Below are 144,179 nucleotides of genomic sequence, written 5' to 3'. Positions count from 1 at the left end.
CATATAGTTTTACTAAGTACTCTTTTACATTTCTAATAAAAGCGGCTTTTATTAGAGCACTGTCAAGGAGTATATTTTTCTTGGTATCTAGAATAATAATCATCAATATCTATTGTTTTATGAATACAAAGCCCTTTCTTTCTATGCATTCTTATTTAATATTCAAAAATATTAGCATGAGTAGGGGCTATCAGCATTTTTATTTTACACATTGGAAATCAAAAATAAATTATGACTTTCTCAACTGTCAGAGCCCACCTCTGGCACCACAAAGTTTTGTGTGGGACATACTGATGATTTCTAGATTTGAAAAATGAGGAATCAACATGTAGATTCTGATATATGAAAGAACTAGAGATGCATGAATATTGGACTTGGAGAAATTGAAATCTAGTCAATGAGCTTATGCAAATAGTTATGAAGGTGCATGTCATTGGGCAGGAGTCATGACCTTCCCATTTCAACATACTGTTGGAATAAATACAAAGATATCACAACATTCAATTGAGATGAATTTCGGGAGCTCCAGAGGAGCCCTAGGATTAACTGGTCACAGCAAAGACAATGTAGAATGAGAGGCCTGAGTCTGGGTTCTGGATCTGTCTCTAGCTAAGATTGCGCTGGGCTCACCTGATTTCCTTGGTTTTCTCATCTGGGAAATGAAGGGATTTGGATTCCCCAAACTGCTGCCACCCAATGCAGTGTAGATGCGTATCCAAGATGTAAGCTCACAATGGCTGAGGCTTGTAGTGATCTCCAGGACAGCTCTCCAGTGACTGCAAATAAAAGTCTTATTGTTTAGGTCTTGATGTCCCCCAACCCCCTTCAGTGACAGGAAGAATAATAAAAGCAATGACACTATTGTCTGAAATTAGAGTTTTCTTATACAGTAGACGTAGATAAACTATGACATATACAATAGCAAACTATTTCGAGACTGAAAAAGATCACTAATCGTGCAATTCACTGTATAAGATAGGAAAAGTGAATTAAGGTAAGTGAAAAGAACTATGAATTAAAAAATAGATTTTTATAAGAAGTGTAGATTTTATTTGCTAAATAAGGAATGAATACAAGGTAATTAATGCATTGAAAGAAAGGACCAATTCAAATAACCTTTAAAAGAAAAGTAAAAGCATGATGAGAAGAGCAGAAAGAAAAAAAAAGAGAAAGAAAACATCGATTTTATAAAAGGGGGGGCACTCTTTTTTTATTTATTAATTAGTGAATCACCATGAGGGTACAGTAACAGATTTACACATTTTTATACTTGTGTTTCCCTCATACAATGTTCAAGCACCCCTCCCTCCACCAGTGTCCATTTTCCACCACCAGTGAACCCAGTATCCCTCCCACCTCCCAATCCCATCCTCCCGACACCCCCCCCACCCCCCTCCCCGCCTCTGTGGCAGGGCATTCCCTTTTGTTCTCTCTCTCTTCTTTTGGGTGTTGTGGTCTGCAATAGGGCTATTGAATGGCAATTCTGTTCAATCTATAGTCTACTTTCAGCATGCATCTCCCCTCCCGAGTGGGTCCTCCAACCAGAGCTTAATTGATGTTCCCTTCTCTATCTGAACTGCCTTTTCCCCCAGCATGTGAGGACAGCTTCCAAGCCATGGAGCCAACTTCCTGGTATTTATTTCTACAATTCTTGGGTGTTGGTCTCCTACTCTGTTATTTTATATTCTACAGATGAGCGCAGTCTTTCTATGTCTGTCTCTCTCTTTCTGACTCATTTCACTTAGCATATTTTCCATGTTGATCCACTTATATGCAAAATTCATGATTTTATCTTTTCTAACAGCTGCATAGTATTCCATTGTATAGATGTACCAAAGTTTCTTCAACCAGTCATCTGTTCTTGGGGACTCAGGTTTTTTCCAGGTTCTGGCTATTGTAAACAGTGCTGCGATGAACATATAAGTGCAGATGTCATTTCGACTATACTATTTTGCTTCTCCGGGATATATTCCCAGAAGTGGGTATTGCTGGGTCAAATGGGAGCTCAATTTCTAATTTTTTGAGAAGTGTCCATATTGTTTTCCAGAAGGGCTGAACAAGTCAGCATTTCCACCAACAGTGTAGAAGGGTCTCTTTCTCCCCACATCCCCTCCAATAGCGGTTGCTTTTGTTCTTTTGGATGTATGCCATTCTCTGTGGTGTGAGGTAGTATCTCATAGTTGTTTTGATCTGCATCTCCCTGATGATTAGTGATGCAGAGCATTTTTTTCGTGTGTCTTTTGGCCCTTTGTATCTCTTCTTTGGAAAATTTTCTGCTCATTTCTTTGCCCCATTTTCTGATTGGGTTTGATGTTTTCTTCTTGTAGAGTTCAACCAGTGCTTTATATACCCTTGATATCAACCCAAAAAGGGGGCACTCTTTCATGAGAAAAATTCAAAATAAAAATTTTGGTCATCAATTGCCTTTCCATTTTTTTCTGGATAGTTTTGGCTATAGGCCTCTGACTTTTCAACTTCTGAATGCTGTGCAATGAGAGAAGCATAAAGCATGACTAAAAGATTTAATTTTCAGAGCCAGATGTATGACTCATGTGCAGAGCACATGCGTTGTCTGTGAAAGAGTCTGAGTTTAGTTTCTGGCACCATATGGTCACTTGAGCACCACTGGGTGTACCTGTGGTAGCCTTTGAGCACTGCTGGAGCTGCACCACCTGGCCAACAGCACAGGGAGAAGCCCTGGGCTCCAATAACGCTGGGGGTGGCCCCTATATAAAGCACAGTAGGGCTTTTCTTTTCATGCTGGAGAAGCTGTGCTCTCCCTTGGACATACATTTTTTCCTCTCTCATCTCACCACATGTCTCTAAGTAGATTTCTTTAAATATGAACAATCTTGCATCACTAAAAAAAAAAAAAAACACAACTGAGGGCCAGAAAGATAGTGCAGGCTTAAGGCACTTGCCTTGCACCAGCCAACGCCTGTTCAATTACTGACTTCACCTTGCTGTCTGAGCACTCCCAAGAGCAATCCCTCGGCAAAGAGACTGGAGTAAGCCCCAAGCACTGTCGGGTGTGACCCACACCCTTTTCTCACCCTCCCCAAATCTATCCATCAAAATATAATTTTTATTTTCCCTTTTTTGTGTATGTGTGTGTGACCGCAATAACAAAGCATTTGCAGAATCATGTACATAATTCCACATGGCAGGAACTGCATTTTCTAACATGGACTCTCAATTGCTCGGGGTTGGTGTTCAGCATGGCCCCCATGAGCTGCAAGCTGGGAGTGACAGGCGACATTGGCTTATGGGAGGCAGAACCATCTATCAATGGGAAACACCTGCCATAGCACGTTCCCTGAAGCCTGAGAAAATAAAGATGGAGGGCTCAGGGCTGTTTCAACACCAGTTGTCACTGTAATTTTAGGGTGAAATGCAACAAATGGATGGCAATGCAATGAAGGCAATTAAGAAAGCCACAGTGAACACTGGCCTACAGAGATAATGAGTTATGGAAATAGTTCTGAGATAAGAACCTTTGGAGCTGGGACCCTGCGGCCCTCAGGAAGTGGTGCTACAGAAAGGGGAGGGTGGACCCTCAGAGTCAGAGCCTTCTCTCATTTTAGACATGTGATCTCCTCTGTGTGTGTGTGTGTGTGCGTGTGTGTGTGTGTGTGTGTGTGTGTGTGTGTGTGACGAATAGGGGAAGCTGTGGAAAAGGAAGGAAAAGAGAGCGATAAAACCATGACAGGATAATAAGCACATGAAATATTTAATTACTACACACGTTCCAAGCTTTGTCTACTACGAAATTTTTCAAGCTGCAAGTCGTGCCTCAGGAGTTGGTTATGAAAGCAATGTAGTCATGCGCCTTCTCTTAACCTAGGGTCTCAGGACATGGCTTTCCCGTACCCCTCGAGGCCCCCACCCTACAAGGCCTAAGGATAGGAATGTATTTCAGTCTATTTCCTTTGTAAAATTCCTATGAGTTTTGTTTTTATGCATTGAAAAACCATTACTGCAAGAAGGAATGCATAAGCATCACCACACGGAGTAGAAAGGGCATTACAAAAAAAAAAAAGGGGAAGAAAAGAAAAAAGACATTGAAAAATCCCTTAGTCGGGATCAGAATCTTTAAAAAGATATTCTGTGAACGGCGGAAAGAATTCAAAGGGTGAGAGAACGTGCTTGTACTCTTGGAGCTCCAAGTTTGAGTCTCAACACCACATCGACCTTTTCTTCCCAGCACTGTCAGCCACTGAGAAGGGCTCCGGGTTTGTGGGCCTGCATAGCATTATATCACTAGCATGAGCATTGCACTGTCCAGTACAGCTCTCCAGGGGCTGTTCCTGGGTCCCTGAGCATTGGGCATTGCTTAGAAGTATCCCCTACCCACTGCTACCAAAAAAAAAAAAGGCATTATGATAGATTCGATTAAAAGAAATAAAAAATAAATGAAACTGTGCTTCTTATTTTCTAAGGGTAAGGTTTACTTACTAAAACATTCTGTTGAATATATAAATATATTTGCAAATATATATATTTGTGTGTGTGCATTTATACAGTTGAATATAATCAAAAGTATTAGTAAAATTCTTTCACTAATTCTAAACATCTACTTATTCGAAACATCAAAGGCAAAAAAAAAAACTCAACTTAAAATCACATGTGTGTGGAATGCAGTAAAACAGTCAGTTTTCAGTGGAGGGGCCTTTGCTCTTATGCAGAAGTGTGACATTGAAGACCCTTCATATTCCAAGCACATGCCAAGTGGCTTCTCACTGGGCTGGGACCAGCTGGCCCTGACCCCAGCAGGTAATGGCTCAGAGACACAAGTTGATTCCTGTGGCTACAAGATTATTTCTGGAAAGGTGTGACTTCCTATTTCCTCAGCCAGGAAATTTTTTGTTTTCACTTTTCTTTTGTTTTAGGCCACACCCTGTGGTGCTTGGGGCTATTCCCCATGTGGTACTCTAGGGACATTTCCTGTGGCACTCTGAAAACCATGCCATGAAAGTTATTAAACCTAGACCTTCTGCATGCATTCTATCCAGTTGAGCTATCTCCCCAGCCCCAGGAAATTTGTTCTTTTCTTCCAAAACATCAAAGCCATCTGAAAAACAAACAAACAAAAAAATCAAAGAAAGCGTTTCCTACCGAAGGTGACAGTAAAAGGAGAAAAGTGAAAGAGAAGTAAGGGCAATTAGGGATAGAAGCAAAGCTGGCAAATTTTGGCAGGCAATTTCAGAAAAGGGAGGTCAGGTCATTAAGGAAAGCAAGACAAAGAGGAAAACATCAGGTAAAGGAACTGGCACAGCTGAGCTGACACAGGTGGAGGAATAAGCCTTCCCCTGGTCCCTAGTCTGTTGGTCCCCTGCAGAATTTACTGTGCCAATTGTAAATGAGCCCACACCACATTAAATAATGAGAAAACGCACTCCTATAAGTTAATCGGTAGCTTATTGTTAGTAACACTGTCCTTAAACTGATCAAACCTGTTTGGGTCAAATCTCCTATCCAGTTTCCATAATCCTAGTTGAACTTTTTAAAATTCTTTAAAAATTTTTGGCTTTGGAACCACACCTGCTGAGGTTACTCCTGGCTCAGCCACTCAGGGATGACTTTTTGCGGGATCTGGAGGCTTTATAGGTGCTGGGGGTGGACCTGGGTCAGCCATGTGAAAGGCAGATGCATCAGTCAGCACAGTCTCTTCAGGTCTGAACTTGGTTATTTTATTTTCCCTTTTAAAGTGGGCTAGAAGGATAGCACAGCAGTAGGGCATTTGCCTTGCACATGGCCGACCCAGGTTCCTCCATCCCTCTCGAAGAGCTGTCAAGTAACCGAGAGTATCTTGCCCACATGGCAGAGCCTGGCAAGCTACTCGTGGCATATTCCATATGCCAAAAAACAGTAACAAGTCTCACAATGGAGATCTTACTGGTGCCCACTCGAGCAAATCAATGAGCAATGGGATGACAGTTTAAAGTAGAATGATAGGACTAGCACCTGATGATTTACAAGCTTGTTTTTCCCATAGTAGAAGTGATCAGTAGACCATCAGATGACAAATGAAGAGCCCCAAAGTTTGTTTACAAAGATTTTTACTGAAACCTGAGATATCCTAGGTTTCCTCCTGGAATCTCCCCGGGTCGGCTTCTCTGTGCCTCTAAAGTGCAACCCTGCTACTCAACTAGCTAGAGAAAGACTGATTTGTGCAAATCCCACTCTGTCTCCCAGCTGGGCCCACTGGCGGATTGGTCATAGAATTGTGACTTCTCAAGTGCTGATGACTCTGTGTTTGGTTTCTCACTTCACACACTGGGTGTGGGCAGCTTTGTGAAACGTAAGGATGTGAAACTCAAAGAAAGAAGCCATAGTCCAAAAGGAAGATCAACAAAGTCAAATTAATGAATTGCTCAGAGACTGATCCAAGCAGAGACTGGTTTCTTTATGACCTCATCAGCTTCTGTGCTTAATCAGTTATTTATTTATTTGGTTTTGGGGTCACACCCAGAGGTGCTCAGACTTACTCCTGGCTCTGTACTCAGAGATCAGTCCATATGGTCCTGGGGGTTGAACTCAGGTCGGCCATGTGAAAGGCAAGCTTCCTACCTGCTGGACTGTCTTTCTAGAGTCTATTTTTTTTATAGCAAAACTCTTATTTACTTGGTTAATTTAGAAAATCCAACCTTAACCAGAGCAAAGATTTAGCACAGCTCATTTTCTTCCAGCTTTGTGGTAAAGGCACAGCAGATAATTGCTTAAGGAACGTTAACTGTCAGCTGGTCATAGATATTTAAGGGTACTTGGAACAATAATAATAGCGATAACTAAAATGTAAGTGGCACTAGGAGCGTAGAAATCAATTTCATGGGTATTATCTCATTTAATCCTCACACAGGTCTATCATCTCACCATTAGCATCCTCATCTTAAGGATGAGAATACTAGTTTATTTCTACTCTCTGATGAGAGTCTGGGATTTTAATTATTATTTTATGATGCTAAAGCCAATCAGTAGTACTCTTTGGAATGTTTAGGTTTATTTATTTATTTATTCATTTTCTTTTGGGTCACACCGGAAAATGCACAGGGATTACTCCTGGCTCTGCACTCAAGAATTAGTCCTGGCAGTGCTCCGGGGGCCATATGGGATGCTGGGATTCAAAACTGGGTTGGTCGCATGCAAGGCAAACGCCCTACTCGCTGTGCTATCACTTCAGCCCCTATTCATTCGTTTTTAAGGTGGGCACACCTTGAGGTGTTCAGGGCTTACTCATGCTTCACATTCAGATTCACTCCAGCTAGAGCTTGAGGGACTATATGGGATGCCAGGGTTGCAACCTGGGTAAGCCACATGCAAGGCAAGTGCCCTACCCACGACTATGTCTCCAGTTTCTGGAATGCTGTCGATTTAACGGCAATTCTTTGTAAATTTAATTTGCTGTATCCGCAGTAGGTATGTTTGGGTGTTACATGTTAAATAACAGTTTGTGTTTTCCAGGAAGCAAGCACTTTAGTGGGGTGAGGAAGCACTACTGGTGAAAGAAAAGGAGGCCAGGGTGGGGTGACAGGGGTGTCTGCAGAGCACCAGGATGTTGGTCTGATACCTGAAAAGGGAGGGGCAGGAAGAAGCAGAACCCCTAGAGGTGCCTCAGATCTTAATCTAGAGCTGAGGAAGTCTTCACCAACACAGCTGAAGCCCAGCTCAAAGATGTCTTGTTGTGGTGCCCTGTAGTGAGGGCAGAGTGAGGCTGTGACTGACTCCCAGCCCACCTGGCTGCCATCATGAATCACTGTGTGGGTCCAGCTAGAAAGCATGGCCTTGGTTGGAAAGATGAGGCGAATTCTGCAGACACCGCAGTTGGATGTTGCTCCGTCTACTGCAGTTCTTCTTTCTGAATGGCAAGCTTTTCTTTTTCATACTGATGTATTTTTGCTTATAAAATTATGTGGGTTTTAGATGTATAGACTTTTAACCCAACACCTGTGTATTATATCTTCTAATTACCATAAGGTTTTCAGTTTTCATTCATTCTCCTACAATTGGCCACTTTTACTAGGTTTACCCCTTCCTTTTCCCCTTTGCATTCTCATGACTATTATTTTATTATTATGTATTTTTGTTTCATTTATGTTCACCCATTTGTTTCATTTCTTTATCATGTAAAATTACACGGTCTGCGTCTCCTTTGACATGTTTCAATTTTCATGCTTTCCTCTAGTTTTCCAGTTCCATCCATGCAAATGGAAAAATTTCATCTTTTAAATTAATTTGGGGTGGGGCCCTCAAGCTGTGCTCAGGAGACTCAGGGGGTCACTCTTGGTGATATTTGACCAACAAAGTTGGATGGCTATGTGCTGCTAAATCCCAGTGGGGCCAGAGAGCACCCATGTAGCACTGGGTGGTGCTCAGGGGCTCCCAGGGCTAGACTGGTGCAGAGATAGTACCCCTGTGCGCTGTCACCAGGCCTGAGATTTCATCCTTGTTTAAATAAAAGTCAACAATATTACCTTCACATCTCACACTACAAATGAAAATGCTCTTTTTTTGCCTTATTTAATTTCTTCTCCAGAACTATTCTCTCTTTGTTTGGGAGGGGGAGCAATTCTTCCTTGTCTTACTATCAGAAAGCATCCAGAGGCATGGTATCATTACGGTGAAGCCGAACAAGTGGGAGAAAGATGATAGAGAAAGGCTGATAGAGATGGTGTTTCTGCTGTGTGCTTTTGGGCCCCCAGGTGTATTCCCAGAAGTGGTATTGTTGGGTCAAGTGGGAGCTCAATTACTAGTTTTTTGATAAATGTCTGTATTGTTTTCCAAAAAGCCTGGACCAGTTGGCATTCCCATCAACAGTGAAGGAGAGTCCCTTTCTCCCCATATCCATTCCAACACTGGTTTCTTTTGTTCTTCTTGATGTGTGCCTGTCTCTGTGGTGTGAGATGACATATTATTGTTGTTTTGAGCACATCAGAAACACCATCTGTACTCCTATGTTCTTTGCAGCACTATTCACTATAGCCAGAATCTGGAAACAACCTGAGTGTCCAAGAACAGACAAATGATGGCACATCTATACAATCGAATACTATGCAGCTGTCAGGAAAAATGAAGTCTTGAAATTTGCCTATAAATGGATGGACCAGGAGAGTGTCATGCTGAGTGAAATGAATCAGAAGGAAAGGAACAGATATAGAATGACTGCATTCAGTTGTGGTATATGAAAATATATATATAAAAAGAAGAATATCCATGACCAGGGAAAACAGGGGTTAGGAGGACTGGTCAATGGTTGGAACTAACACAAGTGTGGGTGGGGCTGAGGGTAGGTAAGATAGAGAAGAGATCAGTATGACAATAATAGCTGGGATGAACACACTGAACAAGAGATGATGGTTAAAAGTAAGTAAGGGATATTCTTGATAATCGTTCAGTATCAATATTGCAAACCACAATGTTCAAAAGGAGAAAGAGAGAGAAAGAGAGAGCGAGCAAGCATGAGAGAGAAAGAGAGAGAGAGAGAAAAGAGGAGAGAGAAAAAAAGTGCCTTCCATAGAGGCAGGCAGAGGTTGGGAGGTTGGGGATGGGGGTGATGGGAGGGAACTTGGGGACACTAGTGCTTGGAAATGTACACTGGTGGAGGGATGGGTGTTGGAATACTGTATGATTGAAATCTAATCATGAACAACTTTGTAATGGTCTATCTCACAGTGAGTCAATAAAAAAAGTAAAAAAAAAATGCAATAGCTCATCGGATAGGGCGTTTGCATGCAGCCGACCCGGGTATGAGTCCTCTGCCCCTCTTGGAGAGCCCGTTAAGATACCAAGAGTACCCACAAGGCAGAGCCTGGCAAGCTACCCGTGGCGTATTCGATATGCCAAAAACAGTAACAACAAGTCTCACAATGGAGATATTACTAGTGCCCACTCGAGCAAATTGATGAGCAATGGAATGACAGTGATACAGTGATACAGGGGAAAAAAAGGTTAATAAAGAGGGACCCCTTTCTCCTTTACCTGTTTGTGGGTCATTCGTGACTGGGTGGGCACCACCTGGGATGTGCAGGCGATCTTCATTGCTAAGGCCCAGGTCCCCTTAACATGTAGCTTCCAGGGTGGCCTCTTTCCAGGAGCAGGTCCAACTGGCATCAGCGCATTGTGGGTATCACAGGAGACTGGATAGAATGCTGATGTTGTTCCAGGGTGAAGAGCACCTGGAGACTGGGTGGAATGGGATCATTGCCTGTGCTGTAGAAGGAACAGAGGAATCTTGCCATGTTGAAGGGCAGCAGTTGTTTTATCCATCAGGCACTGAGCCTGTTCCTCCATCCTTTTGTTGTTGTTGTTGTTGTTGTTATTGTTGTTTGGGGTCACATTCAGTCAGGAATACTCCGGACTCTGTGCTTGGGGTACCATACGGGGTGCTGGAGATTGAATCCAGATCAGCCTCATGCAGCAAGTCACCACAGCCTCGTCTTCCTCCTATTTCATGGTTATCTTTAGCGTTTTCTGTGTGTTTCCTACCCACACAGGCCGCAATATCTTTCTCACAAATGGAGACTCATGACGAGGCACGTGATTGCATCACAGTTCACAGTAAACCATAGATGTGTCACTGCAGGCTATTGGGCACACAATCTTCCTTATTGCTCTCTCTTTTTAATTGATGGATAATATCCCACTTTGTACACATACCACATCTTCATCCACTTATTTGCTAATGGACACAGGTTATTTCTAACCCTTGGCTATTGTGAATAATGGCAAGTTCTTTCTTTAAGGGAGAGGTGACCAGTCTGCACCCCTAGCCAGCTCAGCATATATTACAATTTTCTTAAGATGTGACAGTAGCTGGATATAATTTAATATAGGGCTCTCTGACTTTACAGTAGGTAAACTATAATTCATATAAAGACAAAATGTCTCCATTTGAAAATACTAAATTTCTACTTACATAGTTTTGAAGAAGAGAAGGAATTACACTAGGTTGAGCAATTAAAATTTGATACACTGGATCAGGTCAACAGTTACCAAAAAACACAGGTGCTGCCACTTCATTTTTCACATTTATTGGGGACCTGGCCCATTGATCACAACTCTCTTCCTCATGAGTTGCGTTGTCTGCTTCAAAAGTATTTTCAGCACAGTGATCCAGACAGCCACGACCAATCTATCACTGTTGGTGTCTGAGATGAAACCAATTTATCATCCCAGCACTAGGTAATAGGGGCAAATTCAGGTCCTTGAGCAGGTGTGTGAGCACAAATGTGTATATGTTAGCAAGAACACACATTTGAGGGACAATTAATAAGAATATTAAACGTGTTTATCTGCTAGGGAATGATAATTTAAACTTTATGCTTCTAAGAGATATAAAACTTTTTAATTCAGAGCATTCCTCTTTCCCCAAAAAAACAATGCTCGAAGTAAAAATGATGCTCAAATGTTAGCACTTAAATCCCTAATAACCCAAATATAGTATTAGTGAAGATGCTTTTGAATCCTGACCAAAAACTCTATAGTCATTGAGTTAATCAAATAGGGGTTTCTCCCCCTTTGCTTCTGTAATTAGATGTGTGTAGAGAGACAACGACCAACCTAGGCAAATTTTACCAAAGCATCAACATTATACTACTCCTCCTCTCCTTTTAGTTGCAGAATGGTGATTGTTCCAGGCATTGCGTTCAAGGTCAAAAGAAATCGGTAGTAGGGGTTCCCCTGTTCATCAGAAAAGAAAAAGCTCTGCAAGTAACATCCCCTAGAAGATTTCCTTTTACATGGGTGTGCTAGACAAGATCGCTTAACTGTCTTTTGCTTCTAGAAAACTGTGGCAAGCACATATTTTGTTTTCTCTGTGGTCAGGGATGGGATGGGAGTAGAGCTGAGGAGTACCTCTTGAATAGCAATGAGCAACAAATGGCACTTCAGCTAAAGAATAGCAGTAATGGTATTCCAGAGTTCAAAGTGACTCAGATGTGTTTGAGAACAAGTGGGAAATTCTTTGTTCACTCTCTACGAATTCCAACTATTCTGCATAAAAAAGAAAAGAAAGAGATCTTGATAAAAAATAATGAAGTGCCTCTGTACATCTGTTGTGTGAGGGTAGATTCTACATAAACGTATCAATGTATCTTAGAAAAATCAAATTTTATTTTGAATTTCAATGGCTCTGTGTCTTAAAATCTATTCACTGGATAATTGTGATCCACAATATTATTCACTAAAAGATTAATTTAACATTTCACCACAAGCTTAAATGAGAATTCTAAAATTAAAAAATTAACTCTAATTAAAGGTAAGAATGACACAGTTGAAATCTCCAACCCACTCATGATACCAATACTCAAGATGTGCAGCAGTTGCTAAAAATTATAGAAATTTCAAACTATATCTATGTCTTTAAGGAGGGCACACACCAAATTTGACAATCCTTTTGTGTTATTCAACCTACTATAGAGTTAAGTCCTTTGCAAAGTTAAATTACGTGCTCATTTAAAATCATGATACCAAATATTTTATATTTTCATCATTAGTGAAAAAGCCAAATGTTTTATTAATGCATAACAACTTTGTATCGCTTGTCATCCTATTGCTGATCAATTTGCTCAAGTGGGCACCAGTAACATCTCCATTTGTCCCTGCCACATGCTAGTGTATCCCAATGGCATCTGCTCGCTCCAGGAACATGAAGAGCCTCAAACTGTTCCTTCAGGATCTTGATGAAGAAGTCTGACCATCTTGTAGGTGGGCAGCCAGGCGTTCTTTTTACGTCCCGTGGAATCCAGTCGGTAATGGCTCTAGTCCAGCAGTTGTCTCCAAATCACATTATGTGTCTGATCCATCTGATTTTTGACACATGGCAAATGAGGCAACATCCCTGATTCTCAATCATCAATGGAGGTCGGAACTCTGGATTCTTTCTCTCACTTGAGTGAAACGTGATATTCCAAGTATATCTCTTTCAATTCCTCTTGAGGAGACAACTCCCCTTGATGATTCACTGCCTCATCATGGCAAGGGGGTGGCAATGGTGCCAACCAGTGAAAAGTGAACCAACAGGTGCTGCCCATGTCGACCTAGCCAGGACTTTCTGTACGTGAGTGGCACATTCATGCTGCTTGGTGTGTGGCTTGTTTGTCAGTGTATAGATCGTTGCAACAGGCCACCTGCACGGCAGAGCCTGAGAAGCTACCCTGGCATATTCAATATGCCAAAAACAGTAACAAAAATGGGCCTTATTCCTCGACCCTGGAAGAGCCCCCAATACAGCAGCATTGAGAAGAACAAGGAGAGCAAGGAGAGGCCCCTAAAATCTCAGGGTCAAAGTAGGCTGCCAAAACAAAGAAGAACTAACTTTGTAGATGACTAAAATGTCCCTCTCGTCAAATGTAGATAAGAAAATAATTTTTTCTTATAATTTAAGGAAGAAATTTGGGGGATCAGTTTTGGGTTCATTCAAAGTAGTATATTGAGCAACGATTTTAAAATGTGTGATGTAGTAGAAGAGGTCTGATTTGAACTTAGTAGCTTAATTAGAATTTTCATTCTACTTCTGATTGCTTGGGAGAACTCTTTATTTTAAGGAGAAATATTAATATGGTATGACCTCTACTTGGAATTGAAGATTTAAGTAAACCCATTTGTAGCAAAGTGCAAAGTAAGGGAGCTCGGAGCCATACGTACATTTCCAGGAATAGAAACTTGAAAGTTTCTCAACGATTTTAATTAAGGCTAGCATTTTTCATACAAGTCCAATGCCATTTATGCAGAAATGAGAAAATAGCATTTGGCTCCTAGAAGGCATTGAGTATACATACATGTTTGAATAAGTGAAGGCATCTTTTCCCCACATAATTCTTGTTGGCTGAAATTTGTAGAGGAAGAGAACTGTTCATCTCAGGGATCTCTCATCATCCTGGGCTCTCTTCGCAGTCACAGTCTATACTCTCACCACTTCAACCCCATGTAAGCCAGATTGGAAGAGGCTTTCTTTTTGACTTGAAATAAGAATTTCAAAAGAGTAGCCAATCTGCAAATAATTAAACTTCTTCAATGTATAGCCCAACACTGTATTTAATATGAGACCCGCTACACTCCCCAGTGTGAAGTTACACAATCAGAAAATGTTCAGTTGTGGCCCTCCTCCTATTGCCATTGTCCATTTGCATGGGCATTGAACTTTTGTGTGTTGCATGATTTGTTCTTTGTCATTCAGGATAATTTTTACTTTTGAATAATTTATCCTATATTTGCATGAGACATTCCTCCATTTTTAACACTTTAAATTTCTTACATTTTTTTCCTGTTTCCATAGTAATTGTATATCTTAACAAGGACTTCTAACACTTTTTACTGCTCATGGACATATTAGACCTTATGTGGTTAACAGCATTTGGGAAAACATCTCAAAATAAATATAAGTGCAGAGAAATTTATTACTTGTTAAAAAAAGTGTAGTTTTAGAGTCAAAAGGTAGCAGCACGTATTTTCATTTCATCTCTGGACACCAAGTATTGAGTTATCATAAAATTTAAAAAAATTTATGCTCATCTATAGGTTTAAAGTCCAGAAGTAGAAGATTGTCAGTAACCTACTTTCTTCACAAAATTGTTGGATTAAAGTGAAGAATGACATGGAATGTTATTCAGACCTTCTTAATTTCCCTGAAACAAGTCCTATCTCCCCAGTTGCTGTCTTGGGACAGCAAGAACAGACAGATCTTCACCCCACACCAAAAATTTGGACTCTCATCTTCTTCCCAACATGCAATCATGTGTGCAAGTATGTATACGGGCTCCACCAAAAGGAGGAGAGCTAAAGCTCCAGTTAGAGTCTACATCTGTCACAGTGGGAAGGGGAGACAACCTTCTTAGTTGTTGATAACTTGTAAATGCGCTTCATTTTTACAAGAAAACACTTCTTGTTATTTGCAACTTTCTAGTCAATCATTTGACAAGTGTTTCAAGTGTTTTGAATTGGATGAAAATAGGACAGAGGTTAAGATTAAGGTTGGGAATTTTTATTACCTCCTGGAGCAGTTGTATAAATTATATTGTAGTAATATTTATTAAAAGTCTTCCTAGATGATAAACAAGAGTACTTTACTGGAACTCTTGAAATGCTGTAGAAATGAGAAGGTGTACATGTTGATGCATGTTTATGTAATGTAATCAAATAATGATCAGGTTTTAGGTTGCATTTTAGAGTCATGCAGTTATCAAAAACTTTACATATAAGGAGGGCATGGGGATATAACCTGTTGGAAAACAAGATGGATTTTTAATATTCAAGTCAAACTTGTCTTGGCGCACAACCACCTTAAACATATTGTCAGATTTCAGAGAGATATTTTTCCTCTCACACTTCACTTTCACTATTCTGAAGCCAAGTTAAGGCGTTTTCTCTGATAAGTGGGACTTTTAAAAACTAACCCAAAAGCAGAATAGGTTTTAGGCAAAAGAGTAATGTAGGGAATATTATTACTGGTTTACATGTCTTGAGCCTAAGTCTTTTCATTCTCAAGCACCCCAAATCTCTGCAGACACAAAGTCTTCCAAAGAAGCAGATACCCACTCTAAAATCAGTGCTCTTGGATAACTTACATTTGGCTGTCAGCTAAGGACGAACAACTCTAATATTTATTTCTTCAAAGTCTCAGTTTGTAGACATATCTATAAATACAGTTCCTATTATCTAAAGTATAATTTTTCTGGTTATGCAATTGGCATTATAACAAGGGTAACTAAGTGCTTAAGTGCCTTAGTTCAAGTGAATGACACCATAGGACTATTAAAATCCTGCTTCTTCTGTCTCCCTCTGCACTCAAAGGTTAGAAATGCCTGTAGGCTCATAAGCAAATGTACTTGTTCTGTCATGGTGGGGAGCACCCATTGCTGTTACTATTTGTGTACTTGCACCACTTCCAGTTTGATTTTGAACCTCCCATGTGTCCTCTTTGCATGTACTCATAAATACTGTTCTTTACCACCACCTAGTTCTATGATTGAACACTTGGAGGATTTTCAATAAATTATTATAGGTTGCAGAAGGAATGAACAATGCTGAGAAATTTAGGAGATTTATAAAGGTTAGGGATAGGGGATAGGAAATAGCATTGTGGAGGGTAGATGGCTTTTATTGGTGCCTCCTATTTTGTTCTATAAGATTAAAAGGTCTTGCTAATACACCTCTGAAAATGAAACCTGAAGAAAACAGAGATTTCAACATCACTTTTTGTACTTTAGAAACTCACTCAGCTTTTGATGCAAATGGTTAAAGAGATTGCCCTTGATCTTCTACAGGGACAGGTAATCTGAATACGTAGACATTTTACAGAAAGCGTCATTTTATTCATGTTTTACTCAAGGGAACCCACTATTTGGTTTTAAATCAATATGAAAATGACTTCCTCCAACATTAGCAAGGAAAAGCAAAAATAAAATCATCCCATCTACAACAGTGTAACATTGAGTATTTAGATTAAAAAGGAAGAAAACTTTCAGAGAAAGGAAAGTAGAAGTATTTCAATGATATTTCAACTATCCAGTAGATAGCATTTTGACTCATTACTAAAGAGAATAAGACCCTTCTTAGCAACACAGTGATGAAAGCTTTTCTCAGTGGAAAGTGATCTTGGAGCAAGTGAGTGAGAAAATACTGAAAACAATGGCCAACTGGAACACAAACTCTCAGACAGAGGAAGGTTTTCTGGAATTAATACAAGGAGGAGGAGAGTTTATCCTAGAACTAGAGACTCTTCTGAGGGCATCGTCTTCAGTCCTTGTAGGGGAAGGTTGTAAGTTATGTCATTACCATGCTGCATGTCACATGCAGTTTGTTAGTGTAACTATGCCACTCAACTATCTTCAAATCTTTATATTCAAATAAAATTCTTTTCCTTTTCTTCCCTTTTCCTTTTTCTCTCTCTTGCTCCTCCCACACCATCTCTGACTCTCTGTCTCCTTTCATGTTTCTTTGTCTTTAAGATATTTCAAGTTAAATAATCTCTTCTGGTACTGTTATAAATAAAAGTATGTAGGGGTTGAGAGGGTGCACAGTTGGTAGGGCACTTGCCTTGCACGTATCTGCTCTGCGTTTGGCTCCCAGTACCACATTGTGCACCCCTGAGCACAGATTTGGGTGTAAGCCCTGACCTCCAAAACAGACAAAGCAACAACCACAAGTAGTATATAAAGTGGCAATAACGTATCTAACTTGGACAAATATGTACATATTTTGCTTATTTTTGTTTTGTTTTTTATGTTTGTTTGTTTAATCACACCCATAAATACTCAGGGCTTACTCCTAACTCTGTGCTCAGGGATCACTCCTGATGGGGGTTGGATGGCCAGATGTGGTGCTGGGGAACGACTCACTGTCAGTTGTGTGCAGGGGAAGTATATTACTACCTATACTATTTTTCTGGCCTGAACCTATTTTATACAATAAACACATCTAATTTCTAATAGCCCTACTCTATAATAATTTTATGCCATTTTCATAAGCAAACAGGTTGAGTCACATAGCCAATAATAATATAGAACATAAATTTAAAGCAAAATTTTATGATTCCAATGCCTCCACACTTTGCTAGATAATAGGTACAAAAATGACAAAATTAATACTGTAATACTACTTAGTTTAGATAAAAAGGTGATGTTTCCAACCCCATCAGAAAATGGGGAGATGAAATGAACAGAAAATTTTTCAAGGAAGAAATCCGAATGGCTAAAAGACACATGATAAAATGCTCCTCATCACTAATCATCAGGGAGATGCAGATCAAAACAATGAGATACCATCTCACACTACAGAGACTGGCCTACATCCAAAAGAACAAAAGTGACCAGTGTTGGTGCGGATGTGGGGAGAAAGGGACTCTCCTTCACATGTGGGAAGTGGGAATGCCGACTGGTTCAGCCCTTTTAGAAAACAGTATGGACGCTTCTCAAAAACTTAGAAATTGACCCATTTGACCCAGCAATACCACTTCTGCGAATATATCCCAAAGATGAAAAAAAGTATAGTAAAAGTGACATCTGCACTATATGTTCATTGCAGCACTGTTCACAATAGCCAGAATCTGGAAAAAACCGGAGTGCCTGAGAACAAATGACTGGTTAAAGAAACTTTGGTACATCTACACAATGGAAAACTATGCAGCTGTTAGAAAAGATGAAGTCATGAAATTTGCATATAAGTGGATCAAGATGGAAAGTATCATGTTAAGTGAAATGACTTAGAAAGAGAGGGACAGACATAGAAAGATTGCATTCATTTGTGGATTAGAAAGTAACAGAATAGGATACTAACACTCAAGAATAGTAGAGATAAGTACCAAGAGGAATAGTCCACAGCTTGGAAGCTGACCTCACATGCTAGGTGCAGAAGCAGCTCTGATAGAGAAGGGATCACCAAGCAAAGGGTGCTAGGCGGGCCCACTAGGGATGGGAGATACAGGCTGAAAATAGACTATAGACTGAACATGATGCCTACTTAATACCTCTGTAGCAAACCACAACACCCCAAAAAACGAGAGCGAGCAAATGCGAATGCTCTGCCACAGAGGCAGGGTGGGGTGAGGGGGACAGGGTGAAGGTGGTGCAGAAGATGCTGGGACCATTGGTGGTGAAAAATGGGCACTGGTGGAGGGATGGGTACTTGATCATTGTATGACTGAAACATATGCATGAAAACCTGTAAGTTTGTTAAAAAAAAAAGTGATGTTTTCATTCATGAAAGAACCAATTTCCCTAACCTGGAAGAGGAGTTTTTGAAGCAACAAGATACAATTAAGGACTCATAAGCTTTCTACGCACATGTTTTAAAACTTAGCAGCTTTGAGTGTAGGGGCTCGATGGAAGAGTCCATGCCTTTTATGTGTGAGACCGTGCATTTGATCCCTGGCACCACGCATGAACAAAATCAGAACAATATCAGCAGCTTCATGGTATCCTTCTTTATTTGGCCAGCTCCAGTGGATTCAATGCCCACAGAGCATGAAAATCTCCACCATGTAGATATTATTTCTGCATGGCTGCCTCAGACTCCAGCCTTTAGTTGGAGTTTTCCAAGGTCCACCAGATTCTTCCACAAGTCACCTGCCTGGTGTGTGGACCCAGAGTAGTTCAGATCTAACACTCCATTTGATTTGCGATGTGACATGCTACAGGTCAGCATGTTGACATATTTTAATTTGTTCATATGTTAAATTGCAGTATTTATGTTTGCACCTCTGAGAACTGATGTGAAAAATAGAGGAAGAATTCATATGTATGAACACTATGAAGTACTTTAAGCTTCAGCAAAAGGGTAAATATAGAAGACATTATATTCAGAAATTGTTTAGGAACAGCAAATGAAGAGAAGAAACATTTTGCTTTAAAAAAAACAACAACCACATCACAGGCCCTTCATTATGTGCAGCACACAATTTAACAGGTGTGTGATTTATTCATTTATTTGCAGACTCATGGACTAACCATTTCATCACAGCACTATTGTCTGTGAAGCAAAACACATTTACAACAAAAGTAGCAGCTTCTTCATTCAGGGAGACAAAATTAACTGATCTCTGAAAATCCTTCACTACCAGTTGAAAAACAGGGTTAATAATCACCAAAATGGTGAACAGGAATCACTTACTTCAATGAGGCCTTTTCCATCATAGGATTTCTGGGTCATCTATAACCTGTGTTTGATAGAAAAGGGAAAATTTTTTCGCTTCCATTCAAAATAAGGAAATAGAGTAGTTCCTCCACATGCATCTAGAATGTTCAATGGCCCTGTGGGAAAGGACTGTAATCCTGCCCTTCCCAGATGACTCAGTTCTTCTCTTGAAATGAGGATGGCTTTTCTGAGACTGAGGAAGCATGACCTTTCTTGGCTGCAGTTCAATGCTGGGCAAAATTAAGTGCTGCTTGGTCTTCCCTGTTTTCCTCTCAGTCTCTCATACCAAAGTGGTCCTCGTTTCCCTGCTTGTGCCTATCTCAAGTCTCTGGTCACAGGCAAGTCCAGCTACATCTCTTCTTGTTGTTTCGCCCCTTGTTGCTAAATTAAAAGTCAGGGTCCGACAGGTCCCCAGATACAGACATGGAGCAGAGAAGCAGCAGGTTCAGGTTGTATTTCCTACAGTTTGACGGAGAGCGCTGTGTTCCTTGGACCATATAACAAAGCTGGTAACCTTCTCGTGTCACGCGGTTTTATCCAATCCAGCTTCATTGCTGTAAAACTGATGCTGTAGTTTGATCCTGCACTTACCCTTTTGCTGAATTCTGAACTGCGTAGAATTAGACAGTGAGAATTAGATAAATGATTTTTATCCTACCACCAAACTTCAAAAGAAACCCTAATGAAAGTTAGGGCACCAAGAAGATGTGATGGGGAGACAATGTTACAGAGAAATAGAAATTCCTCTGTGTGTGTGTGTGTGTGTGGAGAGAGTTATTTTTCAATTTCTGCCTGCCCTTAACCCATTGCAGTGCTTTAATTAGAAACATTTACACATTCACAAATGATTTCAGCTACTGGAGAGATAGTACAGAGGTTCAGGTACATGCCCTATATGCAGCCAACTCTAGTTTGATTATCAGCACTAAATGGTTCCCAAGCTCCAACAACCTGGAGTCCCCTAGTTACCACCAGTAGTGGCTCTGGAGGCCTCTGTGCAAGCCTCTAGTGGACCCTGCTCGTAGGGTCCAAACAGCGCTCTCGTTTCACCATAGGCTATGTCTGCCTAGAACTGCTGAGAGTGACTCCAGCCCCTCTGAGCCCCCAGTGCCCCCCAAATGATCGCAGGGACTATACACTGTTGTCAATATAAAAATCATCAAAATTAAATAGACAGTGTCAGTCTGAAGACACGTCAGAACAACATTTCTACTTTAGATAAGGGGCAGGAGAATTAAAGGTTTATTTGGCCTATTTAAATATTTCCCAAGATCTTTGTTAAATTCCAAGTAATAATGTTTCTTCCTTTGAACAAGCATTGCATGTTTGCCTTTGAATGAGAATAGTCTGGACTAGAGACCATTTGAAATTCAACCTGTGACTATTTTAATATTGGGGGCTAGACCGAAAAAAAAAAAAGTCCTGCTCAATGAAATGATTTTCACTTACTGAGACAAATTCACTTTTGCTTCCTTCAGCAAGCCATCAATCTAATGAGGGAAATATAAGCTATCATAATAATGAGAACAGACTTCTAGAAGCATGAGCCAATATCAATACTTTAATAAAGCAAATTCTATTGCTACATATTTGGTCTCAATCCAAATTTACTTTTAATTAAGTTTTCTTGCCATTGCATGCTTCTTTTGTTTTCTTTCTCTTTCTACATGCATAGAACTGTTTTTTATTTTACAGAAACCATATTTGACCCTATTATATTGCCACTGGACAGAATTAATAATAGCAATTTGTTATAACCATCTCTGTCATTTTATTATCAATTATTATTTTATTAGAATCATTATTGTATCAATGAGCATGTTGAACATGGCTGTCAACTGGATTTGAATAAACAATTCTTTCTATATGACATCTTACAACTAAAAAACAGAAATGCTAATTGAGAATACTAGAGAAGATATGACTTTAAAATGACATATTAATATAATATATAAGTAGTAGGATTCCATACTGTGCCATAACTAAACTTATATAACACTGGGCACTCGAGCTTTTGAACTAAAAGATATCAAAGTCTGTTACATCAAGGTCTATATATAGAACATTTCTAAGTGTCTCTAGTAGCAGCAGGATTTTACCTATTTAAGAATATTATGAAACTTTGTGATTTCTCCTGTCTACCTACCTTTATGTGAATGTTCTGGACAACCTATGTAGCACCAGTCATTTTCTATACATTAACTCCCTGCCCCTAGCCTAAATTCAGCTTGTTCTGATTATTGTCTCCCACTCTCTGTCTCAATTTATTCCTTAGATCAAGACTTTCTTTTGGGGTCAAGGTCCTTGGCTTTATTCCTAGAAGTGTAATGAGGAATAACCTACTCAAGAAAGCTCCAGATGTGGCTGCTACCCCATTTCTCTAGTGGGTAAATTTATGCAGCACATACTCATCTCATCACTTGGTTATTCTTCATACTTCTTTATCTAGTTGTTTAGCATTGGATTTTCTCAATGCTAGACCTTGGTTCTGCTAACTCTGTATGTTCTCTGGAGATAATCTACATTTCTGACACATTAAGAGAAGGGTCACTTGATTATGAGAACCATGCTGAGAGTCTTGAAAGCATCATGTCAACAAGTATGGCAGGCTAGGAAGCATTATATTTTCCTGTTTTATATAGAGAACCATTTGGTTCATAGTATTTGAATGATTTCCTTATGGTTATATAGTTTGAAAGTTTACAGAGTTGTACCGTAAATCCAGGCAAAGAGTCTCCAGGAACCCTGACATCAACCATTCCTTACTCCCTTTGGTTTCTACAGAATCTAGGGGAGCTCAGTCACATTTTTAAGTTCAATTGCCTATAAGTGTTGATGATGCCAAGCTTCAATGGTCTCCTCAACGTCTCCATTTGGATGCTTCAAAAACACTTCAGACTGAACTTATATGCGAGTGAACACATTCACTTCTACCTCCAAACAATCCTCTTGAAACATTCCTCTTTGAGCACAGGACACAGCCCTGTCTAGCCCTGCTTCTCAGAGCCTTGGGCCACACACTTTCCTCCCTCTCTGCTCTCCTTCAGTTTGGTATTTAGTCTTCAAAGTTATTGATATCTTCAAAATATATTTCAAAGCAGTCCTCTTCCCTCTCTCCAACCACAGCCTTCACCCAAGTCATTGTTTTCCCTCACCTGATCTTTAAATTTGACCTTCAACCTGGGAACCTTGTGTGAAGGTCTCTGCACTTGCAGCCATGGTCTTCTTCATTTGAACCTCACTCTGCAGGCTCAGTGGCCATTTTTAAAAAAGAAAATTGAATTTTTCTTTCTGCTGCAGGCCCTGGTGGTTGCTGTTGAAATGGGTAAGTTCATGAAACCCGGGAAAGTGGTGCTGGTCCTGACCGGAAGCTACTGAGGACGCAAAGCAGTCACCATAAAGAACAGAAGAGCAAGTCAACGTTTGCGGAATAAGTAATGAAAATACTCATTGAATGAGTAAGATAAATGACTTTCAAACACAATAGAATCAATTTTAAGCATCACAGGTCAAATCATAGGTATTGAATCTCTGTGGTAGTTAAATTCTGTGTGACTCAAAACTTCACTCTTCTTTTCAAACTTCTTAATATACACTGACCCTCTATCTTGTATACGCTTCCAAACTTTATTAGTAGCATATAACAAAATGATATGACCTAGTCTTTTTTACTCTCTGGCTCTTATAGCTTGATGCCACTAGTGTGGCAGCCAGTATTTCCTTCTCTGAGGCACTGACCTGGTGTCCCCTCCCACCCACTCACCACACTCCTCCACCCCCACCCCCACCCCTGTCCTTACCTGCCCCAGTTCTAACCCTCCAAGTTTCACCTTCCATTGCTATGAATCAGAGCCTACTGCTGAATTCTTGTTGGGGGAGTCCTTCAGACTTTATTTTTATAGTTGTTATTGAATTAATTAATTTTTAAGTGTTATAAATTGGGGTAACATTAATTTACATGACTATATGTGTACTAGGGATTCAACTTCATGCCTTTTCAAAATCTGCTATTATACCACACTCACCATCAAAGTACCAATAACCCGCCAAAGTTCCTTGCCCACCCCCTCTCTCCCCACCCCATCAATACATCCATAGACTCGGTCCTCAGAACTGAGCTTTCCAGATGGAGAGACTGAGAGAGGAGGAATGGAAAAGGAGAAGAGGCAGACTTGACTTTCATGCATTAGCTTTGGATGTTGCATCCCTGCAGCTTTAGCAGGAGTGAGGAGGTGGTAGCAAAGGTGATATTGATGGCTGGACTAATTCCCAGACCCCGGCAGAAGGCAATTCATGAAGCTTTGACCTGGATTCTAAGTTGTCTATGAAAAAGATTAGGGAGCAATGGGAGTTGCTCAAGAGGATGTTATGCTCCTAGGATTTATGGTTGGGAACTTGTCACCACTGTATGACATGAGAAAATGATTAAATGTCAGGCCTCCTGACTCTGAACCGCTGAGATTGGCTCAAAATTTACATTTTAATATGCAGCCCAAATAATTTTGATGCATGTGTTCCTAGAACTGCCTGTTTTCAAAACACTGGCAAAACAACATACTTTATCAGAACAATATCAACCTATTCTCCGAAAAAAAAAAATCCCTATATATATTAGGCTCTACTGTTATGCTTGGAACAAAGCACACACATACCACCACATGGGCTGAACTTCTGATCTCTCCTGTTCAATATAGTAGTGAGTATTTTTGTGTTTTTGTGCTAAGAAGGATAGAGGAGCTATTACTTGTTTTTCTATTTTTTTAAATCCCAGGAACATCTGTTGCCTAACACCTGGCATTCTTTGTGGCAGGTGTGTGCTCAGGATAGTAATGGTACAAAGTCATATGACATTGGCCCATATCACAATTTGCAGTCTGTCACTACTGCCAAATGGGTCAGTTGAGATGGAAACCACAGTTTGAACAGATGCATATTAATAATTTGGGAAAATTTCAAAATTTAAAAGAAGGTACAAGAATGTGGAATTTCTTGTGGAATATAAGAAGTCATTGTCAGCTGTCAAGGAAATGCATTTCACCTGTTATGGGTAAATGCTCTGTCCTTCCCTCTTTATTCCCCATTTCCCAATACTGACTACTTTCAGATCTTCATAAAGACAAGGCAAGTTAGACAGTTATTTGAGCAAAGAGAGAAATGGTACAAATTATGGAGACCTAATTTGGAAAACCCTGAGATGGTCTGATTCAAAGCCTTTATAACGTAGATGAGGAAATTAAGCCCAGGTATGACTGAACCAAGAAATGGGCTCCATTACTTTTTATTCTGTCCAGAATCCCAGTCAAATTAGAATTCAGATGTCAGATATAGTTAATTTTTCCCCTTCACTCCCACACCAAGAGTTCTAAAGGCACTGACATTCTCTCTGCTACAAGTAAAATCATGTGAGAGCAGACACCTTGCTTAACTTTTTCCACCATAATCTCAGCAAACAGTGCTAAGCCGACTGCATTTACTTAGAAGTCTTAATATGGGCAGATGACTTTAATTACTCCATGGAAAATTGGGTGAGGTGAACAGACACTTCCATGACAAGGACAAATGTATAAATGTATATAATAAAAAACAACTGTAGTGTACATCATTTTTAGGGAAATTCAAATCAAAACTATAATGAAGTAGCATCTCATACCAACAAGAATGGCATATACTAAGAACGGGGGTAATAACCGGTGTTGGAAGGGATGTAGTTAACAGAGCAGAAACCCTTGTTCAGAGCTGATGGGAATATTTCCTGGTTCAGACCTTATGGAAAACAATACGGGGATTTCCCCAAATAGGAAGAATATTGCTCCCATCTGACTCAGTGATTGTATTTTTTGTCATCTACCTCCCAAACACAGAAACATTAATTTGAAAAGATGCATGCACACCTACATTCATTATAGCACTTAGTACAAGTAGCCAGGATAAAGAAATAACCAAGTAGCCATGCTCAAGGCCATTCTCCACACGTTTGGACGTGCCTCACGTATGAAGGGACCGGCAGAGGAACCCAGGTGTGTGGGACCCGGGGCTGAGATGTCCAAGCCTGCTTGGATTGGGACTGGGCTTTCTCCACCCAGACTCCCCCATTTTCCAGTAGCTTGGAGCCACAACCACAAACTGCCCCCGGGGCTGTGTAATCCCACCAATGGCCAACATCCAGAGACTGTAAGACCAAGCTCCAGGGCATCTTATAGCCTAGTTCTCCCCAGAGGGAGAACCTGACAAGCTACCAAGAGTCTATTGCCCCCACCGGAGAGCCTTGAAAGCTTATCATGGTGTATTTATATCTCAAATACAGTAAAAGATATATACATACCTCTTAGAGAGTCCGGCAAGCTACCGAGAGTATTCTACCCGCATGGCAGAACCTGGCAAGCTACCCGTGGCATATTCAACATGCCAAAAACAGTAACGATAGGTCTCATTCCCCTGACCCTAAAAAAGCCTCCAGTCATTGGGAAATATGAGTAAAGAGAGGTTGCTGAAATTTCAGGGCTGAGTGTAATAGAGACGTTACTGGTGCCCGCTCGAGTAAATCGATAAACAATGGGATGACAGTGTTACAGTGATACAGAAATAACCCAAATGTTCAACAACATACATACACAATAGAATAATATGCAGCCATCAGAAAAGATGAAATCAAAAATTTTGCTAGGACCTGGATGGATGGGACTGGAGATACAGTGTTAAATGAAATAAGTCAGAAGGAGATAGAAGAAAAATGTATTATTACTTATCTGTGGTATATAAGGCAACATGATAAGGGAATGGAATGAATAAAATTATAGCAAACCCTTGATCCTGGATTATTGAATGCCATGGGGGGGGGGGTGGAGAGGGGAATAAGAGGAATGAGGAAGTGAATTTGCAATAGCATGAGGAAATTATTGGCCAAGGGTCTTGGACATTTCAGTGATATATATGTGAGGTAACTATGTACATCAAAACCATAAGAGTCAACACTAATAGAAACATGTGACCCAAACTATAATAACAACATTTAAAAAATGAGTATGCTAAAGAGGCAGGGTGGGAAGAAGTAGGGAAACTTGGGTCATTGATGGAGGAATGCTGTCACTGATAGTGGATTGGTTTGGAATGCCTAAAACTCTTATTAAAAGTTTTGAAAACGGTGCTGGAACAATAGCATCGTGGGTAGTGTGTGTGTCTTGCACGTGGCTGACCCGTGTTCGATTCCCAGTATCCCATACGGTCCCCTGAGCACTGCCAGAAGTAATTCCTGAGTACAGAGCCAGGAGTAACTTCTGAGCATCACTGGGTGTGACGCCCCCCAAAAAGTTTTGAAATCTGTGGCTCCAAATAAAATTAAATAAATAGATAAATAAAAAGAATTTATTTCAACATGAACTTGGAGAATTGGAGACCCTTGAACCACCTATATTAAGTCTAGCTACTCCAATAGGGAGACCGCGTGCCCATACGTCTCATGACCTCTCAGAACATTGATTGTGAACTTATTTGTAATTGGGTGTTTGCAGATATAATCAAGTTAAAATGAGATCATACTGCATTAGATAGAATCTAAATTCAATGACGGCTATCTTCATTGGAAAGCCTATGAGAAAAAGACAAACAAGGATAAGGCCATGTGATCATGCATACAGAAGTGGTAGTAATGCAGCTACAAGATAAAAAACTTTGAGGTTTGACAGCCACCCCCAGAAGCTAGAAAGAGTCAAAAAAAAATTTCTTTTAGGACCTTCACAAGGAGCCTGCTCTTGCTGACGACTTGATTTTGGACTTCTAGCCTCTATTAGTAAACAACAAAAACTATTTTCTTTTTCAAACTACTAGTTAGTGGGACTTTGTCACATCTAGCCCTAGAAAACTAGTTCAAGAGGAGACACCTTGAAATTATGTAACAAGAGATTGAAGACCAGCTGTTTGGCACTCTGCTTGGCCCTTCAGATGACTATTTCCAGCTGCTCTCCAGTCACAACCACATGAGAGACCTCGGTGAGAGAAGCAGAAATGCTGAGGGGCCTTAGACACGTAGTGTTTTTGGTGCAGGACATCTCCGACACCCATTCCAGTAGAGACCCCACATGAGTGCAATCCCAGCAGTCATCACAGAGAATATAAAACACCACTCCCCCCACCACCAGTAGCCTAATTCAGTCAATCCCACCAAAATTTGAGAGGTAGTAAAATGGTTATTATCTACTACCTTTTGGGGTGATTTAGTGCCATCACTGTCATCATTGCCATCCTGTTGTTCATCGATTTACTTGAGTGGGCGCCAGTAATGTTGCCATTCATCCCAGCCCTGAGATTTTAGCAGCCTCTCCTTACTCGTCTTTCCCAATTATTGGAGGCTCTTTTCAGGGTCAGGGGAATGAGACTATTATTGTTACTGTATTTGGCATATCAAATATGCCATGAGGAGCTTCCCAGGCTCTTTCCTACCACAGCTATTTAGTACATTGCTAAATTAAACATGGGCTCCCCAGAAGTGGGCTCTGAGATGAGGACATGATTTAATAGTATGTGTTCCCAAGAAAAACTGAAGTTGCATGCATAGGGAAGTGAGGCAATAACACGAGGACAACCAAATAAGAATGTGGTTACAAGCTAAGGTCCATGAATGGCAAGGCTGACTGGACACAGTAACACGCTCTGAAGATGATACAAGTCATGTCTCAGCATTGTGCCCATCACATACAGTAATATGATGTCCCTGATTCCCCTGTTCTTTAGTCATTGGCTTAGGGATGCATCAGGAGCATGCAAACTTTCAGGCCCTCTGGATCTCTGGAGGAACAGAGATAGATGATGTCAGGAGCCTCAGGGTCGACCTTCAATAAGAACTACTGGTCTTGTCCATTCCTTTGGGAGTGATGGTGCACAATGACAGAGTATCTGAAATACTAAAGGTTGGATAACCAGTTGGTCTGAGTTTGCCACAGACTATCTATTTATTTTAAATGGAAAAGTCTCACATCCTGGACAAACTAAGCAGTTAGTCACCCTAAAAAGGGATCCCAGGAGACAAAAGCAGAGCCAGATGGCAAGGAACAGTAGATGCAGGTACAGCCCCAGGGAGAACTGAGTGGTCTGGAACAGATCTCCAGAGTTGCTTTTGTGAGAGTCTGGCGCTCCATGGGCAGCCAAGGATCCTTTCAACGCTAAGGGTCTGTGCCCAATGGCAGGAATACGTAGGTATGTGGCTTTTAACTGTTTCTCACCCTGCAAAGGAGCTGAAGATAATCAGTATGAGTAAACATATTTCAGTCAAGCAATTAGGTAAGAGAATATGAGAAGAAACACTTTTGGATGAGCAGAAGACGGGCTGGAGCATAACACCCCGCAATGCTGATGGGGGTCAAAGAGGTGAGACAGACTGAAAAAGGGAGTGGGTAGGAGAATGAAGGACAGCATGAGATGACTTTAATTAGGACTTTAAAAAATTCCTGTGCTCAGAACATTAAAAACATTTTTTTTTTTTGAGGAAAAGGAATACAAGAGGCGAGCGGGAATTGTGGGGGTGGAGGGCGCTGTGGTTCCAGCGGGGAAAGAAATGAAGTCCCAGTCCCCCATGTTATAAGCCCAGAAGCTGGTTTATGTAACTAATAGAATAGAAACAAAAATTTATTAACAGGAATGAGAATTCTTCAGTGAGAAAAGGCAAATATAATGGGGAGATTTCATTAAGGATTGTAGATTAATGAGTGGTTTGAGGATAATAAACATAAATATGAACATTAAGTGTTCATTTTATCTCAGAATATTAGATGAAAGGATTGTTTTGCCACCAAGAGAGAAATGCCTATAGGATAAACAAAACTGAGGCTATTTTATTTAAATTCCATAAGCAAATACACGAAGAGGCTATGCTAACAGGGTCTGGTGCTTAGGATAAATAAAGAGGTTCAAGACAGATTTGTATAAATTAGAGCAAATCCATATCAAATTAAACAGAAAAGGTGTTTGAGATTTTTCTGTGTATTTTTTCATTTGTGTCTTATTTGATTTAAATATTTAAGAAAAATAAAAGACCATACAGTGAAATCTTGCTCTCCTTCACCTTCCTACATCTGCTTAGTCCCTGACTCCACCAACAGGTAATCATTGTTATGAGTGTCCTGTAAGCCTTTTCAATTAGTTTTGAAAGTGCATATGTAAGCAAATAGGAATAAACTCTTTGAAGGTGGGAAAGTTTAATCTGTTTTCTTTATTGCCATGTCCTCAGTGCTAGTAAAGATCCTTGTAGGTTCCATAGAAGGTGTTCAATAAATATATATTCACCTGTATCACCTGCTCATTGATTTGCTCAAGTGGGTGCCAGTAATGTCTCCATTCATCCCTGTCACATGCCAGTGTAGCCCAATAGCATCTGCTCACTCCAGGAACATGAAGAGCCTCAAACCATTCGTTCAGGGTCTTGACAAAGAAGTCCGACCCTTTTGATGGTTCACCGCCTCACTGTGGCGGTGGGGGGTGGCAACGGTGCCAACCAGTGAAGAGTGAACCAACAGGTGCTGCCCAGAGACGCAGGCAGGTGCATGTTTGTCAGCGTGCAGATCTTTACAACATGCCAGTTGACCAAAAACTTGCATTAGGTAGACTGGAAGCACCTGTAAGGCTGATTAGAGGCAGCCCCCAAAGCCTCTGTCCCTTCGGAGAGCCTGGCAAACTACTGAGTGTATCCCGCCTGTATGGCAGAGCCTGGCAAGCTCCCCGTGGTGTATTCGATATGCCCAAAACAGTAACAATAATGGGCCTCATTTCCCTGATCTGAAAGAGCCCCCAGTATGTCAGTGTTGGGAAGGATGAGTAAGGAGAGGCTGATAAAATAAAAGTAAATATATCTTAAGTGATCAAATATATTCACACCCTACCTTTTTTGGGGGGTATATATAAAAAAAACACATAGCATGAGACAAACACCCAAGAACATTAGAACCAAGGGCCAGGATAATTTGAGAGGGCCACGGGAGAGGGAAGTTGAAATAGAGAAAGGACAATTATGACAATGATAGTGGGAAGAATTCACTCTCAACCGCAGATATGTGCTGAAAATGGGTAAAGGACGAAGCATGATGGCCTCTCAGTATCTGTATTGCAAATCACAATGCCCAAATAGAGAAAGAGAGGGAAACAGAGACAGAGAAAGAGAGGCAGAGAGAGAAAGTATAAAAGTGCCTACCACAGAGGTAGGCTGTAAGCAAATAGACTATCCTATGCATACTCACATGGATGTCTCTCGCTTTAATTAGCTGACAATAAATTGCCAATTCTTTGTTATTAATACCAAAACCCCAATTTTACAAAACTGAATTATATACCAGTTTATGAATTTACATGTCTTTTATCCATCCTCCTATTAATGACTACTCAGTTCTGTCCTAAGATTTTTTGTTTTAAATATCACTGCAATAAACCACAATACCCAAAAGGAAAGAAGAAGCAAAAGGGAATGCTCTGCCACAGAGGCGGGGCAGGGTGGAGGGGACAGGGTGGGGGTGGTGGGAGGGATGCTGGGACCATTGGTGGTGGAAATTGGGCACTGGTGGAGGGATGGGTACTCGATCATTGTATGACTGAAATGCAAGCACAAAAGTTTGTAAGCCTGTAACTGTACCTCATGGTGATTAACTAATAAAAAAAATAAAATAAAGGTATCACTAAAGGCTGCAAAAAAATCACTGCAATAATCAATCTTAGAAAAACATATGTAATACATGGAAATTTAAAAGTTTGTTTTGTTTTTGTTTAACAATAATTTGTTTAATAATCCTCCTCCAAATTTATTTATGTAGATAAATTCTGATTGATTTGTTCTTTAGTATTAAACTCAGACACTCTGAAATTACATGATAATTTGTGGAAAGTTTTAAGTATATATACACAGATATAAAGATACCTATGTATACATATTCATATATACAGATTTTATACATATGTGTATGAAGGCTTTCTATTCCATAGAAATATAACCTAAAATGTTCTGATTTTATTGTCCTCCAAAACTAGTTCTTTATATAATTTTTCAAAATTATTTTTAAAATTGCCTTTCCATGTGTTCTATATGTACTATATGTTCTATATGTACTCTGCTATGTTAATTCTTGTTTGAATAAATTTTACTATTTCACAATCCACTGATTCCTCTTAAACATGTATATGAAGCACTGATATGATTTTATTAAAATAAATCAATCTTGTGTGATTTTATACTTGTGGGATAATCTAAAAGAGCTTCACCAGCTTTAAATAGGTCATGTGCTTCACCAATGCTTCAGATAAGAGTGACAGAGTTCTTGCTTGAATGGACCACTGACTTGCCATGGCATTTACTATCTTCTTAGTGGTCAGTGCAGTTGCTAATGCTAAGTGTCTTTGCCAAACTAGAGTAAGAAGCGTTGGAAGCAATTCAGTTGACACGAGGATGCTCATGAACCTGCAGAAAGATCAGAATGGAATCATATCTAAAATCCCAGTTCCTGTGTAGTCCTGGCTTGGATTTCTAAGCAGACTGCTTTCACTTGCATTTTACTGACATTGTATGAAGTATGCCTTCGTGTTTTTTATATTTTTCTAGGAACTTTTGAATACCTAGGCCAATATATTATGGCTTTTTTTGCCAATCTCACTTTATCTTAGTCTTTCATTTTCATCATAGCTTCAGGGCTTTGATCTTATTATTTTGTTCAGACTGTGACACTGAGCGCATCACGCTGAAATGACAGCATCCCACTTGGTTGATCTCAGTGTTGATTCTGACAGGGGAGGGCAAAGCGGAGTTGGACACAGCTGATGGTGCTGAAAGGAAGAGATTCACAATTCTTGATCAGCATAGCGCTGTGCTACTTTTCAGGACCATATTTCCACCTGAATGGTGAAGATAATGAGGCATGTCCCACCCTGTTGGAGGGTATGGTGGTAAATATTAATGAGATACACTTCAAAATGCAGTTTGAGTGCTTCAGGCCTCAGGTTCTTGATAAAAATTAGGTTATAGAATTAGGGAGATAAAGGAAGACATTCCAACCATGACCATTTTTCATTATAGAGTGCCTTGACAACTGCTCTAAGCCTCTAACGTCAATACAATCCTGAGGAACTTTCAGTACAGTGCATGCGTAATTTTAATATTCCGCTCTATCTTCTTATGTGGGAACTGCCACAGACCGGAGAGAGTTTATTCAATCAAGAGACAGATCTTAAAGGTTCACTGATTCCAATGGAGAGAGCCCTGAGCTGTGGCCAGTATGTCTCTCACTTCATTTATATGACCTAAATGCCCCTGCACAGTTCGCCTCACCTGAGTCTGAGTTTCTTTTTCATTAAATCAGGCTAATGACTTCTGCTCCATAAATCTTGTGGATAAATGGAAGAGTTCAGTGAAAATGAATACGCAGTCCTGTTCAGTAGAATCAGGTCCATTCAAGATTAATATTATTATTAATGTCCATGTAGGGTACTTCCTCAAATTAGACTAATGACAATAGAAATTTTAGACTTTGTTTTTGGGGCCACACCTACCTGTGTTCAGGTCTTACTCCTGGCTCTTTGCTCATGGATCGCTCCTAGTGTGCTCAGGGGATCAGATGGGATGCTGGAGATCAAATGTAGTTCAGCTGCATGCAAAGCAAATGCCCTACCTTATCCCTCTGGACCCAGCATTTATAAAATTTTATGTAGTGTATCGAACTCCTGAAATAAAATACACACATAATGCATATATAAATATGGCTAGAAATACTTTATTATAAAAATAATGAAGTATGAAAAGTGATCCTCCTTACATGGACAGTATCATGCTGAGTGAAATGAGTCAGAAAGAAAGAGACAGACATAGAAAGATCGCACTCATATGTGGAATATAAAGTAGCTGAGAGGTACAAGCTTACAATGTTGCGATTCCTGGCAGACATTTCTCTGGACTTAGTTACTAAAATACTAAAATACAGAAATCCAAAACTATGCTGCTGCTAGTGTGGCCTCCTGACCTCATATCTCTTCATTCTCCGCAATGGAAAACAAATTACCAAATGCTTTCTTTTCAGCAGATCGACTTTAGGGGGGAGAACTCCAAATCAATAATAGTGAATTTTTTTTGTTTAAATATTGAATGTAATCAAAGTAAAGTGAAATTTACCAGTTACACATGCGGGGTGGGGGGTTGGGGAGGTGGGGGGAAGGGGGGAGGTATATCGTGATTCTTGGTGGTGGAATAGGTGCACTGGTGAAGGGATGGGTGTTTTAGCATTGTATAACTGAGACTTTAACCTGAACGCTTTGTAACTTTCCACATGGTGAATTAATAAAAGAATTTAAAAAAAAAAAATGTACCCTAGTAAAAAAAAAAAAGAAAGAAAAGTGATCCTCCTTTCAGCTGGCTAGTGGAGAAGAGTTAGCTTTCAGCTACATAGAGGAGTCAGGCAGTGTCAAAAGATCCCTAGGATAATTTCAGAGGTCTGCCACCATGCATTTCAACCCCAGTGAACAGTCCCATGGCCTTTGAGTGGCCTTACCTGGTAGAGAAATCTGGGAAAGAATCTATCCCAAGAGTCCTAGTAACTCAGTGGGAGGAAAAATACTGTTGAGTGTTTTTCTCTGAAAATGGTTGGCTAAGGGGCTGGAATGATAGTACAGCAGGTAGGGTGTTTACCGTGCATGTGGCCAACCCGGGTTTGTTCCCCGGCACCCCATATGGTCCCCCCAGCACTACCAGGAGTAATTCCTGAGTGCAGAGTCAGGAGTAACCCCTGAGCATTTCTGGGTGTGACCCAAAATGCAAAAGGAAAAAAAAAAAACGTTGTCTAACTGGTGATTGGTGGTGCTAGCGACTTTTGTGATGCTTGGTATCACACAGGCAGTGGCATTTCTCTTGTTTCCATGAGAAATAACTACTGGGCAAAGAAAGTAATGCAAGAGACTGAAACAAGCAATGCAGGAATTCTCATGTTCCATGTCCTCACTCTTAGTATTTGGAACTGGAATTGAGTTGCAAGAGGTGATCACTTCCAGGTGATTGGATTGTTCCAGGTGGAGTATGGGCTTTGTGTAAGGGTATTTTCTGATTTAAAAGCCAACATTTGAAGTCTGTATTTTCAGGTGAAATTTTTACACATTTTGAATATTGGTGTGGATGTACACACAGTTACTCTGACACATTTCATAGGTTTTCACAGATAAATCACAGTGGTGTATTCTTGGGGTTCCTTGGACCTCTGGTGGTAGATAGAAGAGGGTGATGACAGAATATATGGTTATAAACTCACTCAAAGGTGGGGAGGGGTCTGATGTTTTCTCCTGGAGCTCAGAATGACCTTGGAGGAGGGGGTAAGAGTCTTACCTCTCAGCTTCTCTCACTTTTGAGGGTCTGTTGTTGAGGATAGCCGGTTTACTATAGGTTAGGTGCTTTATTCAATTTGTCAAAGGTCATGGGTCGCCTTCCATTAGGAAGTTAACATATGGATACTGGGACTCTGATATGCTTTGAGAGTCATATGACTTTCTCAGATGGGCTCTGTGTACAGGGAAGGTGGGTCTGTGAAGTGGAACTAAATGATGACCCCCTAGGATCAAAAAGACAGCTATTTCTAATAAGGGGAAAGATAAACAGACCAGTGATTGTCATCATTGTGTTTATGAAATAGGAGTGATGAAATCTAATTGCTAAGCACAAATCTCCTATAAGGTAATTCTGGGAAACTGGTTTGTTCCAGAGTTGGAAGAATAAGTACTACCAAAGGATTCATTGTCTTACTTGTTTCAAGTCTCTGGAATTTTTTCTAATGCTAAGCGACAGGCAAGAAAGTGTCTGCCAGGACACACATTGCAGCTATGAATTTGGAGAGGGGACTTCTGTTCAGCTGATTATTTCAATTTTCTCACCCATAAAAAGGTATAGCCAAAGAACACATTTTTAGTACACTGTGAAAGCTAATCTGGAAACCAAAGGCTGGACTCTTTTTCTTCCACTGTCAAGTCTGTAGAAATCAGCCACGCCTAATCTGATGCCACCTGCTTCTATTTCTATGGTGAGATCCAAGGATATGTAAACTAAGGCACATTGCTCTAGGGAGGGGGAGGCTGGGGGTTGGGGCCAATAAACACACAGTGAGAGCCTAATTGATGCAGTGATATGCACTATTGCATTTTATACTCCCAGCTGCCCCTCAGGGAAGTATCATGGGTTTTCTTTCTGAATGTTTGTTTTGATTGCAAATAAAAATTTAGAATGAAGGTGACACAGGAACTGAGGGAAGACGGGAAGAAATGATTTCTCCTATTTGCCTTGAACATGATGGAAGAATCACTTCTTGCTTCCTTTTCCCAACCAGCTCTCTCTTATCACTGACCAGGGTAAACATTTCCAAGTTTTGGTGCTTTTCCCAGTGTCTGTTTCAGAGTCAGTTTACCTCATCCAGGCTTGAATGTAGACATCTGCTAGACAGCTCCCTTCTCTAGCCCCGAATCTGCCTTAAATTTACAGAACTGAACTGGCCTTGCTCTCTTCCAGCTGGCCACCTTTACATGTAAATGAGCTGAGTTCATGGCTAACCAGTGTGAACTGGGCTGGAATCACTCCAGCTCTCCCTAGGATATTAGTACTGCCTAAATTCCTACGGAATCACCTCTGTCTAAGCAAAGAGAAGAGGAATGTGTCTAGAGGACCATTAGACAACATTGGTGCTTAAATGAAGGAGCACCATTTGGATGTAATTATAGGAGGCTGAGGAAGAGTTTCCAAGGGCCTGGAAGTTTTCTGATGTGTTTGGATCCCCTCTAAGGTATGGCTACTATAGGGACTACCCAGCCAGTACTCTTTTCCCTCCCATCTCCAAACACTGGAAAGACAGGATCTTTTTTTTTTCCTTTCTGGATCACACCCGGCAATGCACAAGGGTTACTCCTGGCTTTGCACTCAGGAATTACTCCTTGCAGTGCTCGGGGAACCATATGGGATGCTGGGAATTGAACCCAGGTCAGCCGCGTGCGAGGCAAATGCCCTACCCACTGTACTATTGTTCCAGCCCTAGGATCATATTTTCATCCTCCTTGTCCTGCCATTTCCCAATTTAGTATTTGACCTCATATCAACTCTGCTCCGATTCTTGGACAGTGGCTTCTGGATTGAAACTCCAGGTCTGCCCTTTCTGACTCTGCTGGACTACATCATGACTTCCCTGGTCAGACTTACCATATGCCATATACACACACCACCTTCCAGGAAAATGAAAGCGTCATCTGTTTTCTCATATTCTGTTTCATTTTCTGTTCAGGTTCCTCCACCATATTCCATTACCAATAATATCTCAGACCAAATATTGACTGGCAGTATTTTCAACTCTCAGTCTGAGTATATTTATGTGGGAGTTTTCAACATTCTTTAAATTCAACAAGGTTCAAATCAAGCATCTCTCTCCTGACCCTGAATCTGGCTCCTTCTCCATGTGTATTAAATAAAAGGGGTCAATAGTAGCAGGCACAGAATAGCGCAGTTGTCATTCAGAGCTGCCAAAACTTCACTCCTTCTCTACTGATACCTCTCTGGGAAGTCAAGACTATCATTTCCCTTCCCTCCCCTCAACTCCTTCTGCCCTTCATGTGTGAAAATTTTTAGAATTGTTTCAGGGTGACTTGGCTTACTTCCCCCCACAAGCTATTGTGATGCTTTGATACATATATTAAATTCTTTACCAAATGGAAGCTGCTCAAATAAGAGCAATTATAAAGAAATTATAATACAACTAACTTGGCTTCCTGTTGCCCTTTTATATCAGATATCTTTGTTTTTCTCACATTTGAACATTTTATGGCATAATGGGTTCAAATCTTGAGTTCACTGTTGTGTGATCTTGTTAATGTTACTTAGCTTCTCTGGATCTCAGTTTTATATCTGTTAAACGGAAATCATACCTCTCATACTCAGTTACAAAATAAAATGTGGTAATATAGATAAAATACTCAGCACAGCGCCTGGCAGACATGGTAATAATAATGATCTCTATCTTTGTAACTTTACGCCTTAGCTCCTCTTCCTGAAAAGATGTTTCTCCTCTTTCCCATTTTACAAAACGTTGGAAGACCTTGTTTAAATAATTTTTCCACTCTGGATTTTTATTTCAACTGTGTTTTGCTTCATACAAATAAAATGATTATATCTTATATCATGCCATTTGATTTGCTTTAACTTCTTATCCAGGCATTTCAAAACTTTCATTTTTATCTTAATTTTCTTTCCAGTGTTCCTCTAGTGTTTTGCTATCTGATCTCTTAGCACTCTTCCATAATTCCACAACTTTGTGGCTTTTGCTCTATGTGGGATGATCTTTCCCTATTTTTCTTTGCTAGTCGAATGCTGCATGTCTATCAAGAACTCTGTGAATTGTTTCTTTCCGTGTTGTAGACTTCTTCATTCAGCTTTAATAGCACTATTGATTTGCTTATTATGAAGGGTCCCATTGTAGTGTTTAAATTACATGCATATCTCTTCCATCAGACTTCTCTTGGAGGAAGACATTATGCCTTATTTATATGTTTCCTTCAGCACCCAATACTGTGCCAAAATATAGTCATTCATCACATTTTTGTTGTTTTTGTAAGTACAGAGATATATTGATAGCATCTAACCCCAAAGGTCAGAAATATGACTAAAGGTGACACTTATGGATCTGTAGTGCTTTCAGCATATCTTGTGGGCTGCTTAATGATTCGCAGGAATCAAATGAAAAAATGGTTTTATCAGTCATAATCTCTATTTGAAACAAAATATCTAACATGGAAACATAAGTATAGACTATTATTAATGTCTAATGAAGACCAGAAAAAATAAGAGAATTCAAGTCAAATACAAGACTTTATAATAAAATAAAAAACAATAATAATAATAAACAAAAACCCCCTCTTTGTTTATGAATTTTAGTCCCTGTGTATCATGTAGAAGACCTCCTGAATTTTGTGGTTGTGAAAAACTGGCCGGTTTCAGTTTCAGCATGGTTGGGTCAGAGACATTTTCTATTATTAGCAGGAATCTGCTATATAATTAAATGGATCAATGATGCAGTGAACTGAATTAGTTGTTTTTAATAGTCAAGTAATTGAACTAGTTGTGCATTCTATAATTTTTTTTAGTTGTGCAAGCTGGATTTTAGAATCTTTTGTATGAGAAGATGCTTAGACTGTGTTAGTCCATTGATTTGAGAAGCAGTAAAGGGAACTGGGTTTACTTAGGAAGGCAGTAGAGTAAAATCAATAAAATGGTACAGGGGCTGCACATTTGACACACTGAGTGACTTTATGGAGACTTAATGATTTTTTAGAACAATTTGAAAATCTGGTCTAATTCAATTAGTACTATAATAATCTACCTTAAAATATGGTGAGGCATTCTGTTATGCACTTATTGCAGTTGGTTCTGGTCTATGGAACATGATACTAATCCATGGAATGTTGGTTAACTGTCTTTCATTTTGTTTTGTGTTTTTTTTAAACCCCCAGAGTTTTAGTGTTTTCCTATTTCCATGGTGTAAATACTTCCATTATGGGCTGATTTTTAAGCTACCGAGACAGTTTAGCAACTGCTCTCAAGGTTTCTGAGTATCTGACAATCAGCTCTTAGGAGTTTGTGCACCATTGTATGTTATTGTAAACAGCGAAACAGAGAGCCTGCTACAGACTTAAAAGTAGGCAATTTTTAGATTATAAGCACTCAGAATAGTCTAGTATTAAACTTTAGAGAAGAAAAATTACTAGAGGGTGTTATTTGAAAGTTATGCAGTATCTATGGAAATGCCTTTTTGTATGGAGAAGACAAAAGTTGTTCCTGGACATGAATGGAAATATGACTGTATGGTGGAATCATGACTGACACGGATGGGACAAGATGGGTACTAGATGCTGTGAACGTCAAGTTTCCGTAGAGCTGGTCAAGGATGCATTGAGAACCTTTAGGGAACTGTAGTTTGTGAATGAGCAAGGCACTTCACTATTTTGGGATTTTTGATTTTGTTTTTAGGTGACAGTTTTTGATATTGTAGGTCTCAACATTTGACATGGATTCAATTACTGTGGGTAATTATTAAATACATCCCAGCTGGGGTTAATGAGAAGATAGTCCAAAGGCCACAGTTTAAGAAACATCTCTTTGAAGGCATCTCCAGGGACCAAGGCTGTGGCTGAGCTGCTGAATTCATACCTTATAATAGGAAGGCCCTGGGCTCCCTCCAGCCAAGGCACAGCAAAAACAAAAACAAAGCAAGACCTCTTCACAACTGAGACACTGGTAAAATTTTGAGGGTGATAACTCCTGAGTTCTGATTTGTTGCTAAATTTTTTAGTTACTAGCCTATGAACGCTCTTCTGATTAAGAAAGATAAGTGTGTGCTAACCATGGGCATACAGAGCAGTAGCTTTTCAAATGGGGGGATGGGGAGAAGCAGGGGACGGAGAGGATGCTAGTACTTGAGTGCTAAATGAGCTATTTGGCAGGAAGCAGGGATGATCAAGGTAAGTATGAAATAAGGTGCTGATGGTCACTGAATCACAGATTTGAATTTTGCCTGTCTATACCCAAAGCACACAATTATGGAAATATGCTTGAGATGTGCTATTTAGGACCTATGATGAACATATGATGAACACAGGCTGACTCCGTGCCAGGCTGTCTCCACGTGGGGTGACCCAGAGGGGGCGGGTGAGAGCCCTCCCTGCCCAAAGGGACCCAGCCCCAGCAGACAACCTCCACTACCCAACCGCTGCCTCGCTCCAGGCTGCTTTCCACACGCTTGGGCCGAGCCTCATGTATGAGTGAACATATTCCTGGACCGCGTGGCTGAGAAGAGCTGTGTGACACATCATGAGACACTTTCTACTCATTTTTCACAAAATCAGAGACAGAAATATATATATGTGCCTCTTGGAGAGTCTGGAAACTACCGAGAGTATCCCTCCCGGACGGCAGAGCCTGGCAAGCTCCCTGTGGTGTATTCGATATGCAAAAAACAGTAATAACAGGTCTCATTCCCTGACCCTGAAAGAGCCTCCAATCATTGGGAAAGACGAGTAAGGAGAGAGTGCTAAAATCTCAAGGCTGGGATGAATGGAGACATTACTGGTGCCCGCTCAAGTAAATCGATGAACAATGGGATGACAGTGATACTGTGATACAGTGATGATGAACATGTTGCATGCTCTCCTCTATTTTAAATTTAAAAAGACTTGTCAAGTAAACCCCACAACAAAACCCAATACCCCAAACCTAGTGAATCTTTTTTAAGACACTTTGAAAGTGCCTTTTCTGATTAAAAAATAAAGTTTTAGAATTAAAATTTGGTTGTTAGGCGCAGTCTTTTAAAACACAAAACCATGTCAATGGTTGCTATTTGATCACCAAACAGGGCAGTGCATTTTACTATTACATTGGTATGAGACTGTCTTACAGGAAAAAAAGAAAGCTTTTTGGCAGGCATAGAAGAGTTTTAAGAAGAAAAGCATTTGGCCATGTAATTCTAGATTCTCTACAAAGTCTCCCAAATCCTTAAAGACTATTGATATTCAAAGAGCATCACATGCTTGTTAACCAGCACGTGTCACTTCTTTTTTATAGGTCCACTGGTTCTAACAAAAGGTAGGAAAATAATCTGAGATATATGTACTTTAAGTCTTCTCAGGTAAAGAGTCAGTAATTACTTATTAGTAAAAATGTATTAATGGAACTATATTTGCTGTTTGCAGATTCACAATGAAGACAGAAGTTCAGAAGAAAATAAAATTTGTTTCGCATTTCATATTTCCTGTTTAAAACCCTTTTTCTTTTGTGTGAAATTCATGTGAAGTGCAGATCTTGATAAATTAAAGGGTAGTACAAAAAATTTCCTAACTTATTAAAAAAAAAGTTCCTATTCGGTCAATGAATCAATAATTGTGAAACCATATTTAAGGTATCTTTAATTTTATTTGAAGGTTATATATTTCATTGGATTCAGAAGGAGGTTAACTTCTATTAAAGTATACTAGTTCTAAGAACTATCACTTTAAAGTTTTATATTTTGAAATAATTTTAGAAAAAGTATAATAAAGTAAAATAAATTTCCATATATCCTCCCCTAGACTCCCAACATGTTAACATTTCACATGGCTTTATTCCTCCTTTCTATGTACAAAATATAAACACAATGTATATACATTTTTATTTTGATATGTCAAGGATTAAATGCAGGACCTCATATGTAAGAAAGTGATCTAGAGATCCTAAGAGATAGTACACCAGGTAGGGTGGTTGCCTTGCATGTAGCTGATCCGGGTTCAAATTCCAGCATTCCATATGGTTTCCTGAGTACTGCCAGGAGTGATTCCTGAGTGCAGATCCATGGGTCACTCCTGAACATCACTAGGTGTAACCCAAAACCAAAAACAAATAAGCAAGTGACCTACCACTAAGCCACATTTCTAGTCCACATACATAAGTATTTTTTTTCTCTCAACTATTTACTGATATTCCTTTAGCTCCAACTACTGTTGTATTGCCAAAAATATTTTGTATAAATAGAGCCCAGCAAGCTACCGAGAGTGTCGCGCCCGCATGGCAGAGCCTGGCAAGCTACCCATGGCGCATTCGATATGCCAAAAACAGTACCAATAAGTCTCACAATGAGAGACGTTACTGGTGCCCGCTTGAACAAATCGATGAGCAACGGAATGAAAGTGACAGTACAGATATAAAAAATTAATACTTTTATGCACAGTATAGGTTTTATTCCAATTTTACCTGTTTGTCAATGCCCTTTATAATAAATGGAAAACTAGCTTTCCTGGTCCAGGAACCAGTTGGAATCCCTTATTGCAGTCTCCTTTAATTTGGAATTGCTCTTCAATCTATCTTATTTCTCATGACCGTATCACTTTTGAAGAATGTAGGTCACTTTGTACAAGGTCACTCCACAGGATTTGACTGTTTCCTCATGATTAGATCAAGGTTATGCATTTTCAGCAGGAGCCACAAAGTGTGTGCCTTTTTCAGGAGACACAGGAAGTCTATTTGTTCCATTGGTAGTGATGTTAACTTTGATCACTTACAGTGGTGCCTGTCAGGTTTTATACTGTAATGGTTTATTTTTTGCTTTATGAAGTATCTTAGATATTTTGAGACTATGTAAATATTCACCTTTTCATTTAATTATGTTTAGCCTCCATTGATCATTCCTGCCCCAAACAGTTACCATATGGTGGAGCCATATGGTGATTTTTAAATGTAGTACTCTATTTACATGAACTATTATTCTATTGCAAGGTTTTTTTCCATTTATACATTTATAGATGATAGTAAGATGTATAATAAGATGTATATTATTATAATTTCACAATCTTTTTTAATAACCCCATTTATTAAAAAATTAAAATCCTCTCAATTTTTGTACCTTAGCTGTTTTGCCATGATCTTGAGAATTTCCTTACTTTTTCAAAACAGCAAGACATTCCAGACTCTTGTTGAATCTGGAAACTGGAATTTGAATCTGGAATTCCTTTCCCAGTGCAGGAATCAGTGCAATTTAAATTTAAAATCAGACTTTTAAAACAAGTCTTTTTACCAAGTAGAAATTTAGAGACCAAGCTCTGAGTTCTAGGAATTCCATTACATACCTCTATGCTAACAATTCCATTGTTAAATAGTATTGTGTACTTCTAAGCTCAGAACTAGTACATATACAAGTGCTGTGTATGCATGTACTTCTATAAATATTTCTATTAACCAATAGGTATGAAAAAAACATGAGTTCAAAGGAATATTCCCAATGCAATCTAACTCCAAAGGAAAAGATCCCATAACTTATCATCAGAAGTTTAGAAACTGTGGCAAAACTCAGGCTTGATGTCATTATATATACAACTGGAACTACAAGATAGCTTGGAACTGCGTAATAGCCTGTCATACCCCCATTAGCTTATTCACATGCTAGGAAATTGGCTAGAATATGTAAGTGAAAAATACTTTTTAACCTTAAGAAGCTCAAATTATTAGAGATGGTAGAAGAAAAATTAATTACAAGTATAGTAAATTCTGAATTAGAATTATTCATTATTCTTTGAGAATAAAGAGGAACACAACCTGATTTGAAGAAACTGGATTAGTTCAGAAAAGGAAGCAAAATTAGGATGCTCACATTACCAAGTAGAATTACTTAGATTATTGTGTGATTGTGTGAAATGAGACTGTTGCTGAGAAAAAATATTTATGTAGAATTCTAATTTATCTAGAAGGGCTCTCTATATTGATTGAATTAACAACAACAAGAAAACTGCTCAGTCACAGCAAAACCTATGTAAATAAATTCCAGGAGATCAATGTTAGCTTGTGGGAATGAAGATTAGGTTTTAACAATAAAAAAGGAAATTTTCATACTTTATTCAAAATACGTATGGTGGGTTTTCCTCCCTTTTCTTGAAAATCAAATAAACCAGTTTGTCATCCTTTTGTGTAATAGTTTATACAGAATAGAATTTTCTTTCTTCTAGACTTTAGAGTGAAATAGATTTTTTGGTGCATACCTTAGAGTATCTGTATAGAAATAAAAGAAAAATAAAAAGTTAAAGAGGATAAAAAAGTGAAAAAATGATTTTACTATGCATTTTGGTTTTTTTTTGTCTTATCATATCAAAATCTATCATCAAACTTTTTTCTTTAAAACAACCTATGTGGTTTTTCTTCTGGCTTGTGTTCCACTTAGTATTTTGCCTGGTTTTAAGTCTGGTTACTCTAATATTCCTACTTCACCAATTTAGAAAGCTCAGTCAGCTTAGAAGGTTGTTCAGTAACATGTGATTAGCTGTACAGGGAGGCTGACCTTCACATGATTTGCTTTATCCTTCTGCTACAAAATGATTCCTTAAGAAACAGGAGTTCTCTGAGCTGGAATAATAGCACAGTGGTTAGGGCATTTGCCTTGCATGCTGCTGACTTGGGTTCAAGTCCCAGCATCCCATATGGTCCCCCAAGTAATTCCCGAGTGCATGAGCAAGGAGTAACTGCTGTGCATCACTGGGTGTGACCCAAGCAACGGGGAAAAAAAGGAGCTCTCTTTATTATATATATAAAATACACATATACACACATACAGATACACCCATACACCATACTGTAATCATATCATAAGAGCAAACTGATTGATTTAGTGGCTCTAGAGCAGTGCACTCAAGCTGGTGCTTTCTAAAGCCCCCCTTTGGGGACACTGCAATGATCTAGTAGTCGCCTCAGGTGCAACTGGGGGGTGGCATTGTATTTGTCTACTAAAAAAGATGGTAGATTTCCAGGAGGAACTGAGTGAATCTTTTTTCTGATAAGAACATACTGGCCCAATAATAAGTTTGGGAATCTCTGATCTAGTTCAGTACTTCACCCCTTCCAAACCTTGTTTCCTTCCTGTTCTAAACTGGGTTTGTATGTCTTCTTTTTTTTTTCCGGGTCACACCCGGTGATGCACAGGGGTTACTCCTGGCTCATTACTCCTGGTGGTGCTTTGGGGACCATATGGGATGCTGGGAATCGAACCCAGGTCGGCCGCATGCAAGGCAAATGCCCTATCCGCTGTGCTATTGCTCCAGCTCCTGAATCTAGTCTTATGTTGTGGCTCCCCATTTGTGTGACTTTCATTCATGTGTCCTGGGAATATCCTGATTGAGAAAAGCTGCTCTAGATCACAGAATATTCTACAGCATACTTTTTGTTAATAAAACCTCATGAAATAAACTCAATGTGAATCAGGAGACTTACGCTTCTTCTTAGCTATCTTTGAAACACAGTTTTAGTGAAACATAAAGCAAGAGTAAGGATGGCATTGGCCTACACAAAGAATAGCAGGAAAAATGAGTCACCAGGAGGGGGCTTTATATATATGTAATGCTTAATGAAAAGTTCTTAGAAAGAATTTTAAATTACCTTATTAAATATTATATTCAACTTAAAGGCTTTATCACCACTATGTAATATGTGTATGTATAAAAATAGCCATTGAACATACTGTAAGAGATATAATTGTTTTAAAATTACAAATATATATATAAAAGCCAACTGAAAAATTTAAGCTTTAATAAGAGCCTATTGCAGATTCTGGAATAACTGTTGCATGCATGTCTCTAGTCATGTTGGACTTCTCCTTCAGTTTTGACTGGAGTAACGTATGCTCCACAACACCAATCCTAATGTCCATCTGAATGGTTTCTTGCTTCAGTTTTGTTAAACTCTGTTTAATCTTCACCAAAGGAGCTGCAGAATTAAAATAACATGGAAAAAAAGTTTATTTGAGGTATCAGTATATAAGAGAATTGTATGACACTTTGTCTTGAGCCAAAAATAGGGTTATAACCAGAGCAAACAACTTATTGATATTCACAGTTTTACTGTGGCATTTCAAAACCAAAGGTTTTTCACATGGAAAATAAAGCAGCACTTGATATACTGAGGCTTATACTTCCTTTTTTTCTAGGGAAAGAGTGTTAAAGGGATTTTTAAAGATGTCTTTAATATGATTTTGTGGGCTAATATATTTGTCTTTAAAAGCAGACACAATGGGAGGAAAAAAATAAAGTTTGAAATACAGAATAGGTTCATATGAAAATATATTTGCTCTTCAGAAAAATCTTCCTTGGGCATAGAGAAGCCTTAGTCATTCACTATTAAGCCATGTCAGAGTAACCAGCTCTCAATGGACAGTGATTACTGAAGGATTATTAAATCTTCCCTCTCTGACCCCATGCCCAGTCATGTCTACTAAGAAGAGAAAAAAACACAAAGGTCATTACATCACTGCCTTTGTGACATTGGGCATGCACTTAGTGTTCTTCTGTACACAAAAATAAGGATAAAACTCACTGATAAAAGGAGAATAAAGCATTTGCTTTATAAAGTGTCACAATAAAGTACATCTGTAAAACACTTCTAATTCTATCTCTAAATTAATGCACTTTGGATTAAAAAAATAATAGTAAGAGCATCACCAATCTTCTTAACTTTTAAGTAAAATGATATGCTGAACAGTAAACATCTTCCCAGGGTATCTCCCTTCAAATAAGCTTAATTTAAAAGTAAACTCTGTATTTATTAATACCATTTTATTAAGTAGATTTCAGTAAAAGATTCTTTCACTTATTTTCTCTGTAAAATGTGTATACTTACCACCATCCGTCATACTGCTACCTTTTTCTTCCATTTCTTGTTTTACCTTTTCTAATTCTTCTGTAACCTTTATTGAAAAATTCTTTAATGAGCACTGAATTTTAATAAGTTTTTAATGATACATTAGAAATATTAATTTAGTTATAAAGGGACAAAATATTAGTATTTGAGACTTACACTAAATAATTAGATAAAATATGTAGAAACAATTTTTTTTATCTTTTGAGAATGTTAACTTTCACTAAATTACTTTCTCATTAACTTTCCAGATTGTAATATAACAGAAAAAAATTATTTAGGTTGCTGTTTTTAGGTTGTAGACATGACAACCTTGCTGTTAACTCAAAGCATTAACTGTGTGAGATTCTAAAAACCAGTTAATAATTAAAATAGAATAAACATTCAAAAAATTTTGGACTCAGAAGATTTCCAAGGTGTCTCTCTTATATTGTAGTTTCATAACAAAATATGCCATTTTTCTTCTATAGGACACTAAATGTGTCTATACCATATGGCTACATATAAAAATATTCTAACTGCTCTTTCTAAACCATGGATTCCAAGAGGCATGCTGTATTGTCATATATACTCTTATCTGTACTCTATGTCAAACTCAGAATTCTACTATTAGAGTCTTTATTATTAAAAAATTTCCAAACTAGTATTAAGTAGAAAATGTCATTCTTTAAAAGCTAGATTATTTTATATATGATCTAGAAATAAGCAATAACTATTATAATTCAGTGGGCTCAATCTTGATCATACTAGTGAGTAAAACCTTCTTTGGGAATAAAGGGCTGATCCAAATAAAGCAAATTAATTTTTTTTCAGGCACCTGAAATGTTACAACTGGGGATAACAATCTGCTTCAAAAGAACCAAATGGTTCCCTGGACTCCCTTTAAGTGTTAATTTACTTAACATAAGTGAGCATTTTACATTATATAACATTTTGTTTGTATAGAAGCACCACAGGATTAGAGTCTAAATATTTCTGATGTTGCCTTTAAGTATTTTAAAATAACCATTTATTTCTCAGATAATCGCTATAAGAAGTTTGGTTTTGTAATATAGAAAAGGCTTGTGACAATTATACTGTATCATAACCAAAAAAAATCTTGCATCTTAGTCCCAATACTAGCTCCTGGTCTTATTGTGAAGCTTTTAATTCTCTAAGCTTTTTTTTAAGATAATGAAAATAAATACAAAAATATATGTACATATACCAGAAATTGTTACAAGGAAAGTGAGATAGCCACTGCCAATTTGTAGACTATGGAAAATAAATACCCATGATCACAAATCGGCAATACTAAAAGCATCTTACAGTTAACACTAAAACTTCATAGACATTCATTTTAAGATAGTATTTCTCCTAACTCATCTATATATTAATTACAATGACATTAAAAAGGATAGGGAAGGTTATAATGTGCTAACAGTATCAGATGGTCATTGTTAAGAGAGCAACTTCAGGAATTTTATGATAACAGGTAATATATAAATACATTGATAAAAAAAATTAGGACTGTCTCCCAAAGGAAAAGATTGAAAGCCACAGGAAACAATATTAGAATTAGCAACTGAGGACTGTAGCAGTATTAAAACATTCATAACTCTGAACCGCTGTGACAGGTTAACAGGTGAGGTTATACAATAGCACATAGCATGTACCTCAGAGAGGATTCTGGTTCTTTCCGTCACTCCACCGTTTCCCTGCTGATATCGCTCCCTTGCCTGAGGGCGAAAACATTTGGTTTAATGACAAATTTAAAACAGAGGCAGATTACTTAAACATGACCTCCTTATGTCTGTAATTTCTTCACATTTTTTAATGACAGCTTATCTCCTTACATTTTTAAAAGTAATACATTTCCAAAAGTAATATTTAACTGTAGCTGTTTTCTTTATGTTTCTAACAGGCACCCTATATATAAATAAAGCACTAGAAAATGAATTACCGTAATATTACAACTGACTATACAATGTGCAACCTTCATGAACATAGCTAGCTCTCTCTCTCTCTCTCTCTCTCTCTCTCTCTCTCTCTCTCACACACACACACACACACACACACACACACACACACTTGTCCTCAGCCATTCCTACACAGTTAAGGAGAATGACTTTGGTTAATCTAATCTGTGTGGCTAAAGCAGAGAAAACAAGTTTTAAAAAATCAATCACAAGAGAACAACAGGGTCAACGATGGGTATGGGTTTATTACTGTATGGGATGTTCTTGAAAACTAATATAACAGTCAATTACCCAATATTAGTATTTAAATGATTAGTCTCATTGTAACCAAAGACTTTTACAGTATTTAAAAGTAAAAATATCCTAAAATAGAAGTGTATAAATATATATATACTAACAAATAATAAGATGCAAAAGAAAAAAATTACTTTCTACCTGGAAAGTACATAAGTACTTCAAGTTTATTTACTTTTCCTCCTTCAACTAACCTTGTCTGTTGGAAAAAAAAAAAACCTTCAACTTAATAGTTGCAAGTATTTTTACTTGTCTCCCTCAATACAGCCTCAGGTAAGAGGGGGCATAAATTGCAAAGAAGTGCTGTTAAGATTCCCCCCTGCTAGGACAAAGATGTGCTATTTTCAACATTTGAAGGTTTTATTTTTCAGGTGAAATTTAAACTTTGAAAGAACTAAAAAATTTGCTCATTAATTAATTGAACTTCTTGTCTTAATTTCATACTGCTTATAATGTGGTTATAAGCCATTATGGCAAGAAATGTCTTTTTCCTACGACCCATGTAAATACAAACTATTCTCCCTCCTACTCATACAATAAATTAACAGCAGACTTAGGAACAAAACCAGGTGTCCTGAACACTGTTTTTGTTTTAACCCATGTCTCCCAACAAAGTATGTCATCATTTATTTAAATCATATGATTAAAATATAATTAAAGGATTGAGGAAAGAATTCCTGTCACAGTAAATGAAGACGGCAAGCTTTATTCTCTTGCTTAGTTTCCTAAGTGAACAGGGAATAAAGGTGCTGGTGTTTGTGCAAAGTGTTTCACAATACTTAAATGAAAATGAAAGTGTAGTGTCAAATTTCCGGATTGGGGTCACTAATTAGAACAAATCCCTGGGAATTATTCTTAAATTACCTCACTCAGCTGGGCCTGAGCGGCACGATATTCTTGAACCAAGTGCTCAAGCTGATTGTTGATGTACTTTTCTCGGCTGCCAATCTTTTCCAGGGTCCTACTAATTTCACTGTGGAGTTTGTCCAAAAATCCCTAGAAATTCCATTGGATTTTAGAAGATAAAGAATTCACAAATAAATTTTTCAAAAACAGCTTAAAATAGATTACTTCTCCTTTATTCTATTGCACATTCTCAACCACTTGTGAAAGAGAAGACAGTTTGAAATTCTCAATAGCAAATGAAGTCTGTGATGAGAAATATTTTAGTCACACTTTGCAGAATGTTAAAATTAAAAAGCACCTGGTAGCAATAGTCAATTTATTTGTCCTTATGCATATCTAAAATGAATGTGAGTAGAATTTCTTGAAGTTCATAATCAAAGTAGGTAAGGGAATAACATGGTATTTTTTTTATAGCACAATTTAAAGATGACTAAAATATTCCTGTTGGAAAGTAGATCATTAAGATTATAGCTATAGTCTGGGACCCGTAATTTCTAGCTCCAATTTAGTTTCTTTTGATATCTTTCTCAAATCCCTAATACTGGTAGGGCAACAAACCTGAGGAAAGGGTAGGTTCAGACATTGCTGGTCTGGTGATGTTACCCACTTGATATTCAAAGATTCAGAGAGATATTTATATACAATATTGCTTTTATATTTCAACTGTTAGAGGGGTTGAAATGCAACACAGTACATCCAATCAGTAAGCACTTTAAAGGCAGAATTTTGTCTTTTTTCCCCCCAAGTGCTCCCTTAATAGATGTTCTATAGATGAGCAAATAGACACCTTTTTATTTGACATAATTTGACATAATTAACATACCTTTGTTTCCTTTAGAGCAGATTCAATTCCACTTTTGTGCTGGTGCATTTGATCAACATGAATTCTCCAATCCTATAACATAGGAACACAGGAACAACTAAAATAATATGACATTTTGAGGTTGTACCCTTTCTTTGAATTACTTTTGATTTCTGCTCTACTTCAGATGGGGAAGTCCTATATATAGTTTGCAATCAGATTATTTAAAAAAATGTGTAGAGTACTTTAGGATAAAAGATTCTACATAAATGTAAATTATTTTATGTGCTCACAGAGTAATGTGTGACAATTTGAATATAAATTATTCCTGTACTGTTAGTGGTTAATATTTATGACTATCAGTCAAAATTTTAAAAAATTCCAATTACATCCAATTATAGAAAAGAAGTACTTGTTATAATACTAACAATTATGTTTATTAGAAGTGACTTTGAAATAAGAGTCATATATCAAATATTAGTTTGTCCCATGGGAATTAAAATTGAGCCGTCCAAAGTAAGACTTTGAAGTATCTTTCTTAGGAAAGGAAATCTAACCGCCGAGATGTGATCCCGGGGGCCGCACGCATGTGCAGCCTCTCCGCAGCTGCACAAGCGTGAATCCAGACCCAGCAAAACCTCTTTCAGCATGGGCAACTCCTCGCTGAATGTCTCCAGCCTGAGAACTAAGCCAAGGCCCCATGCCCGCCCAGGAGGGGAAAGGTATTTTTCTCTCTCGCCTCTTTCTCTCCGGAGATGAAGGGCGAGGTGTCCACCATATTATGATGACCACAGATTGGGTTTTCAAGCCTGCAATGATCCAATATCTGGAAGAAATCTCCCTGGACTTAGTTGTTAAAGTACAGAAATTCAAAACCGCGCGGCCGCAGTAGTGCAGTAGTGGCCGCGCGACCTCATTTGTCTTCACAGTAGGTCTGAATCTAGTGGGGTACTCCTAACAACAATAGTGAGGTTTGTGTTGAAATACTGAATGTAACCAAAGTAAACAGAACGTAAAATGAAACTTATCAGTTACAAGGCGGGGGGGTGGGGGGGTGGGATGGGAGGTGTACTGTGTGGTTTGTTTTTCTTTGTTTTTTTTTTTTTTTGGTGGTGGTATATGGGCACTGGTGAAGGGATGGTTGTTTCAGCATTGTATAACTGAGACCTAAGCCTGAAAGCATTGTAATGTTCCACATGGTGATTCAATAAAATAAAATCTTTATTTTTTTAAAAAAAGAAAGGAAATCTACAATAATTATTACAGTTCGATATTTTGCGATATTGTGATTGTGAGTACTAAAATACTGTGCATACTAATAGACTAAATCAGGACGTATATTTAAATTCCAACATTTCCTATAATTCAAAAACACTTTTAGATTACATAGCTAGTGGTAACAATTTATAAGATTTCAAAACACATCATAAAAAAAAGACTATGCTAACTAAAGTAACTAATGCATCCAGAATATTACTCAAATATGTTAGCATACGCTGATATTCTCCTTTGTCCTTCACAGTTTTGTGAAAAAAAAAAAAAAAAAACATTGTGAATAATTCCATTCTTCTGATTTCTTAAGTTTGAAACATGAGCTAGTGTCTACAGAGTAAAATTCTTCAGTACTTCAGACATACTTACCATAAAATCACATTAAAGCTGCAAAGAACCACAAAAGGCATCTAGTTTTACTGTTTGCAGATAAACAAGAGGCCCAGCAACAGAAAAGGGCACACCAAGGTCACAAAGGAAGTGGTGAGCCTGGGTTAGAAGCCAAGTGTACTAATTCCCACTCAATGCATTTTGGCACTTCAGAGTTACGAAATGAGTAATTGGCTACTAGTGAAAGGACTGGAACAGAGAACAAATGAGCGATCCCTTCATCCATAAGTCTTTAAGTATTTTCCTGTCTCATTATCAAAACATAACTTGGGCTAGGAGAACTGGAAAGAACCTTAGAAATCATCTAGTCATCCATTTAACAATCATCTAGTGTAACATTTTAATTTTATAAATAAGGGACTGTGTACCACCACCTGTGGTTACAACTATACACATTTGGAAAGGAACCAAGGCACTACAATTTGGCCAGTCAATGCAGAAAGAGGGAGAAGCGACTGACTAGTCTCCTGCATCTGGACCAAATATGGTCCAAAAAGCCAAATGATGGAAATCTGTTTAAGGCTCTGTGAAGCAAGCATCTTTACAGTTTAAAATAAATCTAACAAGTATTGGAAAATTATGATTTAAAAATAATGTAATCATCCTGAGTGACTGAGAAAGGATTTTAGAAATTTAATAACAAACTCTCTCAATCTGTTATAAGCATACATACACATACATGTATATAATTTTTATCTACTGTAATAGTTCTCTTATTTCTTTGGAGGGGGGTGCACCTAGTGATTCTCAGAGCTTATTCCTGGATCTGAGGTCAGAGATCACTCCTGGTGAGGTTTGGGTGATCCTATGGGGTACTGAAGACCAAGTCTGGGTTGGTCATGTGCAAAGCAAGCACCCTATAGAGTGTACTATCTCTCCTGTCCATGTTTTCTGCTTTTCTACTCAGCACTATTTTCTGTCCAGTGTAGATTAAATTTTCTTTATTCATGTATCACTTTATTCAAAGTGTTTCTAGAGAAGCAAACATGCCTGCATCATCTATGTTTAACTATGATAACTTATATTGGTGTTAACCACCAATGTAAATTTCATGGAGAAGCTGGCATTTCAATGGAACTTTGAGTAGCAATTCAATGGGCTGGAATGGAGTGAGAAAGAATGGGTAACTCAGGCTGAGGCAGTAACATAAATAAGAAAAACCAGGAAGATTTATAGGGTATAAGCAGCCCAAGGTAACTACACTTTAACTAGAGTGTAGATTTTATCATGTAGACAAGGATGTGCTATCACTATCACAGATAGTTGGTTTCATTTTTAAAGACAAGACTCTGCAGATAGTAACATATTGAAAGGCTCTTAGGAAGTTAAGAAACTAAGTACAAAATCAAAACAATGAGATATTCTTGAATAGAGACGAGCACACATGCAAAAGAACGAGCAACCAGTGCTGGTATGGATTTGGGGAGAAAGACTTTCCTTCATTGTTGGTGGGAACGTCAACTGGTTCAGCCTTTTGGGAAAACAATAAAAACTAGAAATTGGGCTCCCATTTGACCCAGCAATACCACTTCTGGGAATATACACTGGGAACCCAAAAACACACAGCAGAAACACCATCTGCACTCCTATGTTCATTGCAGCACTATTCACAATAGCCAGAATCTGGAAACAACCCAAGTGGCTGAGTACAGATGATTGGCTAAAGAAACAATGGTATATCTACACACTGGAATACCATGTGGCCGTACGGAAAAACGAAGCTATGAAATTTGCTTACAAATGGATGGACATGGAGAGTATCATGCTGAGTGAAATGAGTCAGAAGGAGAGGGACATATATAGAATGACTGCATTCATTTATGTTATATAAAAATATACATTCACTGTATCACTGTCATCCCATTGATTATTGATTTGCTTGAGTGGGCACCAGTAATGTCTCCATTCATCCTAGCCCTGAAATTTTAGCAGCTTGTCTTTACTCGTTCTTCCTAGCGGTGCCACATTGGAGGCTCTTTCAGGGTAAGGGGAATGAGACCCATCATTGTTACTGTATTTGGCATATTTGTTTCTAAAATTTTTATACTGATAAGCCCATGGGCATTTGTATATTCTTATTGTCCACTAAAATAGAATGTTAGTAATGATTTAAATTATCTGCCTGGCGAATATCAATTTATGTTTTATAAAAATCTCCTAGATAGAACTATTTCCTGTTATACAGTTACTTTCAAAAGTCTTTTTTCCCTTAGTTTTTATTACTTACTTAATTAATTAATTAATTTTTTGTTAAAAAAACTATGATTCAGAGTTACTGTTAGTTGAGCTTTAGGGATATAATATTTCAACACAAATCCCACCACCAGTGTCCTCAACCCATCCTTGCCTGTCAACTTGACAAGCATATTATAAAATTTCAGGGGTTGCAGCTTAGACCTCATGCTTTCAATGTATTTTTAAAAGTGTTAAAAGTGTTCTTACCCTTTAACTCAGTAATTTTCCCTCCAGAAATTATCTTCAAGAAAATAACTGAGAATATATATTAACATGATTAATAATGAAAAAGTAAAAGTAAACAGCAGTCAGAAAAAAGTTTAAAGGACTTTTATAACATCCATATTTCACCACTACAAAGAAATCACCATGACATTATTAATATTGTTATAAAGCTCAAAACCACACAAAGCTCAATGATAGTTTGTTTGGAGACAAATGAAAAATTAGAAATATAAAAAAATAAAGCTAATGTCAAAAGATGAATTTGAGGAAGTGTTACCTATGGGTGAAAAGGTGACAGCAGAGAACACACAGGTAAGCAGGGGTATTATAATAGCATAGTTATAAAGCTGGGTAGTGGGTTCGTAAGTGATTGATCATTGGGTTACATAGTCACACATCTACATAATTTATATATTCAAATTATATATTCAAACAGTAAACTCAGGCTTTCAAATTTAATCAGTAAAATATAGAAAGTAAAAGAACAGTCTGAAAAAAATACGTTCCTTAGATGTACAATTTAGTAAAAATATTTGTGTATGTTTGTATGCTATGTGTTACAACAAAGTTGAATATTAGTGTTCTAAAATTTTTTCAGTATTCTTCTAACATTTCCAAAATTTATTTTAAAAGAATTTAATCACTTTAACTATTAGTAGAGAAAATTCTAAATTTCTGGATGCTCAAGAAATTCCTAATAGAGGTATAATGCAGTTATACTAGAACACTGAAATGCTTATAGCTGTAATGTCTTAAACACAAAACATGGCAAAATACATCGCTTTAAAAAATGAGATGGCTAAAAACCTTAAAGTTTGAGTCAAGAATTGAAATGGTTGCTTCCCACATGTTCTGGTAGCTCTTGTTCTCCTTCTTATTTGTTTCCAGGAATCTTTTTTTTTCTTTTTTGATTTCCTCTCTACCACAGTGGTTGATCATCTTATTGATGATAGTCGGAAATAATCATGCTGGCCAAGAACTGAGTGTTAACAGTAGATAAAGGAATATACATGACAACCTTTCAGTATCTACATGGCAAACTACAATGCACAAAATGTGGGGAGAGGGGGAGTGGGAGAGAGGGAAAGAGGGAGGGGAGGGCGGGAGGGAAAGAGGGAGAGAGAGGGAGGAGAGAGAGAGAGAGAGAGAGAGAGAGAGAGAGAGATCCACCTTAGAGGTTGGCTTCGGGAGGGGATGATTGGAGGGATACTGGTGGGGACACTGGTGATGAGAATGTACACTGGTCGGGGATGGATGTTGGAACATTATAGGTTGAATAATCTTTACTAAATTTCAAGTAGAAATTATTCCTAAGCCAGTGCATTTTCTACATGTTACATCCTATTTTTCTTTATGATAAAATAAAATACAAAGGGTATCTAGGAAAAATAATGAACTCTTTTTGTTATGTTATGAAGACAAAGGCTCTGAAGTTTTGCCACTTAGTCCAAAGTGCTCTAAGTGTAATCAAGCATCATCTCTTCTGTCTTATTATTTTTAATTAATTTTATTATCATTATTTATTTATTATTTTAAATTTATTTTTTATGGGGGATGTCACATTCTCCAGTGCGCAGGGCTTAATCCTGGCTTTGTGCTCAGGGACCTTTTCTGGCAGTGCTCAGGCAACCATTCACAGTGGGGGTCAAACTGCAAACACTCTAACCTCTGTACATTTTTTCTTCTTTTGGGAGAGCACACTGATGATGCTCTTGGCTCTGCACTCAGGAATTACTTCTGAAGGAGCTTGAGAGACAATATGGGATGCAGGGGATGGAACCAGGATCACTTGCCTGGAAGCATCATTGTTCTCCAGCCCGCTCTTTTGTCTTGTAAATGCAAGCTTTAAACCCAATCTTGCACATTTACTCTCTTAATGGAAAAGAGAAGACTAAATTTCTTTAGGCTTTCTATTTTTCAAAATCCTTTCATACAAAATCTCATGTAGCAAAACTACTGTCAAAACCAGCAATCACTTCACTTCAAATTATTTTTTGGGGAGTGCTCCCAAGCAGTGCTTAGGAGGCCTAGAGCATCTCTCAGCAATTCTCAGTTCATAAGCCCAAGGACAAACTGTACTCAGTTCAGGACCAGTAGCTCTAATGAGAGGAGGGGAAAGCCACATCTGGGGGTATTTAGAGGATCATGTGATACTGGGGAATCAAAATAGGGTCCACAGCATCCAAGGCATACACCCTAATCCCTGAATTAGCTCTCAGCTGCCCAATTTCCAAATTCTTCAGCAACCAATTATATAAGCTCCACCCTTTGCAGACACTAAGAATTGCTATAACTTATCTTGCAGATGTTGAACAATATCCCATGATATCAGAATGCATGAGATCTAGCTAGTGACTGGCAAGACAATTTGCATCTCTTGGTTTTCCTTCAACAGAACAACACCTGAATGATTTCCTGTGTGTATGCACAAAACAAAGCATTTTGTTTCTTAGTCTGAATCTCCAAGTCAATGTTTAAAGCTTCCCCCCAAACAGTAGGAGAAAGAACTGAACATGTGCTAGAGATGGCAAAACTATCTACTTGTAAGTTTCACTAATTTACAATTGGTAAAATATTAAGCTCAGGTTTCCCCTGGCCCCCCCCACCCCCCGAAGTCTGAGCTTCTTTATGTGTGGAAAGGCAGAGCACAAGGCAGAGCACAAGAATCTGGATAGAATAAATCAAGGAAGCCAGTTTTGTGTGTTTGGGTATGTTTTTTTTTTTTTCCCTGGGTTCAGGAAGTCTATTCCACAGCACGACTGAATCTAAAAGTTCAAGGGTCTATAGGATTTTCTGATCCACCCCACAAAAGATGAGCAGATTCCAAATGTCTCAAATTACTTTGCAGCACAAAAACTTGCTTCTGCCACCCATCCATAACAGAACTCTGAATCCTGTTAAGAATATGTACCAACAAAATCTTAATTCTGTGCCTGTTTGTGCAGTTTTATTTTAGTCCATATAAAAATATTTTCAAGGGATTAAATGGGTTTCCTCCATTTAAGGTACCTAACCATTTTGCTTTTCTCATTAAATTCACCCCCCCCTTCCACATTTATTCTTATCATTAGGCCTTTGTTTCAACTCTAAATTCACATTCTTCAGAGATTTTCAGTATCACTGAGGAGGAAATCCTGTACCTTAATTTCACAGATCAGATTACAAACTGAGGTTGTGTGATTTTTACACTTTCGATCACAAAATGAATAGAGACCAAATGTCCTTTCTCGCACTTATAGATTTTCCATTGTACCAATCTGCCTCTTTCATTTCTTTGCTTTGTCATCCAATTTCATTCGACGCACAATAAACTCACAACTACCAATTTCAAGTTGCACATTAAGTAGATGTTTCTTAGCTTAGTTGTTTTGCTAAAGCATAGATACTATGGAAAGAATTTTACTTCTTGTCTGCTGTGGATGAACACTTTGGGAAACCATTCTTGCTAGAATAACCTTTATAAAAATTATATTTAAATTCCAAAGAAGAATTTACCACATTATCCTACAAACAAAATGCATATCTCTTAAAAGGTACATAGTTAATGATCCTTATTTTGGCTACTTAGAAAACTTTTCTATCTTCTTCCTTGGGTCCAGAGTATTTCCCCAATAGTCACTTCTATTCTGAGATTGCTTTAAGTCTAAAAATTACTTCAATGTTAATATTTAAGGGATGTTTAGTATATGTTAGACACCAAGCTAAATCAATACATATAATTCTCTTAAAACTTTAATAAGATGAAAAATTGTAATATAGCTACTCTCAAACAAACAGCATAAGCTCATACAGTGAATCAGCCAGTAGAGCCCAGATTTGTAAAGACTATTATATTGTATCAGTTCCCTAATGAAACATAGTAAAGTATAACTAAAAAATTTAAGGAAGCAGTGCTTAAATGAGAATTGTTCCATCTGTAATATTTAAATTTTTATAAAAATATATTTAAGATTGGGACTAAACCATTTTATAATATTTGATTACAAATCAAATAAATTTGAGCCGTTTTAAAATAAACATTTTTCTCATAAAGAAATATACATACCCATGTGTCTTCATCAATGACTTTTCCCAAGATTTAAGAAATAATAACCAACTTACACAAACTCTACCAGAGGGGGAAAAGTTTGGGAGTGGGGTGAAACAACTGTTAAATTGTTTTCTGAAGCCTGCATAGAATTTTACTATAACATGACAGACATCAAAAAAAAAAAGTTCTACAGCAGGCTGAAAGACAGCACAGCGGATAAGATGCTTGCCTTCTACACAGTCCTGAGGCCTGCCAGAAGTAAGCTGAGTACATCCAGGTGTGGTTCAAGCCTTCTCTCCCAAGAAAAAAGTTACAAAGCATTATTGTTTGTAAGCATCAGATATAAAAAGCCTCAACATCAGCATCTCAAACCCAGTAATAAAGATAATAATAGATCATGATTAAGCTGCATTTATTCTAAAATGACACATGAAAAGATGTTCATCATCTCTTATCATTAGAGAAATGCAAATAAAAGTACAATAAATATTACTTTACACCTGGTGAAGATAACTATTATCCAAAAGATAACAAATCAGTGTTGGCAAGGATGTAGAAATAAGGGAATCCTTGTACATTGCTAAGGGATGAGGAATGTAAATTGGCATAGTTATTATGAAGCATAGTATTAAAAAGAGAAATTCCATGCAACACTGTTATCGCACTTTTGGTTAATAACTTCAAAATATAAAAACACAAATTCAAAGAGATATATGCACCCAGATGTTTAATGCAACATTATTCATCATGGCCAATAACTAAAACTAAGAATCCATGGATAGATGGTTGGCAAAAGATGTAGCATATGTATATAATGGAAAAGGTGGTAAAATAACAAAAACTAAAACAAAAACAGAAGAATCCTGTCATTTTCGACTACACGGATAGAGCTTGAAAGTACCATGCTAGGTGATGCAAGTCAGATGGAGAATGACACTGCATGATTTCACTCCTGTGTGGTACACAGGGAAACAAAATAAATGAATTAACTAGATTAAACAAAACTATGCTTTGGGATTATAGAAGCAAATTAGTGGTTATTAAGAGGAAAGGGGAACCATACAGGGTGGTGGGGATTGAACCTCGGTCAGCCATGTGGCAGGCAAATGCCCTACCAACTATCTCCTATTTCTCTGGCCTCCTCCTGCCCCAAAGAATCTTTCCCTTTCCCTACCCAACCCCTTTTTCTTTCTCTCTCGCTCTCTTCTTTCTCCCTTCCTCCATCCTTCCCTTCCTCTATTCCTCCTTCCCTCCCCCCATTCTCTTTCTCTTTCTCTCTCTCACACACATACACTCTCTATCTGGCAAGCCCCCAACTCTGAAACCAACCTCCCTCCCTCCCTCCCTCCTTCCTTCCCCTGTCACTCTCTTTTTCTTCCTTTTCTTTCACTCTCTTCCCTACCTCTCAGTTTTTGTGCTACATCCAGCTGTGCTCAGGCTTTACACTTGTCTCTGTGCTTAGGGATTACTCCTGGAGGGCTTGGGAGACCAGATGGGGTGCCATGGATCAAATCTGGGTTGGTTGAGTGAAAGACACATAACCTTACCTGCTAAACTATGGCTCTGGCCCCAGACCTATTTCTGCTAACTCCACTCAACATCCTTTTATTATGGCCATACCCTTTTCTGCATCTATCCAGGTTTCAGGAGGACTTACAAGTCCTGAGAATAGATATGACTGGGAGTGAATAAGGCTCTTATCAGAATGCAGGGAAATTAGGCTAAATCAAAAGAGTGATTATTTCACAAGATGCTGAGTAAGCGTGACAGAAGAGATGATACTGACAATTCTTATCAAGAATCTATAAACTAATTATGCATGTTACTAATCTGAAGAAACAAGAACTTTAAAAAAAGTCATCCAGTATAACTGGAGTAGGAAGAAAGATATTTCTTTGAATTAAAAAATCAGAACCCAATATAGGGTCAGAATGATAGTACAGCAGGTAGGATGCTTGCCTTGTAGGTGGCTGATCTGACTTTGATCCCTGGCATCCCATTTGGTCCCCTGAGCACTGCCAGGAGTAACCTGACTGTAGACCTAGGAGTAACCCCTGAACATCACTGGTTGTAGCCTAAAAACAAAACTCAAAACAAAAAAGAACCCAATATAATGGGATAAAAACTATGGGGCTGAAATTTGTCTAAATACTAAGAAATTTGCAATAAAAAAGAACAATAGGGGCTGGAGAGATAGCACAGCGGGTAGGGCGTTTGCCTTGCACGCGGCCGACCCGGGTTCAAATCCCAGCATCCCATATGGTCCCCTGAGCATGGCCAGGGGTAATTCCTGAGTGCAGAGCCAGGAGTAACCCCTGTGCATCGCCGGGTGTGACCCAAAAAGCAAAAAAAAAAAAAAAAAAAAAAAGAACAATAGTAAGAACTACCCTAATATGCTTGATTGGAAAAATGATTCATTCCAATAAAAGGTACATTATATATGATGGTCCATATGACAAATAACTTCTGCTTCAATTCATATTTTATATTTAGTAATTTAAAGAAACATTAAATCATACTTTGCAATAATGAAACATGTTGGCAGTCTAGAAATTTTAATTATAATCAATATGTATTAGTTCACTGCTCTCAATCACAAATGTCTACCTGAGGTATAACTGCAATGAGGCATTTATAACTTCCCTTTGCAAAATTTATATAAGGTGTGGTCTTTCATTGGTTATTCTCTCAAAATCAGTTTCCACTATTGATGCTCTTTAGTTTGAGTTGATGGTAATCTCTGGAGCAAAAAGACTTGTTCTCCAATTTCAGCCTGTGATAAATGAAACCTTTCCTTGATCCAGTTGATGCATTTATCACTCTCAGGGTAAATAGGAAGAAAGCCATCATCAACTATCTTTAAATACAGACTATCTTGAATGTTCAACAAGACAGTTGACAGAAGCAGCTAAAAATGTTTCCCAACTGCTTAAGGATGGTTCAGTTTTTCTCCACCCCTTTGCAGTGTATGATTTTAAACACAGAATACTTTCTTTTCCCTCACTTTGGTATCTGTCCATATCACATATGCTATAAGGGGGGGGAACACTACCTTTTAATAATTTTAAGTCTACAGAATAATATCACACTTTAAAAATGATACAAAAGAAAAGTGAAATTTATCAGTTACAAGGCGGGGGGTGCGAGGTGGGCGGGATGGGAGGTGTACTGTTTTTTTTTTTTGTCTTCGGTGGTGGGATATGGGCACTGGTGAAGGGATGGTTTTTTCAGCATTGTATGACTAAGACTTAAGCCTGAAAGCATTGTTATTTTCCACATGGTGATTCAATAAAATAATTTTTTTTTTTAAAAAAGAGAGATTCCTAAAATAAAAATGAAACAAAAGAAAAAGACACAAAAATCCTAAACATCTTGGTTCCTGTGGTCTCCTTCAAAGAAAGCTTGCCTAAGAAGTCAATCAGTAATAGTTCCCCTCATTCTCTGAGACTATGTGGCAGTTGAGTAATCATGTAGGCTGCTCTAAAAATGTATGTGTCTAGTTAATTTAGGCAGTTTATTTTGATAGCATTCACCTCTTTTTGATTATAGCAGGTGTTTCAAGGATAAATTTTCTGAAATTTGTATTTTGTTTAAACAACAGCAGCATGTACATTTATGGCCTTACTATATTAAAAAACATTTATTGTCTGGCAGCAATAGATACAATTATAAACATTTGTGACAGTAATTGGAGCTATTACTCCTGCATGGAGCCTCATGGAGACCAACTTATTGCCACCTGTATTTACATTTGTTACTGGTAATTGTAAAAGCTGTACTTTAAAAAATTGGTGCTTACTTTTAAAAAATGCTATAAATATTTATCAACAAAAGTCCTGTCTACCAGAAAATCTATAGGAATTATGTCATTTCTTCATTATTCAAATAAGAGGCAGAATCCCATAAAAAAACTAATACATAAAATGTATTCCTACATTCTCACCCACAGAATACATCATTTTTGCTTGTGGATATTAAAATTTTTTTTTTTTTTTTTTTTTTTTGGTTTTGGGGTCACACCTGGCAATGCACAGGGGTTACTCCTGGCTCTGCACTCAGGAATTACTCCTGGCGGTGCTCAGGGGACCATATGGGATGCTGGGATTTGAACCCGGGTCGGCCGCGTGCAAGGCAAACGCCCTACCCGCTATGCTATCACCCCAGCCCTAAAATTTTTTTAATATTATCTATCCAGTAACTTGTATACAAGTTTTAAGAAATAGTTTTTCTTCCCAAACTATAATAACAATTGATAAAACCTACAGGTGAAAATTATTTACAAAGCTAAATTCAATTAACACTCTCTTACACTGCATCCAATATAGTGATGGCAGAAGGTCAAAGCAAGTTAGTCTTTCCACTGTGTTTTGGAATGAGAAAAATACCATCTACTGCTTCCAGATACAAAAAAGCCTATCATTGTACATTTCTGCAGGATTTGGCTTCCAATTTGAAGAGACTTAGATCTAATATAGCAATTCTGTGGTCCCTCCAGGTTCATTTAAATGGAATTCCACCTGCTGATTAATGAAGGCCTCTCTCCTCCCAGTTAGGTTTTAGCTTTCACAGTGACTAGAGAGCCCAAGGGCTCAAGACTATTGCAATGATTCCAGCCTTAGCACAATGACTCTTCCCGAAAGGTTTCCTGTGGTGAATCACCCAAGGCAATACCTGTATGGTTTATTTACGTTAAAACAAAATCCAATTGCTTGGAGTTGAAATTTAAAGTTTAAGGTTCTTTTAACAGCTACATCCTGAGAAAGTCAGACACTGAAGAATAGGTAAGATATAAAAAAGCAGTTCAGCAAATCAAAGACTTGAAATAATTAGAAACATGCTGTAGTACTGCCAAAGCCTTAAAAAAAAATCTAAATTCCTTATAATGAACCTGAAGATTTACATAATGACTAAAGACATTTGGTGGAATGAAGGGGTACCTAGCCAACTATCTTTTGAAACAACAAAGCAGGAATCATTTCATTATAATTCAGAAAATAGTTTAAGTCATTAATCAAATTTTTAATTACAATATCCACAGGGCATTAAAGCATGATAGAACATTTGCTCAGTGCATTAAACACCTAATATTAAACCATTATAATGTATAAAGTCTTGGGAATAAGTAAAGTATAACTGAGGAAAAGGGTCTATGGAAGGTGGGGGTACCAGATGATGTTTTGTTGGGACAATGATGGAGGGAAGCGGATCCTCTGGTGGAAGAGTGTGGTGTATAAACATTTTATGCACGAAACCCTACCATTCATAGTACTGCAAATCAGGGTGCCTAAAAAAAAAATGAATTTCATGCCTCCTGTTTTTATTTGTGGGGAAAAGAAATAATTATTGTTTACTGTGGCTATATTGTGTTAAAAATCCCTGACAAAAAATTTACTCTCCTGATAAAGACCAATCATTTAAAAAGTCACTTTCCTTTGGCTCAATGAATGAGGTTGAGAAACTGCATATACAGACAACAGATAACAGACAATCACATGACACAGAGCCCTGATCACAGCCTGAAGCAAACAGCCCAGGAAACCAAACCCAACTCTCCAGTCACAATGGCTGCTGGCTCTCCCAGTCTGTCACTCATCTTCCAACATAGGATTTAAACAGACAAAACCAAATATCTTCTAACCAATTGCGTAGGAGGCCCTGTTTCTAGTCTGAACCAAATTTCTAGTGATATATGAAGTTCTTTTCACAGATGAGGAGACTCAGGAACAAACTGATGATTATAAATGATAGAGGCAGAATTTGTACTCCAGCAACCTGGATTTAGAATGTGTGCCTCCAACTAGTATGCTATATTGTCACTAATAAGAAGGTAAAACACAAGATTATAGTTTCAAATATCCTGTAACTTGCTGGGCAAAGGCAAGTTACTTAGCTACTCTTGTTTTAAGTTACCTCATCTATAGTAAAAGGGACCTTTCACTCAGGTTGGTGAGTTAAACGTGATTAAAAATCAAATGACTTAATATATGTAAGTGCTAAAACTAAGAACAGTATTTGGCAGTCATTCTATGATTTGTCAGTTCTTACTATCATCATATATCTATATGTGCATATGTACATACACACATATATACACATACATATTTTTATTATGGAAAGAACAGAAAGAATTTGTCAAAGTGATATGAGTCTAATAAAATCTCATGTAAAGATACAAGACTGATTCTTAAAATATTCCCTTAAATGATGTAGGTAATAGTATATAAGTTTGTAAAGTTTTCCTTAATACTCAAATAGGCACCAAATATAAGTGATATAATAGAATATAATATTACCATAATAATGACATAATATAACAAATTACAATGATGTAATATAACAAATGATATAATTTGTTATACATTTATCAACTATTAACTATGTGTAAGACACGATTCTTGTTGCCTTGCAACAATTCGCCTTGCAACAATTCACATAATGCTATGAGGAAAATTTGAAACACAGAGGTAAAATAGCTTGCTTTGAGTTCCATGGTATAGTGGTATAACTATGAAATCTGGGGCCAAAGAGTGGCATAGGAGATAGGCTCTAGAAACTCTAGATACTCAGTATCTTCATGTCTCACACAATTAATTTAGGTTTCTGAGACTACTATTAAACCAATAACTGATAATGAAAACAAATGTGCAGTTACTTGTTTCTATTTTATAGCACACTGCCCGAAGTCCCTCCTTTTAAAATACTGTTATATGTTTTTATAATTAAAAATATTTTTTGTCCAAAAAGATTCAGTAGAATAATTCTTGACTATTACAGATTTTTGTAGTCTATGTTTAAGCACAGATGTTTGATCTTAATTTGAATTCCACCAGAGAAAATAAGTAACACTTGTGGGAATAACTTGTTGGGACAACTACTGGCTCTAATAAGAACAATTAAAAAAGAGCCAAAGAGAACAAGGCAAAGGAGAGAAAATAGTGGTTAAAGAACAAAATTAAAAGTTGTAGAGTTACAGAATATCAACATTAGTCATGTGGCCCTATGTTTACCCTAGTTCAGGGACTCTCAGACTATCCTTCTAAGACACTGACTCCTGTATCTTATATATTTATAGTCACAACTGAGAAATTAACAGATGAATGACCTAGAATTTGGCAGAAATACTGACTCTCTTGGAAGAATTTCTGATTGCCTTTAGACACAATATTCCAAGTTGGAAAACATCTATTTCAGGAATAAAAAATTACATTTTTATACAAAATTCTATGAGTATAAGGCCCTGGAAGCAATCATCAGGGCCATTTTCTACAGCCAACTTTAAAGAAGAAACTATTACTATAGCATGACATGACAGAAATTTTTCTCCTCAGTTGTGGAACACATTATTTGTACTTTTGGCAACGTGTTTATTTTCCCAGTTTTAATTTGCTTAAGTTAATTTTAAAATTTATTCTCATTTTCTAAGCACTAACAATAGGAAGTGGTGCCAAAAACAAGGGCATTTTATCCAGTAATAAAAAGCCTAATTACAACATTATGAAAACTGTATCAAATAAAATATTGATATATGATAGGATCTTATCAAACAAGTATACTATGATATGCCAAAAGAACAGAAATGATGTGCTTTTGTATAAATCATGTAAAGATGTATACAAGGAATAAATTAAATTTTAAGTAAAACAAAATAAATAATCTAGTACCAAATAAATACAAAATTTAACTAATTTAAAAAAAGCTCATATCTCAGTCTCTCAGAGAGCAAGCGAGAGAAAGAAGAAAAGTGCCTGCCATAGAGGCAGGCCTGGGGATGGCGGGTGGTAGGAGGGAACCTAGGGACAATGGTGCTTGGAAATGTTCATTAGTGGAGGAATGGGTGTTGGATCACTGTATGACAACTGAAACCCAAACATGAACAGCTTTGTATGGGATACTGGATCACTGTATGACTGAAACCTAATCATGAACACTTTGTATCTCACAATGATTAAAAAAAAAAACCCTTATAATAGATATAAGTATTGAAGGCTTTTTATTACTCATCTCCATATTGCCATACTACTTAAAAACAAATGACAGTGACCAGTAATAGAATACACTGATCTCAAAGTAATCCCCCTACCCCAAACACAAAATTAAGTTGAGACAGAGAAATAATTGGCTGGCAAGATCTGTTTTAAATTTCTTCCTTATTATTTATCTGACACCCTGTGACAATTTCACGGTATAGGTTTCACATCCATCACCACCAATAGAATCCAAAATGGTATCCAGAGACACTGCATGCTTACTCTTTTCCCTTTACATAATCCGTTTTTCTCATTATATCCTAATTTTAGTACATTAGCACAGTACATAACATATCTATTCACACCCTGACAGTTGACAATCTTGTGGCAACCCACAAACAGACCCCAAAAAGCACTGAATGGGGGTAGAACCCCTGTTTACATGGTGGGGAGAAAAGTCTAAAAAACCTCAGAGAACTCATGAATAGACCTCCTATTTTATATACAATAAAAAATGATCATAAAATCTCAGTGAAACTCTCTTACATCATCAGCAGGGTCTTGTTCCCTTTGTTGAAGAAGTGACTGACTGCAGCAATACATGCTCCATATGTCCTATTCTTCCTTAATTGGTGGCCCTACCATAATCAAACTCCTCCTTTACTTATGGCTGAAACAACAACCTTTGAAGGGGAATAAGGAGACCATATGAAAACTCATATGAAAAAGAAAAAGAAAAAAAAAGAAAATAATAGGTAACCAGACAACTTTTATTTCTGAGACTTAAGACACAGATTCACTAGCCCCTTATGTTTTCAAATTAGTATACAACCTAGTTCTTAAATATTTTGAATAAAGAATTATCTTAAAGTTACATCCCCATATGCAACAAAGAAAATGCTTCATGAATTAGTAGGCACATAGTTCTTTCATAGAACTATGTGCCTACTAATTCATGAAGCATTTTCTTTCATAGAACTACAAACAATGTAAAACAATGACCAAAATGATAAAAATCATAGATAAAATAAAAATGTTTAAAAATACATCTAAAAGAATTTTGATATTTTGTCATACTATGTACAGGGTTGATCTGTAATTGATTGGTGTCATATGGTATGGGCTAAGCGTTCAACTTTCAACACATTAATTACTCCAAAATAAGCAATTCATTAGTTTTCTAAGCACCTAGGATTTTGATGACTGCAATATTGTTTGTTTTTTTCTGGCCCAGGGCAATTCCTGGGAATTCTTGACTAAAGAGGCAGTGGTTCAATGCAAGGGTCTGAGAGTGTAGTGTAGCTCTAGTGCTGTGACCAGGTCACCATGCTGTTGCTATGGGGTTTCAGGGCGAAGCTCAGGGACTTCCAGGGATATATGCTATCAAGATGACCATGTGGCACCTGAAACCAAACCAAGGTTGCTTACACATAAAGCATGTACCTTTGCCTCTTTAGTATTTCTCCAGCTCAAAATTCTTTATCTCTTGAGTCAATTATTTCTATTATGTGGAAGTCAATGACCAGGTTTATAAAAACACTCCTGAAATCCTGTAAGGTATTAGTAGAGATACTTGGTTTTAAGAGTTTACTGAAACAATAATAACAAATTAAGCTTGCTTTCAAAAGGAATTAAAAATGAACTTGAGGGACTGTACATGGGTTAAGGTGCTTTCTTTGCATATAGCTGACACCGGTTTGATCTCTAGAGCACATATGTTTCCCCCAGCACTGCTAGGAGTAAGCTCTGAGCACACCAGGTGTGATCCCCAAACTGCCTCCAAATGAAGAAATTTTAAAAATGACCATGAGAATTTCCAACTTATTTTATAAGTTATTTTATTTTATAAGTGGAAAATAATTTCCACTAATTTTAGCATTTAAACTTTTGAGACTCAGAATAGTGATTTTTAATTTTATAAGGAGAATTTCTGCAGATAAAAACCAGGAATTTGAAATTATATTTTATATAAAATTATATGTTATAAAAAATTAATGTTCTAGATTATAACTTAACAGAAATCTCATCAGTGAAGAAATTCATATGCAAACAGTAATACTCAAAATAGTCCGTAGCTATCTTATATAAGTAACTATGATAAACAGGTTACAGAATCTACCATTTACCTTAGAAAAAATTTTTTTCCATAGATTTTCATAGTCTAATAAGACCTCTTCTCTCCTTATTCTATTCTAGGACTACCCTAATTGTCTATGTTATTACTTCTTATCTTTTCCAGGATACAGTTCTATAAACCCAGATTCAAATATTTTAAGAATGATTTCAAGGTACTCTGAAAATAGCTATATTTGTAGTATCTCTATTTGGGGGACATTTATATGACCATCCTTTTGGTCAGATATGCAGGGAGCTGGTTCTGTAATTCTAGATCTTGTTTCTATTCTTTAACAATAAAAATCTTTCAGTTTCTTAATTTATATGCCTTGCTAGTCCCTGTATATATTTCAATAGTACTCAGAAAAATACTGTCTAGTCACCTATTTGGTCATTCTAAATTTCTTATATATAAATGGAGGTAAAAAGGAAGTATAAACTAAGTTAAACTACACTACACCAATTCACCTGGCATGATTCCAAAATCGTATTGAATAAACTTTATTATTTTCTTAATATTTTAGGAAATAGCACAATTTTTATCATGTGCTAGATTACATAACACAACTATTAGAATGCCTTGTTTTGCCACTCAGCAGAATTGTCATTTTATAACTTCTATCAGCATATATAAAGTAACAGAATTTTAATCCCGTTCATTCACTATTCATTTAAACAAAATATGATTTACAAGAAAATATGTCAAAATACTTTTAAATTGGAAGAAAATATTCCTCATAGAGAAACATGTTTTGAGTAGTTAAAAACTTTTGGACTATATCATTCTTTCCATAATAATTCATTAAATCTCCATCAAGACCAAATTAGAATGGTATCCCTCTGCTCTTAAATTATTGATATAACTGGGAATACCCTAGACCCCGAAATTGCCTTACGATAAACTAATTGAACAAAAGATTGTCTTCCTTTTATACCTTATTGTCAGTTCTAATCGTGACTTTCAGTTGTGGTAGTACACGTTCCACTTCTAGACTCCATTCCGCAGCATCTGTTGTGGATTCCAAAATATCTTCTTGTTTGGCAGACTCACTCATATCCTAAGAAAGGAAAGATATCACAAGATTGAGAGTTTATAAAAAAAAAGGCAAAATTTTGAAGCATTTATTTTAGCAGTACTGCACAATGTATATCAAGTATGGTAGTGTTGAAATTACAGTGGCAGTAGAAATCCTTTTCTGTCCTCCTATTCATATCAAAGAAATTAATATGCTACCTAGTAGGACAGTGAAATAAATATATTTTTTAAACGTAGTAAATACATGATTCAACATTTTTTATGAGAAAAAATTATCTTGACATGTCAGATTGACCTCATGTTGTTAAGAGTTGGAGATATAAACACACATTTGAAAAGAAAACATTTTATTTTGAATTTCCTATACTGAAATAAAGATATTTTGATGGGGTCAAACCAGTGTAATTTTAAAATGTGATTTACCAAACCTACTCAAATAGGGTAGAGGCCAAATTTCAGCATTTTATTTCTGCCCTGGAAGAAAAAAAATCCATTCCTGTTTTTATATATAGAAAACTTAATTTATCCCATAACTATTGGGCATAATTTTCCCTCTTGAACTACCTTAATAAACTAGAAAAGCTAAGAAAAATATTAAAAATGATTAATACAGAAAGAGACATGGGAGAGCATAACAGTAAAATATATAAATTAAAGAAAACAACACCACGGTGATTCACTAATTAAAAATAAATTATAAAAAAATTAAAAAATTAAAAAATAAAAAACAACAACACATTTTTCTGTAGGGCTGAATAGTATAGGCTTTAGATGAAGGCTTTGCTTACAGCTGACTCTGGTTTGATTCCTACCAGGAGAAATGATCCCTGAGCAGAGCCAGGTAAACCTCTGAGTACAGTTGGATATAGCCCAGATACAGCCCCATCACAAACAAAACAAAACAACATCCTCCAATATACATGCTTCTGAGATGAACAGGAAAATCTGAATATAAAAGGAAAAATAATATTAAGGAATTATTAATTTTATAAATATGATATAATGGTATGGTAGTTATAGTAAAAAATTCTGTATGTATATGTGTTGAAATATTTACAAGTAAACTGTAATATGATGTCTACAATGTATTTTAAAATAGTAGGTACACAGCTGATGTTCAGTGGTAGAGCACATTCTTTAGATTCAATTCCTGGCACTGACAGAGTCAAAAAGTGATAAAATATTTTTTCACAAACACACAAATGACATAGGTGGGTGTTTTTAAAGAAAGTATCACTGATAAAATGTTAAGTCCTAAAATTGGATAATAAGGGTTGCATTTTTGAAAATTTCTATAATACAATTTTAAAAAAAGACCAAATAATAAATAACCTCATGTGAATTTATATCACTGGAAGACAATCACATGTCATTAAAAGAAATTCATATTCTGATTGAGAATTTATGTGACTAAAAGACATTTCATAAATGAAATTTCATTACACTAGTCTTCCTAATCATTAACATTAAGCAGAGTAATATTAGATTGGACTTAATAAATGGTGTGAAGCTGGTATTTCCACCAACTGTTTCTTAGGGATAGAAACTTAATCCCAATTGAGACTCTAGCACATTACAGAGGTATGGAAACCCTCTCTTCTACTTTTTAATTTTCCTAAATAGACTAAGGTCTTAAAAGAAATACGTACTGCTTTCTGGTAAGAAAATCAGGGGGTTACAATAGTTCTAATAGCATTAGTATAAAATGAATGTTTTTATATCTTACCACACATGACATGAATTTATTAAACAATGTTCTATTTACAAAAATAGAACTAAAACATATTGATACAAGCATTAGTTTTGGTAAAACGTGGAAACCCTGAGTGAATAAAAGGCAAGATTCTACTTGCTAAAACAAATTTAGATTTCACTCATATTGAATGCTATAAATTTGACTATTTTTGATATAGATATTTTTATTACAATATTTTACTTATTAATGCATATATTTAAGCATCCATAATATTGTATAACATAAAATTTATATTCTTTTTTGGGGGGATAAAACTTACTTTTACTTCAATAGGTATATTTAGATGCTCCCCTTACATCTTCCTTACCTCTCTTCTTTCTTCACCCTTTTTTTTTTTGGATCACACCCAGCGATGCACAGGGGTTACTCCTGGCTCTGCACTCAGGAATTACCCCTGGCGTCTCCACCCTTTTTTTACATTTGTAAGATATATCTATTTCACGTAAATCTTAAAATGTAACAGTACAGAATTATCCAGAATACTATTTTTTTAAATTTAATACCTACAAAAAGATAAGGTTTTGGAAAACCTTTGTCAATTTATCATTGATTTACAATTTTGTGGAATTTCAGCATATTTGCCCTATTCACCTGTATGTTTAATTTTCACCACCTGCATAATAAAAAACAACAAAAAAGGATATCTATCTGAAAAATGAGATAAAGAAACACAGTAAGGGAACAACAAATGGTCAAAGTGATCAGAACTGAAGATTTTGTATACAGAACTAACCTTACATGGGGCAGGGGGAAGAGCCTTTGGGTCAATGATAGTGGGAAGCAAGTACTCTAGTGATGGGTGTGGTTTTGGAATGATATATCCATCACTGTATCACTGTATCAATGTCGTCTCGTTGCTCATTGATTTGCTTGAGCGGGTGCCAGTAACATCTCCATTCATCCCTGTCACGTTCAGGGGAATGAGGCCAATTATTGTTACTGTTCTTGGCATATCGAATACGCCACAGATAGTTTGCCAGGCTCTGACACGCAAGATTCTGCCATGATATAGCCATAAAACATATAATTAGCAGTATTGTAAATCTGGCCTTAATAAACTGATTTTAAAAAGTCAAAATTTTATTTTAAACATCAGAATACTTATTCAAAAATAGAAACTATTATTTTGAGTACTTAAAGTTATGTACAACAATATAAATGAATTTGGGGATATGCACAAAAACTGTATATTGTTACATAAGAAGTTATATAAGACTATATGATAATCATAGTTACTGAATCTGCCAGTTGAAATCTAAACCCCCTAAAGTTCTGTCAAGTAAATTTGCACCGGCACTTACAACAAGCATATGCTTGGAAAAATCAGATGCTTGCATATATTGGTATTTCTAGTTCTGCATACACTGTTATATCCAGTACTGGTACCTCTTTGCTCTCGGAGACCCAATTCTGACCCAGTCATTCTATATTACACAGGCTAGACTTGCAGGGGTGGAAGGATTTAAGGCAGTGGTAGCAAGCAGTACGTGAGTTCTGATATTCAGAGCTTATGTGGCATGAACATAGGCTTTTTCCTGCCATCATTATGGATCTACACATCCCAATCCTAAAGAATCTGTTGAAAAATGGAGGAAAACCTTTTAGTAGCAGTTTTAAATGATTCTAACAGAATGAAGATAGTCTATGCTACTGACTTTTGATGTTTGATTTATGGAACTAGTGTTTGGGAAAATGAATATGATTGGTTAAATTCCAGAACCAGTGCTTCCTAAGTCCATTGCTTATTCTCTCCTTTAGTTCTCCTTTCAGAAAGGTGGAGTATAAGACCACACAAAAAAGTTAGAGGAGGATACATCAACGTTCCCTGAAAAACACTGAGGACTTTTTCAGTACTCAACATAGCATTGTTGATGTTCACAGCATACTGAAAAATTGGTACTCAAGGAGATGCACATTTTCCTAATTTTCAAAAAGGCAAATAAATTAGCAGTGATTTTGCTTGAATTAGATTCAGAATTTAGAGTTAGCAGGATACATAAGATCAAACATTGCACTAAGATATCCCAAGGCATAGTTTACTATTTGTTTTTATATTGGGCCCATTAGTAAGTTGCACTTACCCTACTTAGCTTATTATTTGGCTCCCCTTAAGCAATGATTTGCTAACTTCTATTCCCAATGTCCTAAAATGATTGAACGTAACAGCTTAAAAGAACTCGCCCACTCCCAGCCCATAGTTAATATACTGGCAGAAATGGCCTAGTTACTAAATGAAGAAAGGCTGAGAAGAGAACATTAGGCTTGGTAGAACGGCATGAATGTATTCAATCTATACAACTACACAGTCTCCTTCTACTTCCATGTTTGAGAATCTATTTCATAATCTTGATCCTCACTCAGATTTTCTCAATGCCTAACAAGTCGATACATTAACCAAGCAAGTCCCACATACCAAGTATAAATGCATTTAAAACTTTCTACCATACCTTGATCATAATATTTTGATAAAACCTTTCCTTTTGATACTTTCATCATTTAACAAATGGCATTTTTAATGTGGCATATTGAGCTATTAAAACAGAAATTAACTCTGCTTCCATTTAATATAATGTTTATATAACAAAATTCCTCTCTAAAAAAACATAAACTAAGATAAACCATAGTCCTTAGAAAATTGTTTTCTAGGTAATGCTGATGAATAAAAAATTAAGAAGCTCAATAAGACATTGACATTCAGAAGTTCCATCTATGATTAATTAATCAATAAACAATTAAAAACTTTTAAATTATGCTCTTAACAACATGCAAAGTAAGAATTCATGCACTGTGTTCAGCATGGAAAGATGAAAATACTTAATCCCTACTGAAGATTTTACAGAGTATTTAGGAAGAATTTGAGACTGGTTAAAGGGTGTAATCATTAGTTCTAAAAAAAGAAACTGGAGAGTCAGAGTGATAGTACAGTGTGTAAGGTGCTTGACTTGCATGCGGCTGCTCCAGGTTCGATCCCTGGCATTCCATATAGTTCCTTGAGCCCACTGGGAGTGATTCCTCAATGCAGGAATAAACCCTGAGCAGCCACTGGATGTGGCACAAAAATAGAGAGAGAGAGCAAGAGAGAGCAAGAGAGAGAGAGAGAGAGAGAGAGAGAGAGAGAGAGAGAGAGAGAGAGAGAGAGAGAGAGAGAGAGAAAACAACCAAGCAAGCTGAGGAGAACTGACCCTAAGACTTCAGTATAAACTGCCCACCCCACACACAATAAACCTGGACTCAAATATTGGGGCACAACACCAAAATCAGTCCAATGATCAAATAATAACTGGCTCAGAATCCTGTCCAGTAAGTAAAATTTCCTCTTTTCAGGCAATACTAATGACTAACCAAGCATATGAAAAAATGACGTTCTCCACAACAGCATGTGTAGTTTCTCTCTCTCTCTATCTCCCCCTCTCTTTCACACACACACTTACAAATGTGTGTGTGTGTATATATATGTATATATATATATGTATATATATGTATATATATGTAAAATTAGATATAGTGTTATGGTTATATGAATGGAGAAAGGGAGGTCACCTGAGGATAAATAGAGCCATCTGATGCCTCAAATCTGCTGAATAGCCTGTAGTAGCGCTAGGTTGTGTGACCAGAAAATCTGATAAACCAAGTATCTTTCCCTTAGTTAACACAAGGGAATCTAGATAGGTCAAGACTACCAGCAGGGGGAGTATTGGACCTATTAACAAAAAGATCTTTTAACAAGTCATATATTAACAAAAATACTGTTTAAGGTGATATGTAGTAGGAGCACTAGTCACAGTTTTGATATATGTCTAATGAATTGACACTCCTGGGGGGCTGGAGCTGCAGTACAGAAGTGCTATAGCTGCACTGACCTTATGTATTACATGTGGCTGATTCAGATTTGATCCCTAGAAACCCATATGGTCTCCTGAACATGGATAGGAGTGATGTTCCAGGAGTAAGCCCTGAGCACAGCAAGATGCGACACTGAAACAAAAATAAATCTCTCCTGGGTTAACCTATTTCAAATATGTACTGCACACACATTATTGGACAATCCCCCCAAGGGAGGTAGAACAGGCTAATGACAGAGCAATATTGACTATTGCTTTGCGATACTAGCAAAGGTTTCTCTAAAACTCATTTAATCTCTGCTATACCTATGGCAACTAAAATCTTATACTTTGGGATTTTGGGGATCCCTACAGTCCAACACAGATTGAATAGATAGCTATGGTTAAGATATTTCCTACATTATCACAAAGAAAATATAGAGGAAGCTATCAGGGCAAAGCTATTTTAAAAAAAAAATCTGACTAAGAATACTGTACGTAACTCATCAAGATCAATGATGGAGAACCATCTAACTATTAAATAAAGAAAACACATATGACTGCATGCAAGAGTGAAGCTTAAGGTTATACACCCCTAAGAAGATATCTCCTTAGGAATGGAGACCCAAATCAGAAGATAAGGAGATATAACAAGTTTAAATGGGAGCCTAGCCAAGAGCTTTACCTTTACTTCAAGGTAAAGCTGGGAGATGAAGGAAGTGCTAAGAGATCCTAATAGTACATTGTAATGATGAAAAAGCAAGTGGAGATACATGAGTTTCTAATAACTAAATCAAAATTTCTACCTCTTGAGGGAAAGAAACACTCCAAGATACTGAATATGGAAAATGCTGATATTTACTGGTCATGATTTAATATTTTCTTGGTATTTTTTACTGCACCATTCTGTAATACAGTGATGCCCAATGGCCCTAAGTAATTTGGGCATGACATACGAAATTAATAATACTAGATCAATAAAATCTTTATTATTTGACTGTTTTAAAAGTATTTTTATATGTCTTTCCTGTAATAAAGATGCCAGCAATCAATTTTGGTTGTCTCCTTGTTTGCCTGTAGCACCTTGTTCTTTCTTTTAAACTTCTGTGAGTTTAAAATTAAACCTAAGTACCTATGCTTCTAAGTCCTAATAAAGAGGTGGGAAACTTACAGCTTAGACTGGGGAGTTTGGGGGTAGGGATTAGGATGGGAAGGCTGGATTCCTGAAAAAAAATCATAATTTTATTTACATTGCTGATATTATTTTTGCATTCTTAATTATTCAATGCTTGGTTCAGCATGATAGGTGACATAAAGCTAAACACTACATATCATATGTATGTATATATATATATATATGCAGTATATTACAATGAAATAAATAGTATTTCTCCTAAGGGTATTCTGCTTTACCAACTATCTATAAAATAACAAATTAAAATTTAAAAGTAAATAACAAGTTATTCCAGTTAAAGAGAGTTTACTTGAAATACAATGATTTTAACAAATCCTAGTTAAGGCATTATGTAACAAGAACTTATCTATGGACTGGAGCTCACCATGGTAGAGACTTTGTCCTGAGGTGGGGTGGGGCTGAGGAGAGGAGAGGGTCCGTAACATTGGCAAAGGACACATTGGTGGGGGGTGTGGTCCTGAACTATTGTATTCATGAAATCCTATCAGTGACAGTATTGTAAATTATAAAGGACAGTGACCAAAATTTAAAAAAAATTAATGCAAAATCAGTACAATTTTCTAATAAGAAATTCATGTTTTATGAGATGACATTAGTTTATGTGACTATACTTTAGGGCTAATTTTACCTCTTCAGAGTACATGTTTTACCACAGTACCAATCATCACAAATATTAATTACCTTCACCACAGAAGACTGGGCTCAATCCCACTTCAATCTCCCTTCCCCCCATCCACTCTAGTAACAACAGTTCTGTGATCTGAGAGCCCATGAGTTTGGTTTTGTCTGTTCCCTTGCTTTATTTCTTTTTATTCACATATGAGTGTGTAATTCAGTAATTGTGTTTTTCCTGACTCATTCACTTACTGAGATGCCCGTCCTCCATGTCCTCCATTTCAATTCATGTTATTGCACAAGGCAAGATTTTGCTTTTCGCACGGGTAGCTTGCCAGGCTCTGCCGTGTGGGCTCGATACTCTCAGTAGCTTGCCAGGCTCTCTGAGAGGGGTGGAGGAATCGAACTCAGGTCGGCCACGTGAAAGGTGAACGCCAAACCGCTGTGCTATTGCTCCAGCCCATAAAACACCTATCCTTGCCAATACTTCAGTTACTTTAATATACACTCAGTGTTATGGAAAAATCATTTTTCCTCTTGGTTTCTAAAATATTTTTTAAGAAAACCCACAAGGAAACGCCCCAGTAAGTAAATATGAAGACACTACTATGGCATTGTAGTGTGAGTTGTAAAGTATATAAAACAAGTTCCAAGCTTGAAATTCTTAAAGTTTTACTTTCTTTCCTATAGCAAATGCATGGAATGCCAGTGCCCAAAAACATTTGGCACACTCAATACATATACCTACTGTGAGAGACTTAAAATCCCAATTAACTCTCAAGATTAAATTGTCCCAAGACTGCTAAAATCCCACTTTCATCACTTACTAGCAGTTGGTCAATTTACTTTTCTGAATTTCAGGGTTCCCACTTAAAAAAATGGTGATAATAATAGTAGTTTCTTCATTAGAAGGGCTGCTGTGAGGATTAAATTAGATGCTCTATTTAAAAGGTTTGCACAGTGGGAGGGGGGAATGGTCAAATACGGAGACCCTGTGTTGATATCCTCCTGCAATCATGGCTAATCTACACCAAAACTTGGGGGAATCTACACAGAAATCAATCCAAATTTTTTGGAAGGTGGGTGGGTCTGCACCCAGCAATGCTCAGGGTCTACTTCTGGTTCTGCGTTCAGAAGTTATTCCTGGTGAAGCATATGTGATGCCAGGGACTGAACTCAAGTCAGATGTGTGCAAGTGACCTATTTGTTCTTCTATTGCTCCAGCTCCACCTCCTCCCTCCCCCCTCCACAGGCTCCAAACCTGCAACCTGAAATTCTAACCAACAGTTTCCATAGGATAGGACAAAAGTATATCATTTGGATAGACTGGAAACAGAGACAGAGAGATGTCTTCACTGAGAAACAACAAGCTATAAGCTACAATAGAGAAGAGATACCTAAGGTGCAGAAGTTTGCTGCAAAAAACTTGGCACCCCAATTGTATACTTAGAATTCTTGAATAGAAGATAAAGGAATGTAGCACTGTAGCACTGTTGTCCCAATTGTTCATCGATTTGCTCAAGTGGGCACCAGTAACATCTCCATTGTGAGACTTGTTACTGTTACTACAATCTGTTAGGCTGAGAGGATAATATAAAGGAATACAAGGAATATATAGGTGATAGATACATAGGTGTGCAAGTAACGGGAAGGCACCATCTTAGTGACCTCTAGCAGCCTCGCTGATGAATACATGTAGGACCCATTCACCTTACTAATATACTGAGGGAAATTAATAAAGTGTGTTTCACCTATCACTACGCAATTTTTGAGGTAACAGGAGGTAGACAAACAAATATTAAGAGCGCCTATTACTCTTGACCAAAAACAGATCTAAGTCCTATTGTCGCCACTTGACCACCAGAAAACTATATAACAAGCAATTATCCCATGATCCTCTCAAAATGTAAAATGAGCCTGCACAGACAGGGGGCCAAAAAGTATGCTACATACCCTAGCTGGCACAAGACCAACAGGAATGTTTACCCTCCTGGTAAATTACACACTCCGCTGCCAGCTGGGACTGAGGAACCAGCCTTCTCTCCTCTCAGAATGGTCTGGGCATGAATTCCCAGTAATAGTTTAGGTCTCTGTGTCCACAACTTTTTAGTGACAATTAGTCACTCCTGACTGTGAATCTATGTTTGACCTCAGTGCTACAGTTGATGCCAGACACTCATGACTAGAAACTCTTGGTTATTTCCCAGGTCTGCTAGCTCTCAGAGTCATGGCCAGGACCATGCACGTGTGACTGTGGCTACCAGGCTGTCGAACACAGTTACCTGGCCCCTTCCCAGCCATCATGGGGTAACAGGTGCAATGAGAAAATGGAGGCACTCACCTGCAGAGATGAATCAAAATGGTATCAGGAAAGAATTCTTCATACTACTGTGAAAAAAACCTTCAAAGTGTTAGTCCTAATGATGCTCATTAAAATGAAAATATCATTTCTTTCCTGTAATTCTCTTCTCTAAACACTGGGGTCAAGGGTGATCTAGGCATCCCCTCTTCACTATAATATTTTTCCTCATTTAGTATTCTATGTATCACAGATAACTGAGATCATGCTCTGTTGTCTTTCTTCTTCTGGTTTACTTCATTCCAAGATAGTTGGAACTATCTTCTAGTTCCAACCAGGTAGGGGCAAATTGTATGATTTCATTATTCCTTGCACAGTACTCTATATACATGCATGTGTGTATGTGTGCATAGACCACATCTTCACAATCCATTCATCTGTCATTGGACACCTAGGATGATTCAATATCATAGCTACTGTACTGAGTACTGCAATGAATAATGGTGAGAAATGCCCTTTTGAAAGTGTTTTTTTTTGTCCTGGGAGTAGATGCCCAAAAGCAGAATTGCTAGGCCATATGCCAGTTCAAGTCTAAGTTTACTGAGAAATCTCTACACTGTTTTCCACAGGGGTTGTATCAGTAAACATTCCTACCAACAGCAGATGAAAGTTTTTCACCATGTCTCTGCTAACACAGATTGCTCCCATTATTTTTGATAGGTGCCACTATCATTGGTGAGACGATATCTCATCGACTTATATCCAAAACACTGAAACATGAGATCTAAGTTTATACCATGAAACTTTGTAATGTTTGTACATTACAAAGCTGACAGGTGAGGCATGGATAGGGGGTTAGGGGTACAGAGAGAATAAGATCACTGGTGGAGGGAAGCTGACACTGGTGGTGGGATTGGTGTTGATATTATATGCCAAAACTCAACTATAATAACTTTGTAAATCAAAGTTCTTTAAATTTAAAAATTAAAATGAAGATATCAGTAGAAGAGAACTTCAACAAAGATTAACTTAAGAAATATTGAGAATAACCCAAAAGAAATCACAGAACTGAAAAATATATAGTAGCTGAATTAGAAAAATACAACACAGGGGTTTCTCAACTGAAGATAGAATAAGCTGAAAAATGCAATCAGAGAATGCAAAGATAAGGTATTAGAAACTATTCAAATAGATCAGCAAAAATAAGAAAGAATTAAAAACAAGAAGATGTAAGGACTATATAGGATACCATCAAGAGAAATATCTGCGTCAAAGGGAAGGAGAAGAGAAAGGGAATGGGGCAGAATGCTAATTTGAAGAAATAATAGCCACAAACTTGCCCAGGTTGAGAAAATATCAGTATTTACAGGTTGCCAAAACAATTCAAAGGGTCCAATTGGTTGGAAGTTAGCAGGAGATGCTTTCTGCATGTTCACTTAAAGAATGTAGATTGCCAGTGGGTGTGGGTACTGAGTGATTAATTTTTCTGAAAAGGAGGCAGTTAGCCAACTAAGTTTGGGTGCCTCTCTGGGTTAGACTTACTGATTTAGAAAACTCAAAGAATTTAAAACTAAATAAATACAGTATACAAACACTAAGATACATTCTGATTAAAATAGGAAAAACAAAACAAAAGAAATAAAAAGCAGAAGAGAGAATCCCGAAGTGGCAAGTAAAAAACAAAGAGTGTCATATAAGGGAGTCATATGTAAGACAATCAGCAACTTTCTCAACAGAAAACCCACAGGCCAAGAGAAACAGCATTGTGTATACAAAATAATTAGTGAAAAAGACCTCCAACTATGAATACTCCATCCAGCTACAGTTTTAGTCAGATTGGAAAGAAGAATAGTTTTCAAACAACTGCTAAGGGAATTCACCACTAAATTTGCCTCCAAGAAATAAACTACTGGGCTTTTATAAAAGAAAAAGAAAGTCTATTTGGAAGTAGAAAAATAACTAAAAAAAAATATCCTGAACAGAGAATATCACAGAAAGAGAATAGCACTGCTCTGTAGCACTGTTGTCCTGTTCATCGATTTGCTTGAGTGGGCACCAGTAACGTCTCCATTGTGAGACCTATTACTATTTTTTGGCATATTGACTACGCATGGGTAGCTTGATCTTAGCACAAACTCAAGTTTTACTTGCTTTCAATTTGTTTTTTCAACATGGTTAATTTTTTTGTTTTGTTTTGGGGGCTACACCCAGTGGTACTCCGGAATTACTCCTAGCTTTATGCTCAGGATTTACTGATCACTCCTGGTGGGGCTGGGGAATGACATGGGATGCCAGAGATTGAACCTGCATTGGTCGCAAGACAAGTGCCCTACAGGCTGTACTATCAGTAAGGTCCCACCTGCTTTCAATTAAAAACTGGCTATTAGGTTAGAACCTTAGGTGAAAAATTCATCGTAGTATAAAAAAACTATAAGAAAAGAAAGGCAATGGGATCACTATATAAAAGGCAGGTATAAATATATGAGAATAAGAGGCAAAAAATAGAGATATAGTGCCATAACATCCAGAGCCTACTTACACAAATGACAATTATTCTTTTTCATTAATAATTTTACTAATGTCAACAGCCTGAATTTATCTAAGTTGGATCAGGAAACAAAACCTAAGCCCCTCTGTAGTCTATAAGGCACACTTCAGCTCCAAATAAGCTCAAAGCAAATGGATGCAAAACAACTATACAAGCAAATGGTAGCATAAAAAAAGGCAGGGTCAGTCATACCTCTATTGTACTTCAAGTTAATACAGGTAACAAGTGATGGGGTAAGAAATTACACAATGATTAAGGATCAATTCATAAAGATTTAATATTTATAAACAATGGCATATCAAAATATACAAAGCAGCTCTGAGCAAATCTGAAGATCTGCAACAGCAACCCAACAACAGCAGCCCAGTTTAACCAGAGGTCAGATCAACCAGACAGAGAAACCAAGATTCATAAAGAAGTTAAAACAGATGGATTGAACAGGCATTGACAGGACTTTTCATGACCCCAAAGGCAAAACACAGTTCCTTCAAGAGAGCATGGTATATTCTTCAGGATAGATAACAGGCTGGGATGCAAAATAAAGCTCAATAAATTAAAAGGATTGGCATTGTATAATTTTCATGCCACAGTACTATAAACAGAAATCTAGAAAATCTTAAAAATATTAACAAATATTACTGAATAGTTATTGGGTCAATGAGGAACTCAGAAGACCTTTTTGAAAAATCCTGGAACATGAATGAAGAAACACATTACCAGAACATATGAGATGTCGCATAAAAAAGTAGAAATTGGGAAGTTCACAAAAATATAGGCTTGTGTCTAGAAACAAAAAAAATCTCATACCATAAAAATTGACAACTAAAAAAACTGGAACAACAAATGAAACTTAAACAGAAAAAAATAATTAAAACTTAAGAGTGGAAATAGTAAACAGCTCCAAACAACAATGCAAAAGACCAAAGGAGACAAGAGTTGGTTCTTCAAAAATATATATGATTGACAAATTATTAGACACACAAAAAGAAAGGAAAAATTCTCAATATGATGAGAATAAAAGGGGAGAAGCTACCATATAACACAAAAATAGAAAAGATCAGGAGAGATTATTACAGATAACTATGCATCACTGAGTGGAAAATCTGGAAGAAATGGACAAATTCTTAGAAGAATGAACCAGAAAAAAGAAATCCTGCATTGATCAATTTTAAACAAGAAAACAGAGATAATATTCTCCTAAAGTCAAAGAGATAGCTCAGAGGATGAAAATACATACTAGAAGGCCTATTTTTGTTTTTTAAACTCTGGTAACACACGAGCATTTGGAGTAGCTCTTGTGTATCACCCAGAATGTCCCCCCCCCCCGCCCACACACACACTCAAAAGCATAAAAAAAAAACCATCAAACCCTTCCCCCTTACATCAAAGAGAACTGGAGATAGTAGTGGAAGGAATGGGACACTGTTGAAGGGTTTGGTGTTAGAGTACTCTATGCCTGAAACTCAACCATGAGTAACTTTGTAATTCATGGTGATTCAATATTTTTAAAAAATGAATTATAAGTCACTAAAAAAAAAACACCTAACCAAGAATATCTACTCTCATCAACATTATTCAACAAAGTAGTCAAAGTCCTAGCCAGAAAAGTCAGGTAAGAAAAATAAAGGGAATCCAAATTGGAAAAGTAAAACCAATAATTTGCAGATAAAACATATAGAAAAAAAATTTCACAAAAACTTTGGAAACAAGGTATCAATAGTAAATAGGAAGGCAACAAAATAGGCAAAATTTGTTGAATTTCTATATGCAAGCAGCAAACTAGAAAAGAAAGATCCCAATTATAATTTCTTCAAGAATAATTCTTGGCCTGAAATTAAACTTAAGGAACATGAAATAGCTGTATAATAAAAGCTACAAGTCACCATTAAAACAGATACAAAGAGAAGGAAAGACATTCCAACTTATGTACTCCACTGTTAAAATGAATACCCTACCCAAAGTATTACACAGATTCAGTGATATTCTTAAGTAAACCTCAACCATATTCTTTTAAGAATAGAACAAACATTACAGAAATTCATATGAATAACAGCAACAACAACCCAAAAAGCATACCAAAGAGCCAAAGCACACTTGAGGCAAAAAAAGAATGGGGCATCAACTTCAATTCCAATTTATAAACTACAAACTAAAGTAATCAAAACAGTATGGCTTTGGAATAACATAAGACAGACAGATAATTAAGATCCCAGAAATAAGTCTTCACACATATAGTGAATGTACATTAAAGGATGCAGAAACATAAAAGAAAGGTAAGTCTCTTAAATAAATGTGTTGAGAAAACTCGATAGCCACATGTATAATAATGAAACTGGCCCACTATCAAATATCACACCTAAAAATTAACTAAAAATGGATGAAAGACTTGGATTTTAGAGCTAAAATCATTACAGACAATGAGGAAAACACAGCGTAAACACTCCAAGATACTAGGTTCCAAGATGTATTTTCAGAATCAACTATATGGCATGAAAAACAAAAGCAAACATGTGGCATTGCTTCAAATTAAAAAGCTTTTGTACAGCTTAAAAAATTATAATTAAAATGAAAAATCACCTTTATAAATGGGGACATATTGTCACACCACAGACCTGATTAAAAGAAACATTCAAGATATATGTATATGCTGCGGCCTGCGCGGCCAACTTGAACCTCGGCCGGAGAGAGGGAATGAGAGTTGAGTGGGCTAGGGAGGACTGCATACAGCAAGTTTATTGAAATCCAAGCGGGTTTATATAGTCTTAGTTTAGCAATGATCAACAGGTTACATAAGTGGCATAAACATTATTAATCAAGTGGTGCAGGCAACTTTAGTTTTGCCAATCTTACTTGTTTTTCGGTTCCTTCTCACAGCCTTGAGAAACATGGGAAAGCAGATGTGGCCTTGAGCATGGCCATGGCAGACACGAGCCAATCCTCCCTTTAGCCTCCTCTCAAGTCCAGCTGCCAGAGCATGGTGGCCCTTCATCTTTTTTCTCGAGGCAGGTCACCAGAGCATGGTGGCCCTTCGACCACTTTCCAGGCTGGCCGCCAGAGCATGGTGGCCCTTCGGCCTCCTGTCAAGGTCGGCTGTCAGGGGATGATTCACCCTCATGCCACGTTTCTCCAGACTCATTCCTGTTTACAGGAACTAAGGTAGGGGGTGCCTAGGCCCCCTCCTCACTCAGTCCCTGTTTACAGGGACAGAGGCAGAGGGTGCCCAGGCCCGTCCCCAACATGTATATATATACAACTGACAGAAATAAGAAAAAAAAAACACCCAAAAATTGGAAGAATTAGCTGAAGAGACACTTCACCAAAGACAATGTACAGATGGCTTTCAGACACATGAATAAATGTTTCTTATCACTTATTATCAGGGAAACACAAATCAATGAGACAATGACATACCTGTGAGACAGTTTTATATTAAAACAGTGCAGAAACAAGTGCTGGTAAGAATGTGGAGGAAAAGGCACTGTTGTATGCTGTTGGTGAATATGTAAATTCATTTTAAATCTTCAGAAAACAATATGGTAATTTATCAAAATCTTAAAAAATACCATGGCAGTGAAATGAGGAAGATAGGGGAACATTGTGGGTCTGTGAAGTGGGGACTCTGAGACAACAGTAAAGGGAAACACTCTGGTGGAGGTGTGATGTTGGAATATTTTATGCATGAAACTTGATTACTGAGAGTATGGTAAAGTTGTAAAGCACAGTGATTAAAATAAACTAACAAAATCCTAGAATTAAAATATACATATATATATCATATGATTCAGTAATTCCAAAACTAGGTGTTCATTCAAAGAACAGAAAGGCACTAATCTGAAGATAAATCCACATTTATGTTACTTGCATTACTTTTTATAATAGCCAAGATGGATACAATTCAAGTACCCAACAACAGATGTGTGGATAAAGAAGACGTGGTACACACACACACACACACACACACACACACACACAACTTAGCCATAACCCCCCCCAAATTTTGACTTTTACAATAACATAGGTAGTGCCAGAGGAGGTTACATAAGTTAGAAGTTTCAAGAAAGACAAATACAAGCTAGATGGTCTTATTCATATGTGGGATATAGAAAAACACAGTAAGGAAACAGCCAAAGCCACATAAAAAACACTAATCACAGAAATGAATTATTAGAGGGGGCAAAGGAAAACTGAAGCGGGGAGAGGTCATGAGATCCAATCACTGTGGTAAAGGGACATAGGTATTTGAGTGGTTGGGTGTACAGCCTGGTAAAAAATTATTATAAAGCAGTAAAATTGTATTCTTAAAACATTTACAGTCTTTTGTAAATTTTTACATCTACATTACCTCAATTAAAATTTTAAAATAAAATTTTAAAAGTTTGGCTGTGAGAGACTGTGCAGAGGTTAAGGCACTTGTCTTGCATGTGGCTAACACAAGATGTAACTCTGACAGCACGTATGGTTCCTTGAGCACAGTCAAGTGTGATTCTTGAGCACAGAGGCAGGAGTAAACCCTGAATACCAATGAGGGTGACCAGGTCCCCCACGCCCCCGCAAAAAAGCTTAGACACAGTTAAAAGTCTTGCATGATGTCCAGTACACAATATGCCTATAATATATTTTAGCAGATATTACTGCCATTTTGAAGCCCAAAGCATAGAGTATAACTTCACATCTGGGTTAAAATGCATAATAGTGACACCATGAAGTGAGACTTCTCATTTTATTTTGCAAGAGAAGTAATGAGCATTCATGGTTTTCCCAAAACAAAACAAAAAGAATACTGATTAATTCTAATTTCAAAAAAAGGTAAAAAGGTAAAACGTTTTATTTAATAAGAAATACATTTGCTACATATTCTATGCCAGCACAATGCTAACATTACAGGTAAAATAATCTGTTAGGTTATGTTAATCTCAAAACAAATCCACCATTCTACCAGAAAGAAGCAAAGTCAGAGATGAATTTACATGGTCATGTGGCCATTGACATAGTCAGGACTTTGAAAGCATTTCTGCCATAACATCTACCTTATGGGTATGGACTCAGATCTGAAAGGGACCTTGAAAAGTCCTTGCCAGGCTCCTACTTTTTGCTAGGCGCAAAATAAAACCAGTTTGGAAATAAGGAACTTCACTATTTTAAGTGTAGCTTCAAAACCTACATTAAAGATCAAGTGAAACTGCCCTTTACACCCAGCAAGAATTGCATATGAGCCTCTCCTGAGCAGCAAAGAATATAATCTTTATTCTCCAATCCACATTTCCTTCTCACCTATAATCTCTATTCTCCAATCCACATTTCCTTCTCACCTATTCCTCAGATGTAAAATTGATGAGGTGGTACAAGTATGTTACCAGAGAAATAAAAGTACTTATTCAGTCACAACGTACTCCATCACAAACATGCTATAGTTTAACAGTTCTTCCCGTTAAACACCACTACAGGCACCTTACAGTCATATCACATGGGGGAGGATTAACGCTGAAGTATTTTAAGAATGAAAAAAATATCTTATTGAAGCAGGAATCAAAATTAGTGATTGCTTACAGAGCAAGCTATACCGTAAATCCATTTGGGTATTTTCCTGTATTAGTGAAAAAAGACATTTAGTCTAGAAGAGAAGTTAAAATTATAAGTAAAATAAGGAAAATTTAAAGAACTGGAGACATTAACTAAAGCAGATTCTCTCAATACAATGTTGCAGACTTCCAAGGATGGCACTCTAAACTAAAACTAAAATGATGTTTCATTCTAAGTTTAGATTTTTTTACTTCCTACAGCTTTGCTTTTTAAGCTAAAAATTCTCTCATTCTTGGTGCAATGAATTTTTTGCTAAGTAATTATAAACCAATTGTGTTTAAACCTTTTGAGAAAGTTGGTTTTATGCTGTGAAACTTAAGATTTGGTTTCTATAACCTCAAATTTAGCATCACAAGGAAGAATGGTATCTATGGCATATTTGAAAAAAAATGTTTTGAAATGAAGTGATGGGCATTTAAAAATAGAATTCAGCACAGCTTCCCTCCCATTTTTTTTTCCACAGGGGGAGGAGAATGACACATCTGCGTTATGCTGCCAGAACTCCGTTGCTGTGAATCTATTGAGCTTCAGAATGGAGGGAAGCTACAAAGACCACATGTAATTACAGTGTAGCTTCCACAAACATGCATAGTTTGCAATTGACATACTCAAGTTAAAAATATAATGACCAGAACACCTTCCTAGCACCCTCCATTAGTTCTCCTTTCCTGCTCTCACCCTTCACATCTCTGAACATTTTATTGTACCCCTAACCATCTGCCCAACTGTCAGAGCTTTAGTTAGGCACCAGTTTCCACTCCCATGAGCTAGCTTAAGGAGGCTTTGGAAAAATTTCCTATTTCAAGGACAAGGGGTAGAGAATGTGAAACTATGTAGGCTAGTTTTGAGGGCTAACACCCTTCCATATTTTTTTTTTCCTTCTAGGATCAGCAGTATCAAAATTCAAATTACTAATCTACAAATGAGATCTTGGAAAGTGAAACAAATGCTTTACTAACTGCATACTTATTTTGTTAAAAAATATCTGGTAAAACCATAAATAGTTTAAAAAATAAAGAGGGAACCATAAAATAAGATGAATAAGGTTTAGAAAAAATATTAGGCAAAAGTAAAAAACACCTGTTTCAAACAAACAATTTCATTACTGTAAGCATTCATTATAAATAGCAGAAACTATGTTCTTAGAATACAATTTTGGAAGTCCAGGAAATAATACTACTATGTCACGACTGGATCCGGGAGATAATTAAAAACTTACTAAGTGTACACCCAGTACCTCATACAAAATTATGTGAATTAGCTAGTTGGGTGTCATATATGTCGTAGTCAGGAAAATGGGTCACGAGTCCTCCTTTCAAGCAAAGTACTTTGCTGCTCAACTACAGAAAACGTAATCAGAGAGCCTCCTACTGCAATCCCCTCATCTCTGTCTCCTCTGTAGAGAGCTACCTCATGTAGGGGTACAGAGCTGCCTCCAGAAATTGAACCAAGGAGGCAACACATCAGAACTGCTTAAAGCCAAAACTTTCCATAGGCCTGCATCACAGGTTCCCTTCGTAACAGTGCTTCTTCCCCTTTCCTTTCACAGGTATCTGCCTCAAATAAACATCTTGCCCTCCAAATTCTGCCTCACTATCCACTTGCAGAGAAAATAACCTGTAACGTGCTCTTCATTTGCATTCCCTCTTGTTCCATTTACCATAAAGCCCAGAAAAATGTATATTCATCTTCTTGAGCTATCACCTAAGAGCACACTTTTCGTGTTTATAAAATTCACTGTATTTAATAAAATGTAAGTAGATTTCTCCCTAAATTATTTTACGTGGTATGTACATATGAGGAAGCAGTTATCATTAAGAAGTTCTTTATGAAGACTAAGCAATACTTTTCTTATAAAATTATAAATATAAATCACATTCATCCATGCATATATTTATTTTATACTATTCATTGTCGATCACCTTTCTACATACCAGGCAAGGATAAAAAAGCAGTGAAAAGAGCTCCTGCTCAAGAGGCATTTACATTCTGGTGATTGAGACTGAAATTAATAGAATGCCAACATTCACGAAGAAAATAAAGCAGGGTGAGAGGACAGAGAATGAGTAGAGACCCAGTTATTGTTTCAAAATCATAAACAGAAAGGGATTACTATAATCCACACATTATTGGGTTGTCACAGTCACATTTACATTTACTGCATCAATTTCCTGGATAGTATATCATTCCTATTCTGGCAAAGAATTCATAATATCCAACTTTACTAAAATAATATAGCTTGTATATTGAGTCTACCTGCTGCACGGAACATAAAATTTTAAATCTGTTACTAACCTATATAGCAATTCTGTCATGGGGAAAGAGCAGCCTAAGCCATCATAAGCTATAGTCAGACGCAGCTGTCTCAGGCAGATGGCTTTAGTGGGGAACATCATAAGTTTGCCAGATTTTTCAAAATATGAAAGGGCTCTCTGCCTCATTTGTACTTCATGAGTGACCATCCACAAACAACTGGTGTTCAAACTTCCACTTGTGAAAGAATTATCACACATGGTCTTATCTCTAAAGGTTATTGGTTAAATGATCATTGTTTAAAGGATTTAATACTTAGATGACTTATCAGAACATAAGAAGGGGTAAACACAAAGCTTTACTTAGGTGAAAAATTAAAATCAGGGCCAAGAGAGTAGTGGTTTATAGATAGAATAAGCTATTTTGCTCCTTCTAAAAACTCAGATAACTTTTTACACAGTGAATCACATATATTGTTTACAGGCCTCTATTTATATGATCACTGAACTAACAAATCATACAAAAGACAGTTATTTCTGTGAATAACTGTATAATTTCTACTTTTTCTCTCTCATACTTTAGAAGTGCCTTTTCATCATCATCTAATATTTATAGGAAAACTAAGCACCACAGTTTACTTTTTAGAGGTAGAAATCAAGTTTATATACATACTTTGTTGAAACAAACCTAAGACTTTTGGGTTTGAAGAAACTGAATGCAATTTCATCAAATGTAATTAATTTTAATTTTCTTTCAAAATTAAACTGCCCCAAAGTTCAGGTTTTTATTTATCAGAAAATAGAGAAAAGATTTACCCAAGTACTTTACAAGGTCAGTAAATGGATGTCTTCAAGTATTTTGGTAATTACAAAATTATCTGTATATGTACAATTGGATGTTATGTATGCTTAGATTTAAATATCAATCAATTATTCTGATATAATTTTCAACTGAGCAGTAAAAAATAAGTCACTTAAGATTTAGTATCTTCTGTTATATTTGAAAATTATCATAATCTGTTATTACCAAGGAAATCAGATTGAGGAGTATGGTGAGATGTGTTGGATTTGCCAATAGTAAGCTTGTTATATAAAAATACATAGAAATATGAATTTAAAAATCAAAAGGTAATATTTTCATCATGTTATAGGTGAAGAAGATAGGACACAGAATTTGCAAAAGTCAAATACCTAGTGAGTATTGGTAAAAATATTAAGGTCAATGCACACATTCAAGCAAGTTAGCTACATTAGTTTATATCTCTAGTTAGGTAAAAACATAGTCATATAAAAGTAACATGATGGATAATAAGTAGAGGGCAATACTAAGGCAATAAATGATAAATAAAAAAATCATTCTAGGTTTGTAGCTAAGAAAATCTTTAAGATATGAAACTAAATGTTGATTCAAAATTGTTTATAGAATTTTAACAAGAAAAAATAAAGAATACCATAATCCATATGTATTCTTTTGAGTGTGTAATAGGTATAATATTATTACATATAACATATATAGAAAAACACAAAAATTCCAGAGGTTCTTTTCAAATAGAATAGATTTCTATCTTTTATTACTTTTTTTTTTATAAACTGGGGTTTACTTCTTAAACAGAAAAAAAATCCCAAAAAGCAAAGTCTGGCTACCTATGTACATAAAGCAACATCTAGACCTATGTAGCAATCTTAGTATAATGCATTATATTTCAAAGAATTGCAATTTAATAGTTTTTCTATAACCAAAATGATTTAATATTGGACAACTATATTGAAAAATAACTTTTAATAAGACAATTTATCTTTTTTTAAAAAAATGATATCAAATTTGTTTTAATTTGCAGAAGGAGCACTATGTTTATTTCCATGGCTCTGACAGGAGGCTGCCCCACTTGACCTTTCAGAGTTTTAGATTTGCTATAATTACATTTTATACACTGAACTACAATTTTGCGAGATAATTTTCAAATGACACATAAAACAATCCACAGTCATAATTTCTATTTGTTTCAGACTTGTTTTATTATGAGCATAAGTGAACTGTGTATCTCATAAAACTTTGTGTATCTTTGTGTATTTTGTTGTGTATCTCATAAAACTTACCAAGCGGAAGGTCTGGGCCTTTAAAACATTGAGATCAATAAAGTTTTCCTCATTGTCTGTCTCCTCTTCCTAGAACAATAAAAGTGCTAAAAGTTAGTAATCATTAAAGTTTATTTAAACATACATTTCCGAATTTCATATACACATTAAGCTCAAATAAAGACTAATTCAGAAAAGGGTATTTAAAATTCTAGTATTATACATAAAGTAGGCTATAATATTTATTAATAGCAGTTCATCTGATTTCTTTTAGGTTTTGATAGTGTTATTTAAAATAGAATAGTTTTTGTTTTTAAAAAATAAATGAAGGGGCTGGAGTGATAGCACAGCGGGTAGGGTGTTTGCCTTGCATAGAGCCGACCAGGGTTTGATTCCCAGCATCCAATATGGTCCCCTGAGCACCGCCAGGAGTAATTCCTGAGTGCATGAGCCAGGAGTAACCCCTGTGCATCGCTGGGTGTCACCCAAAAAGCAAAAAAAAAAAAAAAATGTCTGTGGGAACAAAAATGAATGGTAGTTGAGATGATTATGCTAAATGGAGTAAGACATTAAAATGCAATTATTAGATGATTTCACACATATACAGAATAAAAGCAAACAAACTTGTCAAAAACAACAAAACTCTTAAACTAGGTGAGAGTTGTTATGTTGGTTACTAGACAGTAAGGCAGTAAGGTGGTTGGATACAGGGGTGGGGAGGGGAGCCTCCCGAGGGAAGTAAGGAAAGAACGGTACAGTATATGGAGTGGGATGACACTGCAAATTTGATAGTGGGTGAGTCTTTTTGCTTGCTTGTTTTTGGGCCACATCTGGTAGTTCTCAGGGCTTACTCCTGGTGCTGTAGTCAAGGATCACTCCTGACAGAGCTCAGGGGACCGACTGTATGGGATGCTGGGAATGAACCCAAGCAGGCTGTGTGCAAGGCAAGCACCTTACCTGCTGTATTATCACTCCACCCCAAGTGTGACTGAGTTTGTCTGGGGAGTACAATACTGGCTTGGGGCTTCACCTCGTTGTATCTGGGGTTTCCTCCTGATTCTATGGTTAGGGGTCACTCCTGGCAATACTTGGCAGAATCATATGAAGTGTTGGGAATAAAAACAGGGCTTGTGCATCCAACAAAAGGCCTTTTCGCTATAATGGCTATTCTGCCTATCCCGCCTTTGGTCCTGCTATGAGTCTTGGTTGCATGAATTTTTATAAAGCTAGACCTGTATTATTGCATAGCATTATAAAAAATGATAAGTCAAAAGTTAATAGAAATATTTTATATCACTGAAGAAAGAAATAGAGAGAAGGGCACCACTGCTATGAAGAAAAGAATAAACACAAGGAAAAAACAAAACAGTCCCAAGTGGAGTATCAACTAGAGAACTGATGGGATAACTTGCATTATTATAAAAATAAGTTGGACAAACGTGATATTGACAGGATAGACTGTTTTCACCTATTTAAGGACTAATAATAATGCTAATTACTGGAACAATAGCACAGAGGGTAGAGCTTTTGCCTTGGATGCAGCAGACCTTGGTTCAATTTCTCCGTCCCTCTTGGAGAGCCCGGCAAGCTACCGAGAGTATCCCACTCACATGGCAGAGTCTGGCAAGCTACCTGTGGTGTATTCGATATGCCAAAAACAGTAACAACAAGTCTCACAATGGAGAAGTTACTGGTGCCCACTCGAGCAAATCGATGAACAATGGAACAACAGTGCTACAGTGCTATGTGTTCAAATTTAATAGCTGGCTTATGGTTCCTGGAGCTATTTATATAATTAAGATTCAATTTCACATTTTATGTTAACTTCCTAGGGCAGTTCAGATGGACTCAGTACTGACTCTCAGCCAATTGTTATCAGAAGCAAATCCTGAAAGGCAATCCTTCTGCCAATAAATAGTAAATACTGTATGAGCAGGTTCTATGACTTCCCCTTATTTTCAATGATCTCTCTGATGACAAGAGACAGAATGGGTGAAACAGATTTAACAAGAGTATCCATAATAAAATCAACTGAGCTTAGCCCTCAAGTCTTACAAAGGAGAAAAAGGAGGGCGGTAGGGAGGCAGGGAGGAGAGAGGGAGGAGGAGAGGAGAGCTGGAGGGAGGGAGTGAGGGAGAGAGGGAGTGGGGGAGGGAGGCAGGAAGTAGAGCCTAACAAGTGGGTGTTGTTGGGTGAATGTTCCTATTGTAGAGATGTAATAAATGATGCGTGGGTGGCTGGAGAGATAGTAGAGTAGGTCGGATGCTTTCCTTGCATGCAGTAGACCAGGGTTTGATCTCTGGCACCCAGTGTGTTTCCCTGAACACCACTATTGATCCCTGAGCCAGAAACAAAGGAACAACAAAAATTCTAGGTAAGAAACACTAAGGTAATATATGAGAACTATATTAATCTTTAGAAAACTAAGTCTCTCACATAAATAGGGTATAAGAAAGCATAACATAGAGATAATAAATGCCCAAAGACAATGGAAACAAAGCACATGAGTATTCAGTAGGAAACATACCACTTGAAGAGGCTGGAGGTAGGTCAGGAAGGGAGCAATGACTATGGTTAAGTATTCTGTGTGAAACCCTGTCGGCAACACTACTGTAAGCCACAAAGCAAACACATATTTTTTAAAAAGTGCCCCTCATAGAGGCAGGCTGGTAGGTGGGAGGCAAATGGGGGTGGGAGGAAAACTGGTGGAGAGAAGTGGGCACTGGTAAAGGGATTGGCATTGAAACGATGTATGCCATAAATCAAGTTATGAATAACTTTGAAATTACATGGTGATTAATAAAAAAAGTAAGAAAACTGAATCTTCAGAGAACTTTTAGCAAGATATGATGTGCTATAAATCAGATTTCAGACAATCAAGGGGTTCTTAGGAGAACGGGCACTGAAATACACATGTAGAAAATATTGTTTATTTCTCAAATTTTAAGCACAGACATAGATACACAACTTTGAAATGATACTCAGATTATTTTGTATTTGCATACATGACTGCTTACTTTAAAAGGACATAGTAAACGACTGAAATCCCAATGATTCAATGCACATGGGAGAAGAGTCAAGCTTATAATGCTTTTACAATAACCTAATCAGTACTATTTACATAGGCAATCAATATACACTTGCTGAATGACACTAGATTGAACACTAGTAAGATAAAATTCTTTACTAATAGATATTGAAAGCGGAATTAAAGTTAAAAGCTATTGAGTACATTTAAAGGAATTTGAATAAAAAAACTTATAGAAAGTATAGTTTTAAAATAAAGGGATTTCAGCAAGATGGGAAATTAAAAATTCTTGACTCTCTTCCTCCTTCTATCCCTCCCCTTAACTAAATGGTCAACAAAATGAAATAGAAGCTGAAAAAGAACTGTATGACTGGATCGGTGCCTGTCCAAGGAGAGGCAGCTGGGCAAACTGGATTGGACATAAGATCTCTGGTGTGATTTGCTGAAAGGAGTTAGAGTATGACTCAGCACAGCCAGAAATAAAAAAGAAAAGACTGTTCTCGGGAGAGTGACCAGAGAGTGGGGAAGTTCCATGAAGAAGTACTGGAGGGGTATATCTATTGATATCAGTTACTACAGATGCCAGACAACAGGCAAACAGCCAAGAAGCTAGAACAAAGGGAAGTCAGAGAGAACCCCAACAACTGGTGGTGCTTGTGAACATAAAATAATTATTTTGCCTGGTGGTGCCATCTTTGTCCAGGATGGGGACTAACAATTTGGTCTACTCCCTGGGTGCAGTAAGATGAGTTTTAGCCCAAAGTGGTCCCAACTATAGAATCAGTTGGGAATTGACTAATTCTATTTGTGGCCTTCTCACACTTCAAGAAGCTCCTCTCTACATCTGATCTTGGATTAAGAAGTACAGTAGTAGCCAGACCTAGAGTTGTCTATCATAGGGACAGTGTCCCTCTATGGTGTGCCCTGTCCTGTAGCCCAGGGGTTCCCAAATTTATTGAATCTACTTCCTCCTTTTCAGAAAAAGTCACTAAGTGCCCCCACTCTCTAAAATCTACCTTCTTTAATTAAACAGACAAACAAAAAATGCTTCTAAACAGTGCCCAAACTACCATTGTCCTCTGGATTATTCCAACAGGCACCCTTCCCCCATTGTTTGGTATCAGGACTCAGAAAACACTGCTCTTACTGGAGCCTAAAGCATCAAAACAGGAAGACTGAAGTCCAAGATGGTAACTCCTACATCACTCCTCTTCCTACAATCACCCTAAGAAGCTGCTGAGCCTTCAAATCAAGAATAGACTGTAGTGAAAGAAGCATCAATAATCCAAAGCAGCTACAGATAGCAGAATTGTCCTAGAGGACAGGAAAGCTTCAAGCTTCTCTATAGCCTCGCAGGTTGGACACTAACAGTCCCTTGGGTGGCTTGAATGTGTGGTTCCCTCAGCAATCTACTCTGCAATTCGCTGCTTTAGTTTCTTCCCTCTGGGCAGTGCAGACCTCTAATCATCCACATAGATCCAGTACTGTCAATATATAAAGCCACTGATACTGAAGTATCTGGATTACCTCCCACAGTCCACCAATCTGATATAAGCCAAGAACAGACAGCATTCAACTCACACACAGTCTTTAATATACAAAAAAAAAGAGGATACAGACAAATCTGCTTAATAAGCAACTAAAACACGTGTGTGTATGTGTGTGTGTGTATGCGCACGTGCGCATGCTCACACTCGAACAAGATCTTACTACAATAGGGTACTGATACAATTGCATGCAGCAGACCTGGGTTTGATTTCTTGCATCACTTTTAGTATCTAAGAATAGAACTAGGAGTCAGCTCTAAGCACTACTGTGTGTGCACCCCTCACCTCTCCTCACACCCTACAAACAAAATACTAAAAAAAAAAAACCCTGCAAATAAACAATAGCTGAGTTAAAGACTAAATTAGAGGAGCTTAATGATAAACCAAAAGAAGTAGTTAAAGTCGGTGAATTGGAAAGCATTGCATAGGTCCCAATAAAAGAAAGAAGATATTCTAGTTGAAAACATTATAGCTGAGAATTTGGTTAATTTGGGAAGAAAATTAAATATCCAAATACATGAAGCTTTAAGAGTCCTAACACCAAAAAATAACCCCAAAATATATGACGTATTAAAAACTAAAAGTCACAAACTTCCTCGGAAACTCGCGAGCTCATTTGCCAACGTGGTCAGGCGCGAGGGTCAGGCAATCACAAACTAATGTCCGAGCTCACAAAGCTGTGCAGAGAAGTGATAAAGGAAGACCTCAAAGAGAGAAGAGCAGCAGTGTTGGCTGATACAGCAGAAGCCGGGAAAAGTTTTCGCCAACACCTGCCTGTCCTTCGCCAACTATAAGACCAAGATGACTGCCCTCTGATGTCCTAATGGATCTCGCCGATCTGCCTGTTGTCCATCATCTACAAGTTATTCACTCGAGTTATCCTGAATAGGATTGGAAGAACACGAGACGAAGGACAACTATGCGAGCAAGCCGGGTTCCGAAAAGGATTCAGCACAATAAACCATATCCACATGTTGACCAAGCTCATTGAGGTTTCACAAGAGTTCAAGATACCACTCTTTCCAACATTCAGATTTAAAGAAGGCCTTTGATTCTGCTGAGACTAAAGCAGTCATCGAAGCCCTAGCCAAACAGGGTGTTCAAACTCAATACATCAGGATCCTCAGTGAGCTGTACTATGGATTCACCACCAGGATCTTACCATTCTACAAGGAAGTGATTACTGACGTAAAGAAAGGGTTTCGGCAGGGCGACACTGTTTCAGCGAAACTCTTCAGTGCCACCCTTGAGAACATCATGCGACGACTGGTATGGGAAGGAACGGGAGTGAAGATAGACAGTCGGAACTACACCACCTCCGCTTTGCTGATGACATCATTCTCATAACACCAAATATCAGCCAAGTGGCACAAATGTTGGCCGACTTTGATGGTGAGTGTGGAAAGGTCGGACTACAGCTGAAGCTCATGAAGACAATGTTCATGAGAAATGAACTAGTTCCTGATGTTCCATTTGCCCTCAATGGATGAACATTTCTGAATGCAGCAGTTATGTGTAACTAGGTTGAGAACTCAACATGACAAATGACCTGGCACCTGAGCTGAGCAGGAGGAAGAGAGCAGCGTGGAATGCCTTCAAGATCGTCCAAGAAGTGGTTAAGAGGATGAAGAACCTCCAGCTCCAGGCACAAGAACCCTACCATTCTTCCTGCACTAACATACACTTCAGTCCTGGACTCGACGAAAACAGGACAACGCTATTCGCATATCCCAAACAGGAATCGAAAGACCTATGCTTGGAGTATCACATTTCACTCAAGTGAGAGAAGGAACCCAAAGTTCTGACCTCCAGCAATGATCAAGAATCAGTGATGCTGTCTTGTTTGCCAATGCATCGAAAATCAGAATGGCTGGACACGTAATGCGATTTAGACTAGAGCTGTTACCGACTGGATTCCACAGGACTTCAAAAGACTGTGTGGCCGCCCACCTACAAGATGGTGAGACCTCTTCGTCAAAACCCTGAACAAACGGTTTGAGGGTCTTTGTGTTCCTGGAGCAAGCAGATGCCACTGGGCTACACCAGCATGAGACAGGGACAAACGGAGACGGAGACGTTACTGGCCTCCACTCGAGCAAATCAAAGATCAACAGAATGACAAGTGATACAAGTGATTAAAAACTAAAGAGTAACAGAATACTACAACTACCCAGTAAAACATATATTACAGTAAGGGTATTCTCATCGGGTAATATGGATTTTTTTTCCACAGAAATTATACAAAACTGAAGATAATAACTTGAGATGTTCAAAGTTCTGAATAAAAAAGGTTTTCAACCAAGAATAGAGTATTCTGCCAGATTATTATATTGAGTAGGAGAGTGGATAGAGTTTTATAAACAAAATTAAATTTATCCTTGCAAGAAATATTCTCTTCAAATGATAGTAATTTTACCTTAAAGCCATAGCAGCACCAAAGCATATTAGGCAACTATTATTAGAAATAGAGATATTGATAATAACAAAACAAATAGGATTTTATCAACCCATTTACAACTGATTAGGTCATTAAACAAAATAAGGAAAAGTAGTATTTTTTAAGTGAAGTAGACCACAGAACAAATGGGTAGAATAGACTTTTTACAGAACTTTTCACCATAAGAGTCGAATATTTTTCAGTGCACATGGAACTTCATCAAGACTTTCAAATTTGGGGGCCAGAGTGATAGTACAGCGGGTAAGGCATTTGCCTTGTATATGGCTGATCCTGGCTCAATCTCTGTCATCCCATATGGTTGGTCCTCGGAGCACTAGCAGGAGTGACTCCTGAATGCAGAGCAAGGAGTAACCCCTGAACATCGCCAGGTATGACCCAAAAAGCCAACAACAACAACAACAACAAAAAAGACTCACTTTTTTCTTTATGATGCTATGAAAGTATCAATAAGCTTAGCTTAAAAAGACAAATACAAAGTAATTTTTCTGCTACAATGCTAAAAATAGAATTCAATTTCATTTTTTGCATGTGGTTTGTCAATTTTTCCAGTACCATTTGAAGAGGATTTTATTCTTTTACTTCATGCACCCAGCCCTGTCACAGATTAAAATGTCCATAATTCTGAGGGTTTATCTCTGGACTCTCTATTCTATTCCAGTTTTCTGAGTGTCTATCTTCATTCAAGCACCATATCATTTTGATTACAACAGCTTTACAATATATAAGTCAGAAAATACAATACCCCCACTTTTTTTTCTCAAAGTGGCTTTGGCTGTTTGGGAAGTTTCATGATTCAAAACTAAATCTAACAGAACGTGTTCTAAGTCACTGAAGAATGTCATTGGAATTTTGATGACAACCACATTCAGTCTGTACAATGTTTTTGTTACTGCTGCACAGGCTCCTGACCTCAAACAGCTTAAAACTGAAAGTAAGAAACAAGAGACATCATGGCTAAATTCATTTAAGATGAGAAAGAGGAGTGCAAGAACGTTTCTGAGACAGAGGAAGGGTCTACTTTAATCAGAATCCCCAAGGTTAAGTAAAGCCTTCTTTCACATCTTTTTAATTCTGGGGATGGGTGACAGGCTAATGCTTTTCATTAGGCTCAAGTATGCAAGACAGGGATGTGAGGAAGAGTAGGATGTTTCAGAAAATTATCTTTTGTATGTCCCGGGTTCATCCTCATGGCATGCCTTACCAATAAATTTTCCTTTAGGGTCATTCTTTCTAATCCCACTATACTCCTATCTTACTATCTCCCTGTTCTCTTTTGTCACTATATTAATCTGGCTAGGATAGTCATTTTGACAACGTTAATTCATCAACTCCAGGAACAAGAAATATTTTTCCCTGGTGTCCTCTTCATTTCTTTCAATAGTGACCTATCACTTCCAATGTATGAGGTCTTTTACATCTTTTATTTGATTCCTAGGCATTTGATGTCTTAAATATTTTTAACTCAGAAATCTTGATTTATTTCTTTTCTAGTTCTTTATTTCAACATAGAGAATTTGCATATTTATTTTTTTTAGCCTGCTACTTCGCTGCATTGGTATACTATTTACATGTTTCATTTTAGGGGGTGCTCCTAAGCACCCCAAGAACACCATGAATCCCACACACCAAGGATGCCAAGCTCTTTGGGTCCCATAATGTCAGCAGTTATGTGGGCCAGTCTGTTAGTGCTGGGGACACACAGGGTTGCACTGTGTGATGCTGGGAAACCATGTAGTGCCAGGAGTGGAATCAAGTGGGGCACAGAAGGCATGCATCTTAAATTCTTCCAGTCCCACTAAGATTTTTACTGTAGTGTTAGGGCTGGAGCGATAGCACAGCAGGTAGGGCGTTTGCCTTGTACTCGGCCAACCCAGGTTCAATTCCCCGGCCCCTCTCGGAGAGCCCAGAAAGTTACCGAGTGTATCTAGCCCACACGGCAGAGCCTGGCAAGCTACCCATAGCGTATTCGATATGCCAGTAACAAGTCTCACAACGGAGACGTTACTGGTGCGCGCTTGAGCAAGTTGATGAGCAACGGGAATACAGTGACAGTGACAGTGACTTAGGGTCTTCAATGTACATGATCATGTCATCTGCATATAGTGATAATTTAACTTATTTTTCTATTTTGATTGTTTCTTTTTCTTCTTTAAATGTAGTAGTGATAACTCCCCCACCCTTTTTAGCAGTGATAACTTTTAAGGTTTTACTGGATAAAACTGGAGAAAGTAGGTATCCTTTGCTTTATGCCTGATCTCATAGGGAAGGCACAGGTTTTTTGCCTCTTAGTATGATGTTGATTGTGGGTTTGTTGTAAATGACTATTATAACTTGAATAGAAGGAGCATTCTTTAGGGGCCAGAGCAATAGTACAGTGTGTAGGGCATTTGTCTTGCATACAGCTGACTCGGGTTCTATCCCCAGTATCCCATATGGTCCCTTAAGCTCGCCAGGATTAATTTCTGAGCCAGAAGCAGGAACAAACTCTAAGCATTGCTGGGTGTGACCCAAAAACAAACAAACAAACAAACAAACAAAAAAACCAACATCCTGCCCCCCTGCATCATTCTTCTATCCCTATTTTGTTGAGTGATTTTTTAGATTATGAATGGATGTTGAATTTTGTCAAAAGCTTTCTCTGAATCAATTAATATGATTATATGATTTCTATCTTTCCATTTTTTGGCATGGTGTAATTATTTTGTAAATGCTAAACCATATTTGTATCCATGTAATGAACTGATAATACTGTCTGATCCTTTTGATTTATTGTTGTCTGTTTGCTAAGGTTTCACTGAGGAATTCTGAATTTATATTCATCAGGGATATTGGTTTGTAATTGTTTTTAGTAATATTTCTATCCACTTTTGGTGTTAGGGAGAGAATGGCATGTATGTGTGTGCGTGTGTGTGTGTGGGTGTGTGAGTATGGGTGTGTGTGGGGGTGGTGTATGTATTTGGTTTGGGGGGCACATACAGCAGTGCTCATGACTTACTACTGCCTCTGTGTTCAGGGATTACAGAATTTGGGGCTTGGGGAAGAAAATGGTATATATTAAATAGGAAATAGACACTATTGGCAGGGAGGTATGAAAAAGAATGTAGAACTATTTCACTGTTGGTAGAAATGTTGTCTGGTTCAGCTTCTACGGAAAAAAGTATGAAGAGTTCCCAAAAACAGAACCTTCATATGATCCAGCAATTCTAAGGGTTGCCATCTACTCCCAAAATGCAAAAACATTAATTTGAAAAGATACATGCACACCCATGTTCACTGAAGTGCTTAGTAGCCAGGATATGGAACCAACCTAAATTCAACAGACAGATATTTGAATAAAAAGTCTGTGGCATATATACACAATGAAATACTATGTAGCTATAAGACAATATAAAAATCATGCAGTTTTATCACTGATACTTTAATGGAACTGTAATGTATCATGTTAGAGAAGATAAATACTGGATGATCTCATTCATCTATGGTATACAGAGCAATAACAGAAGGGAATCAAAGCTATCAAATATGGCAAACCCTTAGCCCTAGATTATAGGACTGAAAATATCAAGTAATTCAGAGATTGTGAAGTGGGGAATGATGTGATAGATTGAATGTAACATAAGGACACTAGTGGAGAATATTGGGCAGTTTGGTGGTGAAGTGAGGGAACACATATGTCAAAATAAAAATCTTTAGGGGCCGGAGTGATAGTACTGGGTAGGGGTTAGGGTGTTTGCCTTGCATGCGGCCGACCCAGGTTCATATTCCCGGCATCCCATATTGTCCCCTAAGCACTGCCAGGAGTAACTCCTGAGTGCAGAGCCAGGAGTAAACCCTGAGCATCCCTGGGTGTAAGCAAAAAATAAAAAATAAAAAAATAAGAAACTTCAGCTACAATGAGTTTTATGATAAATGCCACTCAAAGTTAACTGTAATATAACTGTCTGGAGTGACAGCATAGCGGTTGGGCTTTCGCCTTTCACATGGCCGACCCGTGTTTGATTCCTCCACCCCTCTCGGAGAGCCCAGCAAGCTACCGAGAGTATCAAGCAGAGCCTGGCAAGCTACCTGTGTGTATTGGATATGCCAAAAACAGTAACAATAAGTCTCTCAATGAGAGACGTTACTGGTGCCCGCTCAAACAAATCAATGAGCAATGGGATGACAGTGACAGTGACTACTGCAATCATGTGACCCTAACTAACAATTTTTAAACAGGTTTTTCCAAGGTGGGTTCTGGGTGAGAGGGTGGTAGGAGAACTTGAAACACTGATGAAGGAATGTTGACAATGGTGGTGGGTGTGGTGTTGTTGTTGGAACACTGTATGCCTCAAACTCTATTATTAACAGTATTATAAATTATGGCAGCTAAATAATAACTGAGGAGAGGAGGGCAGAAAAATCAGAAAACCTCAAACATGTGGAGACTAAACAATATGCTTCTCAGGAAGCACTTGAAATAACAAAGAAATGAAATATCTTAAGAATATCGAGACAGAGAGTCTCTTGCCCACACATCTGGCTGTCTTCTCCAGGGGCCCCTCGGAGGGGATGGGCTCCAGCTTCCCTCCCCATCCAAGCAGAGCTCCCGGCGGCCGAAGACCACCGGAACCTAGCTATAGCCATGCTCGAGGCCCCTCTCCACACGTTTGGACAGGCCTCACACATGAAGGTACTGGCAGAGGAACCCAGGTGTGTGTGATTACCATCAATGGCCAACATCCAGAGACTTAAAAGCAAGCTTGTAGCCTACTCTCCCTCTGGGAGAAACTGGCAAGCTTCTGAGAGCTTCCTGCCCACATGGGACAGCCTTGCAAGCTTTCCATGGTGTATTCATATTCATTCCCCTGACCCTGAAAGAGTCTCCAGTGTGAAATCCTTGGGAGGGCCGAGACAAGACAGACTTCTAAGATCTCAGGGAAAGGACGAATTGAGAGGTTACTGAGCCGGCTTGAGAAATCGATGATTAATGGGATTTTGTGATCATGATCGTGATCGAGACAATGAAAACAAGTTATCAGAACTTACAGGCTATAACAAAAGTTCTACTAAGGAAAACTGGTAAGACAATCAGGTCTCAGAGGAAACAAGAAGAATCACAATATAAAATTATGGCTAAAAGTATCTAGATAAAGACAACAAAGCCAATAGGAGAAAATAATAAAATAAATGAATGGAAATTTCAAAAACAGAAAAGATTAAAGAAATATTGGATCAGAGAATGTTTTTTTAAAAAGATTCATAAAATCAATAAGCTTTATACTTGTAGTAAAAGACAGAAAACATGAATAGAATCAGAAATGAAAGAGGAGAAATTACATATCATAGAAATAAGATTAAAGAAGGCTTCTTTGAATAACTATGTGCCAAAAAATTTGATAATCTGAAAGAAACAAATATAGCTTTAGAATAAATACAACCTAAAAAATATAAGCCAAATATAAGCCAAAAACTGAAACAAGAAACAGAAAAGTTGAGTCAACCAATTACTTTGTATAAAAATTCAAACAGCAATCAAAGACTTCCCCCCACAACAAAAAGTCAGATGGCATTTGCAGTGGAATTTACAAAATCTGTAATGAAGGAACTCAAGCCTATTCTTTTCACTCATTTCAAAATAATCAAAGAAAAAATATACCCACATACATTTTATGAAGCTAACATTACCTTGGTACAAAACTGGACAAGGGCATTAAATAACACACACACACACACACACACACACACACACACACACACACACACCCCACCACCACCACCACCACCACCACCACCACCACGAACAACAACAACAACAACAACAACAACAATGACAAAAAAAAAACCCTAAGAAAATCTCTGATGAACAGATGCAAAAAATTTCAGCACAATACAGCAAATCAAAATCAACACTGTACCGAAAGAATAATACATCAAGACAAAGTGGGATATATTCCAGGCATAAATAAATGTGGTTCAACATATGCTAATCAATGTAGCACACTATTATCAATAAAAGAAAAAATAAAACTTATCCAGGGCTGTGAAGCAAGCATTTGACAAGACTCAGCACCAATTTACAAAAACAATAAAATGGTGCAGAAGGAACATATTTCACAATAATAAAGTCACAGCTACTACTGCACTCAAAGAAGAAAAACAAAGCTTTTTCTGTAATATCAGGAACAAGATCAGGCTATTCATGATCACTAATTCTATTTACATTAGTATGAAACATCTTTAACATAATAATTATGTAACAAGATATCAAAGAAATCCAAATCAGAAAAAAATGTTAAACTATTATTTGAGCTATCTATTTATCTATCGATCTATCTCCCTAAAGACAAAGGAAAAGTAATTAAAAACAATGAACATGGTAAAGTGCCTACTTTCAAAATCAACATGCAAAAAATGCTTCACTCCTACATGTGAACTTCTACATGAAAAGAAAGCATTTTTTTTTATAATTGCATCCAAAAGAACTAACAGGAACAATTTTAACAAAGGAATTGAATGACCTGTACAATGAAAAACTACAAAATGTGGTCTAAAGAAAGAGAACAAGATATCAGGAGATGGAAAAGACAGTTCCTTTACAAGGGTTGTTATGATGGAGTGAAAACGTCTACTTTATATATTTAGTAGAACTCAAATAAAATGTTCAGTAGCATTTTAAGGAATTTTATTTGAGACACTATGATTTACAATATTATCTTAAAAAGTACTTCAAGCATACAATGCTCTATACCACATCCTTCACAAGAGTGTCCTCTCTTCAATCCACGACATCCCTCCACACCCACTGTGTTATGCCTAATTTTGTATAGGAGTTCTCTGGTTTTATTGCTTTTGGCTATTTGTTATTACTTTATTCTGCTTGGTTTTTTTTTTGTTTTTTTGGGTCACACCCAGAGATGCTCAGGGGTTACTCCTGGCTCTGCACTCAGGAATTACTCCTGGCAGTGCTCGGGGGACCATATGCGATGCTGAGGATCGAACTTGGGCCCTACCCGCTGTGCTATCTCCCCAGCCCCACTTTATTCTGCTTCGTAATATCCAAACAATGACTCAAAGTACATCACAATCTTAATAGAAAAACAAACAAATAAATAAATAAATAAAGCCAATCTCCCACCCCCCTGCCAAATAAATGAGGCATAATATTTTAATACTTATCCAGAGAGGTATTATGAAAAAAATGCTCATCCCCCATAATCAGGGAGATGCAATAAATACCAAAATGAGCTACAACCTCAGCCCTGTGAAAATGGCTATATTAAAAGCAGCAAATACAAGTGCTAAAAAAGGGTGTGCAGAAAAAGGAACTTTCATGTACTGGAATGCAAGTCATTATAACTATTCTGGAAAATAATATGGAGTTTCCTCAAGAAGATAAAGATAAAAGATGCTATATGATCTAACTTATAGCACTTTTGAATGGCTACTTGAAAAATACGAAAACACTGTTTTATCTAATTTTTATTAAAACAATATTTACAACAGCTAAAATATGTAAGTAACCAATGGACCCATTATTAGAAATTAATGGACCCATTATTAGAAATTAACGGACCCATTATTAGAAATTAATGGACAAGGAAGATGTGCACATTCACACAATAGAATACAATTCAGCTATAAAACATATGAAAAAAATTGCCATTATCACATAATGGAAGGACTCAGAGAATGAGAAATAAGATAAAATGAAAGACTAAGGAAAATATTTAATAACTTTATCTATGAATGTGACAAAAATATAAGATTGATGAAAGACCAAAAATAAAGGCAAACCAGTGGGTATTGATAACAGAAATATGTTAACTGGGGAGAAGAGCATGGGAGTGATAAATATGGTAGAGAAGTGGGAAAAGAGCATAGGAAAGTAAAAAAAATATAAATAATATATAAGACATAGTAATCATTTTAGAGTTCATAAGCTCCACATTGATACTTGGGTAACATATAGAGTAAGATATGCAGGAATCCAAAAAGAGAATATGGCCTAAAGGACTACAAAGTAAGATTACAATAAACTATTGCTTTTCTTATTTTTTTTTGCTTTTGGGTCACACCCAGTGATGCTCAGGGGTTACTCCTGGTCTTGCACTCAGGAATTACTCCTGGCAGTGCTTGGGGGACGATATGGGATGCCGGGGATCGAACCCGGGTCGGCCGCGTGCAAGGCAAATGCCCTACCCATTGTGCTATCGCTCCGGCCCCTAAACTATTGCTTTTTTTAAAAAAATTTTATGCTGCCACTTCTCCTTTTCTTAAAAATTTCTTTTTATTGGTATATGGAGGAAAGCATAGGCAGAACCTTCCATGACATTGAAGATAAAGGCATCTTCAAAGATGAAACACTCCTGACCAAGCAAGTGGAAGCAAAAATAAACGAATGGGGCTACATTAAACTAAGATGCTTCTGCTCCTCAAGAGAAACAGTAACCAAGATACAGAGACAGCCTATGTAATGGGAAAAATTATTTACCCAATATCCATCAGATTAGGGGTTAATATCGAAGACATAAGGCACTGGTAGAACTTTACATCCATACTCATCAAATAATGGGGAGAAGAAATGAACAGAAACTTCCTCAGAGCAGAAATATAAATGGCCCATGAAAAAAATGCACTACATAACTAATCAGGGAGATGCAAATCAAAACAATGATGAGATACTGTTATTCTCTTCACACATCATAGTGACTGGCACACATCCAAAAGAACAAGAACAACCAGTACTGTTGTGAATATAGGGAGAAGGGGGCTCTCATTCACTGTTGGTGGGAGTGCTGACTGTTCCAGCCTTTTTCAAAAAACAATATGGGCATTCCTCAAAAAACTAAAAATTAAGTACCTATTTGACACAGAATATCACTCTAGGAATACTCTGAGGGCTCAAAAACATAAAGCAAAAATACCATCTGCACTTCTGTGTTCATTGTAGCACTATTCATGATTGAATCTGGAAACAACCTGAGTGCCTGAAAACAGATGACCGGATAAAGAAATTATGGCACATCAACACAATGGAACACACAGCTGTTAGGAAAAATGAAGTCATGAAATTTGCTTATAAGTGGATGATCATGGGCAGTATAATGCTGAGTGAAATGAATCAAAAGAAGAGAGACAGATACAGAATAACTGCATTCATCTCTGGGACATAAAGAAAAAAAGCATAATATGAGACTAATATCCAGGGACAATAGAAACAGGGCTAGGAGGACGGATCAATGGATGGATGCTTGCCACAAGTGGAAGGACAAGAGAGGGCAGTTAGGATAGAGAAGGGACTACTATGACAATGGTGTTGGCAATGATCACTCTGGACAACAACATAACCTCCTAGTATCTGTACTGCAAAACATAATGTCAGAAGGGGAGTGGAGAGAGGGAAGGGGGAGGGGTGTGTGTGTGTGTGTGTTTGTGTGTGTGTGTTTGTGTGTGTGTGTGTGTGTGAGAGAGAGAGAGAGAGAGAGAAAGAGAGAGAGGGAAGTGTCTGCCACAGAGGCAGGCTGGCATATGGGGAGGGCGGCAGACTGGGGATACTGGTGCTGGGAAATGTACACTGGTGAAGGAATAGGTATTGGAAAATTCTATACTAAAAGCCAATCATGAACAAATTTGTAACTGTATATCGTTATGATTCAATAAAATAAATTTTAAAAGTTTTTTACTGATTGAGGTTTCTGTGGTTTATATTACCATTAATAATAGGTTCCCATTTACATAATTCCAGGCCGCACCCTCCCCATAGGATCACAGTGGCCTTTCCTTTCAACTTCCCTACCAAACTCACAAATCAGTTATATTAGTTCTCCCACTGTGCTGCCTTTGGCCATTTGTTGCTAAATTGCCATTTATTTTTAAGTCCCATGTATGAGAAGATAATCATATATCTATCCATTTGAACTGTTTCATTTTTCAAGCTGAAACTTATGGCCAGGAGACCAAAATCTAAAGTACCTAAAAATTATTGAATTTCTAGAAATCTTTAGATTTCTTTAAACTTTTTATAATTCTATTCTTGCTATTCTTCCCTTTACATATGCCAGTACTGCAATTTGTTTCTTGCCATCTGGCACTTCATTAATAGTGATCCACTTTGTTGAATAGCATCAAACTAAGCGTAATATGAAATTCTGACAACAACCATTTCTATTGGTATAGTCTTTTACTTTTAAACTTTTTAATTGAATCAATGAGATAGATAATTACAAAACTGTTCATGATTGGATTTCAGTCAAACAGTATTCCAACACCCATCCCTCCACCAGTGTACATTTCCCAGCACCAGTGTCCCCAGGTTCCCTACCATTACCCCTGACTCCTCACACACCCCAGCCTGCCTCTATGGCAGGTACTTTCTTTCTTTCTTTCTTTCTTTCTTTCTTTCTTTCTTTCTTTCTTTCTTTCTTTCTTTCTTTCTTTCTTTCTTTCTTTCTTTCTTTCTTTCTTTCTTTCTTTCTTTCTTTCTTTCTTTCTTTCTTTCTTTCTTTCTTTCTTTCTTTCTCTTTCTTTCTTTCTTTCTTTCTTTCTTTCTTCCTATTTCTTTTCTTCCTTTCTATCTTTCCCCCCCCTCTCTCCTCACCCCTCTCCCTCCCTCCCTCCCTCCCCTTTTGGGCACTGTGGTTTACAGTATTGATACTGAAAGGTTATTAAGAATATCCCATTACCTATTATAACCCTTAGATCTTATCCAGTGTGATCATTCCCAACTATTACTGTCATACTGGTCTCTTCTCTATTTTAACTACCCTTAGCCCCACATACTTGTGGTAAGTTCAACCACTGACCAGTCCTCCTAACCCCTGTACTCCCTGGCCATGAATATTAGTCATATATATGTATATATATATATATATATATATATATACACATATCACAAATGAATGCAGTGATTCTATGTCTGTCTCTATCCTTCTGACTCATTTTACTCAGCATGATATTCTCTACATCCATCCATTTATAGGCAAATTTCATGACTTCATTTTTCCTAAGATAATGCATAGTATTCCACTGTGTAGATGTGCCATAGTTTCTTTATCCATTTATCTGTTCTTGGGCACTCAGGTTGTTTCCAGATTCGGTGAATAGTGCTGCAATGAACATAGGAGTGCAGATGGTGCTTCAGCTGTGTGTTTTTGCGCCCACAGGGTATATTCCCAGAAGTGGTATTACTGGGTCAAATGAGAGCTCAATTTCTAGTTTTTTCAGAAACGTCCATATTGTTTTGCAAAAAGGCTGAACCAGTCAGCATTCACACCAACAATGAAGGAGAGTCCCATTTTCCCCATGTCCACACCAACACTGATTGCTTTTGTTCTTTCGGATGTTGGTACAGTCTTTTCAATGGGACATGTAAGTTTGACCACCAGTGCTATGCACCAGTACCAAGGCATTAAGAGAAACCTCCCCTCTAATGCAGTCTCTTCTAATATGGATTGTGTCCAGCAAGGTTCTTGATAACAATGTTTAGGATTATGTTCACAGCTAGAAATTTAAGACAAGACTTTTCACCTTCTGCAAGGAAACAATAGCATTTGGAAGGATAGTTATCATGCCAATAAGAAACTTTTGTACTAGGTCTAATTGTTTTGATAAAAATAAGCAGGAATCCTCCCAATGAGCTAATTACAGTATACATACTATACACATTGGCATATGACTTGAGGCTATACCAAGAGGATTTAAAGGCAAAATATAAGCCAGCAGTAACAATAAAGTGGCAAAAAGATATAAGGGAGTTGAAGAGAATGTCAGATACTTAACAAATAATAACTAGAGGATAAAATCTCTGAAATTCAGGATTACCAGAAGGAGAGAAAAAAGAGAAAGGGGAAGATGATTGGTAGAAGAAATAACTGAGAGCTTCCCCAGTCTCTAGAAGAAGGATTAGACACAGATTCAAAAGGCCCAAAGAATATCTAACAAAACAGACTGAAATAAAGGAAAAACACCATCAAAATATAGTAATCAAAACAGTGAAAACAAAGATAGAGACAGACAACTTAAAGCATCAAAAGAGAAAAAAAATCTCAAATACAAGGGAAATAACAGAAGGATCACAATAGATCTCCCATATGATACCACACAAGAGAAGAGTGGAATGACATATTCAAAGGACTAACTGAAAAATACTTTCAACCAAGAGTCCACTATCCTGCAAAGCTGTCATTTAAATTTGAGGGAGGGACAAAAACCTCAGACAATAAGAGCTGGTGACATTTGCTACAACTAAACCAACCCTGCTAGAATTACTGAAAGACTGCCTATAAAAAGTAAATGGTCTGGGGGCGGAGCGATAGCATAGAGGGTAGGGCGTTTGCCTTGCATGCGGCTGACCCGGGTTTGATCCCCGGCATCCCCAAGCACCGCCAGGAGTAATTCCTGAGTGCAAAGCCAGGAGTAACCCCTGAGCATCGCTGGGTGTGACCCCAAAAAGCAAAAAAAAAAAAAAAAAAAAAGGAAACGGTCAACTGCAAAAGTAACAAACCACCCAATCAACATTTTTTTAAAAAGACAACACAATCTTTTATATAATAATCTCTGAATATCAATGGACTAAATTCTCCCACCAAAAGGCATAAAGTAGCTGGATGAATCAAGAAACAGTCCATCTATTTTCTGCTTATAAGAAGCACATCTAAATCCACAGGATAAATATGAGAGTATAGGAGAGAAAACAATCATACAAGACATGGATAGACTAAAGAATAGCTGGTACAGTAATACTTAAACAACACCAAATAGCATTCAATTTAAAGAAAATAATTAGAGACAGGAATGGAGACTACTTAGTACTTAAGGAAACAAAAGATCAAAAGCACTCACTCTTATCAACATATATGTACCAAATGAAGACTAATCAAGTATATGGAACTTTTGCCCATAAACCTAAAGAAACACATTGACAGAAACCCAATGGTAGTGAGAGACCTCAACACTTTCACTAGACAGATCAGACATTATATCACTAAAAATACAAGAGCACTAAAGGAGAACCTAGGAGAACTCGGATTAATGGATATCAGACCCTCAACCCAAAAGCTGAAAACACATTTTTTTCTCTAGTGCACTTAGTACATTGTCCAGAATAGATCAAATACCAGGCACAATTCATACATATATTGACAGATATGGAAATAGTAACAAGCAACCTTCCTTATTTTCTCAAGGTTTCTGTTTTAAGAGCCACATATAACATTGTTGACTACATCCAGTGGTTGCTCAGGGGTTGCTTCCTATGTAGTTTGGGGGAACTAAATCCAGGGACTAAATCCACAGTTCATATATTCAAAATGTGTTCAGTTGCTTAGAGCTATCTACCTGGCCAATGTTCTCAAAAAGTTTTAAGTTTCAGTTATTTTTTTGATGAACTACTATATTTTTGTTTGCTTTTTTGGGCCACATCAGAGATGCCTGGAAGTTGCTTCCAGTGATGCTCAGGGAACCATGTGGTATCAGAGATCAAACCCAGGCCTGCCCTGTGCAGAGCCTATTTGCTCAGAACCTTAAGCCATCTCCTTAGCCACTTGAACCATATTATCATTACTATTGATTGGGATCAGCTAGATTTGGGAGACTAGAGATGTTTCCTGTGAGAAAATAAAATCCTTATACATATCTCAAAGTACACATTATTAATTGTAGTTCATATTAATGAAAAAAGTTTGAGATAAACTACTTCAAACTTCATTACTAATGAAATTTTACCAGTGAAAGTCATCTACAATTGTGTAATAAATTAAAACAACTTAAGGAAGATAAGGCTCTAATTCAATGGCAGATCATTTGGCTTGCATGTGGGAGACCCTGATTTCACTTCTCAGCACTGCCAATGTCAAAAAAAGAAAAAGAAGGGGGTGCAGTGCTGCCAGGTCAACCTGTACCCTTGGGGGAGTTCATCAGCAACCTAATGGTGCTCTCAGGCTTCCTCATATCCCAAAATTGCCACTGTGCAGCTCTGGCTGAACTCCAACAACTCGGGATAAAGTTTCTCGAGAAATTAAACGGCCAAAAGTTAGGTATGTGGGAGCCACACCCACAAATTACCTCCAGCTCAGCTATACAAGCTCATTTTTCTGCCTTGCTTCAGAGACCTATAAATAAATCTTGAAAGAGATCAAAAGCCAAAGTTAATCTCGGACCCATACAAGGCTTAACATACTGGGGTAAATTGGAGCGGATTGAGTCAGCCTGGTGCCTGCCCAAGCAGAGCCACTGGCAGCCGATTGCTCCCACAATCCAAAGTGGCCACATGCCCCTGGCCGGACTCTACCATCTCAGGACAGACATCACCAAGATACAATCTGCTGAAAATTTGGGTATGAGGATTTTGTGACTAAATCTCCAGGCTTTCTCAGAGTTGAGATGGGCTACCTCCCCCCACTTCCTATACTCCAGGAAGCACTGGGAGTCATATTTTAAAAACAAAACATTTTGAAAACAAAATGTTTATACTAATAAAATGACTTTAAAAATACAAAACAGAGAGAGAAGCGGCAGGCATTCTGGTGAGCAACGCGGCCCGGACAATGCTCCGGACCCGAATCGGGGCCAGCATCACTGAGAGATGCCAGCACCTGCGTAATCAGAAGGGAACACCTAGTAGAGACTATTGGGAGGACCCACTCAGGTTGAAAGCTGCGTGCCAAAAGTAGACTATAGACCGAACACGATGGCCACTCAATAAATACCTCTATTGCAAACTACAACATCCAACAGGAGAGAGAACAAAAGGGAATGCCCTGCCACAGAGGCAGGGTGAGGTGGTGGGGGTTGGGGTGGGGGTGGTGGGAGGGATACTGGGAACATTGATTGAGGAGAATGTGCATTGGTGGAGGGATATAAATGAAATGCAAACATGAAAGTTCATAAGTTTGTAATTGTACCTCATAGTGATTCATTAATAAAAAATTAAAAAAAAATACAAAACAGAATAGTCATCCATAATCCTTTCATATATTCATAAATTAACATATATTTTCTTTTCTTCACATTTAAGTGAGTTTATTCATAAAGCACAGTATAAGTTAGCAGACTTATATCATTAACATCTGTTTACAATTTTTAATGACTACATAATATTTTACTATGTACATACAATCTAATTTGTTTAGTGGCTATTTTCAGTATCTGTTATGGGGGATACAATGAAAAACATCTTTTGTAATGTTTAATCAACTAAATAGAAACAGAATACTTATTTATTGATTTGTAAAAATAATCTAAAATTTTAATTCATTTATGATTATAAAATACACCATAAAATTCTTTTCTTGCCTATTTTAACTTCAGATCATATTTCCTGAATGATAAAATCAATTATTTCTAGTTCTGAGATAGAGATGTCTTTAACATTTTAGTCCAGGTTGCTGTGGGCATGATCATTTAGTTTCATATTATGGCTAGGATATTAAGAATGGGAAAAGGTCCAGATGCTGCTTAAACTATTTAAATGTTATTTATAAGTATTTCTTAAAAGTTCCTGCAAGGTACTAATTTAAGAAGTAAATTAGATTCACCTAATTTAATAAGCATAAAGGAATGCTTGAGAAATGGCATTCTTAGGAAGTAGCACACATTAATCTTAAATTCCATTGTTATGCTTTAAATGTTATTTAATATTGTTATGCTTTAAATTTGATAAATGAATTACTTAAAATCAAGAATGGCTATTACTAAAATGTCTGCTTATATAACTAGTAGTCCACAATTTAAGAAGCTGTGCTAAAATTCAAACCATGCGCATTAGAAAATATGAACATCAACTTAACCAAAAGTCTGATTGATATTTGGCATTCTATTAAAAATTTTTCTTTTCTGGGCTGCAGAGATAGTATAGTGGGTAAGATACTTGCCTTAAATGCAGCCAATATGGATTTGATTCATGGCAACCCATATGATCCCAAAAGCCCCACTGAGCACAGTGCAAGGAGTAAGCCCTGAATACAGCCAGGTGTGGCCTAAATAACAAAACCAAAATAATAATAATAATAATAATAATAAAACATGTTTCCTCTATAAAACAATAAATTATGTTTCAAAAAATGGAATCCAGGGAAAATTAAGAGAAAAGAATCAAAGAGTGAAAAGGAAGAATTGTTTAGTAACATACATACCACAAATTCTTCATCTACTTTACTTAATGTCAATTCAGCGTCATCTTCTGGAACAGTTTCTTCTTCTAATTCTTCCACAGGGTATGTTGGCCTGAAATAATAAGTTAATGTAAGACAAGTGTCAAAAACCAAAATATATAATCGGGGAAAAAAAAGACATATTAAAGATGCCCTCTGTGCCAGATCTTGTCTTTTACATTCTGCCTTTCCACAATCACTGCTAAATGCTTTGTGTTCTGAAAATTTCTAAGTGAAGAAACAAAAATGTTTATCTCTAACTTTAAAGACTTTATACACATAGGATGATATTCACAGTTGTGTTATTCAACATATCTTCTTTTCTTATTAATCTACCACACATATTTTATCATCATCTATGGCTTTTCCTTTTGTACTTCCAGCACTGGACACACACACCATTGGCCAACAGCACCATAAAAAAATGAACACTGAGGTTCATTCTAGTTTTTTTTTGGGTGGTTGCTTTTTAAATTGGACAATGTTGCAAAGATCATCCTTATACATTTTTCAATCATTTAAAATAAATTTTACAAGTAGAATGCCTGAGGGTATACTGTGTGCTTCTTTTTTTTTTTTTTTGCTGACAGAACTAGCTTCTAGTCGATTTACACTGCCAGCGATGACTGTTACATGCAAACAAACTTTAATCTTTGCTAATCTTCTAGATGGAAAAAATTTATTCTTGCTTTAATTGCATTTCTCTTACATGAAAGTGGCTTAATATATTTTTTCATTTTTTTAATTGGTTACTTATGTTCATTTTAAGTGAAATGCCTTTGACTTTGTTCCTTGACTTTTTCTATATTACAATGTACTTTGACTTGTTAAAAGTATTTTCCTGAACATCTTAAACTCTTGCTGCGAACCACAATAAGATCTCACCCTCCCCAACCTGAAGTCCCAGTATCCCCACCAGGGAAGCCTGGCAGCTGGATCCTGCAGCATTTCACCACTGGAACTACCTCTCATGACCTTCCTCTAAAATCTAATCTCAAAATCATGCAGACGCACTAGCGTCCACACAAAGAAGTTACTTCATTTACATCCTATATTAGAGGTACCGGTGAACTCAGGCCTCACATTTCTTCACCTCTCCGTAACTCATTGTAAACATAGAGACATCATAACTGTAGGTTCCAAACCACGTTACAACACACACAAAAAAACAACTCCAAACTGCAAAGGTCACGATAGTGAAGCAACACAGGTACCCACCAGGCTTAGTGAATGAAGTCACTAGTTCAGATGATCCAATCAGTAATAATGAGCTATATAACCTTTCTGACAAGGAATTTAGAATGGAACTGTTAAGGATATATAAGGAGCTTAAAGAAACAAAAGAACACACTGCTAATAAAAGAAGATATGAGAGCAGAAATTAGGAAAATACAAAGAAAAATACAAGCAGAAATGACAGGCCCAAAAAACTTGATAGGTGAAATGAAAAAACTCACTGGAAGGCCTCATCAACAGAATAACTGCTGCTGGGCATAGAATCAGTGAGCTCCAAGATGAGATGCAGAGAATCTCCAGACAACAGAAGAAGACGGAAAAGAGCCTCAAAAAAAAAAAAAAAAAAAGATGACAAGAGAATATGGGGATGAAGTCAAGAGGAATAACATAAGAATCACTGGGGTACCAGAAGGGCAGGAAGAAAACCTTGATGAAGAAGCAACTATCAAAGCCATCATTGCTGAGAAGTTCCCAGAGCTGAAAAGTGCATGCACCCAGATCCAGGAGGCCTACAGGGTACCAGCTAAAGGAAATCCAAATAAAAATACTCCACCAAAGATATAGACTACTGAAAGAAGCAAGATCAAAACCAGAAAATACTCACAAAGGATCATTCTTAAGATTCACAGCAGACTTATCAAAAAGAATTCTCAGGGCCCCAAAACAGAGATGGGCTATAGTGAAAAGACCCAATGAAATGAATACCTCACCAAGAATACTTTACCCAGCCAGACTCATTCAGATTTAAAGGAACAATAATATTACCACAATAAGAAATAGAAGGGCTACTTTAATACAAGACAAGCTCCACGAATATGCCAAACTTCTGGAGAAAGCACAAAACCACATAACAATAATCTTTCACAACACCAACAGTTTAAATGCACCAATTAATAGACACAGAGTGGCAGGATGGATCATAAAATTGAACCAAACACTCTGCTGCTTGAAAGAAACACATCTGAACAGCCGGAGAAAACAGATTCAAAGTCAAAGGTTGGAAAACAATTCTTTAAGGAAACAATCCCTTAAAACAGCAGGACTGCATTCGAGGTCTCCAAAAAAAAAAAAAAAAGCAGGATGTACATACTAGTTCCAGACAACATAGACTTTAGGCTTAAGAAGGTTATAAGAGACAGTGAAGGTCATTTCTTAACAATCAAGGGATCTGTACATCAGGAAGATCTCCTACTCCTAAACGTATATTTACAAAATGAGGAACCAGCAAGATACCTAAAACAACTCTAATAGACTTGAAGAAAAATGAGAGCAACACAATAGTAGTTGGAGACTTCAACATTGCTTTTTCACCTCTTGATGGATCAATTAAACTAAAAGCTCAGCAAGGAAATACTTTATTTGAGGGAAGAAAAGGAAGAATAGTAGATACATACATTATATATAAAAATATATCTATGTATATATATATGTATATAAATCTTTTCATCTCCAAAAAAGCCAAATACACATTCTTCTCCAGGGCACATGGGATATTCTCCAAAACAGACCACATGCTGAGCTACTAAACATATCTTCATAAAATTAAGAGGACAGAGACTGGCCCCGCTCGCCGCCAAGATGAGATCCTGGGGGCTGCACGTGTGCGGCCTCTCCGCAGCTGCATGAGCATGACTCCAGAGGCCAGCTAAACTACTTTTGTTACCGGCAGCTCCTTGCAGAATATCTCCAAGCTGAGAACTAAGCCGCGGCCCTGTGCTTGCCCAGGAAGGGAGAGGTATTTCTCTCTCTCGCCTTTTTCCTTGCCGGGGGTGAAGGGCGTGGCGATTGCCATATTTTGAGGACTACAGATGTGAGTTACAAACTGCAGCAATAGGACACGAGGGTGCTCTCGGGAAAGTGGGTGGCACCGGCCCTGCTCACCACCGAGATGTGATCTTGGGGGCTGCAAGTTTGCGGCCTCTCCGCAGCTGCACAAACATGACTCCAGAGGCCAGCTAAACTACTTTTGGTACCGGCAGCTCCTTGCAGAATGTCTCCAGGCTGAGAACTAAGCCGTGGCCCCATGTCTGCCCAGGAGAGGAAAGGTATTTCTCTCGCGCGCCTTTTTCCTTGCCGGGGCTGAAGGGCGTGGCGACTGCCATATTATGAGGACCACAGATGAGAGTTACAAGCTTGCAATGGTCCAATATCTGGAAGAAATTTCCCTGGACTTAGTTGCTAAAATACAGAAATCCAAAACCAAGACCTCATATCTCTTCACAACAAGCCTGACTCTAGTGGGGAACTCCTAACAATATAGTGAGGTTTTTGTTGAAATATTGAATGTAACCAAAGTAAAGAGAAAGTAAAGTGATATTTATCAGTTGTGGGGGGGGGGGAATGGGAGGTATACTGAGTTTTTGATGGTTTTTTTTTTGGTGGTGGAATATGGGCACTGGTGAAGGGATGGTTGTTTCAGCACTGTATAACTGAACTTAAACCTAAAAGCATTGTAATTTTTCACATGGCGATTCAATAAAATAAAAAAAAATTTAAATTAAGAGGATAGAAATTTTATCAACAATATTTTTCAACTATGATGTACTGAAAGTAGAAGTTAATCACACATAGAAACCGAGGATTAAATAAACACCTGGAAATTAAATAGCTCATTACTGAACAAGTGGGTTAAAGAGGAAATTAAAGAGGAAATCAAGATCGCTGAAAACAAATGAAAATGAAGACATGGGCTACCAGAATTTGTGGGACATAGCAAAAGCAGTGTGAAGAGGAAAGTTATAGCTCTGCAAGCATTCATCAGAAAAGAAGAGCCCACATAAAAAACCTAACTTCACAGCTTAAGATCTTGGAAAATGACCAACAAAAACAGCCCACAACAGGCAGGAGGAAGGAATGAGCTGGAATCCCAAAACACAAACCAAAGAATCAATGAAACCAAGAGCTGTTTTTCTGAGAAAATAAACAAGATTGATAAACTACTAGCAAGATTCACAATGAAAAACAGAGAGAAAACCCTAATAAACCAGTCAGAAATGAAAGGGAAGGTATCACAACAGAAACCACAGAAATTCAAAGGATAATCAGAGTTACTTTAAGAAACTTTATGCCACAAAACTAGAAGATGATTAAGAAATGGAAAAATTCCTAGATTCCTATAACCTCCCAAGGCTGAACCAAGAAGATGCAGAATACCTGAACAGACCTATTACCATCAAGGAAATTGAAATGGTAATAAAAATCCTTCCCCCAAACAAAAGCACTATCCAGATGAATTCACTAGTTAATTCTTCCAAATCTTTGAAGAGGCCCTACTCCCAATCCTTTTCAAGCTTTTCCAGGAAACTGAAGAAACAGAAACTCCCAACCAGTTTCTATGAGAAAAGTATTACATTGATACCAAAAGCAGACAGAGACACCAAAAAAAAAAAAAAAAGAAAGAATTACAGAGTGATATCCCTGATGAATACAAATGCAAAGAATTCAACAAAATACTAGCAAAAAAAATAGAATCAAACAGCTCATCAAAAATATCATTTCTCAATGATATTTATCATAAAAATATCATGCCACAAAATATCATGCCACAACTGAGTAGGATTCATCACAGGGATGCAAGGATCATTTACCACATGCAAGTCAATCAACATAATACACCATATCAATAAAAGAAAGGATAAAAACCATATGATCATATCAATAGATGCAGAGAAAGCATTTTGAGAAGATCCAGCACCCATTCATTAAAAAAATCAATAAAATGGGAGTTGAAGGAACTTTACTCAATATAGTTAAAGCCATCTATCACAAGCCCACAGCAAGCATTATTCTTGATGGGGAAAAACTAAAAGTCTTCTCTTTAACATCAAGCACAAGGCAAGCTTTCCCACTCTCATTTCTATTTGATATAGTACTGGAAGTGCTTGCCATAAAAGTTAGGGAAAAAAAAGATATCAAGGGCAACCATATAAGAAAGGCATAAGTCAAGCTATCACTACTTGCAGATGACATGATACTGAGAAAATCCTAAAGACTCTTCAAAAAAGCTCCTAGAAACAATATGTTTACATAGTAAAGTTGCAGGCTACAAAATCAATACCCAAAAGTCCTTGGCTTACCTATATACAAATAATGAAAGAGAAGAGATATTTAAAAAACAATCCCGTTCACAATTGCATCTTAGAAAATCAAGTACCTTGGAATCAACTTGAAGAGGTGAAGGAGCTGCACAAAGAAAACTATAGAAGACTACTTCAAGAAATAAAAGAGGACACAAGGAAGTGGAGACACAACCCCTGCCCATGGACTGGGAGGATTAACATTGTCAAAAATGGAAATACTCTCCAAAGCACTATAACAGATTCAATGTGGTCCCTATAAGGATACCCGTGACATTTTTCAAAGAAATAGATCAAAGACTTCAGAAATTCACATGAAACAATAAACCCCTGTGAATAACTAAAGCAAGTCATGGGAAAAAGACGGGAGGCATCATCTTTCCAAACTGAGTTTACGATAGAGCAATGGCCTTTCTGTACGGGCACAGGAAGACAGTTAATATTATGCTTGGTAACTTGGGAGCTAATTGACTCCATATTAACTCCTGGGCATCTGCTTTCTCGACTCAGTTGCTCTTAGTTCCTAGCACCCCAAAACTAGGGTCCCAACGAGGGACAGAATGGACCCAGGGCAAGCTGTGAGCTACCCTGGCATCAAAATGGGCCAGGCCAAAGCACCACAATACTCAACTATAAATTGAGAACATGGTCATAGACAAATGGTGTCATGATCCAAAAGTAAGGACGAGACTAGGACCCTGAAGGGGTTAGGAAAACTAACCTGGTTTGAGGACTGTGGTCTGGAATATATAGTAAATGTCCTTAGGAAGAAACAAACTTTAAGTTTGATACATCTCTTACTGTGCTCATACAGAATGACATTGCTAGAAATATAAGAAGTAAATTTACTGTAACTATTTAAGTGGATGACTAGCTGGGGAAGGAAAAAAGTGACACACCCTTGTTTAGATCTCACCCTTGAGGGATCTCCTAGTAATCTGGAGTAATCTCCTTAGATGAGATTTTGTTAATCTCCTGGAGAAATGGTCTTACCCTTCATTGTTGATTTGTTAATGTTCAACCCACCTTTGTATCACCACCCTATGTAATTTGCTATATAAACTAAGACTGTAAGGGGGGAAGGCGCAGAAAGACAGAGGCAAGACAGAAGCAGCAGAGAAGACACAGGAGAAGACACAGAAGCAGAGAGAAGACACAGAAGCAGAGACAGAGAGAGATCAGAAGAGACCAGAGGAGAGACTACAGAGACAGAGAGAGACAGACAGAAGAGAGCACAGTGGCACACACAGAAGCACAGCACAAGGAGGAGCCATCCCGATCTAGTACATACACAGTGGCTTGAAAGCACCGAACTCGAGTGGTGAGAGAGAGACCACTGCCCCAAGAGCCCGGGAACAACAGAATACAACACACACATCATCACCCCCTCCTGCGCACGCATCTTTGTAATTTTTTACACCATATGGGCCCCCGAGTACAGCCAGGAGTAATGCCTGAGTGCAGAGCCAGGAGTAAACCCTGTGCATTGCCAGATGTGACCCAAAATGCAAAAATAAATAAATAAATAAATAAATGAATAAATAATCAGACCTGAATCCATAAGGTAGCACTGTAGCACTGTCCTCCCATTGTTCATTGATTTACTCGAGTGGACACCAGTAACGTCTCCATTATGAGACTTGTTGTTACTGTCTCAAGTATCAAATACACCACGGGGAGCTTGCCAGGCTCTGGTGTACAGGCAGGATACTCTTGGTAGCTTGCCGGGCTCTCCGAAAGGGACAGAGAAATCGAACCCAGGTTGGCCGAGTGCAAGGCAAATGCCCTACCCTCTGTGCTGTAAGGTACATGGAGGAAAACATAGGCAAAACCTTCCATGAAATTAAAATTAAGAGCCTCTTCAAAGATGAAACACCATTGACCCAGCAAGTGGAAGCAAAGAAAAACAAACAGGACTACATTAAACTAAGAGGCTTATGCATCTCAAAAGAAATGGTAACCAACAGTAATCAAGATACAGAGACAGCCTATGGAATAGAAAAAAATTATTTACCCAATACCCATCAGATTAGGGATTAATATCAAAGATATATAAGGCACTGGTAGAACTTAACAACAACAAAAAAATCTAACCCATCCAAAAATGGGGGGAAGAAACAAACAGAAACTTCCTCAGAGTAGAAATACAAATGGCCCACGAAAAAATGCACTACATCACTAATCATCAAGGAGATGCAAATCAAAACAATAATGAGATACTGTTATTCTCCTCACATACCATAGTGACTGGCACACATCCAAAAGAACAAGAACAACCAGTGCTGTTGTGGATATAGGGAGAAGGGGGCTCTCATTCACTATTGGCAGGAATGTCGAGTGGTCCAGCCTTTTTCATAAAGCAATATGGGCATTCCTCAAAAAAACAGAAATTGAGCTCCTATTTGACCCAGCAATACCACTCTGGGAATACTCAGAGGGCTCAAAAACATAAAGCAGAAATACCATTTGCACTTCTATGTTCATTGCAGCACTATTCACAATAGCCTGAATCTGAAAACAACCTGAGTGCCTGAGAACAGATGACCTGTTATCTTGGTACATCAACCAATGTTAACTATGGTACATTAACACAATGGAATATGCAGCTGTTAGGAAAAATGAAGTCATGAAATCTGCTTATAAGTGGATGATCATGGAGAGTGTCATGCTGAGTAAAATGAACCAAAAGAAGAGAGATAGACATGGAATGATTGCACTCATTTGTGGGACATTAAAAAACATGGTATGTGACTAATACACAAGTATAGCAGAAACAAGGTCAAGAGGAATAGTCTACTGTTGGAAACCTGCATCAGGTGCTGGGGGAAGAAGAAAGTTAGGATAGAGAAAGAACCACTATGCAATGATGGAAATGATCACTCTGGATAAGAACTGCTTGCTGAAAGTAGCTGAAGAAACAAACATGATAACCTCTTAGAATCTGATTACAAACCATAATGTCCAAAAAGAGAGTAGGGGAGAGAGGAAGAGAGGAGAGACGGGGGTGGGGGGGAGTGAGAGAGAGAGAGAGAGAGAATATAAGTGTCAGCCACAGTGGTAGGCAAAGGGTGGGGACAGAACAGAAACAGGGAACATTGGTGGCAGGAAATGTACACTGATGGAGGGATGACTGGTGGGACATTATATCACTGAAACCCAATCATGAACAGCTTTGTAACTGCATATCTTATGGTGACTCGATTTTTTTTAAGTATTTTCCCAAATTAGTACATAAAATTTTTATTAAATAGGCTATTAAATGGCTATTATACTACATATAAATGTGTAACATATATGACTAACACGTTATTGTATTAGGTTAAGGAGTTATAATTCTTATTACAAACACCTGGCAACGTTTTCCTGAATCGACTATTCTGTTAGCATTATATCTGCATCTGCAAGACTTTTCTCTTGTATGATACACCCCATACACATTCCTTTTGGTCTTTTGTACACCAATAATTTCTTCTATAATAGTAAAATCTTTGATCAGGATGAAATTCATTTGCTAGAGATGGTAAAAAGGACTCAAGGTATATTCTTATTTCTAAAATCAAAACAGTGAGCTGTAACATCAAATGTTAATTATAATTTCTGAAAAAAAGTTTTAACAACATCTATTTCCTGTACTAAAAATATTCTGGGGCCTGGGACATTACTCAGTCCTAGGGTACTTAGTTTGCTTCCTATGAAGTTCAGGGTCTGATTCCTGGACAGAGACCTATACACACTAAAGTATATGTGACCAGTTAACAAAAATACAATAATCAACATTGTTGTACTGGAGCGATAGTACAGCGGGTAGGGTATTTGCCTTGCATGCAGCCGACCCGGGTTCAATTCCCAGCATTCCATATGGTCCCCCGAGCACCGCCAGGAGTGATTCCTGAGTGCAGAGCCATGAGTCAGCCCTGAGCATCGCTGGGTTTGACCCAAAAGCCAAAAAACAAACAAACAAAAAAACAACAAAAACAACAACAAAAAAAATCAACATTGTATTTTAAGATAGGAAAGAGGTGTGAACAAAATAAATTTTCTTAAATAATTTTCTAACATTCCATTAATTAGAATTACATAATAACATCTCAAAAGTGATATTCTTATAAGATTTGCTTGACAGTTATGTAAACTAATCATCTATAAAAATGAAACCTATAAAAATGAAAAGGGCACCTGCACTATATCCAGTGCTGCCTAAGGGTATTCAAAGGCTACAACCAAAGCTTAATATTTATTTTTGCCCAGTCACTCTAAGCAAGAGTGACTGAGTAATTTAAAGTATTAGACTAATTTCCATTTTGCTTTTTATCTTCAGCTATCAGTTATCCCCAAGGATATGTGTTTATTTGCATAAATTTTTATTTGCATAAATAAAAATTTTCAGACTTTTAAAAATTTTCCTAAATTGATAAGGATGGATAATTAAACTTAGTATTAATATGAACTTAACTATTAAATTTAATAATTACATATTTGAACTGAAAAGGGGCACAATAATATTATATTTGATTTTTGAAAGCATCAAACATTAAAATTTTGTCCATATTCTTTTCTAGTCACCTGTGACAAATTACAGTTTGGAAGAGTTAAGAGAAAGAGGAAAAGCAAGAACATAAAATTACTATTGCAAGATTTTTTACCTTTTCCATGAGAAGCCAATATATTTTAATGCTTCTTCAGCTAAGCAGTCGAGAACATAGCATACATGCTCTCCATAACCTGATTTTAATTTTGAAGGGGGAAAATCTGCAGTTCTTGCCTGAAAGAAATCAGAATATTATTACATATATTCCAAATACAAAAATATTTTAAGTAAAGCACAGCTGAATGCATCACTCCTCTATTTTTCAAATAGCTATAATCGTACATTATTTCTTAGAAATAAATCTTTTCAGTGTCTTAAAAATATATTGATATATTAAAAAACAGAGGCATTAATTTTAAAATATATCAAGTTAAAAGGTGATAACCTCATGAGAGCACAAAAAAAATCACTGATCTTGTTAGGGTGAAAAGCAAAATTACTGCCTAGTATTATATAATTAAATGACAGTGTAAAGAACAGTGATTCACTTATCAAAAATTAATGACATGTGAACCAAAAATTCTTTTGGGAAAAGTTAAAAAATGCAAATTTGAATTGCTATCACAGTCAATGTTAAATCAAAGTTCTCTTTCAAAATGCAAAGTATTTCAATTTTCTGGTTTTTAAAAAATAATTTTTGAGAACAACCATGCTTCCATAAACTTATCGCACACATATTAAGATTAAGAGAAATATTACTTTGGGTTATACAAGTATACACTGGGCATTTATAAAAAGTATATTCATATTATAAAAACCATGCTGAAAAGGTTTTCCTGAAAATAAATCCAGATAGGATTTTGTATACCTATGTGTTTATACTTATTCACAGAGGATTCATCTGTGAGATTAACATTCAGGTCGCTGAACTGCCAATATTAAAATTCATAATTTGAGAAGAGGCACAAAGAAAGTTGTTTACACTTACAAATGATCGAAGCTCAGATAATATGTTCGATATTGTTGCATTAGGGTCATCATATTCTTGAGGCTGTTCAAAGGAATGGCCTGCTTTATTAATCAACCAAGCAGCAAGAGTGCAAAACATGTAGAATTGTTCACCAGGGTTAGTAGGCAGTGCAAAATAGTGTCTGTTTCAAAATATAAAAAGGTGGAGATATGAAATATTACAAATAAGTATGTAGCAACCAATATTGTGGAAGAATTTTTTCCCAAATATTCTAAAAACTAAAAGACATTGATAATTCACTCTTTGAAGTTTCCAGTATTCCAAGCACTCACACTAAAGTACTTAATCAACAGGAGTAAGATTAGGAAAATTAATATTACAGATTTTAAAAAATCAAAGAACTTATATACAGAAAATGCACTGCATGCTAAATAAGAAAGCATACATACTCTGTCAAAACCATTTATGGGTCAAGAATAATAATAAAATATGCCCTAAAAATAGTAAATTAGAATTAAGGCATCTCAATTGAAGAAAACTGATTATTCATAAGGCATTTTAAAGATGTTTTTATAATGTCACTGGATATCTTACTATTCTAACCTCTCAGTCATGTCAAGTAGTTCTCTCTATGGCTGCATATTTGATTTAAGAACTCCTGAAACTTACTGCTAAGAGGCCAAATACTGCTTCTTCCCTCATGGTTTAAATCAGAACTTCTGGGAGAGAAGGTCAATATAGGTATATTTCAAGAGCTTCCTGGATGGTTCTAAGGTACAGTAGAATTAAGAACCACTGAGTATTAGACCTCCAGTCTAATAAACATTTGTTGACTTTTGCCAAATCCCCTAGTCTACTATAAATAGTTCTGCAAGAATCAGTACAATTTATGATTGCAAAAAACCTGAATATTTTAGAAACAAATCTTGCCAGCAAGAATACTTAAGTCAGTTTAGTCAGAGATGTATTTTGCTTTTTTGTGTTAGCTATTACTATTTATATATCATATGTATATATATACATAATGTAATACTATTATGTATTTTTCATAAGTCAACAGTCCATATTTCACAAACATTTTTTTGCAGGACAAATGTAAATTTTCTGGAAAATAGCAGAAGGCTGGGGAAGGGGGGGGAATAAAAGCCATTAAGTCCTTATAGGTATATGCTTCCAATTTTTTCAAAGAACCCATTGACTCTCATTGCTGGCTGCCACCATCAGGACAGAGGAATGGATATTGATGTGTACTGTAGCAGATTAATGGCAGTAGTTCAAACTTTAGCATTTACCAGAATAAGCAGGAAGGTTTATTGAAATGCAGACTTTTAGGCCCTACTCCTAGAATTTCTAACATGTGGAGCTGGAAAAGGAGCTGGGGAACTGCATTTCAGGTAATGCTGATACTGGTAACCATACTAACACTGTACTGTGATATCCCTCCCCTGGCCCAGGTCCCCCACCCTCCAAATAAATCCATGATTCAAAGTATCTTCCTGAACTTCCAAGAAAACAAAACAGAAGTAATATTAGTAGAACTTTATAACTATTTTTTCAGTTGAAAAATATTCTTGGGGTAGAGATGAGGGGTATGCCCCTTTCATTAATAGAAAATGATGAATCTCTGTAAGAAGTAATAACTACCAATCCTACAATTTCTGTCATCGGTCAGTCAACACATCTCTTCCTCTTAGTGGGTCTGATTAGCAATACGCCGAGTTCACATAAAACCTACACATCTCACCATCCAAGTTATAGAAAAAAAAGCAAAAGATCCAAACTACTCAGGGAAATTGCTTGAGTAGAGCTTTAGCCATAGAAAGTCCTGCAGCATTTTCTTAATCTAGATTAGAATCTTCGTCTAAATTAGTTGGCACAATTAAACAAGCAAATGTATGTATTGTGAAGGAAAAGCCTACCAAACGTGGATCTAAGGCTAGGTATGGTGAAAAGAGGAGAAAGTATTTGCTGTCCCCTACCCTCTGCCACCACGCCACCACAGGCACTGCTAGTAATTTTCCTCACTAGAAGGGCAGAACTTTAAATTGTGGGATGATAGGATGAGCCAATAGTTGCCATTTCATTTGTCTTTCCCACTTTTCAGTTCCTGAGACAACTAATATTACAAATAAAAAAGACATGAGCCACAGCAAAAAAAAAAAAAAAATCAAAACCACAAAAGTTTCCCAAGTGCATTGAAAGTTCTCAGCGGGATACAAGACTGCTTGCTTGCAGGACCTCTCAGAGGAAATAAAAAAAAAAAACTAGAGTTCGAAACAATGCCATCTCTGAGATGATCGGCGATTTCGGTATTTTTTTCCTGGACATTTCCTAGTGTTTTCCTACCGCAGGTATACCTTCATTATCTTCATCATGGGGGGGGGGGGGAAGTTTGTGTTTTGTGGAAGAGCGTGAGTCCTTGCAGAGCCGTCTTCCGGTCTGATTTCTGCCTTTCCAGAACTCGCGCTACCAAAAGAACAAGTTTCAACTCCCTGAACTCCGGGGTCCTGGTGGCCTGGGTGATGAGCTCTTTTTCCAGCCCGGGAAGCCCGCGGTCAGCGCGGGCTAAGCCGCGCTCTGCGCTCCCCCAAAGCCCTCAGATGTCCCCGGGGCGCGGATGCACCCGCGCGCTCGGCAACGAGGACACCCACCTGGACGGGGGCTTCAGGTTGTTCTTCCTGAGGAGTTCCTCCTCATAGCGGAGCAGCTTCAGTTTCTCCACCAGGTCCTCCATCACCACGAACATGTGGTAGGCCGCGCCGGGCCCCCGCTCCACGACCACCTCCCCCGCCCCATCCCCGCGGGCCCGGGACGCCCCATCCTCCAAACCCGACGGCGTGACCACTGCCGCGGAGCGCGCCATCACAGGACCGACCGAAAGAGCCCGCCCTGGGCTTCGGGCCGCGGCCGGAGGCCTCTGCCTGCAGCCCAGTCGGGACGGCCGCCACTGGTTACCAGGCGACCGCCGGGCAACCTGTCACCAGGGAAACTGGACTCCGCCTCCTCCCCTCCCCGCCCCCCGGAGTCTTCCCTCCAATAGGAGCGGCCAGGTCCGATGACGTCACTAACCACACGCCCACCTCCATTGCCTCAGGGGAGGAAGTGACAAATGAAGCCCTGCCCCGCTTGGGGGCGTGGCGTCCCTCCTCTCGCGGAGGCGTCAGGGTGAGGAGGAGGAGTCGAGGTGCAAGTGTGAGGTGAGCCTTAGCTGATTGGACCTGGTGCTTATCCAGCAGTGGAGCGGAGTGCTCAGCTGGTAGCAATTGAAAAGATGAAGGGAAAGGCGGTTTGTAGTATTTGAAAGTCCCGCTAATCCACTGATACGTTTTAGTTTTCTTCTGAACGTTGGAGGTTTTCACAGTTGTAAAGATAGTTCATGTGTTCCATTTCCCTTGACCTCAGGAACTTTCCGAGAGTGGTTTCTTTTTAGTCTTAATCTCTCTCATTAACAGTTTACTGTAAGGCTTGAAGAATCATGTGCCCCTCAATTACTCAAGCGCCAGGAAAGGGGTTTAGGTTGGAGGTGCGTTGAAGAAGAAAGACTGGATGAGCAAAAAGGCTGTGTTGAAAGGATTAGTTCGGTCTCAGAAATAAGAACTCTGAATACAACCTACTTAATCTGTCTCCTATTCAATACGTGTGGAATAAAGTTTCAGAATTCTTGTTTAAAATCTACAGAACAAAAGAGAGAATCTTTGCTATGTACGCCTCTGAAGACCAGGACTTCTACTCTGCCCCCAATTCACTAAATAAATACAAAGGGCCATAACTGACCACAATCTTCAGTTCTCAAAAAAGCCTGTGTATCAAGCACTTTTCCTATAAGATACACACAAAATGAGTTTAAATGGTAGATGCAGGGATACTTTTTGCAAGAAGAAAGCTATAGTAAAATGTTGGACAGGGTTATTTTAGGGATTTCTGCTACTACAGAATATATGAGTCACATTTCTTGGCTTAAGAAATTTGAACTTTATCTGACATACCATTTTTTTAAATAGAAAAAGTCAGAGGAAGGCCATTTCTCATTTGTTTTTATGCTAATAAGGGTATCAAAGTGAAAAATCATAAAAGCAAATGTCTTTATCTCTTGTCCAAGGAAAGGAAATTACTAATTTATATAAAACTAACTCGAGGAGGAAAGCCAAAGTGAAATATCTTTTAACAAATAACATTGCTTGCTACATGCCATTAATCAGTTTTTTTTTAATAGAAGTAAGTTGAAAATTTGGGTTAAACAATATTCCATTGTGAAATTGGTCTTTTGCTGTTTTAGAATAATGTTTCTCCTATACACCTCCACCACATCACCTCGTGAGATATATTGTACATCTGTGTAACATTTGGGGTATAACATTTTAGCATTAAAAAAAATGCCCACACAAGCTAAACAAGCTTTGGGCTAGTTGATTAATCAATAAGCAATCTGTGGTTTTCCAAATAACTCAAAGATGTCAGACTTCACAAATATATTGTTTATGCCATTGAGGTATTTATTCAGTGCATGTGATACATGTGATAAGACATTCTATCATTTTCAGGAAGTTATATAGAACTTAGTATGAACTTTGCTTTTGGAATTGTGAAAAAACCTCCAATAACATATATATTTTTGCTGAAGTTTTTCTTCTTCTATTGAATCTAGTCATTTTCTTTCCAGGTACAATACTGTTGAGCCTGGCTCAAAACAGCATGAGGAACTTGTTGCCCCTAAATTTCTGTGAAGAAAATAAAAGGACTAAATTATAAAATCTACCCTGGACTGGAGCGGTAGTACAGTGGGTAGGGCATTTGCCTTGCACGTGGCCAACCCAGGTTAGATTCCTCTATCCCTCTAGGAGAGCCCAGCAAGCTACCGAGAGTATCCCGCCCGAAAGGCAGAGCCTGGCAAGCTACTCGTGGCGTATTCGATAAGCCAAAAACAGTAACCACAAGTCTCACAATGAAGACGTTACTGGTGCCCGCTCGAGCAAATTGATGAACAGCGGGATGACAATACTACAGTGCTACCCTATACGATGTGACACAGAAAGAATGAAAAGGAGAAGTGGGGAGGTGTGGAAATCCAACTGTTCTCAATGCATGTTTTCTCATGGAAATAAAGATGGAAAGGGACAATGAAAATGTTGCTTTTTAAAAAATTATTGAAGTAACATGGTTGAGTATAGTGTCATTGTCTCTGCTTTTGATGTAAAATTACTGCACAATCACAACTATCACAACTACCACAGCTTTCAAAACCTCTCTTTCCCTATTTCTAGGTAGGTGCCTTCTAGTCCACTCTTTTGCTTCACGCCACCTCCTTCGTAGTAAGATTCCAAAACTCTGTTTTCATTGGGCATTGCCCCTTCCCTTGCTTTGTTTCTTTATATAGTACATATGACTGAAATTGTCCACCATTTATACTTTCTCTAATTTATTTCACTTAACATGACTTCGGGCTGGAGCAATAGCACAGCGGTTGGGCGTTCACCTTTCATGAGGCCGACCCGAGTTCGATTCCTCTGTCCCTCTCGGAGAGCCCGGCAAGCTACCGAGAGTATTGAGCCCGCATGGCAAAGCCTGGCAAGCTACTCGTGTGTATTGGATATGCCAAAAACAGTAACAAAAAATCTCTCAATGCCCACTCAAACAAAATCAATGAGCAGCAGGATGACAAGTTACAAGAGACAACATGACTTCATTCATCCCAGATTTTAAGCAAAAGTCAAGATTGCGAGCTGGAGTGATAATACAGTGGGTAGGCATTTGTCTTGCATGCAGCCGGCCCAGGTTCAATCCCTGGCATCCCATGTGGTCCCCCAAGCACCACCAGGAGTAATTCCTGAATGCAGAGCCAGGAGTAACCCCTGAGCATCTCTGGTGTGACCCAAAAAGAAAAAAGAAAAAACAGTCAAGATTGCATCTTCTCTTATAACTGTGTATTTCCATTGTGTATCAATTTCTTTATCAATTTATCTATTGTTGACATTTGATTTGTTTCCAAATCTGGCTATTGTAAATTGTGCTTCTACGAAAATAGGTGTGCATATATTTGTTGAATTAATGTTTGTCTAAAGAAGGCTGACATTTTATATTATTTTTATAAAACCAGGGATTATTTTGCTTCAGCATTTCTCAATGAGGGGCTATATAGCGTCACTATATGCCTCCAGGATATTCTAAGGGGAGCACAGTTGACATGTGTAAATGTAGGACCAGGAGACTGGGGGGATCAACCAGTAAAAAGGGGTGGTGGTTCCAGTTCCTTAATTTTTGCTCTCAGTTTTATTATTTTCTTTCTCCTTCCTGGTTTGTGCTCCCTTTGGTTGTTTTCCAAGATCTTACCCTGTGGATTCAAGTTATTTACATGGGCTCTTTCTTCCTTTCTGATTAATGCTTGCAGAACTATAAACTTTCCTCTTAACAGTGCTTCTACTGTGTCCCACAAGTTCTGGTAGCTTGTGTCCTCATTCTCACTTATTTCCAAGAATCTTTTGATTTCCTCTTTATCTCACTGATTTTTCAGTAGTGATTTGTTCAGTTTCCAGGTGTTTGATTTGATTCACTGTTTCTATGTGTGATTAGCTTCTATTTTCAGTGCATCATGGTCTGACAAGATAGTTGATACAATTTATAACATTTTGATTTTATAGAAGTATATGTTTTGTGACCCAGCATGTGATCTACCTTGGAGAATGTCCCAGGTGCACTGGAGAAGAATGTGTATTGGGCTTTGGGGGCATGAGAAGCCCTGTATATAAAGTGTAGGAATGGAAAAAGAGAGAGAGAGCAAGAAGAAAAGTGCCTCCCATAGAGGGAGGCTAGAGATGGAGGGTGAGGTGTTGGGGGGCTGGTGGTAGGGAAACAGGGGACATGGTGGTGAGAAATACACACTGGTGGAGGGATGGGTGCTTCTTCATTGCATGACTGAAACCCAATTTTGAACAGCTTTGTAATGGTCTATCTCATGGATATTCAATTAAAGAAATATTTTCAAAAAATCACTGTCACTGGCACTGTCATCCCATTGCTCATCGATTTATTCGAGCGGGCACCAATAACATTTCTCATTGTGAGACTTATTGTTACTGTTTTTGGCATATCCAATATACCACGGGTATCTTGCCAGGCTCTGCTGTGTTTCAAAAAGCAATGTGGAAGAAAAACGTAATATAGAATTCATGCCCTATTGCAATCAGCTTAATAAATGGCTGAATAAATAACAGTACTTCTACATTAAAATTAGAAAAGCACCACATATATCTATTAGCCTCTTCTCTTCCATTTCATACTTCAAAGTCAGTATTTCTTTGCTGAGTTATAGTCTCATTGATCTATCAAGAGGTGGAAAAGCAGTATTGAAGTCTCCAACTACTAATATGTTGCTACCAATGTACTCATTGAAGACTATTTGTTGTTTTAAGTATTTTGTTGGTCCCTCATTGGGTGCATATGCATATATGATTGAGAGTGTAATTTCTTACTAATTTATATATCCATTGATTAATAAATGACCTTTTCTGTCTTCTCTAACCTTTTTCAGTCTTAAGTCTTTATCTTTGGATACCAGCATGGCTACCCTGACCTTTTTTTAAGGAGTTGTTTGCTTGAAAAATTGTTTTCCAGCCTTTGATTTTGAGTCTGTGTTTGCTCTGACTATTCAAATGTGTTTCTTGTAAGTAGTAAAATGTTGGATTCAATTTTTTACTTCATTTTGATACTCTGTGTGTCTTAACTGGTGCATGAAAACCATTGACACATATTATTGACATGGGATTTTGTATTTTCTGTATAAGTTTAATGTGTTTTTATGGTTTGTTTTGCCTTCCCCTTTAGTTCTACTTTTAAAGTTATTTTTCAATCGATAAATTTACTAAGATTTATTTATTTATCAAGTTGTGTATCATTCCTTCAAGTCTTAATGACATTCTGGCTGGGAAAGTATTCTTTGTGAAGCCTTCATTTCATTAAGAGTTTTTTTTTGTTTGTTTGTTTCGTTTTTTTACTATGTCCAACCATGGGTCCAGAGGGTCTCGTTCATTAGGTCTGCTGTAGGATGCTTCTTTGTACGTAATTTCTTTCTTTGATCTTGGTGTTTTCAGTATGATATCTCTATCTATGGTTTTCTCCACTCTGATTAGGATATATATTGGGGACTTTTTGTTAGGCTTTCTTTACTCTTCGGGCTTCCTAGATCTGGATACCTACCTTCTCTAGCTCTGGAAACTTTTCAGCAATGCTATCTGTGACTATTGCTTCATAATTGGGGTTACATTTCTGTCTCTCTGGGACTCTAATGATTCTTATGTTGTTCCTCTTGAATTCATCCCAAAGGTCTCTGGCCTGCTGTTGATTTATTTTGAGGTCTTTTTCCATCTTCTGCTTTTGCCTGGAGATTTTCTGCATCTCATTTTTCAAGCTCACTGATTCTGTCTTCAGCTACTGTTACTCTTACTATTGAGGGCATCCACGGAGTTTTTCATTTCACCTGCAAAATTCTCAAAATAATGACATTTCTGCTTGTAATTTTCTTAGTTCTTCTCATATCTTCCTATGTTTTGTTGGGTGTTCATTCCACTGTTTCTTTGAGCTCACTAAACATCCTCACCATTTCGTCTCAATTCTTTATCAGAGAGATTATGTGGGTGGAAATTTCTTGTTAAGACTTCATGGCTCCTATCTCTGTCTACTTCCCATGGTGGCATTCTGTTTCCACATGGTGCCTGTGCTGGTCTGGAGGTGATTCTTTCCAATATACTATTAGCATCCCCACATGCCCCACTTCCAGGAACTCCATGGGTGGTGGTCTCTTCTTTCCCCATAATGACATTCCCTTCCAATTTGGTGTTCCTGTGTAAATGTGTGGAGCCTCTTGTCTGAATCAGGGAATATGTATTTTGCCTGATGTACTGCTGCTCTGTGATTAGAGTTGTTATGTTTCTTGCACTCACCACTACTTTTGTGGCTTTGGGATAATTTTGATTAGAATAGGGGCATATAGACTATTGACCTAATGTGGTTGGGATAGCAGGCTGCCCTGATGAAAATTTAGTATGAGAGAACGAGAACAAGATGTGGATTTTAAGGAATATGGAGAGGGAGATTAACACCCTTTTGGAAAACTAGCCTGCCCCCCACTGGTGGCCTGTGGAAGGAACCAAGCACTAGCAGCATTCAGGATCCATTAGAGTGTTAGCTCAAATCCTACTCCCAGTTTACTCTAATGCTAGCAGGAAAATTCTTTCCTTCAGGGCATTGGGGAGGCCTTCTTTGAGGCACTCTCATGCTGGGAAAGTTTCTTCCCTCAAGTTTGTTTGCAGGGATAGGGCGCCTGTGCTGGTAGCCACTTGGAAAACCATGTCCACCATTTGTTTTAATACTCATATGATTTATTTGTTTATATACTTTGGCAAACCATACCAGGCACATCTAGATACAACACCTGAGTCTAAAACTAACCAAAAAAGTCAGGATGGGATGAAATTTCATTGTCTTACAATACTGTTTATAAATATCACTTCAAAATAAGATCTTGGGGCTGGAGTGATAGCACAGCGGGTAGGGCGTTTGCCTTGCACGCTACCGACCCGGGTTCGATTCCCAGCATCCCATATGGTCCCCTGAGCACCGCCAGGGGTAATTCCTGAGTGCAGAGCCAGGAATAACCCCTGTGCACCACCAGGTGTGACCCCAAAAAAGCAAAAAAAAAAAAAAAAGATCTTAACTCGAATATATATTAAAAGCCGGAATCATGTTTTTTTGTAAGCAAACTTTGAAAACATTAGATTTCAAATTTAAATATATTACATATTTGTTTAAATATAAAATACATAAATTATTCCTTAGCATAATGCCACTATCATTTGGCTCACTGAACTTAATGTTGCAACTTTACGGGACTTAAATATACTAACCCACTCTGGGATCAATCATTATACCAATCTGGACCTGTGAGCCTTTCAGTCTAATATATAATATGAATTCTGAGCTAGATGTTGAAGTGATTTTTACCCTATACACAAGTGGGATTTACTGTTTTTAACTTGCCATAACAAACCTCTTAACTTAAAGAAAAGTGGTTTCAGCACATTTTTTCTGAATTACTTTATTTTTTAGTTTTTCCTTGATGGTAGAATTATTCTAATCCCAAGATTATAGTTGTTTCAGCTACTTTGAGTTTTATGATAAATGCCACTCAAAGTCAACTGTAATATAACTGTACATATTTTAATGCTTGGCTTTGCTACAAGACCTCATTTTTTCTTGGGGGAGAAATAAACTTCACATCTGAGCAAAGTTCAGATTATTGCCTCTGTGTAGGTGACAGAAATAGTAATTGCTGGTTTTCAAGTAGAAAGCATGTGTTGAGAGCATAGAATATAATTAAGTGTATATCTTAGATATTCTGATCATATCATAAAGAAGTAATAATAAGAAAGCAAAATTGATTAGAAGGTAATGAATAGTCAGGTGGAACATTGTCTTGGACTGAAATGGGTAGCTCTTGAAATGGCATAAAAGTGATAGATAATAGGAAGTAATTTTGAGGCCATAGATAATCGGAAGTAGATTTGGAGGCCATAGCAGGTAAGGCACTTGCTTTTCGCACAACCAGTCTGCATTCCATTCTGGCATCCTGTGTGGTCTCCTGAGTACCGCCAGGAGTAAGTCCAGAGTATTGCCTGATGTGGCCCCAAAGCAAAAATAAAACAGAACAAAAAGAAATAGACTAAAAACAACTTGGTAATAAACACCATGAGATGTTGTTTGGTCCATGAATGGTACCACAAAGATGACATACTTTGGAATAATAAAGCTAATGCTTATATCCCTGCCTCACTGGTTCATTGGCTATGGGCGATAGCTATGGGAAAGACAGCTTCTATCTGAGGATGAGGAAACTTGGCTGAAGGTAGTTCTTTGGAGGAGAGTACAGCTGTGACTACTGAGTAACCAAAACCTACAGTAGGTGGAGGATAGGTTTATCAACCTGGTTAAAAATGTCAACACACAGCAATTTTACTACCATTGTTGACATTAAAATGTGACAGCTATAAATTTATTTGGGGTGCTGATGTGCTGATGATGGGGTCCAACTAAGATTTTTGAAAAGTACTACTTAGGCCAGAGAAATAGTGCCTGGGTTAAAGCACTTTTCTTGCATACAACTGACTCTGATTTTTATCTCAGGCACCACCTATAGACTCCCAAACATTGCCGGGGGTGACACCTGAGCACAGAACCAGGAGCAAACCCTGATTATAGCTGGGTGTGGCCCACCCCACCCTCCCAAGTAAGACTGCTTGGGATGGGAGATGAAGTTCACTGTAGATCATTTGTCTTGTATGTGAGACCCTGATGTCACATGCACACACAGGTAAGGCAGTTAAAGGTGTAAACAACCCATAGATCAACAATCCATCAGATGGGAGAATTATTGCAAATATCCAGAAAGTTTCTTGATGAGCACTGTTTCATCATATGTGTTAGGAACACTTGATTTGATGTGTATTGGATACTAACAAGGATTAATCTGATTTGTCAGCTTTTTGAAGGTTAAATAGAAATAGGTTTATTCTTCAAGGGCTAGATTAAGAAGATTCAATTTATTTTGCAGTCTGCGACAAGATTTTCCCCTAAGGAAAAATTAAATTCAGGACAGAGAGTAAACAATAAATGTCACAAGAAAAAGCTTTGTTAATAGGGCTCCCTGGAGGCTAATAAAAGCAAAATGTACTAGATGCTACTTCCTAGTAGAATTGTCACACACCTTCATGTTATAACTTTGCAGCCCAATACATAATACACTAGGATTTCTGAAGGCCTATTTAACAAATGTTTTTTGTCACCTTGTCTTGAACAAACAATTACATGGTAATAATACATTGTCTAAATACCTTATTTTTATTTCTAGCTATTTGGTGGAGATAAATTTCTAGTTCATTCTGCCGTTGTATCTAGTGAGATTTTGACAGCAGGAGAAATTTTTCATCTTTATTTCTGAAGGTGTGAATGTGAAAATCCAAGCTAATAGTTCCAGGGATCAGTTTTACTTTTGACAATACAGAATGTACTTTATACCACTTTTTGCACAACAAACATTTGAGTATATATAATGTGTTAGACTTTGACATGTGCTTGGATATGGTGATATAAAGACTTATGAGCCTTCTCTCTGCTCAGAGGGCATTCTCTAATATTGGAAGAAACGTAAAATTGGCTGACCTACTAGGATAGTAATGGATGCATATTTTTTTTTGTTTTAAAAGTTTTTTATTGTTTTTCAGTTTTTTTTAAATTAGGCACCATGATTTGCAATACTATTAATAGTAATGTTTCTGGTATAACAATGTTACTACACTGTACTCACCACCAGTGTTGGTGATCCTCCACTACTATCTATAGGTCCTCCTTCATAGCCCCTCCCTAAACAACTCAGTTTCTTAGGCAGCCTCTCAGGTTCTATTACTGTTTTTTTTATTCACTTGTGATGTTTATTTATATTCCACATAAGAAATAGAGTATTCTTATTCTTCAGATTTCTTTTATCCTACCTCTCCTCAAAACAGTCAGTTTTGCCTCCCATAGTCTTACTATTTTTTTCCGGGAAAAATTAGTCAGGGGAAATTAGCAGAATAGATATTCCAAGATTTCCTATCTGAAGAACCAAACCTCAGAGCAAAAGTGATGGCTTTTCTTTGTGACTAAAGTGGAGGTTAGTATCACTATTGGCCTTTAGCTTAGGTTTAAGAGACATGGAATCTCCTTGCCTAGATATATTGCCAAGGGATCTGCTATAGACAATGATTTTCAGAGGAGCATGAGTGGAGAAGTGCGTGAAGTTCAAATTTCTACTCAGTTCAAATTGGAAAGTAAATTCCAAAAAAAAAAAATACCCTAAATACCCATAAATGAAAAGAACAAATAGAAGATTTTTATGGATTTCTAATAACTTATAATTTCATTAAGTATTGCTTTACTTACTGTCATTTGTATATTTTTAAAATACAATGTTAGAGTTCAGAGAGTATTCATAAACTCTAAAGAATTTATTCCTCGAACACCACAAGGCAGAGTATGAATTTGTACTAGTAAATTTCCCAAGGGGGAAAAAATACAATTGATTGAATGTAGATTATGGTTGATTAGTCGTCAGGAAGAAGGAAATTTCATCCCCAGTGGTACCCCATAGGATAGGAATTGATGATTTCACTTTCACTCCAGAGTGTTGTGGGTGGTAAAAATGGATTGTCATCTATTAGCTCATTCGTATTGATTTTCACCTTATATCTCATCCATTTACAGGTTTCCAACTCAGAACAGACTACTCTTTGCTTATTCTCATGCCTGTAAACCTCTTTGTTTGTGTGACTCTAAATATGGCTTATGTAGGCAGTATTATTTACTTACTCTTTTGGGTTTGTTAATTATATATATTTCTAGATCATTCTTTCCCAAAAGTAGTTAGTAACACCCTCCAGAGGATGCTATAATGATCAAGATGAGAGGGGGAAGGGATTCATTCTTGGGTTCAACTGTGAGCCACTCTGTATTCTCCCTATTCACTTAGTGAAGGCAGATTTCCAGAGAAAAAGGCGCACTAAGTAATTTTTTTCCCCTGAAAAGTGGGTAGTAGGCCAAATAAGTTTGTGAACCTCTGTTCTAGATGAGCTGTATGTTTATTTAATATTAAAATATGTACCCTTAGAATATTTTTATTACATGGAATGTACATGATCTAGAGACTTTATCATATACTCTATTTAAATCTCTTAATGAAATAAGAAAAATCTGATCTATTTTCTATTTTTTAACTACAGCCAATTTTAAAACAGAAATTCTTATTTTCCTAATGCCAGTAAGTTAGCGCTGTTGAGTATAAAAATCCCACATTTTACCTCCTGAAGGCAAGGTCAGACTGTTATACTGTGAAAAAATTGAATCTCGATAGCTTCTTGGAGAAAGAATAATACTTCTGAACTGGGAGGCAGGAGCTTTTATAAGTAAAATTTGAAATGCCTCAGAGAATCTTGTTATTTCAAAGGAAACAACAAGTCCTTTATTAAATAAAAGAAAAAAAAGTCTTTACTCTTGCTTGGACTACGATACCTGTGGTCAACACTGCTCTTATAGTGTTCCCTGAAGATCTCGTCCTCTGCCTGCTTTGTCTACACACTCTTTATGGAGTAATCTTGAGGTCTCCCACTCAGGACAATCTGGATATCTTAGTTGGCTGTTTAGGTCTCCAGAAATAGATCCAGACGTTGTGGGTTTTTTTTTAGTTTATGTCATTAGGGTGTGTCTGTTTTAACAACAACAAAAATGCAACATTAGAATCCAAAGTCACTTCGAGATTTTGGAAGAGGCTAAGTAGTAGAGGTCCCTAGAATTTTTGACTTTATATTTGTAAATTTAGTAACATGAATTTAGTAGCATGAAGCTCAAACTTCCACCTATTTGAAACCAATGTAGTCGGAAAATGATGGACTTAATATTTTCCCGATGCTGGTGATTGTAAAATGGGTTGCATGTGTCTAGTGTGACAAACACAATCAGTTGGCCTTAAGTTCTAGTCAGTGGTTTCCATACTACAAAGCAGAATTTCTCACCCCAGGGCCATCTAACTTCAATTTGGGCCCCCAAAATATTTTCAGGGGCCATGGGAGAAAATTCCCAGATTTGGAATACTTTTGTCTCCAAAATGGCAAAAAAAAAAAAAGTCTTCCCAATTCTTTGATTCCTTATTTGTATGAGGATGCAAGATGAAGTCTTCTTTTTTTTTTTTTTTTTTTTTTGCTTTTTGGGTCACACCCGGCGATGCACAGGGGTCATTCCTGGCTCTGGACTCAGGAATTACCCCTGACAGTGCTCAGGGGACCATATGGGATGCTGGGAATCGAACCCGGGTTGGCTGCGTGCAAGGCAAACGCCCTACCCACTGTGCTATTGCTCCAGCCCCAAGATCAAGTCTTCTTAACTTTGCTTTGGAGTATATACTAGTATGCCACTGATTACTGGTTTCTCATGCCTGAGATTTTGATTTCTCTTGCTTTTGTGTGGTTCACATCCCCATGCCCTCCAGCATATTAACCACTTCATGCTCCTGCACCATCAGCATTATGTCATGAGTTAAATGAATTCACCTGATTTTCTACAGGCTGTCCTGAAGGTCTAGGTTTCTTCAGACAATGACAGAGGGCAAAAGAGATAATGTAGTCTTGAGGAGAAAACTTAAGTGAAGATTATTGTCTGTCCATTCATGTAAATACAAACATTTCAGATCCTCTACCTAGATTAGGACTGAATAGGATACATTTTCAAGTTAACCAGTACATATTACACATCTGAGACCATATTAATTTGTTCTGTCAATTACATACCAGGCGTGGCATAGTAGCTACAATCTAGGATATATCTATATTATTCTCAATGATTCTCTGGGGTTTCTGGTTTTTAATAGAAATACAAACTCAAAATAAAATGCAACATCGTTCAGTGAGTATCTCGCCTGCAAAGCAGAGCCTGGCAAGCTACATGTGGCGTATTTGATATGCCAAAAACAGTAACAACAAGTCTCCCAATGGAGATGTTACTGGTGCCCTCTCAAGCAAATCAATGAGCAATGGGATGACAGTGATGATGACAGTGATGACTGATATTTTGCCACATGCATTCATGGGACATGATAATGTTTTTTGATACACTGTTATGGGGAGTGAAGTTGCAAGATATTTCCAGTTGGTTGGTCCCACTATGATATCTCTTGTTCCATAGTCCAGGTATATAATTTGAAGATAACCCCTGCAAATACAGCAACTTACATGATACAAGTTCTTTAAATCATGTATAGGCACATAGTATATATAGTATGGCAGATGTTCTTTCTTCTAAGATGTTAATGCTTTGTTCAATGGATTTTAGTTGTGAAAAATTCGTTCTGCTCTGGGGACTGAGCAAGTGATGCACTTTTATTAGGGAGTCATTCTCAGCATCCTGCACCTCTATTTATGTCATTATTTAATTGCAATATTAGCACTATTTTAGCTGCCTGTCTATTTTTTGCCTTGGAGACACCATACTCTATTAAGCATCTCTACAACTTCCTATGAGTCAAGAAGTCTTGAATGCCTTCCAGCCTTGACAGTCATTATGGTAAGTACAACTTCCTGAATCCAGAAAAATAAGCACTGTCATCTGACTTCTCTTCTAGGGCTCATCATCTCCATGGATACTAACCAGTCCAATTATGCCCCTGCTTCTAGAATCAACGAGCCTAGTCTTTAGAGGAGCATCATCAGAGTTTCTTAGTGATGCCTATGTCCCCTTGCCAAAACATTACTGATAGCTCTGGTGTATTGAGTGTACATTGGGGTTTCCAGGGAAACAGACTTTTGGTGGGATTTGTGGGGAGTTCTGCTATATTGAGAATTTCTAGGTTTCTAGAAACTACTCCAGCTAGGGGTTCACTTCTCCTCTGGGGTCCTTTTTTTTATAAATATACTAAATCCTAGATATTGATCAAGTGCCCCAAAGAGAAAGAGTACCTGCTTACACATTTCTGTATTCTGCTCCCACTGATCAAGCTTTTTGAAGATATGCTTCTGAAAAAGAATCTCCTGACTCCTATTACTACATGCCTGCTCATTTACGTAATTCTTTAGTTTTATATAACATCTTTGCTCTTATAAAACTCGGTGTATCTTCAGGTAGTTTGATATTTGATATGAAAAATCAATATATTTTGCACAATATATTGATTTGGCAGGCAGATGTGATGGTCAGGATAGTCGATATGAGTGTCATCTGTTACCTTGTCTGATAAGATTGCTGCTGTGCTCAGAAATGTTGAAGACTTGCTAGTTCTAGAAGGACAGGTGATACTTCTGAATTCCCTAAGGGTCTAGAAGGTTGCAAAGCCAACATCCTCAGGATATCCAATAAGATGACCTATCCTATTTCAGAGTTCCAGGTTTTTACCACCTGGACACTGACTTTCACATAAATAACCTACCCAGACTGAGAATAAAGATGTCTCTGGAGCACTGGGACATAAACATGCACTTCTTTATCTTTTGCTCATTTGTACTCAATTCCAACAGAAGATGAGCTTTTTGTGAGCTCCCACTGGTGTTTCTCTATTTATTGCAAGTGCTTGTTCATGGTCCTCAATTTCTTGTAATCCCTCTTTAGGGTATCAGTATCACTTATCAGCAAACAGACAACTCCTCTGTCTTGGCATACATTGTTTCACTGATATTTTTCAAATACCAGTTGAATCTCCACTTGTCAAAGCATCTATCTCTATTAGAATATTTCTGCAAGTCACTGGAATATGCAATTTAGTCATTACTTTAGGCCAGAAAAATTTTATGTTTATATGCAGTGATTTTTTAAAATTATAACAGTTGAGCCTCATCAGTTTTACTTATTCTCATGGCTCCTAAAATTTAGTTAGAATTCTATTTACTAAACACATGATAAAACAGTAATTTAAGACCATTTTTGTTATCTATTTTAAAAATGGAGTCTGTGTGTTAAAGAAAAAGCAAAATAGTGGTCACAATAAATAATATATATTTGTAGACCAAAAATGTAATCACATAGCCATAATGTAAAATCTCTTGGTTTCCTCAAAATTCTGACTCTGTCCTTAAACAAAATATATAAAGTTTCTTCTGGTCAGTATAACCTGACCACTTTCTAGTCAATTGTCTACAAATTAATAGCTTATCCAATGCTTCTCCATCACAGTAGAAAGCTATGTACTTTCTTATTCATTTTTTATAAACTCAGCCTAACTATTAAAATCTGAGCCTCATGCCAATTTTGATTTTGAAGTTTTCCTTTTTGGCACGAGCAATTTGTTTTTCCTCAATAAAATATTCATTTCAACTAAAGCCCTCATTTTCTTTTTGATGATAGAATCTATGGTCCACAAACTCAAATAGAACATATAAAGCATCATATGCTTTTGTGCTGTAATTGTTAGAGCCACAACTTGAAACTTCAAATGCTGGGGTGAGTCTATGATTGGGGTTTGGATTCTTTTCAAGGATTATT

The 144,179-nt window shown here is 37.6% G+C and overlaps 1 protein-coding gene across 1 annotated transcript; it reads right to left on the bottom strand.

The window, feature by feature from the left end:
* Positions 1–43,991: 43,991 nt before the first annotated feature.
* On the bottom strand, positions 43,992–129,125 carry IFT57 (intraflagellar transport 57). Its single transcript, XM_004606812.2, has 11 exons — positions 128,789–129,125; positions 126,156–126,318; positions 125,283–125,401; positions 115,310–115,400; positions 92,189–92,257; positions 69,925–70,047; positions 50,777–50,848; positions 49,912–50,043; positions 48,451–48,513; positions 46,778–46,844; positions 43,992–45,868 (listed from the first exon to the last, which is right to left on the bottom strand). Exons 1-11 carry the CDS (start codon positions 128,998–129,000, stop codon positions 45,690–45,692), a joined length of 1,290 nt encoding a protein of 429 aa, XP_004606869.2. The 5' UTR covers positions 129,001–129,125; the 3' UTR covers positions 43,992–45,689.
* Between the last annotated feature and the right edge of the window lie 15,054 nt (positions 129,126–144,179).

This window comes from Sorex araneus, chromosome 2 (genome assembly GCF_027595985.1).
Source record: "Sorex araneus isolate mSorAra2 chromosome 2, mSorAra2.pri, whole genome shotgun sequence".
NCBI lineage: Eukaryota > Metazoa > Chordata > Mammalia > Eulipotyphla > Soricidae > Sorex > Sorex araneus.
The sequence above is the reverse complement of the archived record's forward strand: the minus strand, read 5'-3'. Positions and strand labels throughout refer to the sequence as shown.

Coding starts and splice junctions, on each gene's coding strand:
- IFT57 (XM_004606812.2), bottom strand. CDS start 129,000: ATGGCGCGCTCCGCGGCAGTGGTCACGCCGTCGGGTTTGGAGGATGGG. Junction 125,402..126,155: donor TATCTGAGCTTCGATCATTT/GTAAGTGTAAAC, acceptor GATTTCTTTCAG/GCAAGAACTGCAGATTTTCC. Junction 70,048..92,188: donor AGGCCCAGACCTTCCGCTTG/GTAAGTTTTATG, acceptor TTCCTTTCTTAG/GATATGAGTGAGTCTGCCAA.